Genomic DNA, 105,251 nt, shown 5'->3' with positions numbered 1-105,251 from the left:
ATTATGGGTAACATAAGGCATGGATAGGGGTGAATTGAACATTTGATCAGCATAAGGATATATAGGGTTTTGGTGTGATTTAGCTAATAGGAGTTTGTTAAGGAGTAGTAGGAGATAAAGTATGTAAAACAATGTTGTGATAGGTGTTATGTATCATCAAGTTTTTGATGTAGTTAATGTATTTGCAGCATTTGCTGCTTTTCAACTGACCCATCGGTATTAAATCAGCACCGGTTGCTTTGATTACAGCTCTGTATGCCTTAATTTCACATTTATTTGTTTTATCCAATTGCTTCAAGTCTGAATTTTTATAGAATAACAATTGTAACAAACTAGGTCTAATAATTGCTCATCAATATGCATTCCCTTTTGGTCAAAGCTGACAATTTTCTCTCATATTTAACTTACATCTACTTTCTTGACTCTGAACAATTATCATCCACTATATTCTTTATACACTTCTCTACATTTTTACACACGTTGATAGTTTCACATACCAACAGTCTAGTAATATACTGAAGTAAACAGGAAATATCACCGTTTACTGTTATCCAAATGTATATTATATATTATCTATATCAATAATATATCAAAAACAAGAATTATACAAAAAAGATAATCACTCAAAAAATAAGTCATACTCCAGAAATATTGTAACATCTTTATTTCTTACAGAATTTTAATTGTAATATCTCTTGGTATTTGATTGATCTAAAATTGAAGAATTCAATTTTGTTAGGTAACTATTTGTCTCTAGTCCATTATAATTATTACAGTTTAACGGTTACAAATTGAATATGGAAATAGAACATCTTTGATACACATCATCCAAATAACAGTAAAAACATAAAAAATACAATATCAAGATATCATAACATCACAATAAGTGATGTTTTTCAGCATCAGGGGTTACCCGACCATAACACTGATAATGTCTACACCTAGGTTGGTTCTAACCCTCCACAGAGCTAGTGTCACCAAACTAATTTTTTTTAAATAGTAAATGTTATACCAGTCTAGTTTATTTTTTCATGTTATAAATATTATCTATTTAACGAATATCTTGAAAGTTTGAGAAGCTGTGGGTACACAATCTTTTATTTCGCCCTTTAACCAACTACTTCATCATCTTGAAATGTTTAAAAAAAAAATTTACATAAATTGTTACATAGTTAAAAAAAAGAAATCGTTATATAAAAAAAAAAAAAAAAAAAAATTGCTTCCTACAACTTAAACAATACTGAAATAGTTACAAAGAAAATTGAAATAAATAATAAAATAAAATTAATAAAGAAATAACTACATTCAAAAGAAATCGTCATATATAAAAAAAAAAATTGCTTCCTACAACTTAAACAATATTGAAATAGTTACAAAGAAAATTGAAATAAATTAAAAAAAAAAAAAATTGCTGCCTACAACTTATACAATACTGAAATAGTTACAAAGAAAATTAAAATAAATGATAGAATAAAATTAATAAAGAAATAACTACATTCAAAAGAAATCGTCACATAAAAAAAAAAATTACAAAAAAAAAATTTGCTGCCTACTTCTGTTATCATATTAACATAGTTACAAAGAAAATTTACGTAAATGATTACAAATATTTGATAAAGAGAAAACTACAGTTACAAGAAGTCATTACATAACTTAAAAAAAAATTACCTTACAAAAAAAATTTGCTGCCTGCAACCTACATCATATTGAAACAGTTAACAAAGAAAATTGACATAAGGGATTTCAAAGAATTGAAAAAGAAATCGTTACATAAAAAAAAAAAAAAAAAAAAAAAAATTGTTTCCTACTGCTGTCATAATATTAAAATCGTTACAAAGAAAATTTACATAAATAATTACAAATATTTGAAAGAGAAAACTACAGCTAAAGAAGTCGTTACATAAAAAAAAAAAAAAAAATTTACAAAAAAAAATTGCTGCCTACTACAACATGCATACATCATATTGAAATAGTTACAAAGAAAATTGACATAAGCGATTGCAAAAAATTGAAAAAGAAAGTTACATAAAAAAAAAATTGCTCTACCTACTACTGTCATCAATTGAAATAGTTACAAAGAAAATTGACATAAATGATAAAAAATGTAAAAAGAAACACTACAGTCGAATGTAACAAAAAAATAAAAAATAAATAGATACTCCTGTCAAAAGAAATCTTTACATTAAAAAAAAAGATTACAAGAAATCATTAAATAAAAAAAAATTACAAGAAAAAACTACCATCAAAAGAAATTTTTTACAGCTGAATGAAACAAAAAAAAAAAAAAAATTCTACTGTCAAAAGAAATCTTTACATTAAAAAAAAGATTAAAAGAAATCTTAACATAAAAAAAAAAAATTACAAGAAAAAACTACCATCAAAAGAAATTTTACAATTGAATGAAACAAAAAAAAAAAAAAAAAAAAAATACTACCGTCAAAAGAAATCTTAACATAAAAAAAAATTACAAGAAAAAACTACCATCAAAAGAAATTTTACAGTTGAATGAAACAAAAAAAAAAAAAAACAATTACATAAAAACAATTGCTGCCTACTACTTTCATCACATTAACATTTTACAAAGAAAATTAAAAAAAATTATCTAAACAAATATTTCAAAAGTTTGCTAACTGTGGGTATGCCATCTTGTATTTCGTGCTTGAACCAACTACTTTATATTGAAATTGTTACATACTTAACAAAAAAAAAAAAAAAAATTGTTATATATTTATAAAAAAATACACACATGCTCACATTCACATTGTTTTTTTAATTATTTATTATAATATTTCTTAATATTATTGTTACACCATAAATAACACAAAGAAGTTCTCTCAACATAGACATAAAGATCAACGAAGGTTCAATCTTAGTAAGTATAACTATTACTTTTTATTAAATAATACTACCTTTTTTGATTCGTTTTTACATCTCCAAACTTCCATACTGTTTTATTTGTTAAATTCTTACTTATTTTAAGAGGATATTTCATTATGTTTTTCTAACATCACTCCTTTTCATCCATTAGTCTTCTTACTTGAAATCACAATTTCAAGATTGTACAGACTATCTGCTAATTGCCAGGGATTCACTTCTGGGGTGACAAAAGACACACCTATTGCTTGGACATATCCTTCAATAACGAGCAAGTCCTGTATCACTGACACATTTCTTTACATTTAGCAGACAGAATACGGTATCAAAAAATGACAATTCATTTCAGTACCAATTTATTTGGAAATGTTAGTAGGTATATGATATTGATACTCTATAATTTGTTACAAACTTGGACAATTTTAATGAATAAAACATGTAATCCTGTTATGCTAATTATGTAATTAAAGATTCACCCATCTAATGTAATTCTGCTTTCAAGATAGGTGAATCCTTCACACACTATAAATTATGTCCATTCATATTTATATCATCTTTTGTATCATACCTGCTCACTACCATTATATTTAAGTAGTATTATCAGTAACTATTATCGGCAACAGTTTCCCCCCACCGCTAGCAATTGTCATGTCTAGAAGATAGTTTGGGGGACTCTACTGTTTGCATAAACAGAAAATAAATATAATCAGATGAATAAACACGGCACCCGCTTTATATAAATATGTATTTAAAAACACAAGCGCATAATATTTCCAAGCCATCTTTTGTTAAATTAACGCATTGTTATTATGTGTTGTCATATTAAAAAAGTTAGTCTTAAATTACAGGAAAATTAATTATAAAAATTTTTGATCGCTAAAAATTTAATTCATCTAACAACCCTAAAATCAGCAGGCTACACCTGCTGGTGTTAATGAAATTAATTGACAATCATACATAAGTTCCAGATCATAGAACGGGTAAAATATTGACTTCTTAAGCTCACCCCGTGTATGTTTTTCTCTTTGGAGCTCAAGAAAACATATCATCCCTGCAAATCAATATGTACTTTGTGAATTTGGAATTTGATCTGTAAATGGAACTGCATAAATGACTATCTGGTATTAAGGTTTTCCTTTTGCTAAATGATTTAACACTTTTGGTAAATAAACTAGATATCCGTTTTCTTTCCTTGAAGTTTACTTTAAACATGCCACTCAAGATATATTTTCTCAGAATTATGAAAGTAGAATCTGTGTAGGTATTTTTTTATTCAACATGTTAAATATAACCACAGATTTAATAATCCACGTTTATTCAGTTTCATCTTTTTAGGGATAATTAACTAGGAAGCCCCAATATATATTCACATTTTATTGAAATTATTTAATAGACAAATTCTAGCTCCAATCGGTATTCGATCAAGAAATAAATAGCATGTATATGCCTTTATTATATATAGAATATCTGTTTGATATAGTAAATATAACAAAGTAACATACACTTTATGTGTAATAAATAAAAATAAATATATCTTTATTTTTAGGTTCTTTAATAAAGCGTTTAGTCTGACCTTAGTAACTGTGCAAAATTTCATCAATAGGCAATGTCAGGAAGTATGTTAAATTAAGGATGCAAGATTTGAGGACAAACATGTAATAAAAAGCCAATTTATTTATTTATTTACTATCAATATTGATGTGAGAATTACACGAAAAAAATAACAAATGCTAAACCACTGATCATATACCAAATCACTGATCAACCAGGAAACACATCACATCACGTGTTTGAAGACTCATAATAGAAATTCTTTTATTACCTGACTCTGTTAGTAATCATTAAAGAATTAGTCAGAATTACTGTATACAATAAACTAATTGATTTACCAGATAATTGGATGAGTAAATACTGAGTGTTAAATTTTAATGTTTTTGTATGTGAATTTGAAATTAAATCTATGAAGGAAATTGCTTGAAAAGGAAATTACAATTTTGTCCCTCATGATTTTTACTTCCTTGTACGAAGTAAAGGAAGTGTTGTGATCGTGAAAAATTTTGGTTTCAGATTTCATCGGAAATATCCATTTTGACTATCCCTGAATCCATTTTGACTAGTTTCGTCATGTCTGTACGTCATGTATCTCGCATTAACTCAAAAACAATTAGCCGCAGGATGGTGAAATTTTGGATTTAGGACTGTTGTAATGTCTAGTAGTGCACCTCCCCTTTTGATTCCAGTTGACTGGACCAAAAGTATTCAAAAAAGCCCAAAATCCATAAAGATTTTGGACTTATGTAATTAGCTCTCATTAAGAGTTTTTCAGCGATATATCGTAAGCGATACTTATTTTCAGTAGTTCCAGAGTTATAGCCAAATAAGATTTTAATTAACAAAATATTTGGATCTTACAAGGGGAAGACACAACGGTGTCTTAAATAATGATTTATTAATAATCATCAACCTCTAATTGTAAAAAATTACAATATATAATTAAGTTATTAATGAAATAGAATTTTATGTTCTTTTCATTTTAAAAAAAAAGAGAAATAATTAATATGGACTTCAATTATACCCAAATTACATAACAGTATCTCTCAAACGTACGCTGTTAATTATGTCATTTGAAAACATGAAGTCTGTTAAAGATTAAACATGATTTTAGGGAACTTCTGCAAACCCTGACTAGATATCGTCGGCCTCTGTGACACATGCGGTAGTGTCTAGGCCTTTTATCTGGAGATCCTGGGTTCAAATCCCGGTCAGGCATGGCATTTTCCCATGATACACTGACGTCCATCTCATCCTCCGAAGCAGTATCTAACAGTGGTCCTGAAGGTTAATAACAGCCTTAAAAACAATACCACAGCCATTCACTATATTGAACTGCCACTTACACAAATGGAGAAGAGAGCCAGATACCCATCAATCAATTGTACATGTACGTGTTACCGAGTGGGAGATCTTTTTACAAAGGGGAAGAGTCGCCGGTAGATTCGGCAGGTGTCATAAATTATAAAACGTTCATATAAATAAAATATTATATATTATTGTATGATGTGGAGGTCATTTTGAATCAATTCATCCACTTCCTTTTGGTGCTTCTCACCAGTTACAGAAACCGGTTGACTACTGAAGTTTTCATCCTCAATATTCCCTTTACAATTTTACATTTTCTGATGAAAAATCAGAAAATGAAAATCACACTATTTCAACTAATAATTTCATCATCACAAATGCCTTTTAGATGACAACGAACATCACTAGGATTCAATTTTGCAGCTGTTAAAAATTCAATCACTGCACGCTCTTTTAGATGTGATAACATAGCAGCCGTGCTTCATAACATGGTGACACATGTAATAAAGAGAGAATGGGTCAACGAGTTTCAGAACATAGTAGTAGAGAAATGAAACTACAAGAAAACAATACTGTTACTTTGTGTTATATTTTAGCACCAACCCTTGTAAATGTTGCAATACAAGTAGCTTCAAATTAACAAAAATGTTTGATAAGAAGAATGAATTAATGCAAGAAAGGTAAATTAGTAAAGAAAATTTTATTAATTTTATAAATTTATCTATATTTTAAACGTAAAATTATAAATCATAACTGTACAATTTATTAATTAAATTAAGATGTTTTAAAACTAAACTACAGTAAAAAATAACTTGTTAAAAATAAAACATTGCAAAATATATACACTAAACAATAATTATACATATTAATATTCCTTATAAATAATAATTACAGTGCAATTCTATTTATTATTGTCATAAATAATTTAAATTAAACAACTGTTTAAATTACAATTGTATAAGCTAACTAGCTTAAAGCACATTATCTTTCTGTACATCTTATATCATTCATTATAAATATCGCTTCATAATATATTATCATTTAGCTAGTATAGTTAAACCAAGAAATATAATTGAGTTCAACAATTAAGTAATATTCTAACAAGTAATAATATAAACACCTGTATTTCAGCATATCTCAATTATATTTTGTCTCAAAAACCCATAAATTGACAAATTTAGCATATATTGTTTCCTGTGATACTGGCCAAATTAATTAACGAAAGACAAATTGGATGTGAACTAATATAAATAAACAACCAATGTATTTTTTCTGTTTTTGACCGGTTGGAAAATTATTTTATACAAAAGGTAGTGAAAGTTATTAAAAATTATAAAGTTTTGAAGTGACAAGTCACACCAAATTTAGTAAATATAACATTTTTAAAAACTTAATATATTTTCAGTCACTCTTATGTCCATTTAAGTGACTGGTTTGCTGTTTTCACCCTGGTATCAACTGGATGTTATTGCGGATGATTTTTTTAATTAGGGACAGATACGTATTTTGAATGAAGCAGATAGTATGTTGGAAATGAATTGTCTCTTCATTAAGTACATCTCTGTTACATTGTTATGTGATTTTATATATTTAAGTAATTTATAATGTTTGAGTGTGTTAGGATTTGATTCTTTCTGTTTATGTGCAGAATGAAGAAATTTGCTGACACTACAAAAAACTTATATTCAAGTCTTAGTAACTCAAAATTTATGAAATATTAACACCGAAAAATGATTTATTAAAGCAGACATAATTCAAATCTGACACACTTCTTTTCTACATTTTAAATACATGGATGTGCAACTATGAAAAACCAAATAAAATCAAGTGACACTAGGGTAAGAACAGACAAATGGCCATAAAAACTAATGAAAATATTTTGATAGAAATGTTTAAAATATTGTATTTATTATATTTTTGTTTCAAATTTTTCATCATAATGATAAAAAGTTCAACTGTTTGGCCATAATATAAAACAAAAATGGAATAATTTTTTTACTAACATGCGTCAAAGTCCTCAAAGTCCTCACACACTTATAATCACATACCTCAATATCACCAGTACTGTAAATCCAAACACCTGACAATTAGCAAGGAAGGTTTTTTAAAGTATCGAGAATTGCTATAAAATTCACCCACAAAGGTTTGAAATGGAATAGATAGATTTTCCAACAAACACTATTGTTGAGGACAGTCAGGTAGTAAAATCTTGAAATTTAATTTACATCTCCATATAAAATGTACAGAACTGTTCTTAGAATGCACACAGACTAGAAAAAAAATAGTTAGGACCAGAGAATAGAAAGTTAGGATAATATCTACTGAAAAGCATGTGATTCACTATTTACCAATAAACACATCTGTCAGTGTACTAGTACCTAAGTTTATTAAAACCAACAACTATTCTTACTTTACATCTGTGCAACTGATTTATTCTCGATGTTTACTTATTAATTAGAACACAGTTATTTATAGTTAGTGGCAGTTATTTTAGTTATAATAGCAAAACTGGTGGTTTGCTTTTTTTAAACTTATGTCATCAATGATACTGTACTACATATACTAGTGTTAGTTATACAGACACTAAAATGTTAATGATAATCTTTCAAAACTATTCTGTAATTTCTAATTTAATTATTTGTTATGCAATATTTATTATTATTTCCAGGAATATTACATATTAATTATATTACATTTAATTTGACTAATTATTTAAACATGTGTTAATAATTAACACTTGTATTGTTTTAAAATTGTTAAATATACATAATATGGACTTCATTATTATGAAATAGTAGCAATTCATAGTATATTAACCTTTAAATTCAACTAAAAAAAAAATAACATCAATATCGAGTATAAATTAATTTTATGTGACAAATAAAGATATTTCTTGCCATAATTTTGTTAGTCAGTGTGTATAAGACATCACCTAGTCATATAAATCCAGTAAAAGTCACTGAACCATTCTTTATAAGACTGTCTCTCTCTCTCTCTCTCTCTGCCACAATATAAGCATAATCATTGCAGCGCCCTGCCTGGATAAAAACAGTTTTGTATGGTTATACATTATTTAATTAGTCGCAATGAATTTAATACATCAACAATAAATGAAGAAATATTGAGCATTAATGTTATAAATATAGTATTTTTGTATCCAGTCAGTTTATAAAAATATGTATGAAAAGATAATTATTTCATTATGTGTATATGATATGGTTTGTAAGTTTTTGTTATATTTATTGCAAAGCTCCTAAAGTATTTTTATTTTGTGTTTTAAATTTTGAGTTAGGAGCCTGCTAATGTTATTGACAAGCAATAGTATACAAGTAATGTTGTATAAATGCATTCTTAGAAAAGTTCATCTACACATTTTTTCAAAACTCACTGATGTTCAAGGTGAGATGGAAAAAACTTTTATTCAACTTTCAGTAAACCTTCCGCTTTTGTTTCACATAGCAGATGGTAGAAATTCCCTTTGAACAAAACTTCATCCAAAAACAGATGAAAAATAAATGAGTTTTGATGATTATGGAAGGGTGATTGTCAGTATTTTTGAACACCATTACTGCAGTTTAAAATTATTGACCAAAAACAAAGTAATTCTGCATACAGGAGGCAGAACCCAATTTGCTGTTAACTTTTTTAAATAGAACCAAAATAAAAACACGAAAGTACTATTGAAATAGTTTATCACAATTTGAAATGGCACTTTACGTGCAATTTTATTTTATTCTGGGTTGTGGAAAGATCCCCAGTTTGTTATACATCTGATGTTTTATTTATACCCATTTACGTAAGAATGGATAATTTGGTTTTAAAATGTAATAGAATTTTTGACATCAAGATTTTTATCATTTTGACTCAAATTGCCATTTTAAGATTTTTTTTCCTAAATAATTCCTTTAAGATGAATGCCAAGTAAAGTTTATTCTAAAAAAAATCACACATGGTTCCATGCATTATTCTGGTAACAGAATCCAACATAATTTTTTTTACACAGAATCAAAAGGCCCGGGTAAACACATTGAAATATATACACAGTAATGAAATTAACAAGAGACAAATCATGTTTGTTAAAATAGCCAATGGCTAATACTTATATGACATGGATAAAATACCATCCCATTTTTTGTCTTCACTGTGCGAAAATCATTTATTTGAAGTTCATTGCTTTTCATATTAAGATTAACCTGTGGTGAAACATCATCATTCATTAAGATCTCAGATTCCTTAAAAAAAAAAAGATAAAGAAAACACATTAGAAACTAATTAATTTTCAATAAATGTTTTTTTTTTTTTTATTCCGACTGGAACTTAGTAACTTAGTTATACAGTTACTAATTAGTAACACTTATATACAGATCACATATCATAAAAATAAATATTTTTGGTAGTAAATACCATTAAAAACTGTCTTGCTAAAAATTTTAGAAAAATCCAGTATTATGACAAAATTAGCTAAAAAAGAAGAAAATTGTTTTAATTTTATTTTTATATGAATTTACTATTGATAGAATATTACAATGGTTATATATATATTATACACTTTATTTTCTCAAAGTGTATGTTGCAATTTGTTTGACAACTGAACAGTAAAGAAATCCCACCATGCCCGAATGAGATCAGAATGATATATAAACAGTAGTCTTGTACACTCAGGCCTACCATCCTGAGATATATAGTAAATTAAACCTCAACCGCCAAAGTACATCAGTATCCAGAGGTTAACTTTTAAATCCATATAAAAGCAACTTTTTACTAGAATTTGAACCTGAGAACCTTCAACAGCAGCAGTTAAGCAACTGATTTTTCACAAGTTAACCACTACACCAATCTGGTGTATATGAGTTAAGAAATGAACTGTATGTAATCAAAAAATATACATGTAAGGTCAAAAGACATATTAGATATAATGAAAAGATAATACAGTGGGGCGCCAATTTTCCAGATGTCAAACTAAATGGACTGATATTAATTATGCCTAGTTAATTAAAACTAACTAGGCAATTTAAAGAAAAAATAGTACATTAATTGGAAAATTTAAACACTATTCAAAGAAAAGCTTTGATTCAACAGGAATTTTTTTATCGATCTTTATTTTACTGGGTAGTACAGGCAATTTGTCATCAAAATAGGCTGTATTGTATCTTTTGTCCATGCGTTAGGGGCGATGAGGGAAGCTTAACTCCAGATTTTTAACATCCCCCTCTCATAGATTTTTGAAAACACAAAAAGTTTTTGAAATGCGTAAATTTCTCTGTTAAATACAGAGAAAAATGCATCTAGGAATTGAATGCATGGAAAAAAATTACACAAATGTGATAATACTTTTTTGTAGTACCTTGTACACACTATAGTTACTCATAAATATATATCTGGACTGCATTCCTACTTTTGCTATACTGCTATAAGTCTGTCTTGCTACACAAAATCTGACTTTTACAGTTACTTTAGTACTGTACTTTAATACATTTACTTTACTACTTTAATACATGTACAGTGTCTCATAAGGAATTTTGTTCATATAAACATGACTCCCTTTAGCTTTGGAAAAAATTCACCCTCATTTCTACTTTTAGAGTAAAATGAAGTTATACTGCAATTTTGGAACTAAAATTAAGGGATCAATTTGGTGATTTTTGGCTTGAAAGATTGAATAAAATGGAACCTAGAACTTCAGGAATTAAAATCATTACTACTGCAAAATAAATTTTTTTAATTTGAAAATTTAATTGTGAGAAAGTCTGTTCTAAGTTGCATCATCTGTCCTTAAGAAGAATTTAAAAAATCTGACTTATTAAAAATAAAGTACTGTAAAATGTGAAATAAATACTGTGTTATAATATTAAATTTAAACAAGAGTCATTCCAATACTATAAAAAATAAAAAAAACTCCTAAGTCACCTGAGCTAATAACAATAGACTTTTACTGTCTGTGTGGGGTCTAAAGAAATTTTACGAGTAGGAAGTAAAACTAGTAGTCACAAGAACTTTTGAAATTATACAGAAAAAAACCTGAAGATGGGTCAAAAAGCCATCTAAGGAATTTAAATTAAAATATTGTGTAAAATACTAAAGGATATATTGAATTATTTTATGTATTTTTAATAATTGATTTTGAATATTTTTTAATCCTAAAATTATTCTTGTTTCAGTAATAAATTTTACAGTATTTTTCTATCAGGTTTCAATCTGTTTCTAATTAATCAATTTTTTATTATTTTTTTAATCTCTGGTTGACTATTTAAATAAATTTTCACAAAATTAAATACTGTGAATTAAATTTTGTTTCAAAATTGTATTTGTTCACTTATCAAACTTAAAAAATTATGTTTTGCGACATCAATTTTTTGTTTTTCAATAACATAATTGAGAAAATTATAATTTTTTTAAAATTAAAATTATAGTTTTTAGAAAATTAGGAAATGTTCTGGGAAATTTTTATTTCCTTTTAAAAGCCAAAAACCATAAGAATTTCTGTATGGTTTCATTTATCCTGGCAACAAGAATCTGAATGAAATTTTTTGCAAGCTTTAACTTGAAAATGAAATGTTTTTGGACCCACGTTAAAAATTTTTTAAAAATTCTATATTTACTTGTAGAACAGTTTTTTTGTGAAACTGTATATGTATTACATATTCATTTTCAAATTTAAATTTCTGCTGTTTTACCTACTTAATGGAAATTACTATCCTGATTATGTTATGGACTTCAAAAGAAATCATTTCTAGAATAATTTTGTCATCTTTTCTACATGGGCCAGTATAAATTTAAATTGTGTAATCAAGAAATTTAATTACTCTTTATTCTTTAGTTTGGCAATAAAATATATATCTGATAAATGCATTTGAACTGCAAATATATTGTTGTTCATTTTATATGGGTTTGGTTAGAATTGAGTAAATTTTTAAAAATGTCGATGTTGTTTTTGTGTGCAACATAAAAATATTTTCCAGCTCTTGTCAAGTCTGCAATCAGCACTGCTGTCTTGCCAGGTCTGATGTAGCTGCAGATATAGCACCTTGTAAATGTAAATATACCAGTAAAGTGTAATTTTGAACAGACTCGGATCAAACCACTCCTTAAATGTGTGGTTAACTGAAACCCAACCAACAAAAATCACCTGTATCCACAGTCTAGCATTAAAATCCATATAAAAACAACACCCTTTTATATCACCTGAAAATCACCTGATTTTGTGATGTCTAGTTTAGCCACTAGACTAACCCAGCAGGTTAACATTCATGTAAAATTTTCATGATGTGGTTATTGTCTTTATATGTATATTCTGTTTCTACAAAGTTATTTAGAAAGATTGATTTTTTGCATGTTTCTTGATGTTTACAGGCGAATTACATCCAGTTTGTCTGGTACAGTACTTGGTGCAGAAAATGAATTTAATCCTTTTACTTCTGGATTGCCCTGTTTCGTGCAACATCTTAAATATCTTTTGTGTAGTTCTGAAAACAATATAAGTAACCTTTTTTTCCTGAAAATGTTAGAAATTTTGTTTGATTTTGACTAAATGTATGTTAGTAATTTTTTTTCTGTATTTTATGTAACATGTCTTATATGTTTTTTTTTTATCTTCAGTCATTTGACTGGTTTGATGCAGCTCTCCAAGATTCCCTATCTAGTTCTAGTCATTTCATTTCAGTATACCCACTTCATCCTACATCCCTAACAATTTGTTTTACATATTTCAAACGTGGCCTGCCTACACAATTTTTTCCTTCTACCTGTCCTTCCAATATTAAAGCGACTATTCCAGGATGCCTTAGTATATGGCCTATAAGTCTGTGACAAATGAAGAGGTATTGCGGCAAATAGATGAAGAAAGAAGCGTTCGGAAAAATATAGTTAAAAGAAGAGACAGACTTATAGGCCACTACTAAGGCACCCTGGAATAGTCACTTTAATATTGGAAGGACAGGTAAAAGGAAAAAATTGTGTAGGCAGGCCACATTTGGAATATGTAAAACAAATTGTTAGGGATGTAGGATGTAGGGGGTATACCGAAATGAAACGACTAGCACTAGATAGGGAATCTTGGAGAGCTGCATCAAACCAGTCAAATGACTGAAGACAAAAAAAAAAATAGCTTAGTATCTTGTAATTACTATTCTTCTCTTATGGAGACACTTTGTAATGAACATAACCCAACAGAATGGCGCTTGTTCATTGATTGCTCTAAAATTAGTTTAAAAGCTCTGCTTCTGCATAATGTCAATAAAATTCCCATCAGCACCTTTGGCTCACTCTGCTAGTATGAAAGAAACAAATGAAAACTTCAATATGAATGAAATATTTGTGGTGATTTGAAGGTAATTGGACTTATATTTGATCTGCAGCTTGGTTACACAAAGTACTATTAGTTTTTTGTGTGAATGGGAATAGTAGGGACAGAAAAAAAAACATTTCATTAGGAAAGAATAGCCTAAGCGAGAATCGCTCATTCATGAACAGAAAAATGTTAAGCATGACCCATTGTGTAATCCTAAAATGTGTATCATCTACCTCTGTTACATATTAAACTAGGTTTAATGAAGAATTTTGTCAAGGTCATGGACAATACCCCTGGTGTTATGCACCTAAAACAAAAGTTTCCTAAAATTAGTGATGCAAATATAATGAAGGAAAATCTGTAGGTCACAAATACGATTACTAATGCATGATGAAAAGTCTGAGGAACTATTGAATCCACTGGAAAAAGTTGTTTGGCAAGCATTCAAAAATGAATGAGTTATTTGGGAAATCTAAAGGCAAAAAAATTTCTGTGATATTGTCAATGATCTTATAAAAATTTGGGTTGTAATATGTCCTTAGAAGTACACTTCCTGCACGTGCACCAAGATTTCTTCCTGGAAAATCTTTGCGCAGTGGGGGAGCACTGGGAACACTTTCATCAGGAGATTTCAGGTGTGGAATAGATGTATCAAGACAAATGTAATCTTAATATGCTTGGACCATCAAGAAGGATGCTCCACAGGTGAAATACAGCAAAAAATCTTCATTTCTTACTTTATAGGTGAGCAAATATTTGAATATTGTGTATTTTTCATACTTTAATACTTTCTGCTAATACTGTTAATACTTTCTGCATCTATTTATGCAGGAAGTATAATTAAAATGTTTGAAATTACAAATGCCAGTTTCTCGAAAAGACCCTTGCATGATGGGGAAAAATCGGTTTCACCTTTGAATTCAGGGGAAAAAGTACTATCAGAAAAGGCTTAAATCACACACATTTGTAAGTGTATAAAATATAGAATATAAATTATTGCAATACAGTACCATTGCATCTGGATTGATATGGTTTGAATTTCAGTCCATTGTTATTCTAGACTAGATCTAATTGATCTGATAAAGTAAATTTAACTCTTTATAGGACATAAGCAATCCATCCACATTTATAATTTAATATTTTGTTTTCAAATACTTATTGACTTTCTATGAGAGCATTTACCATCAAATAATTATGATCTCTAATCTTTTCAACTGATAATATAATATTATACTTTACGGTGGATGGTAGATTATTATACCAATGTTTTTTTTTTTTTAAATCTGACTTTAACAAAGTTATCCTAAAGATAAACTGTTAAAATAATTTACCACTATAAATTTTGTGTGGTAATTAATAATAAATTCATTTATAAAATGAATTTATATTATTAAAAATTAATTTTAATCAGCAAAGTATTTTTGATGTTGCACATATTACAAATGCATATTTTATCATGCTTAAAATATTAGAAGCAAATAATGTCAACAGATAATAAGAAAATGTTACGCTTAATCTTATTTTAATTTTAAAATAAGGTAATTTTATAACAAAAAGTAAAAAGCACACACACAGACAGACAGACAGACAGACAGAGACAGAGACAGACAGATATATCTTCTTCCTTGCTTTATTAATATACATAATGACTAATATTACATATATAATATCTGTTGTGAGACAAAGTCTACAGGGTAAGGAGTAAAACAGTAAAATTTCAATTCAATTTGGTCTCATTGAACGGAGAGTCATTCTGGAGTTTATTCTATCGTCCTTCTCTTGCCATGTTTCAATCGTCGATCTTCCAACTGCCTACACCAACTATTTTTCGGTCTTCCTCGTTTCTTGACTGGCGGGATATCAAGAGCCATTATCTTTTTTGTAACATTGTAGGGTGCTGAGAATCAATCTTTTCGAACCAATCGTTTCGCTCTCGAGAGATTTTCTCCGCCACTGACTCTTTTATTTGAAGGGAGCCTCGTATTCGTTCGCTTCTGATGTGGTCCAACTTAGTCACACCAAGAGACATTCGACACGTTTTCATCTCTGCGGTCGTGAGATCTCGATCAAACTGCTCGTATCGTGTCCAACACGAAATGGCCGGTTGAAACGGAGTGCAGGGCTAAGTACCCAACATCGTTTATTAAGAAAACGACATAGCTCCAGACCGGTCAACTATCCGATTCTCTACCTCCCCGTGGTGTGATCCGGGCAACGCAAGACCTACCAGGTGGCGCGGCAGACGGAGAAGGGTGGGGGTCATGTCTAATGATCTTTTTTGAATCAAATTCAGCTACAAAGTGAACACCATAAGATGAGGCTGCGACGTCATTAACACCTTAAGCACTGATCCCAACAGTGTCACGAGGCCTTGGGTTACCACGACTGTAGACCACCGGTGGAAAGAAAAGAAAGGTCGAATTTGATTATAGGCAACATGAAGACGTCAAACAAACAAAACCTTTTAAACCCAGACAAGTTCAAAAGAATGGATTCATGCTTTATGGAAATGATGGTTGAAATAAATAACACTACCCCGCCGGGCACTAGCCTTCGGGTTCGTGATTCCGGCACGTCCATTCGTGGACGGATCAGAGCTCGAGACGTTTCGGGGGCGAGCAAAATGAAGCATCCAATTGGACCCAGGATTTTGCGCATTGGCTCATGGAACGTAGGTAGCATGAACGGAAAGAGCTACCAACTGGAGGATGCGATGAAGAGATGGAGATTGGATGTTCTGCGTGTCCAAGAAACAAAGTGGAGTAACTAAGCAAACAAGACCCGTTTTTTGGATACGAACACAAAGATATTTAAACTACGCTATCACGGGCTCGAGAATCATCGAAATGGAGTCGCCATAATACTATGTCAAGAGCTACAAAACAACATTGTCGATATTGAAAAAGTCAGTGACCGCCTGATGAGCATTAAGTTGATGATCGACAGGGGAATTTGGAACATCAGTGCCTATGCACCTCAAATAGGGTGTCCAGCAGCAGAGAAAGAGGCTTTTTGGCTTGAACTGGAGAACTTACTTAAAAAACTCCCCAAGAACGAGAAGGTGTTTCTGGGTGCGGATCTCAATGTACATGTCGGCACACAAAATCAAGGCGATAAAAGGTGGTTACGGATATGGCTGCAGAAATGAGCAGGGAAATGAGATATTTCGACTTGCCAAGGCTCATGAGTTAGCGATACTGAACACGTTCTTCAGAAAACAGCCCCGTCACCTGATCACTTACAGCATCGGGGGTCGTACGACCCAGATCGATTACCATCTGTGCACTGCCGACTTGAGAAAGCTTGTGAGGGATTGTAAGGTCATCTTGGGAGAGAACGTTGTGGATCAACATCGTTTGTTACTGACTGAAGTGCGCCTTCCGGCCGCCTCTTGAACTAAAGACAAGTCGGTTAAAGTGGAAAAGATTCGATGGCAAAGACTGGGTACTGAACAGACGCCCTGTTCTGCAGACGCAGCTTCTGACAGAATTGCAAGACTGGATTCATGATGTTGTTGAAGCAGAGGCTGAACTGGATGCTGACGAGATGTGGCAGGATTTCCAAGATGTCTGTTTGTTGAAAGCTTAAGAACTGCTTGGAGTGTCGAAAGGTCGATTGAAAAACGGAAGAGAAGCCTGGTTTTGGAAAGGTGACTGTCAAGAAGGCAGTGGCAGCCAAGAGAGCAGCATTCAAGGCGTGGTCGAAATGTGATCCACTACTAACAACAGAAAAAGAGCGACTCCGACAACAAAAAGTTGAAACGAAGAAAGCCACGGCAAAAGAAATAGCTAAAGCCAAAGCTGTTGCGTGTCAAAAGTTTTATGAAGATCTCGAATCTCCGGACAGCGATGGGATGATCTTTAAAGTGGCGGCACAGCGTCGAAAAAATGCAAAAGCAATAACTTCACCTAAGTTTATTGTGGATGCAAATGGCAGGCTGCTTACTGACGACCACGACATAACGCGGGGATGGAGAGACTACTTTGATAATCTGTTGAACGAGGAGCTCCCACGAACCGAATACCCATCATGTGAACCCGTCTTAGGCGAAGAAGTGGAAGACATAACCGAATTGGAGGTCGAAGCTGCACTTAAAGAAATGAAAAGAGGTAAAGCAGTGGGACCGGACAAAGTGCCCATAGAGCTGTGGAAGTCTGATGGAGCGATCGGCATCCTCTTTCTCTGTATTTTGTTCAACAAAATTAAAAACGGAAGTTCGATGCCTGCGGCTTTTCGTCAAAGCTTCCTCTTGCCGTTCTTCAAAGGCAAAGGAGACTCCAGAAAATGCGGCAATTACAGAGGTATAAAACTACTGTCACACACTATGAAGCTTTGGGAAAGAGTCATTAACAACCGCCTGATGAAAATTGTACTGTCAAAAATTCAAGTTAATCAATGTGGTTTCGTGTCTGGCAGATCAACAGTGAATGCAATTCAAGCTGTGCTTGAATTACTGTTGGAAATGTTTAGAGACGCTGCTAGGAATTTGCATATGATATTCATAGGACCTTGAGAAAGCTTTCGATCGAGTGCCGCAAGATTTGATATGGACGGCATTGAGAAGTCACGGTGTTCCAGAACGATAGATTGAAATCATTGTGGACATGTATCGCGATGCGACCACAAAGGTGAGCTGCATGGCAGGAACATCAACGCTTTTCATGTGAGCATGGGGGTACACCAAGGCAGCATGCTGAGCCCACTGGTCTTTAACATTGTTATTAATTATCTGACATCGCACATCGTGGATGAATTGCTGCTGAGCGTACTTTTTGCTGACGATGTGGGTCTCACGAGTGAAAGTGTTGCGGTGCTACAGAGTGTTTTTAATCGCTGGAAATGTGGACTTGAAAGTCACGGTCTGAAGATCAGTGAATCCAAAACATAATATATGTTCTTGCCGTTCAGCGATGTACAAGCACCATCGCCTGGCGTTATGATCGATGGTCGAGTTATGCCGAAGTGTACAAGTTTTAAGTATCTTGGATCTATATTGAATCAAAGAGGCGGCTGTGAGCAACATGTGAATAATCGAATCACCGGCTGTTCTTTGTGACAAGCGTATGCATCCAAAACTTAAGGGCCGAATGTATACTACAGTGGTTAGACCCGCACTTATATATGGAACAAAGTGTTGGACACGAGACAGATATATATATATATATATATATATATATAAAATTGGTGTTGTAAAAATAATAGATTATTTTACACTACACAGGAATGTATATTTCAAGTAAAAAAATACTGTTATGGCATGTCTTTGCCTAATGTTAAAAAAAGTAAATAACAATTATTCATTAATTTTTATGGTAAGGAGCAAAACACATTTTGCACAAAGCCATTACAATGGTTACGTAAAAGGATTTTGAATGCGTTTGTGCATCTTTAGTGTTGTTACAGTAGGCGCACTCCCTGAAAGATACCACCACTAGAATATGAATCCCAATATTTACAATTTTTAGTAGTTTTCTTGGATTCACTTATATTTTCTTTTCTGTTTGAATATCCTGAAATTAGCTGTACTCCCGTATTGCAATGGTGAAAGAATATACATTCTTGTTTCTCTTCAATCATTGTTTTCATTTTTTGAATTCATTAATTCTTTTTCGGATATCATCTCTAGTCTGTTCTGATTTTTTTGTATCGCCTGTTGGGTTTTTCCAGTATATATTTTAAATGCCACTAAATATCTCCTTATAGCACATGCTATTGTCCAGATTTTAAAATCACTTTGATGGGTTTTAGGAGCATATGTTTCAATGTTGAACAGTCGTTGAAGGTAATCATGCTCTTGTCTAAGAGAGATGGATAAAATTGTTTACCAGTTTTATGTTTAAATAGTTATCACGGCCTTATTTTTGTAGTCTGTCAAAATTGATTGGGTCATTTGCTGGCATCTGTGAATTGGCATTCAGATACAAGAATTGTAATTATTAAAAATAATCATAGTGTCAATAAACTAGTTATCTTACTGTTGTTCCTAACAAACTCATTTTAAACTCCAATACATTCTTAAACACGGAAGTACCCGTGATTATTAACATGCCAATAAACACATTACATTCATCAGTAGAAAAATTTAAGTTTATACATTTTGACTTTTTCTTCTGAATAATATAATTGGCAAATATTATAGAAAAAATTAGTGAAACGATTTCAAAAAGATTAGATTTTCAATTACAGTTGTGTGAAAATTAATCTTGGGCACAAGGAACTTTTGTTTTTTTCTATGTTGTAGCTACATTGCTTGACCACACCTACTCTTTAAGTTGACTATATAATGTGAGGTTACTGTTCTTCGGTTATTTAGTAATTTGCATGTTACAGTTATTTGTTGAAAGTTTTTCATTTTTTATTACAAAATAATTTTACTACTTTTTTGTTTGTGTCTTGAATAAATAATAGTGAACAAAACTCCAAGAAAACATTTGAACATTTTTTCTCTTTCTGAGCATACCAGTATGACACAATTACAAATAGTTTCCGAGCGTGGAGTTGGGCTAGGGTCCGTGAGTGCTATTTTAAAACTATTTAAAAAACCGGTTCCTTTTCACTTCAAAAGAGAAAGACAAATGTGGCCATAAAAGAAAAATTAGAGTCCAACTCTGTGTTGGTTATTGGTGAGAAAAAGTAACCTTGATCCAAAATTATCTGCTGTCCACAGCAGAATGGCAGCTAGTAGACCAGATTTACATATGACAACTGTTAGATGCAAAACTTCTTGCAGTTGGACAGAAACCTCTTCAGACAACTAAAAAGCAGCTTTTAACACCAACAATTTGCAAAATGGCTCTTGTGGGCCAAAGCACATGCTAATTGGACCTAAATACTAGACTGGAAAAATGTTATGTTTTCTGACAAGTCACATTTTTATGTTCAGGAGGAAAGGATTCCATTTATTAGAAATACATCAGATGAAAATATATACCGGCTCATACCTAACAAGCAGTTAAAATGTTTTGGGGATGTTTCTAACAAGATTTGGCACTATGCCAAACTGCCAAAAAAGTGGGAAAAGTTTTTAAAGCATGAAATATTTAAGTGCTTTCACGGGTAGGCCCCCAGACTTAAACCCGATTGAGAATCTCTCGTCAATAGTCAAAAAACAACTCTGGAAATTGTACCACAAAAATTGACCTCATTAGATAATAATATCCTGTATGGTTTCACGATGAAGAAATTAAAACAAAGTGTAGTAAATATGTTGAGTCGATGCCAAATCGTATATGTGAAGTGATTAAGAATAAAGGAGAAAATATTAATTGCTAGATATTAACAAAACTGTATATAGATTTGCACAGTATGGTAGGTACAGTCTTACCTTTGATATTACATTAAATACAGCAGGTGGCCTGTTTGATTTTGACCAGTCAGTCACCGATCACTATCACTTATTTCATCTGGTTTATCTGTTGTCAGATATGGGGTGGCTAATTGGTCAGAAGTATTAGGTGTTTCTGGCTGATACTCTGTCAGCATCTAAACCATGAGTCTCTTTAAAATCAATGAAATCCTAGTTTTCAGAACCATTTTCTAACTGTACATTTATATGCTTCTTACATATCCTGTTTGAACAAAGCAAATAACTTGATGAATCAGCAACCTATATATTTGAGAATTCTAGTGTAAGACTACCTACAGAATTTATTGTAGTATTTGATCTACTTAGATCTCCTCCTACATCAGTCTACAGGCGATCAACCGTAATATTTTCTAAAAAAGTAATCTCATCATTCATTGCAGTCATGTTTTTACATAAAAAAGAAAATCTTTTAGTATTTGAAAAAATATCCTGGTATTTTTTTCAAATACATCAATTGCTTTGATGTCACTAGTAATACTTTGGTAAGTACAGTGAAACACTACTACAAACTATTTAAAAAAATTAAAGTAGGAGAAACTCAATTGCATTTGATCTAATACTGCTAAAACAAAAACGATATTTTTTTAAAGCAAAGAGACTTAAGCAAAACGACAAACCAATTCTACTGTAAAAAACACAACCTATACTGGTAAATTATTCAGCCACTTTGAGATAGCTGTTTTCCTGCCTCAGAGGTTTGTTATTTCTCTTTGGAAGCGGGTACGGTACTACCAATACTCCACAATGTAAATTTTGTTGTGCAGGCATTTGTAAACTATTATGCTACTGAAAATTAAAAACATGTATTTTTTTCAAAGAGGTAAATTATCATACCGCTAACTTATAAAAGTTTAATAAATGAGAAAGTATATTGAGGTCATTTTTTTTAGATTTAACTTCTGTATCTTTAGATTAAAATTCTATTAGATTTGTAGATTTGAATAATTTATCTCTACTGTAATACAAAGTTCTGTATAAGTTGAATAATGATCAGATATTCAAATCATTGAAAGGGTGTTGCTAAGAAATGGTTTTTGAAAGGCTAAAACTATGTCACTATTGTTTACCGAAACGTCTTCCTAACATTAACGGTAAAACTTTTTGATTACTTACTCAAAAAGGGTTTACTGGTTTTACCAGTATTCATGCAGAATCATTGTAATTAGCTGTAACATCTTAATGATTGTCATTTAGTTCTTTCATGAATGCTACATGGATGATTAGAGAACATTTGGATTTTTAAAGATCTCCGTAAAAAAATCACCAAAATATCTGATCTCACAGGCAACATTATATTGCTATTGACAAGATGCGGTTACAGAAAATATCTTGTAAATTGATATTCTTGGGCTTATCTATAAGTCTTGACTTCATCATAAGATAATGTCCACTTGATAATTATTGATTTTACTGAAGACATGCAGATATTTTAAAAACCTAACAGTTCCTTCTGTTGATAATTTTCATTTTGTAATGATTGCTGGTGTAAAGTCAATGATAGTATACTGCCCAGCAGTATGAAAGTATTCTTGTATATCATTTAGATGAAAATTGACTTTATCATTCAAATATTTTGCAGGAAATTTTTGATTTCTTCAGACGGCTAAAACAGTTAAGTTTTCAACTTCTTGACTGACTTGTGTGACTGGGAAACAAAATATATTCAACAGATCTGCCAATTCAAACTATGGCTTAGCTAAATGATCAAAATTGCTCATTCCCATATATCAACCTGTTTAATATTTTTTTCAAACTAACAGCAAAATTTAATTTATACAAAACTAATAATTATTACTGACAAAATTAAACAGAATTGTTTTTTAAGTACAGTGCTTTTTAAATTTGCATTACAATTTTCAATTTACTGGAGTATTTTTTTTTATATTTAAAAAAATTTTGGTCCTCACTACTTTGAGCTACCTCAAGAGTCACCTGCTCCGAGTTAAAAACATTAAGTATTGGATATAATAATTTCACAACAAAAAAAGTATGTTAATTTTTATTGCTTTACATTCTCTGTTATAGTCATTATCATAATCTAGTTTGTGTGGGTGTAGATGTATATTTGCATGTGAGTGCGTGCAGGTTGCTTCTAGAATCACTGATCAGAGTTGCTTTTCTCTGAGTAATATTTTTCAGTATACTGCTATTGCCTATGATGAACAGACTGAAAGCATCATTTGTAAGACTGTGTATCACCAGAATTTTGGTTGGCTTTGCATGCATGTGTACAACCTTATATTTAGTCTATGAAGAAGTTAATGTGAAACAACTTGTATGAAAAATGTCAAGTCTAACTGGATTTGAATCCAGAACCTTCTGGATAAAAGGTAGAGATGCTACAATTCCCATCATGGAGGGCGACAGTACAGTGGTAAATAAAAATAAAAACAAAAATAATAAATACATCACTGTAACACAATAAGCAAAAACTCAGTAAAATAGATAATAATTTAAGAAAAGGATGGATTCTATGTAACTTTTAATACAAAAAAAAAAAAAAACAGTTCAGAAATCACTATCACAAATGAAGGCAATATTCCTGAATTCCTTTTTTTTTAAATAATGTATCTTATGTGGAACAAGATAGATGTTCAGTTTAGTTTATATATTCCAGGGCCATTATATTTAATCCACTGGGTTGGTCTAGTGGTTAACGCGTCTTTCCAAATCAGCTGATTTGGAAGTCGAGGGTTACAGCATTCAAGTCCTAGTAAAGCCAGTTATTTTTACACGGATTTGAATACTAGATTGTGGATACCAGTGTTTTTTGGTGGTTGGGTTTCAATTAACCATACATCTCAGGAACGGTCGAACTGAGAATGTACAAGACTACACTTCATTTACACTCATACATATCATCCTCATTCATCCTCTGAAGAATTATCTAAACGGTAGTTACCGGAGGCTAAACAAGAAAAAAGAAAGGAAAGGACTATTATATTTGTGGTTTTTGATTCTTGTTTTAAGATTATATTTTATACAACCTTTTCTCGCATATTAGATACATTTATTTATTATTTTTAATTATTTTGATTAGACTGATTAAAAAAAACATGGCGTTGTGTATTTTTATGTATGCTAAGTACTTCATTTTATTTAAATACTTCCAAGTGTTGTTCAGGTAAAATGATAGTTGTAAGATTATGTAGTTCGAGGCATTTTGAAAGAGTGAATTTTGTTTGATACATGTTAATAACTGATCACATTAGCTTGCATTATATCAGTACAATAAAACTGTCATCAACATATCTGAGCCAGTATATTATTTATTAGGGATATTTGTTGTCACTTGTTTTGTTGCAAGAATAAACTGTTTTATATTTGGGTTTCTTTGTTTACTGGCTGTTGAAACCAGATTGGTAGAACTGGAGAATGAAGCAAGGTCTATAGAAACAAGACAAAATGATATTGTCTCAAAAATGGTAGAAAAAACTGCTGATTGTAAAGAAAAGAAATTCATGTACTCAATCAGTGTTTGCTAAAAATTTAATTACAGAGGTGAGTATTTAATTACACAATGATTTTATTTTATAAAATAATTATTTTATTTTTATAAAATTCTGTTATATTCTATTAACTTATATAGACAGGCAGAAACAAGTTAACCCACCGGGTTGGTCTAGTGGTGAACGCGTCTTCCCAAATCAGCTGATTTGGAAGGCGAGAGTTCCAGCGTTCAAGTCCTAGTAAAGCCGGTTATTTTTACACGGATTTGAATACTAGATCGTGGATACCGGTGTTCTTTGGTGGTTGGGTTTCAATTAACCATACATCTCAGGAATGGTCGAACTGAGAATGTACAGGACTACACTTCATTTACACTCATACATATCATCCTCATTCATCCTCTGAAGTATTATCTAAAAGGTAGTTACCGGAGGCTAAACAGGAAAAGAAAGAAAGAAGAAGGCAGGGACAAGTTGTAACATGTTCGAGCTTGCCAATCAGCTGCTAGAGCCGCTAGAGTGAGGTTGTGTTTATCGTGTCTGTCGTGCAACATGGATTTTGAACAACGCATTACCATTAAGTTTTGTTTTAAGTTGAAAAGAATGCTAAAGAAGCTCACGAAATGTTAGAATCGGTGTACGGCGATAATGCGGTAACTTTGAAGACTGTGTACAAGTGGTATGACCGATTTAAAAACGGAAATGAGTCTGTTGAAGACGAGCAGCATGCGGGACGTCCAGTAACCTCAAAAACAGTTGAAAATGTGCAAAAAGTGGAAACAATGGTTCGTTCAAACAGGTGAATGACTATTCTGGAGCTATCGGAAGACCTTAACATCTTGTACAGATCCATTCAAAGCATTTTAACTAATGAATTGCAAATGAGACGAATGCAAAATTTGTTCCCAGACTTTTGAGTGATGAACAAAAGGAAAATCATGTGTTAATTTGCATGGAGTTGAAGAGTCGTCTTCATGCAGATCCGGACATCATGGCCAAAATTGTAACTGGAGATGAAATTCGGGTCTATGGCTATGACCCTGAGACCAAAATGCAGAGTTCCCAATGGAAAACCAGTTCATCTCCTTGCCCTAAAAAGGCAAGTCAGTCAAAATCCAACATCAAGGTCATGCTCGTTGTTTTTTTCGATAGTGAGGGCATAATGCGCGATCAGAGATCGTTCCAAGGAGAACTGTAAACTCTGAATTTTATAAGGGTGTACTGCAAACATTTGCTTAACGACGTACGAAGAAAGCGACCAGAAAAATGGACCGATGGCTTCCTTCTTTACCACGACAACAAGCCGTGTCACACCTCGCTTCTCATTCGCGAGTTTTTGGCCGAAAAAAGTGTTCCTGTCTGTCCACATCCGCCATACTCACAGGATTTAGCACCATGCGACTTTTGGCTCTTCCCAAAAATTAAAACTGTGCTTAAAGGAAAACGTTTTGACACCATTGCTGACATTGAGAGGGCCACGACCGAGCAGCTGAAAGCCCTTCTGAAAGACGCCTTCCAGAAATGCCTCCAGTCATGGAGTCAACGTTAAGTGCATTGCTAGCCAAGGATAGTACTTTGTAGGAGATTAAATCGAATTCTATGTAACCTTATTACTTTTTTTAATAAAAAATTATTCACCGTATTTTTTAAATACATATATATATATTTTTTTAAATAGTATTATAATACTAAAAATATTTTATTAAAATTATTAATAGTTAAAAGTGGTAGTATAAAATACTATATGCAAATAGTAAAAAAAAAAATATATATATATAATAATCTGATTCACAGGTACATGTTCAGTCAATAGAACAATCTTCAAATCTTCAACTGAAACAAAAAAAAAATAATAATTTATTAGTTTTATTTCTTTCTTTTTTTTTGTTGTACAATCATTAATTTTTATGTTAACTCAAATCTTTGGTGTCGACCGACATTATGAAAAAAAATATTTTCAACATAACATATCATGAATTTATGTATATATAATTTTAATCTGATGCTGTGAAACACAATAACTCTTGTATCAATAGTTTTTATATAATTATCAATTTGCTGAGAAAAAGGGAAATTTTTTCCCTTTCCCTAATAGTAAATATTCATAATTTACTATTATGAATACTAAACAATCAAGACAGAAAATATAAATGGTTTAATTAATACCAAATATTACAGTAATTTTCTTTTATGCATTACATTAATATCATCAAAAAACTATTAAAAACACATCATAATTTAAAAAATATTTCATTAAGTAACAACTGTCAGAGATAAAACCTCCTCTATTTACAGCTAGCAGTTCTTACCATTTTACTGGGTTCCATTAGAAATTGGACAAGACCAGTTAAATTGGAAACTACTGTACTGATCAGCGGTTAAAATTACATAATTATTATTATATTTTATTAAAAGCTAACAATAAATTCTATAACTGTAACTCTTCCATGATTATGGATGATATCAAAAAGATTTATGGATAAAATATAGGAATTATATGGTACAAGTGTCTGTTATTGGCTTATCTGGCTGGAGCTTATGTCAATAGTGAATTATTCGCCAATAACCTTGGAATCACCTATGGATATATATTACACTCTCTCATACTGTAATCTTTATTCTTAATTGTTTGTAACTACTCACAATGACGTATCAATATACACTGTCATGCATGGCTTTCATCATTCATATAAGAGCTGTCCAAATTGCATAATAATCTGCTTCGATTATTATTTGAATGCTGTGTAGCACTACTTATCACTTCCATCCATCTAAAAAATAAAAAATTGTGGAAAATATTATAACGACTTATTTTATTTTAAATCGCATAATATAAAAACTAACATTTTATAATGTAAATATACTTCTATACTGTAATCTCCTTCCACACGCCTAACAGAAATATATCTATAGAAACAAACACAGTCACTCGGTATAAGAAAACTCATTTGTCTATGCGTAATAATGATTGGCTCGATGAGAAGATTATAAGATAAATTATTTTTAACAAGATGATATTAGATATAAATTTTAATAACAAACTAAAGGCCAGCTTTTAACTACCAGGAATGTTAGTCATTAATCAAAATGTGTTATGCTTTAACAGAATCCTGAAACAGTGTAGCAAGCAAGCAAGAGTCGCTGATCTATCAAATCCCAATAAAGAAGCAGTTGTCCGCTTAACTATTAGAATTTCCAACAAATGAAGCTGCAGCTGCAGCTGACATTTATCCAAGAAATACTCTACATGCCATTTCACCTAGCTGGATCAGAGAAAATCCAGTGTTGATCATCATCCTCACACTGACTTCCCGTTCCGTATTCTTCATCCTTTTCTCCTTGAATAGATATGATGGAAATTAGGCCAACCACTATTCTGGTTTTATCTGAGACATCCTTTTCCCAGCCATATGAGCAGCTAATTTCTTACTGGGGCTAATCGGGAATGATATATTGATAACTCAACCTGAAAGATGATTGTCTTCTTCATTTTCTAGACAGGGGTTGCAAGTAGCTAATTAAAAGTATCTCACGAGCCTTCAATTCATCCTGAAATGTAATATTATCTCCCTAAGGAAGAAGAGATGAAGAATAAAAAAGCAGGATATACGCTAAGGGAACAATCTGCCCATAATAATCTGACACAGTGTGATTCTATGATGGAATTAATGTCAGATAAAAGAGGCCTTCAAGACTGCAAATGAATGGTTCTTTACCATATAAACTGGGATTTAATATCATAAAAATTGTAACGATGTTGTTACAAGCTGTTTAAGTCAATGCAAGTAATCTATTAATAAATCATAAAATCAAAACATTACAAATGTTCATACACAGCAGCATTTAGGGATAAATTTAGATTAAAAAATTAACATTTTAATCTCTTTTATAAGCGGTTTCCACCAGAAAGCTGAATTCATTTGGAAAATTTATTAGGGTTGTATACAAGTAATCGGTATTAAATCTCTTTAGTCTATAGAAACTGTACAGTGGCTTTTATGAACTGATACTATATGGTAAATAAATGCATGCCAACGGCTAAATATTATAAGTTATAATAGAATTTTATTTGACTGCACATTTGCGATGATACATATCATCACAAATTATCTGAAGATGAATATTGTTGATAATACTATGTATTCATTATATTAGTCTATACAAAATTTGTATTTAACATGTTACACAACTTTTCTTACTTAATTTTGGTGTTGATTTCAAATACGCTATTGAAACTATTACCATGTAAAGGGTTTACGTAAATCATAAATACGTAAAAATCTTTTTTAATCGACTCATTTTGATCAACTACTGATAACAATTAACAATATTTTTACTTTTAAACAATATGCATATGTGCTTAATAAAGAAAAAATAAATAAATATATGCACTGTATCAAGAGAAGACATGTACAAACATGTCTGTATGATGGCATCATGCAGACATCTGTTGTTACCTATTACAAAGCTTAAAATCTTGTCAGTATAGCCAAATATTACTTTCACTTGTAAATGAAGTGTAGTCTTGGTCAACTTGAGACCGTACAAGACTACACTTCATTTACACTTACACATGTCATCCTCTGAAGTAATACCTTATGGTGGTTCTGGAGGCTAAATAGAAAAAGAAAAAAAACTTCACTTGTCTATACTGTGTGTTGTGTTTCATAGAGTAACTAGTGTCTCGCTATATTTTAATCAATTTTTTATAATACAAAATGTTTTTTCATTTGTATTAGCTACAACATGACTTTTGCAAAAGCGTGTGGATGTTCAAATCATCCAATTTTTGTTATGTCCATGGTAAATTTACAAAAAATCTGAAAGAAAGACTATTTCTGAATCGATAAAAACAGTTCATAAATTTGATTTTGATTGTGCACTCAGGGATCCAAGATAAAATATTGGCAGCTCATGTTATTTGCATATCGTGCTCGGTAACTCTAACTGAATGGTTAAAGGAAAAACGATGAGCTATGCAGTTTGCCGTACCGATGGTTTGGTGTGAACCTAAGGACCACTTTACCGACTGCTACTTCTGTACGACAAATATATTTAGATTTTCATTGAAAAATATTAAGTTAATGAAATATGCGCATATATCCTCGGCTCTAAAGCTAGTACCAAATGGAGAGGAGTTACCTGTACCTGTATCCGATATGGCAAGATGAACAATCTGAAAATGAAACAGAGGATGTTGAAGAATTTCTTCCTGTACCTGATGAGAAATTTTCTCATTTAATTCAACAACATGAACTTAATGATTTAAAGTCATCAAAACAGCAAGCTGAACTTTAGGTCTAGACTGCAAGTTTTGAATTGAGATGATGTTTGTTATCATAAAAGATTAAATATAATTTCATAAATCAAGTCTTGAATCGGTTAAACAGTATTAATTTTTTAAAAAAATACTGGACGTAATATTTTTGTCAGGAAGTATTGGTTTTTTAAAATTTTATTGTGGGATATACCAAATAGAAATCCTATTAATGCTCCTACTAGATCCATTCCTCTGATTCTACTTCTGTTATTGCAAAACATTTCAGGTGTGCATCTCGTATTGAACTAAGAGATTTAGCAATAACAAGCCATTAGGATAGGAAAAATCGGACGGTTGGGTACAAAGCTGGAGCTATTACCACCGGGTAATGGAAAATTAGAGAAGAAAACTTATTTAAAGCGATTTTAATAATGAACTTATAAACAGAAAAATACAATTTTAGATTTTATATGTAGATATGTATAAAAAGATAGTATACATCCTTTATACCTACCGACTAAACGTGTATTCACTTTCTGCCCTGAAGAAAAATACACAATTTTTAAATTGTAATTTGAATACATAATCCTTATGTATCCCATCTTTTTCAGTCGGGGTAGATATCGAATAACCGAGCAACGGTAGACTGGCTAATGGTGAATCATCCTGTAACAATTTACACGTGTTTAAAAACTTATAACTCACTAAGGTGAATAAACGTACAAATAGCTTTACAAACAAGTTATTCCGCTGTATTATTTTATATAATTTATATCAAAACCAATTCCTCCCCTAAATATAAACAAGATAATAATACTTAAAAATATTTGTAATTTTTAAGAATCATTTCATTTTCAACCCTAAAATTAATCTACTGTATACATCATAAAAAAGATCCTTTTAAAAGTTTTAAAAAATAAACCGATCAAATGAAAAATAGCTTTATTACAACTTTTTATTTTGCGTTCTGTTTTAGGATTTCAACTTATTCGAAGAAAAACTGTAAGAATTTGGTATTCAAAATTACACATAAAAAAGTATTGTTTTACAACTGTTTCTAGAATAATAGAATTTTAAGATTCCGTTACCTTTTCTTAACCGGCTTTGCCCTCAGCAGATTTTTTATTTCAAATATTCCATAGAATTTTTTAATGTTAGTAACTAATTATGCAATATTTACAGCTCAACTGCAAAAAGATCAAAATTCTTAGTAAAACATTTGGGTCTGATATACTTTTGATCAAATAACTTTTAACCGTAACAATTATTCAGTATTAAAAATAAAATTAAGAAAAAAAAATCAAAATTCTTAGTAAAGAATTTTGAATTCCAGTGACTGACTCAAGAGTCCCTCTTGACCAAATGATCATTTTAACACCAAAATCATACTTATTTAGAGTATAATTTTTAAAAAATAAAAATTTTAGAAAAACATTAGAGTACTACTTGAAACTCTTGATTGGCAGCAACCTGCATATAACATTTTTAATAACAGCCACAACTAGAAAGACATAAAGATCATAAATAATAAAACATTCAAAAATTTTGAAATTGGACCCAATGGAACCTTTTTTTTAAGAAAATTTCCCATTATGTCTACCTTAAAACTAGATGCAGTTGGATTTTCAATCTTGAGAATTAGTTTAAAGAATTGAAATTTTATATCCAGGTTTAAAAATTTACTTAAGTAAGTTTAATAAGTCGGTTCAATTTGGTGCAATGTTATTCAATAAAAAAAATGATAATTAAAAAAAAAGGTATACTGAGCTTCTTGTCCGATAAGTTCAAAAATCATACCAAGATTGAGATGTGTATATTTGCTATAAAAAAATCAAATATTTAATGTAATTCTGAATCCCATTTATCTGCCTGCTCGACAGCTACCTCATGTAACATTTTTAATAACAGCCAGCAACTTGAAAAACAGATAAAGTATCTATCAGAAATTATAGAAAATCCAAAAACTTTTTAAAATTTCTAAATTGGGACAATGGGATTCCTTTTTTTTAAGTAAAATTTCCTATGTTATCTACATTAATATTAAATATGTTTGAATTTTCAGTCTTCAAAATTAAATTAAACAAAAAATGATATATTAAATGCAATCCATTCAATCGATTTCTTTTTAGGGTTTAAAAGCTTATCAGAGTAATTATTTACTTTAATAATTTGGTCCAATATGTTGCAATGTTACATAAAAAGACTATATATATATATATATATATGTGTAATGTATTATTTTATATAAAAAGACTATATATATATATATATATATATGTGTAATGTATTATTTTATATTTATAAGACTGTACATATGAACGGTGTTTATAATCAACACCCAGTAAAAACTAATCAAGATAAACTGATGAAAATTTGTATACATTTTACAGTGTAAGAGCACTTTAAGAAAGGATTTTTTGAATTACAAGTTTAAAGCGTTTAAGTGGAACAACAATGAATTTATTACTTTTTTTATTTCTTACTAACAAATAAACATGACAACTTTAGTTTTGGTATGTGTAAAATTCATGTGAATATCTAAAAGCCAATTTCTAGATTTTTTTAAATTCAACCTTGAAAGGTATGAGAAAAATAAAAAAATTTGAACGATTGAAAATTTTTCCCACTTCCAATTATACCAAACGCACATTTAGTAAATTTAGGCTTGAAAATATTTTTTGGATAAATATAAAAATACCATTTTCGGTATTGTTTGATTGAATTCCAATTTTTTAAGGGGTGCAATGGTGTATGACATTGTGGCTCAACCAACACAGTCATCGTCACTATTACTGTATGTGCAACAAGACTGACTGCAACTCCTTCCAGTTATTTGATTAAAATTAAAAAAAAAATTGACCACGACATGAAACACAAGTAACCATATAGCATGGGTGACCAAGAAGTAATAATTACTCGGTCAGTGGCATCCTTATCCTCGGTACAGGACAAGGATGCTCTATATATATATATATATCCTTTTAAAGCTATTTTTAAAGCATTTATTTTAAGCCAGTTCGGGGAGATTAATCAAAATACTGGCCAACACATGCACATACATTTTTATGAAAATTTCTATAACTTTTTTTTTTAATAAATTAATAATTTTTTTAATAAATATTTTTTTCTTTAAATTAATCATGTTATTTTGAACATTAGTTTTTAAGTGTAACATTATGGATTGATGAGATTTTGAAAAAAGTGATTAATAAATAAAAATGTTCCAAAGATAGCTTACTAAGTATTTGTGTGAGTTTTCACAGCAATAAAAATTCCGATATCTAATATACTAGCACAATCCACTATACAAATTCTAATAATAAAATTATATTATACATTACAGATTTTATTTGATTCTCTACCTTTTCAGTATACTTCAGCCATTAACCAAAAATAAAAACATATGAACAAAATAATATAAGTATTGAAAATACAAATACAGGGTAAACAGGATTCGTTTTTAGTCCTGTGAAAAAAAAACCATATAAACATTGTCAGAACTTTGTTTTTGACAAAGAATCCCTTATTTTCCTGTTTCTTCTTAATCCTTTTTTTGTAGTTGTACAAAATAAAAGGCAAATTTTTTGTATAAACTGAAAATATAAATTAACTACCTGTACTTGTTATTCAGTAATAAAAATTGTTATTACATAATTATTACGATAATAATAATTTTTATCACGTTACATATCATAATATTTTTTACTTTCAGAATAATGAATTTTCTGGAAATGGGAAGTACATTGGGGCATACTGTGCTAGTTTAAATTCTTACGGTATGACTTGTGTTATGGGACAATTTTTATTCAACAAGGTAAGAATAAATTTTACAGACATAACAGCTATAAATATAAAATTTAGTTATTTTCTCAATTCCTGGCTATACATTTATAAAAAAAAAATCTTTGACCTATAAATTTTCAATAAATTACGTTACAGGTAGTACTACTGTTTGTTAATAATGGAACTTATTTTGAATTGTAATTTGATTATTTTAGTTACAAGTGAAAGACAGGTAAGGTAATGTTTAGTTCATTGTTGTTATAAGCTGTACATTATACTACGTTACCAAAAGAAAAAGTGGTTCTGTTAAACAAAATGCATCCTTCTTACATTTTTAGGAAATTACATGCTTAATTCCTCCAAAATCTCTCTAATAATATGTCGGGTTAATAGTAAATATATTTAAGTACGGGAAAGTCTTTAAGGCTGATCTCTTTTAATGATACATACAGGGTGAACTATGAACTTATCTTGTGAATGAAATAATAGGTTGTCTTTGTATAAAAAATTTATCGATCTTGTCCACAGTTTAAAGAATATTAAATTACTTTTATAAAAATAATTATTTTGAATTTAAAAGTTGCACACTACCATGCTGTTCACTCAAGTACTTTAATTTTATTAAAAAGAAAGAAACAAAATAACTCGAGACAATAATTAAGGCAATATTAATAATTTTAAATTTCAAAGAATGGCAACAGGATTTTGTGATAAACTTCTTAAGGATGCATTTTAAAAAAGCTTTCCATAATAACAATCAAAACGATTAAAACTTGAAACCACTAACAGAGAGGAAATATTTTTCAGAAGGTTTTTTTTTAAATAATAAATAAAAAACGTAAGAATATCACAGAACATTCAGCTATAGTTAATCTAGAAGAAACAAAAGTGTGCCTTCCGATTAGTTATAAATAACAAACTACTTGATGGAAAAACTTTAATTTATATATCGCATTAAACTTTCTTTTTTTCTGTTTTACTCTTCTAACTTATTTTTTGTAAGTACGTGAAATTTTGTAGCAAGTGCTAAGAATCTTGGGTGTTGGTTAAGAAATTGTACTGTCACTTCACAGTGCTATTCAGCAGACAAGTATTTATTGTACTCAATCACGATGAAGAAATTCAGGTACAGCAAACCGCTAGATATTTGTACTTAGGCTTAAGTACAAAATGTGTACTCCATTTTACATTTAAGTGAAGCAACTATACTCCTGTTTACAGGCAGCCAAGATCATCAGCAGCTTAATGAACATTCTTATTATTAATTCACTGTTCTTTTTTCATCTGTTATTTGTAATTATGAAAATATTAACTTATTATAATAGTCTTATAAAAACACAAGGTTCTAATAATTCTATTCATTTGGTGATCTCCATGAGCGGTAATGTCTCGACTTTTCATTCGGGTATTCTGGGTTTGAATTGTGGAAAGGCATCGCATTTTTCATAAGCTAAAAAATTTGATTTTCATATTCCCACGTACAAAGTGTCTGCGGTGAATTAATCAAGCAAAATAAAACAAATCAGTACATAGTAATACATTTTATAATTAATGATGAGAAGGGATATGGTACTCCCCAGATAAAAAAAGGAACTTCCCGAGCATTTGTCTGATAAGATAAGATAGAAAGAGATATGATTAAAATACATATTAATTATGTAAAATATGGTCACATAAAATAATCTTAAGGTAAATACATGAAGATAAAAAAAATATATAACCAAGTAATTCACAATTCAGTAGGCATTAATTAAATTTGTGTACATAATTTAAGTAACAGTTGAATTGGATACAGGAGATTCAGAACTTTTTAAAAATTGTATAATTAGTATAATTTTAAAAAAATCATAGAATTGGTTTTGTAGAATAAAATCTTTTAAGTGTATTTTAAATAAATTTGGAAGAAAACTTTTTAAATAGTTTCATAATTTCTTAAAAATAGCAACAGAAGCATAATAAAGCTCTTTCTTGTAGGACAATGTATTGTGTGGAGTTACATTAAAACATTTTTGTTGACTGCATGGTGGGTGAATTCAGATGTTTCCACACAAGAGTTTGCCGTTTGGATTTGGGCTCGAAATGGTGTATCCACATTTCATCAAAGGTTATTATATGATCTAGAAATTGATTACCTTCTGCTTCAAACTATTCTTTGAGCTCAAGACAAATGCAAATAACACGTTTTACAATAATTCAGCACATCATGAATGATTGAATGTGCAGATCCAACACTCATATTACACAAACTAGCAATTTGAGAAATTTTGACTCGCCTGTCTTCGTGAATAAGATCATTTGTACAATTTTGCATTGCAATAGTCGATACTTATACTGGTCTTCTAGAGCGATGGAGATCAGTCATACTTGTTTTACCCAAATTAAATTGTTCTACCCACTTATACACATTATTGCGGTTTAAATACTTTCAACCGTACAGTTTCAACATTCTTGAGTAAATTTTCGCCGGTTTCACATCTTCTGATAGCAAAAATCTTATCACTGAATGTTGCTCTTCCAGCGTACATGTTTCAAGCAGAGCTGACATTCTGAAATCAACAAAAACAGATATGTTAAGATTAAATATGTTCCCATGATTGCCAACTTGACCCTCAAAAAGTTTCATTGTCATCGAATGAACTGTTTTTTCTCTACATCAATTTGTCTCGTTAATTATTGAATGTCCCTCATTAATTCTTTCAGTCATCTGATTCAATAAACCTAGCAAGATATCTAAAGCCGATTAAAGTTCTGTGGAGAGTTGTCTACTCCTAAAATACATTTTCCCATATATTTCTAGACGTATTATATTTTAGTACCATTTGGGATATGAGCTGGCCATTTTGGGAATATTTTCACCGTGTAAATATTCTCACTTAGATCATCCTGTCTGTCAAGTATTTTGAAGTAGAATGAATCTGAAACCGATTCCACTGGAAAATGGCATAACAGAGAGTAAAAGGATAATAAAGAACATTTCACTTCAACGGGTCATTAAATAATATATTTTAATAGTCTCTATCAAAATATGATTCTTTCTGCTTATAAAACTAAGATTACATTTCATTAAAACATCTCCCATTACAAATTCTTCTATCATCTGAATGATGAAATGTAAATCTTTATTACTGCTGTGAAAAGATTTAGCATAGTTATGGTTTATATTTTGAGAATTCTCCTCCAGATTTTATAAATTTTGCAGGCTTTCTTACTCTCAAACCTACATAATGTGATCCTCTACATATAATTCATGATTATCCATTTTGGTTGCATCATTAATAACTTGGCAATACATGAATGTCGGATGATTATTGTAAATATTTCTTAATACCAGAACAATCAATTATAGAAAAACAGGTTATCTATTCTCATTATTACATCTATGTAATCTAGAAATGCCTGATTATTGACTTAAATTATATTTTGCTACCTTTATCTTACGCTATAGAGCATGAGTTCCTGATGATTCAGTTTGTATCATGTTATCGATTATAAATAAATTATTAACTATAAAATTTGATTTTTATAAAGAAAATATATTTGATATTTATATTGCAATTAAGGTAATAAATTATAATCAGGAGATATGTTGAAATTTTTTTTTTTGGAAGTGTTGTAACCTGATGTGAATGAGAAATAAATTAAACTGTAAATTTATACAATTAAACTCAGATTTGAATTATATTGTATTAATGTTAAGATCATCTGTTTTTAATTTCAATTAATTACATATCATTAGAAAAGAATTAAAATTATTTTAATTATGACTTTTTTAACCTGAAATTGTACGATAGAGTGAAGATTTATAGAAAGCAGTTTGTTCGTGTTCATGGGAGAATAAACCATTATAGTTCAAACAGGGTATAAGAATATTATCAATTGGCACACAAAAGCCATTGAAATTAGAACCAGCTAGCTTACATATAATCGATTTAGGATTTTTATTACATTGTCATCTTGAAGTGACAATGTACTTTTTACACATGTTTTCTTATAAAAAGATGAAATTTCACTACCTGTTTACAATTAGAAAGGTATAATTTTAACCAAATGTAAGCAGTTCCTCTAATAAGATGGCAAAAAATTATAATCTTTTCACTAACTACAGAATTTAAAATACTTTCTAACAACTGGGAAATTGTAGTTTTTTCCTAATCAGGCTGAAAGTTTGTTTGACAATATGTGATGAATTGATCGGCTACAAAAATATACAATTTATGATAGTACCTTCTTATGCAATTATAAGTTGTAAGCACATAGTTTAAAAACAATTTAAGAGGTGTTACATAAAAAAAGAAATTGTCAAGGTCTGTAAAATATATTACATGAATATAAGCTCAATGGATTTCATTTATACATTAATTACAATCAAGTTAGGATTTTTAATTAATTTATTTAATAATTTTAACTCATTTTGACTCACCGAATAAGTGCTCCACAGGAGTTTCTTGTCTTGGCATTTTAATATTTTTAAACTTCTTACTATAGTCGAAATAGACTTGTTTGAACCATTCAATTGCAGTGTCCATGTTATAACAGGCGCTTGAAATCATTTCCAGTAGGAAAATTCATGTTGCAGGATGTTCATTTATGTTTGTTGCATCATTTAGCTTTACACTTACAGACTGGTCAGTCTGACATTAGTCAGTGACCTGTTCACATTTTTACAGAGTGTCTCAAATTTCATTCTGTGTTTGGAAGTGTTTATTAAATAAATAAGTTTTACTTAGTAATATTATAATTGCAAATCTTAAAATCAGTTAAATTTTTACATTATTTTCAAGTAATTTCACACAAAACAATGAAAGAATAATGTTCCATAGGAATTTATGTGAGTGAAGAATAAGAAACATTGTGTAGAACAGTGCCAACAGAACTTATTAAAATTTGTGAATTTAGTGATGAAAAACAACTAATATTTTTATGTGTTAATTCAGATGTCACTAGTGCTTATAAATATCACCTGTATAGACAGTTCTGTTGTGATCCTTAGAGAACTCAAAAAAACAGTTAAGGAAAACTTTGACATATAACATTAGAGACAATTCTTAAAGAACACATTTTTCCAAATTTAAATTTAGTTCCTGCAAAGTATCTTCGTGTAGTTTTAAAAGTATTTTTTCTAAGCAGAACAAAGAACTATATGAATGTGAATCCCGGCTTCGTTTTAGCCGGGAAGCAAACATTTCTGACAGTTTTTTGGATAACTTTAAATTTCGTATGAGATCGTTGAATGGTAAATTTTCTTGAATGGTAAATGAGGCTCTGATGAACTGTTTTGTTCAATAATTGTGTCCACAATTTGTTTCTCTTTCTTCCTTAGTTCAATCATACTCTGAGCTCTCTTCGTCTAATGTCACATATTCAGGCAACTGTTCAGTGTGGAACTGGTCTCATTGCAGATTACAAGTTAGAGTACACCACTGTATGTTTTGATTTTGATGTAATCCCTTTAATGTTTGTTAAGCAGAAATAACAGTCAGAAGAGTGATCTTTGGGTTTCCCGCAAATCATAGTCCCCCAAACTTTACACCCAAAATAAAGTTCATAATACTTTATTACTAATGGAGTAAGGTTTTGCCTTTGGGACTTGAGCGTCACTTCAATAGATACATAACAAAAATTGTTACGATGATTTAAACAAACTGTACGCATTTTGTAACTAACGACTAATTAAAAGAAATAAAGTTGTAAAATATGTAATACACAATAATTCAGACACACAAAGCATTCACAAGGACGTGTTTAGTGGTTCACTACTATCTCACAACTTGCATCGTTCTGATGAATATATGCCCATGTCTACACATGTCTGAACCTGCACAACAATAGCAACGCTACCTATAGAGTTAGCTCATTTGATTCCATCATATTTATAATACTCTAGGAGCTTTTACTGGACAATGGAAAAATGCCTGAAAAAATGTTTTAAAATAATTCTAAAAAATTAAAATAACAAAAAATCTGTAGGTGATGCAGAAATTCCGAATACATTTGAAAATAGGATAAAAAAAACTGCATTAAGTATACCTGTTGGTAATCGTGAGACAAAAATCTTGGACCATATCTAAAATAATATTAGAGTTCAATATATCTGAGTGTTTGGTAAGACTTACTAGAGAATTAGTTAATGAACACAGCATTCTACTGAGGTAAAAGATATAAAACAGGAATTAGTATCAACACAATTAAAAAAATTGTTATTTATGAAGATGACAAAATAGCAGGCTATGTCCTAATAAAAAGGACTGTATTAGCACGTGTGATGGTGTCAAAGTGCATAAGTAAAAGTGCCTTGTTCTGATAAACTTAAATGAATTGTATGTCTCGTTTAAAAGTGTAAACCATGAGGAAAAATTGGAAGATCAATGTGCTGCAAACTCTGTCCAAAATGATATATCTTGGCTGGTTCATCTGGTACTCATACAGTTTGTGTCTGTCACCAGAACATCAAACTCATGATTGACGGTCCCAAACTTAATTTTGATTACAAGGACTTAATAGACATCTTTGTTTGTGACAAGGAAAACTACAGCTGTATGATGAATGTGTGCACCAAATGTCAAGGTAAGCAGGCAGTGTTTGACATGCTCAACTTTTCCGAAGAGTATGATGTGTTGCTAGATAAAATAATGTACAAACAGTGGGTAACAGCTGATAGGGCAGAGATGATTACTGTTCTTCAGACCAAAGATGAGTTTTCGAATCATTAGTGGAAAAATTGGAAAAGCTGAAAACTTACCATTTCATGTCAAAATCTCAAGCTCAATTTATCAACAAAAAAAAAAAAATCATAACTAGCTGAAGAAAAATGTTTGGTGTTGGCAGACTTCACAGAAAACCTTTCATTCTTGTTCAAGATGAGATACAAAGCTTCCACTGGGTCAACAGCCAAGTCATAGTTCAACCCTTTTGTGTTCTATTTCAAGGAAAATAATGTATTAAAACACAAAAGTGTTAGTATTTTAAGTTATCACTTGAAGCAAGATGCACTAACATTTTATTGCTTTCAAAAACTTTTAACAGACCATATCAACGAAGTACATCAGAACATTAAAAAACTCATCTGTTTTATTGATGGTGCTTCAAGTCAGTATAAAAGTAAAAAGAATTTTGCTTATTTGTACAGTCAAAAAAAAGACTTTGACCTTGAAATCGAATGGCACTTCTTTGGATCATCCCATGGGAAAAATACCTGGAATGGTGTGGAAGGAACAACAAAAAGAGGTGGCAAAGGCCACGTTGATGAAATGTATTCATTTTGTAGTCACAAGCTGAAAAACAAAGTATTTTTTGATTAAATCAGATGAGATAACTAAGATTCAGAAACTCTAAAAAACTGTTTTGACTGCTGTGAAAGAGTTGTTGGTACTAGATGCTACCAAACGTACGTTACTGTGTCAGAAGGCATTGTAAGATGTTACTTTACTTCAGATTCCAAGGAATATGAAGACCATCCTGTGTCAAGTATTGTATCACTTTCACTTAAGGAAAAAGACTCTATTTCTTTTGTGTATGATGATCAGTGGTGGGTAGGAGCAATGGTAGATATTAGCTTCGAAAATGATGATGCGCAGGTTCATTTTTTACACCCAGCTGGACCATCATCATCATCATCACTTCAAAAATCTCAACAAGACAAAGTTTGGGTACCGATCTGCAAAGTCCTGAGAACATGAACTAACCACTTGAACTAACTACAGTGATGGGTCGTTCTCACATAAGTTTAAGAGAATTATCAGAAGAGATATCACAGCTGTTGGTTAACCACACTAAATAATGAACTTTCATTGCCACAAAATCTGGCTATTTAATTGAAGAATAATTAAAATTCCAATTTATTTTTTCTTCTATAGTGTTTACAAAAATAAACTAACATAAAAATAAAAATGAATTCTTGAAAAAAGATGTAGGCTACTCATTGAAATCTCAGTTTGGGTAAGTTTTACAAGCACGTTTGAATCAAAATTGTTATGTTACTGGTATTGGTTAAGTTATTAAATTACTTCAATCTATCATTAATAATTTTAAAAAGAACTATTTTTAAAATACTGAAAGCGTCAACATCATCAACATAGGGGCTAAATATAAAAAAAAATATAAAAAAATGTGAAGTGCAAAGAAGACATGAAACCCCCTTATTTAGTGAGTCAAAATGGTATCACTTTTAACAGGTTTTTAATTATTATTAAGAGGTTATAACTTTTTTATTAGTAAAATACACAAGAAAAGTTTTTATTTGCCATAAACATCTACAAAAACACTGCAAGTTGTACAAATATGGGATTTTTATCACCAGACCCATCAGATGTTATTAGAAGCCAAAATTTAAATTTAAAAAAAAAATTTAATTTTGGCTTGATAAAGTATGTAAATCATTAAAATCAGATAAGTATGAGCTACCAGAAAAATCAATGTCGGTCAGTGCCTCAAATACTTTGGTTTTTCCAGATAGGTCTAACCTATCAAGAGTTCTAAGGTTCAAATCCTAATAAAGGTAGTTTTATAAGGATTTGAGAACTAAATCGTGGATATCTGTGTGGTTTGGTGGTTGGGTTTTAATTAACCACACATCTCAGGAATGGTGGACTCGAGACTGTACAAGAGTACACTTCATTTACAATCATGCATATCATCCTCTGAAATTTAATAACTGTCTAACTGTGGTTCTACTTTGATTCTCAAACTTAACCTCATTATTTTTATCTTCGAAAACGTCTGGTAAATTCACATTACTAAATCTAGGTGTTACCTCACTTTGACTATTACAGTGTCTTAATACTCTCAAAGTTTACTTACCGAAACAGAAGTTGTTTCGCAAATCTAATTATAGTCACTGTCTACCGGTCATTTCAAAATTTGTATTAATTAGCTCATCCAAAATATCATCACTTAAATGTTTACGATTATCAAAAAAATTAATAAAAGATGATCATATTTTTTCACAAAATAAACACCTTTTAGTTCAAATAAGATGGTAAATTCAATCACGTACCACAAAACTAACCTCACTTTTACAAAACATTAACAACATTGTAGCAGTTGCTGCATACTGATTCTTATTTACTACGTACCGTTTGTCTGTTACACAATATTACAATTTTAGAAGTAGAATGCCGAAAGTTGTTTAAATGATGTATAATATTTTTTTAACTATTAGAATTTTTTGTACAATTGTTTTTATAAAAGTACAAAATGTAAGACAAGCTCCAAAAGGTGATATTATCCTTCAGATTGGAATATATTTAACTATAATAAATAATCTTAGTGCAAATTTAAATAATTCATCAACATAACTAACCACTGTGCCAAATAACCTCAAATAACAAAATAACCATCAAACACAGTAACAGAACCTAAAAAATTAATACCAAAAGTCGACTTTCGCGGAATCCCGCATCATCAGTCGGTACAAAATTACAAATTTTTCCTAATTTACTACAAGCTAAAATAGAAATTTACAAAATATAAACCCTTATAACCACAAAACTTGAAACAAATTTAAAACATCAGGCCTACATTTGTAAATACTGTAACCAACTGCTACAACCAACTATGTCCTTAAATCATCTTCAAAAACTATCTGTTGATTAATCATTTCGTACTTTTGTTTAAATTTATAAATACAATATTTTTCAAGTATACCCATTGTATTACTGTTGTTGCAAATTTCCAACATTTCTAAATGGTTTTTATAATCAGTAATACTATACCTACACAATAAATGGTCGGCAGTAATAAACATACCTCTCCGTTTGTGTAAGGATTGTAATGTTCCATAAATCTCTTTTTAAAAGATGTTAGTTTTACCAATAAAATTTTATCACATTCATTACATTTAATTTTAAATATTCTTATCAAATCCTCTCCATCACTTTAATTACAGTGGTCAACAAAATTTAATTTTTTGTTTGTTAAATGAGAGCAAGAGGCTGATTCTTATAGTATTTTTTTAATGCTAATTTCACATACGTAAGATTTTTTTCTATCGGGCTCAGTTTTTTGTAACTGAAATTTCTTTTGAAACAAAAAATGTATGATGAACGTAATATGACAATACATTACATGCATTTTGTACTCACTTAATATCTACTTCTTTTGGATTTTCTGCTGTAATTTGCTGTAGGTAGATCCCTCTTTTGATTCCAGTAATAATGAGCTAACATTTTTGGGTTCCAATTTCCCTGTTGTTGTGTTTCCATTGTAGATATGTCCCGGTGAAAGCGTTCTCAGTGTTCATCACCGATGGCGCTGACATTTTTAGGGGAAAAAATCCAAATGTGAATGTAAGAAATGGATTTTGAGTAACATGTTACACCAAAGTTCTTTGTAGTTTTGAAGGAGTTCACTCACAAGTTCTCTGTAGTTACTGGCTTTCTGGTTTCCAAGGAAGTTGTTTACCACATTTTGAAATGATTTTCATGCAGCATCCTACAAGTCATTCAAACATCGGATCACTCATAACTTTTGTTATTAGTGGTCCGATTAGTGGAAGAAATTGTTAAGAGCAAGGGAAGAATAAAAAATTAAGAGAAGACGATAAATATAAAGAGGAAAAAACATTAAGACCAAAGAAAGAATAAAAACATTAAGAGAATATGATAATTATAAAGAGGAAGAAATTGTTAAGACCAAGAAAAGAATAAAAAGATTAAGACAGGATGATGATTATAAAGACAGAGAAAATTCGAAAACTAGAGAACATGTACACAAATTAAGATCAAAACCAAATACAAATAAACGAAACGATGATAAACCCCGAATTAGGGAGAACATTGTCCAATAATATCAGAGGAGTAATGAACTTTTTGCAGTTTATTAAGGATCGTGCATGTATGGATTAGTGTATATGTTGTTCTTGTGAGGGTCTATTTTTCAGTTACTCTGTAGTTAACGTTAATGTTTATAAAATTAAACAGAAATATAACTCCCCTCTCAGAAAAGAAATATAACTTCACTAATAAAAATGTCATATGAACTGTATTTTGGATGTAAATTAAGTGATCAGGACCAATCTTGGGCTCCTCAGATTTGCTGCGCTTCTTGTGTAATATTGTTGACTGATTGGCCAAATGGATTTCATCATGTACCGTTTACAATTCCAGTGGTTTGGAGAGAACTAAAGGATCACACCATAGACTGTTATGTTTATGAAATAAAGATATCTGGAATAACAGCTAAAATTAGATGTACTGTTTAATATCCTGATATTCCCTCTGCCATGCGGTCATAGCCAAGAGCTTTCAATTTCAGAAACATGGAACTTAGATGAAGATGAAAATGTTGAATCTTGTGTTGACTTATCAGGCGATGAAGAAAGAGATCCAAAATTTTTAGAAAACAGATTTACTGAATCCCATTTAATTAATCAGTCAGAATTAAATGATCTGGTTCGTGATTTAAATTTAACAAATAATCAAGCAAGAATACCACCAAGACCAATATCACCAAGACTGAAAGGATGACATTTTTTACAACCAAACACTAAAATAAGTGATTTCTATGAGAATCAGAATTTGAACATTTCCTTTCTTAGTATGAAAACTTAGTATACTGTAATGATATGGATTCTTTACTGGAAGCTTTGGAACATATGCACCATCCTGACAAATGGCGACTTTTTATTGACTCATCAAAGCTTAGTTTGAAAACTGTTCTACTTCATATTAGAAATAAATACCCATCAATACCATTAGCATGCTGTTCACATGGAGTCTTATGAAAATATGAAACTTGTATGAGCAAGATTCAAACAAATATTTATGGCATATTTGTAGAGATCTGGAAGCAATTGTGCTTTTACTTGTACTGCAACTTGGATACACTAAGTTCTGTTGCTTTTTGTGTGAGTGGGATAGCAGGGATAATAGGAAAAACCATTATATAAAAGAGCAGTGTCAAAGAGAGAGGCACTAACTGCAGGAGAGAAGAATGTTGTTAGGCAGGCATTAGTAAAACCAGAAAAGTTTTATCTTCCAACACCACACATTATGTTCAGAGACACCATTTTGACCAATTCTCTCTCTCTTCCTCTGTTTGTGTGTGTGCAAGTCCTCTCTCTCTCTCGCTGTGTGTGTGTGTATGCCTCTCTCTCTCTCTCTCTATCTGTGTGTGTGTGTCTTTCTCTGTCTTCTCTTAATATCCTTGTCGAATCTCGAACACACGATATTATTTACTCCCAATAAGATTAGGATCTCCTATTCTGGTTCCGCTATATCATTTACGATTAGTTTAAAACAATATTATAAAAAATCTTTCGTGTTCTTATATTTCTGTTGAATCACACAAAAGATCTCATTTCCTTCAGAAGAATAGAAAAAAGCAATCAAGGCTTGTAGACAAAACTAGCGGTGGTGCTGCTCCAAAACAAATTTTTCTAGCCAAAAAAATGATTTAAACAAATTTACTGCTGAAGCATTTTCTCACACCCATCTGCGATTATTATACCTCCATTATCTACCTTTACTTGTATTGAAACTTTATACTCCCTTGATTTCGAAATCAGTTGATTTTCGATGTCGATATAACCACTAGTCTATCCCGGTGGTGTAAATGGATGAAAATGAGTTCAACAAATTTACTACTAATATATTTTCTCAAATCAATCTATGGTTATTATCGCTCAATTATCGATTGACGGTTTTAAGCACAATGTGCTTAAAAACCGTTTTGATGAAGAATGGCGACCAAAGCAATGTTTGACTAGGTATCTGGTGCGTTATTTCTCGGCCACACTGGTCTGCCAACCATACAGTGGAATTTTTTTCTATGTAAGTTGTGATATTACAATAGTTTAGTTAGGCACAACTGTCGACACTAGCACCACTATTCAACTGACTAGATACCTGGTGCGTTAAATCTCGCGGCTACACCAGTCTGCCGACAATACAAGTGAAACTTGATCTAAGCAACTTCTGAAATTACAATACTTTAGCTAGGCCCGACTTCTGACGCCACTACTGCTACTCACCCCGACGGGGAGTCTTATTCTTTAAGACTTTGGGGATTGGCGTCCCCACGGGCCTAGCCTCTGCAGCTATTCTTCTTACTATACAGTGAGCTGCAGAACACTTTACATTATACACATATACTACACCAAGAACACTACATAAATTACAACATACACACTCACACAATTACACAACAACATCCTACACTGATATTTCTTACATTAACACTCGGTGGTGTTGCGACATCTTACGAAACGCAACCGTAACCCAAGGTGGGAACAAATCGTGCCGATGGGTGAATGGCTCTACGTAGTGAGTCTTGAACGATGTCCTCTGGGCACCAGGGCGAACCCAGTTGTACTTAGCTCTAGCTCCAGTACGCGTGCGCTCTGCTGGAGTGGTCCATTTTTCGCCGGTACTCGTTGGACCAAAATTTCAGTTCCAACAACAAACACAATGATGGTTGGTGGTCCATCTGAAAAAACCACCAAATTAAGTCTTGCGAAGAGACCTCGATCAGCTTCGTCTGACGAGGATAAAAGTCCTACTGAAGAGAATTTCTTAGAATCTAAATATAAAAATATTAGATTCATTGTTCTCAGAAATAGTCAGGAAGGTGGCTCCCTTCAAAAGGTTTCACCTTTCTTAATTAACAAAACCATAACAGGTGCAAGTGGCTCCCCAAAGAATATCAGGAAATTACGCGACGGATCGATTCTGGTTGAAACATTCAACGATGAACAGAGTCGATCTATCTTACGTCTCCGTAATATGGGTGGTATAAATATAAGTGCAGAATGCCACAAAACGTTAAATACGAGCCGGGGTGTAATTTTTTGTAGAGACCTTCTAGATATAGATATCTCGGAAATAGTTGATGAGCTTTGCCACCAAGATGTTGTCGAAGTGAAATGTATAATGAAACGGCAGAACGGAACAGAAGAACCGACACCGTCTCTTATATTAACATTCAATCTCCCTGTTCCACCAGAGAAGATTAAAGTGGGTTACCTCTCGGTTCGGGTACGACCATTCATACCCAACCCACGGCGATGTTTTAGATGCCAAGGTTTTGGTCATACTACAACATCTTGTACAAAAACCGAGATCTCTGCTCGATGTGCTAAAGAAGGTCACAATGACACTAACTGCGAAGAAAGTGAAAAATGCGCAAACTGCAGTGGTCCACATACAGCCCGCTCCCGAGATTGCCCAACTTTTAAAGAAGAAAAGGCAATTCTCAAAATCTGTACGGAGCAAAAACTATCTTTTCCGGCTGCACGTAGAGAATATAAAAAGATAAACAATTCACGGAACCTGGTTAAACCAGACGTATCTTTTGCCACCGCTACATCTAAACAAATTCCTACAAATGCTAATAATCAGCAGTGCGGATCCTGCAATGAGCTTAAAAAACTTGTTCAGATGCTATCTGATCAAGTAGCTTCACTTACAGCCACTATCTCAGAGCTGACAAAAATGAATAAAAAGTCCTCCGTCGCAGCTAGTGAATCATCAAACAGTATGATACACACGAAAGTTCCTATTCCCAAAGTCGTACCGCCACGAATAGCGACTATCACAGCTGGCAGTAAGCCACCTAATAAGCTCCCCATAAAGGGAACCCACATAACTACCTCTTCTGGGATGTCAACTACAGCATCCCATTCAAATAAATCTCCTCCACCATCACCTCATATACTGGAGGATATGGTTGAAGAACCACCCGACACTAGGGCATCGGAGTTCTTTAAAATAAAAAATACAAAAAAGAAAAACCGAATCACGTACAACTAATTTTTATATAATTTCCGAAATTTATTTTTTTATTTATTTTTTACACTTATGAACATTATTCAATGGAATGTTAGAGGTATTCGATCCCGCACTGAGGATATTAGAGTACTAGCGCACACACATGATCCACTAATCATGTGTTTCCAAGAAACTCACCTTCTACAACATGACCGAATTACACTTAGAGGATACTTCTGCGAGAGATACGACTGCCTAGTAGACAGTAGGGAGAGTGGTGGAGTAGCGATTTTCATGAAGAATGGGGTGTCAGCTACAAGAATTCAACTAACCACTGTCATTCCTGCTATTGCAGTAAAGGTCTCTACTCCCTTCAAATTGCATATCTGCAATCTGTATCTCTCACCGAACACTGAGTTCAGTGCTTTAGATGTCTCAAATCTCTTCACACAAATACCATCTCCATCGTTAATAGTAGGAGACTTCAATGCCCATCATATTTCCTGGGGCTCAACCTTCTGCTCCGCTCGAGGAAATATGATAAACAGATTGAGACAAGATTTTGACCTTTGCCTACTGAATAATGGATCACACACATTCATGTCCTTATCAACTGGTACTGTATCTAACCTTGATCTTTCCATATGCTCACCGAATGTACTCCCTCATTTTAATTGGTCGGTTTGTGATGACTTTCACGGCAGTGATCATAGACCAATTATTATTGGTTTCGGTGTAGACTGCGAGATTAAAAGAAGGCCACGGAGATGGATTGTTGAAAAGGCAGATTGGAACGGATACCATAAAGCATTCCAATCTCAGTATGACGATGGAGCGAACATCCTCGACCAATATTCTTGTTTTACGTCCATGATACTTGAGAATGCCAACAGATATATCCCACAAACATCGGGTAATCCTAGACGTCCTTTCGTTCCATGGTGGAACGATGGTTGCAAAAATGCTATTAGGAATCGACGGCAGGCACTACGTAAATTTAATTGTAGGCCAACAACAGAACATCTAAATTTATACCGCAGGGCTAGAGCGGTGTGCCGTCGAGTATTCTTGGACGCTAAGAGGAATTCATGGACGAAATACAGTGCGTATTAATAGTGCGTGAGCACTATCTCACGCACTACTTCCACGTCTACTGTATGGAAGAAAATTCGTGCAATCTTCGGATCACCGAAACAATCTATTCTTGGTCTTATTGATGAAGGAGAACTCCTTTCATCATCCTCGGAAGTGGCAAATAGTCTAGCAAAATCTTTCCGCTAGGTGTCTCTCACCTCATCATATAATAACGATTTTCAACGGTACAAGATACAAATAGAAGTATTATCGTTAAACATTGGTGATTCGGTTGGTGAATTAATTCGTATTTAAAGAATTGTTGCATGCACTTAAAAATTCACGGGACACTTCCCCTGGACCGGACAACATTCGCCTTTCCATGCTTTCACACCTTCCTAATTCGGCACTACAACAACTTTTGAATATTTTCAACGGTTTATTCTCCGAACAAGTCTAACCACCCGGCTGGTCTGAAGCATTTATTATACCAGTACTAAAACCTGGTAAAGACCAAACAAACCCCTCAAGCTACCGCCCTATTTCATTAACAAGCGTTTTGTGTAAAATAATGGAGAGAATGGTAAACCGCAGGCTTACATGGTACTTGGAGAAACATGGCTTTCTATCTCCAGAACAGTGTGGTTTTCGACAAGGACGATCTTCTATTGACCATTTAGTGTCACTGGAAACAGCCATACAAAACGCTTTCCTAAATCGGCAGCACCTCGTCGCCATCTTCTTCGATATAAAAAAGGCGTACGACACAGCCTGGCGACGTGGTATTCTTAACACTCTCAAAAAATGGGGAATCAAGGGCAATATACTTGCTTTTGTCCGGGGATTCTTAAATCACCGAACGGCTCGTGTTCGTGTGGATGATTCGCTCTCAGATAGTGTCATCTTGGAGAATGGAGTGCCCCAAGGTAGTGTATTAAGTGCCACCTTATTTTCTGTAGCCATAAATGATATTACCAAATGTGTTCAGGCTCCTGTCTCATGCTCTCTATTTGCTGACGACTTTGTTATCTACATTGCAAGCCGTTCGGCACCTACAGCAGAGAGACTACTGCAGAACACTATATCTCACCTTGAAGCTTGGTCCAGCATTACTGGTTTCACATTTTCATCCGAAAAAACAAAATGTGTAGTTTTTTGTCGGCTACGAAACCCTTCTATTCCGCAAATTTTTCTCAACGGTGAGACTATTACTATCTCTACTTACGTCAAGTTTTTAGGTTTATTTTTTGATAGCCGTCTTACTTGGGTCAAACATTTAAAAGAATTGAAAACAAAATGTTCCAAAATTCTAGATATGATGCGAGTCCTTACTAACACCAACTGGGGAGCCGATAGATCATGTATGATACGTTTTTACTATTCCTTTGTTCGCTCCCGTTTAGATTACGGTTGTGTAGCCTACTCTTCAGCTCGTCAAACCGTGCTTAAAATGCTGGATAGTGTACATCATGCTTTCCTTCGGCTTGCCACAGGCGCGTTTAGATCAAGTCCTGTCGCAAGCTTACTTGTAGACTGTGGTGAACCATCACTTTGGGATAGACGAGACCAGCTTTTATTATCGTATTTTGCTCGTCACAGAGAACAACCAAATCACCCGGCTCTTGAGTCGGTCTTTAGAAATCCTAATCTAGGAAAGTATGAGGACCATCCACGTCGTACTGCACCGGTAGGTATCCGTACCTGGCGTCTGCTGCAGCATATAAATGTTGACAAACCGTCATTCTTTCCTATATATCCTTGCTCATATCCTCCGTGGAGAATAAACCTTATAAATTTTAATTTCGACCTGACCACATACAATAAACAATCAACACCATCTATTGTCTTTCAGCAAATGTTTCAGTGTGTTCTCTCCAAGATGAAACCAGACGCGGTTGTATACACTGATGGATCGAAACAAAACGATACAGTTGGGTGTGCATTTGTTGTTAATGAGAGAACTTATATGTTTGGTCTACCCGGTATTACGAGTGTGTTTACCGCTGAACTATACGCTATAAATAAGGCTCTAAACATCATTAACCCTATATATAGAAAAATTCTTATTTGCAGTGACTCGTGTAGTGCTCTCCAAGCCTTAAAAAACTTTTATTCCAAACATCCTATCGTCATTGAAATTTACAACGCAATCGCTGAGTTGAATAATCGCAACACAGAATTAAGTTTTTGCCGGGTCCCTAGCCACGTAGGGATTCCAGGTAATGAACATGCAGATTCCGCTGCCAAAGAAGCATGTAACCAGCCTCCTTTCACCACCCGAGTTGCTACTTCTGATTTCATTAACTATGTAAAACAATTATTAAGAACAAGGTGGCAAGGTGATTGGACGGCTACCGTTGATAATAAACTCCGTCAGATTAAAGATTCTGTATTACCATGGAACTCCTCATACAGAAAACCCCGGCGTGAGGAAGTAGTTCTCTGTCGATTGCGGATAGGACACACGAGAGTCACACACGAGTACCTGTTTACAAGAGGACAACCACCTCTATGCGCAAGATGCAACTGCCGCGTGACTGTGCGCCACATACTCGTGGACTGCATATGTTATGCGGCATTGCGTCGTAAATTTAAACTACCTAGTAACATCCGTGGTATCTTGCGTGATGATAAGGAGGTTTTAAACCGGATGTTTATGTTTTTACGTAGTATAGGGTTAATACAAAAAATTTAATAAGTATGTATTCTTTTGTAATTGTATGTATTGTCCTATGTATTGTTTTTGTTATCCGAGTAGGGAGCCTTTTACACTCCCTATCGGATTTTTTTTAAATTGTTTTTTTGTTTGTTTTTTAAATTCGTCTGTGATATTAGTTGTAAGATTTTTGTGATATTAGTTGTAAGACTTTAAACGTAATAGTTTTAAGTTTTATCTCCTTTTTTAGTTTTAAGTTTTATCTCCTTTTTTAGTTTTAAGTTTTATTTATTTTTAATATGATAGTTTTTAACGTAGTTTTAAGTTACATGTTAGTGTTTTTGTTATCCGAGAATGGGCCTTTTACACCCATTCCGGATTTTGTTTTTGTGATAGTAGTTTTAAGTTTTAATTTTATCTAGCAACCTTAATTACTTTTATTTATTTATTTTCCGGGCGATGATAACGTTCAACCGTTTTTCGCCCTAAAAAAAAAAAAAAAAAAAAACTACTGCTACTCCTCTGACTAGGTACATGATGCGTTAAGTCTCGCGGCTACACTAGGTGCCGACCGTACAAGTGAAATATTACCTATGGATGTTCTGAACTTACAATATTTTAGTTAGGACCTACTGTCGACGGTTGTACTACTACACATCATTTGACTGTGTGCCTTGTGCGTTAAGTCTTGCGGCTTTACCGTTCTGCCGATTATACAAGTGAAATTTGTTCTATGTAAGTCATGAAACAATAATAAAACTGTAATAGTTTAGTTAAGCCAGACTGGAGATGCTACCACTGCTACACGTCTGACTAGGTTCCTTGAGCGTTAACCCTCGCGGCTACACCGGTCCGCCGAACATACAAGTGAAATTATTCTTTTTAAGCTGTGAAATTGCAATAGTTTAATTAGCCCGAAATTCAAAGCTAACACGGCAAAACCTCTGACTCGGTTCCTGGTGAGTTAAGTCTTGCGGCTACACCAGTCTGCCGACAATAAAAGTAAAATTTATTCTATGTAAGTAGGAAATTTACGATACTTTACCACTGTTAGACTTCTGACTCGGTTCCTACTGCGTTAAGCCTCGCGGCTACACTAGTGATTTCCACTCCTTTCACTAGGTACCTGGAGAGTTAAACCACGAAGCTACACCAGCTGCCGAGCATAGAAGTGAACTTTGTTCTATTAGGGTTGTGAAATTACAATACTTTAATTAGGCACGACTATCAAATCTAGCACCGCTATACCTCTGAGTAGAGCCTGGTGCGTTATATATCGCGGTTACACCAGACTGCCGAACATGCAAGTGAAATTAGTTCTATGTAAGTCGTGAAATTACAATATATTAAATAGGTTCGACTGTCCACGGTAGCACTGCAAAAACTTCGACTAGGAACCTGGTGCGTTAAGCCTTGCGGCTACACCAGTATCCCGGTTGTACATGTGATATATGATTTTGTAAGTTGTGAAATTACAATACTGTATTTAGGGCCAACTGTCGCCGCCTGTACTGCAACACCTTTGACTAGGTACTTAGTGCGTTAAGTCCCGCGACTACACCAATCTGCCGACAATTCAAGTGTAATTTGTTATATGTAAGTTGTGAAATTACAATACATTAGTTAAGCCTGACTGTCGACTCTGTCACTGCTATACATTTGACTAGGTACCTGGTGCGTTAAGTCTCGCGGTTACCTCAGTCTTCTGACCAAACAAGTGAAATTTGTTCTTTGTAAATAGTGAAATTAGAAGGGTTTGATTAGGCCGGACTTTCGACGCTAGTACGGAACCTCTGACTAGGAACCTGGTGCGTGAATTCTCGCGGCTACACCAGTCTACCTACAATACAAGTGAAATTTTTTCTAAGTTAGTTGTGAAATTACAGTACTTTAGTTTGGCCCGACTGCCGATGCTACCTCTGCTACTCCTCTGACTAGGTACATTGCAAGTTAAGTCTCGCGGCTACACCAGTCTGCCGACCGTACAAGTGTAATGTGAGCTATGGACATTGCCTATGCAAGAGTCACGTGTTGCTACTGGATATTATCGTCGCGTTTCTTGGATATGCATCAGAATTTACAAGAGATGCTTTTGATGACAATTTAATAAATAAACTCTCTCAGTTTCTCTCTCTTACTCTCTCACTCTCTCTCTCTCTCTCTCTATCCGTCTGTCTGCCTCTCACTCTCTCTCTCTGTTTGTTTGTCTACTCTCTCGCTCTCTCTCTCTCTCTTATTCTCTCTCTTACTCACCCTATATCTTTCTCTGTTACTCTTTCGCTCTCTCCCTCCTGTCAATTTTAATGAAAATTGAACGCCTACCACAAATCAACGCTGACAACGTAGTTGTAGGATTTTCCAGTAACGCGTGGTTGGTTGTCCTTCTGGCTGGCTGTCCGTCTAACTGGCTGACATCATTTAAAATTAAAAACCCGACTATAGAATAAAAATAAAATTGTATTTCTTAGAAGAAAATTTAAAAATTAAAGTTCTTAAATTAATAAAAGTTTTAGCAATGAAGACATTTAATTGTTAAAGATCGAGGTCAATTAAAATTAAAAACCTGGCTGGCTGGCTGGCTAGCTCTCCGTCCGTCTGACTGTCTCTCTATCTGTCCGTCTGGCTGGCTGGCTCTCCGTCCGTCCGTCCGTCTGTCTGTCTGTCCGTCCTCCTGGCTGGCTGGCTGGCTGTCCGTCTGGCTTGCTGTCCGTCTTACTGGCTGAGAATTCTTTTTTAGTTCATCTTTCCTGACCCTATCTTGGGCGAATCTCATTTTTAATCGTGAACGGTTTCTCTCCGTCATAATGCATATATCGGGTATACGGAAATGCTGTAAGTTTGCATTTCGCCTGAGAAAACGTGAAACCGGATTTCATACTTGAATTTGCGAAAAACCGGCCGACCGATCGCTTTCAAATTTCACCGCCTTGTTGGAGGTCGTCAAATTAACAGTCTACCGTATTTTCAACTCGATCCTACTTTCGTTTCGGTTCAATTAACGGTACTGTTCTATACCGATAACGGTTGGAGATAATCCATTTATAGTTGAAAAATCGGTTTTCCGAGCCGATTTTACGTATCGGGTAGCTTCCTTTTCTTACTCTGATGCTTGGTTCGTTCGTTTACGATTTTTTTATAAATCAACCCTTAAGGCCGAATTTCAAAACTTAACTGCCCGGACCCGCGTCGCGCAACAAAAACGTGCTTGTCAAAAAATTCAGCAGAAAATCTAGTATTTTTGGGTTTTTTTTTCGACTTTTTAACTGTGACAACAACGATTTTGGAAAAATCGCTTCGACGCGGTAAGGGCGGATTTCAAGGCTAAGGGAGCTTTTTTGCCGATTTTTCATCGCCAACAACTCGGTGTGTTTGTATATATATAGGCTACTAAGTCATCTGGACTTAGATTTAATCCGTGACAAGTGTTCCATATTTTTCACCAATCATTTTAAACATTTTATCTTTCTCAATAAAATATATGTTGCCAATCTGTGACTAAGCCGTGGCTCAGCCAACCGTAGTTTTAATTATTATGTATACTTTCTTTTCCTGTTTTAGCCTTCGGTAAATATAGTTCAAGTAATACTGAAGAGGATATGAAATGTATATTTTTATTTATTTATTATAATAAGATACTGTAGTTTACTTATAGGGAATTACGATAATTTAATTTAAATATTAATTAATAAAATTAGTACATTAACTGAAAGGATAATTACTGTAATAGAAAACCCGTTAAGATAGATCAGCTGGTGAATAAATGCAGAGGCGCTTGTTAGCGGCAAGGGTTGCTTAGCCGTATTCAGCCAGGTGCGCAGAGCAGCAGCGCGCATCACGTGATCTCGTCTGCGCCAATAGCAACAGAGTAAGGAAGTACAGCTGGCCCGGCGACGTACACAACCTCACAACACACGCGCTCTCAACGGTGAAGAAAGATGTCTATTCGCAAAATTAATATTACATTTAAAAACTATAAAATTCTATAATAAATCTTAGAATCGTCCTAAAACTGATCTAATCGCTTCAAAATGTTCAAAAAAATATACACTCTGACGTAATATTAATCGAGTAAATTTTTAATTAGTGAATAATTAATAAAAAACAGAAACCCGAGGAAGCGAAAACACGGGGTTTTAATACGACCGTCTTGCCTGAAATGTAAAATTCTTTCTATACACACGAACAAGATACTATTTTACTTAAAACTATGTAAATTAACTACAGAACTAAATAAATGAACCCGAGATTGAAATGTTTAAGTTAAAACGGTCCAAAAACAAAAAAAATAATTTCGTCTGATGTACAGACTATTAAATATATAATCGAATTTAATTTAACCGATAGAAGTTTTTGTTCGTTCCGATATATCGCATCGTTTGTATTTCCACGGCATCATTCTGTACTTAGGAAAGGAAACCGTATAAAAAAGGATATTTAATAACAGGCCAGAATTTAAAAACAAACAAAAAAATAGAAAGTAAAAATACACAGCAATAATATTCATTCTTCACTAAATTAACACCGTTTGAAATATTTTACGGTCATACTGATTCTAATTCATTACTAGAAGTAGACACGCATAAAAAATAGATTTAATAAACAAAATTACTTCGATCAATAATCAAAGAAAAAGATTTTGTCGGGAACTAAATTTAACGAATCCTAGTATTTACAACCTATAGTGACACCGGCAAATATTAGTTTTTACGTTACGAACAATACTCAAATTTATAAAGAACTAATGAACTTACATAGATTGTGTTGTCACGAACTACAAATTATTAAAACGAACATAAAATAAGTTTATTTATCTAACACGACGGTTTTAATATCACCGGTCGCAAACACATAAGACAGAATCATAACGATTACAGCAAAGTATTAAAAGAAGATACGCTCTGAATTGACAAGATACAAATTTACGTGAAATATATCTAATAACAGAACATCAAATTGAAGGACCGCAGGTAAAATTATTCATTCTTTAAACAAAATTATACAGAATCGACTAATTATTATTTCTTTTACTCACTATGTGCACGACAGCGTTGACTTTTCGTTTCGGTTTTTGAAGATAGATTTCCGTGTGCTAGGTATCTTCTTACGATTCGAAGATGACCTTCACCTTTACTAAAACTTATTAAGTAACAAAGAACTAAGAATTGTGTGAGTAGGACTTATATCTTGTTTTCGTTAACATAATACTATACTACAACTCGCTTAATAATAAAACTTTATGTATATTACATTTATACTTTATATGTTTTCCATATAATGCTATGAATACCTACTTCAATTCGCGATAATAAAACATAATGTAATAGACTTCTACGTGCGCTTCCTCTAATAAACGCTTAGTAATATAAAATAGTATTTTATTTTTCACGCCTTGTGGATTTTACTAAATTTTCTTAATTTTCAAACGATTCTTTTTTTCCCAGAATCGATTATCAATTAGATTAGATTAACTTCCATCGGTCTTTTTTAGTCAACTCCCTCCCCAAAAAAATCCTTATCGTCTTACATTCCCATCTTTGCGAAAAAAAAACACAATCGGCATGGAAATTAACAGGAGCTTCTATCGATCGTAGCATTGTAAATAATTCTCCTCGTATTACTTTTCCTTCCTCACGGAACGAGTGTCAAAGAGATAATAGCTTCATCGTTAGTGAAAATTACTTAGGTTTGAACAGAAACCATCTCTAGGAAGGCGATATTTGTTTACGTACCATTTTTAACCGCTTAGAAGACGTTGCCTCGGTCGGCCTTTGAAGACGTACTCTTCGAGATGTACCGTGCGCTAGGTACAATATAAGTTATTGACGATGGTAAATTGACGTTCGGTGTAGCGGTAAAACCGGTACGGAAATCGCTAAAGCCCTTAAACCTATACCGGATAAAAACAAAATGCAACCTTTTCGTTTCGGGTAAAGAGTTTTACAACCACCTCACCGGGATAATCTGATTGTTAGATCGATCGAAAATCATAATAGAAAAATATACACTTGGAAAAAGCCAGGCGATACTGTAAGGTATCAGATAGATTATATTATGGTTAAGCAAAGATTTAGGAATCGACTCGTTGATTGCAAAACTTACCCTGGAGCAGACATTGATAGCGACCGTAATTTGTTGATAATGAAATGTAAATTGGGATTTAAAAACCTGAAGAAAAAAAGAGGAGATAAAGAATATTTTTCAGAACATACTCAGAGGTCTGAGTAAAAAAGATAAGGTAGAAAATGTAAAAGAAGAATGGGAGAATGTTAAAAAGGGGATTCTTAAATCAGCAAAAGCGAACATAGGCGGAACAAAGAGAACTGGTAGAAAAACTTGGGTTTCAGACGATATATTGCAGCTCATGGATGAACGTAGAAAATATAAGAATGCTAGTGATGAAGAAAGTAAAAGAAACTACCTACAATTAAGAAATGCTATAAACAGGAAGTGCAAACTAGCGAAACAAGAGTGGATTAAAGAAAAGTGTTCAGAAGCGGAAAGAGAAATGAACATTGGTAAAATAGACGGAGCATACAGGAAAGTTAATGAAAATTTTTGGGGCACATAAATTAAAATCTAATAATGTGTTAAACAAAGATGGTACACCAATATATAATACGAAAGGTAAAGTCGATAGATAGGTGGAATATATTGAAGAGTTATACGGAGGAAATGAATTAGAAAATGGTGTTATAGAGGAAGAAGAGGAAGTTGAGGAGGATGAAATGGGAGAAACAATACTGAGATCTGAATTTAAGAGGGCATTAAAAGATTTAAATGGCAGAAAGGCTCCTGGAATAGACGGAATACCTGTAGAATTACTGCGCAGTGCAGGTGAGGAAGCGATTGATAGATTATACAAGCTGGTGTGTAATATTTATGAAAGAGAGGAAGTTCCGTCAGACTTCAAAAAAAGTGTTACAGTCATGATACCGAAGAAAGCAGGGGCAGATAAATGTGAAGAATACAGAACAATTAGTTTAACTAGTCACGCATCAAAAATCTTAACTAGAATTCTATACAGAAGAATTGAGAGGAGAGTGGAAGAAGTGTTAGGAGAAGACCGATTTGGTTTCAGGAAAAGTATAGGAACAAGGGAAGCAATTTTAGGCCTCAGATTAATAGTAGAAGGAAGATTAAAGAAAAACAAACCGACATACTTGGCGTTTATAGATCTAGAAAAGGCATTCGATAACGTAGACTGGAATAAAATGTTCAGCATTTAAAAAAAATTAGGGTTCAAATACAGAGATAGAAGAACAATTGCTAACATGTACAGGAACCAAACAGCAACAGTAACAATTGAAGAACATAAGAAAGAAGCCGTAATAAGAAAGGGAGTCCGACAAGGATGTTCCTTATATAGGAGGAGAAAAGATTACGGAGGTAGAAGAATTTGGTTATTTGGGAAGTAGAATTACTAAAGATGGACGAATCAGGAGCGATATAAAATGCCGAATAGCACAAGCTAAACGAGCCGTCAGTCAGAAATATAATTTGTTTACATCAAAAATTAATTTAAATGTCAGGAAAAGATTTTTGAAAGTATATGTTTGAAGTGTAGCTTTATATGGAAGTGAAACTTGGACGATCGGAGTATCTGAGAAGAAAAGATTAGAAGCTTTTGAAATGCGGTGCTATAGGAGAATGTTAAAAATCAGACGGGCGGATAAAGTGATAAATGAAGAGGTATTGCGGCAAATAGATGAAGAAAGAAGCATTTGGAAAAATATAGTTAAAGGAAGAGACAGACTTATAGGCCACATACTAAGGCATCCTGGAATAGTCGCTTTAATATTGGAAGGACAGGTAGAAGGAAAAAATTGTGTAGGCAGGCCACGTTTGGAATATGTAAAACAAATTGTTAGGGATGTAGGATGTAGAGGGTATACTGAAATGAAACGACTAGCACTAGATAGGGAATCTTGGAGAGCTGCATCAAACCAGTCAAATGACTGAAGACAAAAAAAATATCTAATATTACTAAAATATTTTATCTGTATTGACATTTTATTATTTATACGGTTATAATTACGGTTATTAGTCTATTATTATATAATAACTTAATAAAATTTCCGCTAAAAAGTCTATAGTCCAAGGGTGTTTAATTTTAATTACTATGTATCCAGAAACTAATACGCAATTCGTTTTTACTAGATACCTTCTTTTTCGGCCTTCCAGCGTGTTTTTGCACACATTTGGAAATCAAAGAGCTTTCCGCCATTTTCTGATCACTACTGAAAAAACAACTAAACCGGTTTCATATTCCTTCCACCGACTAAACTAGAAAAGGGAACGAACAAGGAACCTTCCGTTCACACACGGAGTAAAAAAAAAAACTACCTTCACCAGTTCGCCAGTGTCGGCACTGCAGGAGTGATAGCGCTCTCTTTTCCTTACAGCCTTGGGTTCAGCTTCTTATGTGAACATGCGCAAAACCAGCCAAACACCACGCCGCTAGAACTGTCAAGCACACAGTTCTATACAACGATTTTCGTATCTTTTTTATTAACCGGGGAATGGCTACTGACATTAAGCTTAAGGATTATATATTGTCCAAGTATAAAGAAAGAACTAAAGAAAAAAGGACTCGTTATATATATTAAATGTTATCGATAATATCGAGTGGAAATAGCGGGTGCTGCAGTTCCACAGTGCCTATACGCGAGCTGTCACTGCACGTGATTTAAAGGAATGTTAAAACATATCGGTTAATCATAAACGTTAAAATATTTTTAATCGCTTATAAAATGTAATTAAACCGTAATAATAACAACAATAATAATAATGTTTCTTCGGGAAAATCTATTAGACTTTTCGCTGATAACTTGTTTAATTTTTTTCTACATAATTATATATATAAAAAATATTATCGTTTAAAGAAAAAAATAAGATTTGTGTTTTATTTTTTTAAATTTTAATTCTACCGTAACTGTCGCAAGGAATTTACAAAAGACAGTATAAGTAATAAAACACGGGGAAGTTATCTTTCAGTAAAATCTTTTTAAATCCCTTTGGATTCTACTAAGCTTTTTACGACTACGTGACTCCAGTGTTATAATACAATATGCATTATTCTTTATCAAATAAGAAAACTATGGTCGTTTATGTTATTAAAATTTATTTTTTTTTTTATACCTGTAAGATGTCTAAAGAAATTTGACATTTTTTTTTAAAAAGGAAAAAAAAAGATAAATAATTGTTTTAATAGACTTTTTGAAAAAAAGTACGGTATTACTTCGTTCGCATGGTGGGATTGAGGGGTGAAAATGAATTTTTTTACATTTTGTACGTTCATTTAATTTGGGTTTCCTTATATATTTATAAGCTTATGAAAAAAAAAAATATGTGGCTCGAAAAATCTTCAAAAATTCAAGATTAGTTTTATTAAAATTTAGTTATGCTTTAGAAATATATCTGAAGTTGCGCGTGTAAAAATTTAATGAAGATTCGTTGAATCGTTCTTGGGTTATGCTTATATAAAGATCGTAAAAATTTGAGCAAAGTTAGAAACGTGATTCGCTATGATACTGCAAGTTAGAACGTTGACATTTCTTTATCTTCGGTATCTATTATTGTTACTGAATATTAAACCAAATTAAAAAAAATTGATGTCGACACCACATGTCTTCCTTGTACGCCTATTAAATTACATATACACGTTTTTAAAAGTACAGAAAATTTTATTTCACTAATAACGTCTGATTATTTTCGAATTCTCCCGCTAAATGGAAGCCGTTAAGCAAATAACTCGACTTTCCTATCGGTTCTTCTTGTTGCTTCAATTTGAACGATTGCTTTCTGAGAACGCTTGTTTACGCTCTTCTGACCGCTGTGGTCTATACTGTTTTTGTTTCGGTTGCTCTGATATAACTTCCCGTTTGTTTACTTTATATCTGAAGGTGTCTCTTTCTAAAATGTCTATTGGACTTATGTTGGCGTTTTTTAGGTCCTTTCGAAGTTTGTCCATCCAAGGTGTTGAGTTCTTGAGCGAGGTTACATATTCTATTACCCTTTTCATCGATCGATTTTCTGGTAGTCTACTGAGATGACCGTAGAATTTCATTAGTCTTTTCTTAATGTCTATTTCGATGTTTGAATACTTTTCTGTTGTTTTGACCGATTGTAGTCTGCAACCGTCTCGGGTATATTTTGCTCCTAGGATTTTCCGAATGATCTTCCTTTCTAGTTTTTTTAATTTCTTCAAGTTCATGTTTTCTGTTAAGCGTCAAAGTTTCACCGGCGTAAAGGACTACTGGTTTTATAACTGTGTTGTAATGCCGGAGTTTAGTCTGTCTTGATATACATTTTTTGTCGTAGATGTTGTGAACTAACCCTAGTGCTTTTTTGATTTTTTGGAGACGATTTTGTTGTGAGATTAATCAAGGCCTGTTGGTTCGATGAATTCCCTGAGGTATTTAAAGTACGGGACCCTATCGAATTTACCGTATTTTGTTTTCAGACTTGTGATATCTGTCTTTGTACATAAGAATTTAGTTTTCTCGAATAAGATCTGCAGTCCCACTTTTTCTACATTTTCAAACGCGTTGCGGACATCCAGGAAAATCACTAAGGGGATCTTCCTTGATCTCCATGTCCCGGCCGCTGTCCGGCTATCTGGTCGGATAAATGAGTTATAATGTCTTATTTTTGTGTTTATGGACGTGCATTTTTTGTTATAGATGTTTTGCGTATTTATTGCGGCTTTGATGAGTATATTTATTCTTTTATTCCAGTTTGGATTTTCTTGGAGGTTGTGCGTGATGTTTTCCCCCAAATATTTAAAGTTTTCTACTAGTTCTATGTCATTATTAGACCGATTTTTCCTGCAATCTCTTCCAGTGTTGACAGTTGGTATCTGGCCTCTTCTATATTTTGGGCTAGTAGGGCTAAATCGTCCGCAAAGCCTAGGCGATTTACTGAGATACCTTTTTCCTATTTTAACGTTATCGTTATTTAATCTGTTCCAATCCCGTATTATAAATTCAAGGGCACAGTTGAATAAAAGCGGTGACAGTCCATCTCCTTGCCTCAGTCCTGTTTTGATGTCGAATGGATCAGATATTTCTCCCCTGAATTTAACCTTGGATTTGGTATCCGTTAGTGTTAGTCCGATGATTTTGACTAGTTTTGGGTGAAGCCCAAAACCGGTACTTTATTTTAAATAAAGTATAATTACTTTATTTTAAAGTAATTATTTTAAACTTTGTACTTTATTTTAAATAAAAATTTTCTAATCGGAAAAAGAATAACGCTACTCTTCGTTGATAAATTTCAAAATGGCGTTCGTTTCAATTTTTCAATCTTAAATATCATAGGAATTATTAGATTTATCAAATCGTGTTACATTATAAAAATTATGAAGCATTTTTTTGTGAATAAAATTACGTCTTTACTTACTTGTAAAAATCCGACGACAAACAATAGAATTATGGCAAAAAGTATGCCTAAACCGATATAGCGGCCATCTTGTTTTTTTTAATATCGTGGTTTCTCATTAAAATTGCTAATCAGAAAATTTTATTTAGGTATCAAGTGAGTCACGATAATAAATTGCTCCCGAGTGGGGAACTCATGTCAAAGTACAAATCTTTGCTTCCCGTTCTTTAGACCCATCATCCCAACCCCAAACGGGTAAGACACCCGCTGCGTGACGTTACCGTTCCTAGCAGTGAGGGGGTTTACCGGAGATCGTCTTTAGACTCTCTAACTGATTACATCTCACAGTCATCAACCAGGCCTCGGTCGGGATGCCACAGATGTAAATACCTCGGCATACATTTGCATCAGTAAAATACAAATCAAATTTTGCCTTCACGTAGGCCTCAAACGGACATTTTCACATCCAACCTAACGTGATTCCCTCAAACTAATCGACCGAAACCGCGGAAGCGCGAACCCCGCGCCTAGTAAAGATTTGACAACACCGTTCGTGACTGTGAATGCATCAGTGAACGAACAAGTTTAGTGTTAAATCAGTGCTACACTCATACCGATCAAAATTATGTTTTACGCAACATAGAAATTCAGACCCTACACCCAATCAAATCGACCAATTTAGGTCACCTAACAAGGGCAACGCAACCGCATTCCGGTCCGCATAGGTGCCGGGAACAAACCCCGCACCACCCCATCATGATGTCTTGCGTGGCATTACCAAATCTCGACGCCCCCGGTCGCACGGGTTCACATATCCCGGCGGCGCGGCTGTCCCCACCAGTGGAACCACCAAAGCGAATCACAAACAATACCGATATAACCGTGGCACGATGCCAATGCGCCTACCTTCAACCAATCCAATGCCTTGACCGGAACCCTAACCACCGGGGATCCTACCACGATCGGGTACCTCGATTAAACTCCCTCTGTAGACCTACACACCGCAAGGGCGCGAAGAAAACCAGCCAATATAGATTAGGGGTCAGCAACCTGCGGCTCGCGAGCCACATGGTGCTCTATGGATGTGAAACTGCGGCTCTTTAGTCCATACGCAAATATTATTTATTTTATAAAAAAAAAAAAACATTTAAAAATCGTTCTGAATCGATTAACGAGGATTAGGCACCGATTCTATCTCTTTGCCACTTGTACTCGCTTTTCACGGCACCACTCCCCCGTGACACGCGTCGTCACTGTCGTCAGTCCGTCAGAAGCTCTCGAATGACGCCGTCGTCGGATGTTTCTATGTAGGTTTTAATTCGCTTTCGACGAAAGACAATTTGGCGTCTTCACCAGCGCTTTGGCTGTGACGTATAGTTTGTTGTTTCAAGTAAAAGAGTTAGAAGCGAATTATCTTCTCAAAGTTATGTATGTACATATATATAATAATAATAATAAACCGAAGTACAAATAGGTAACATAATAAGCATTATATTTTTAAAATACATATTATACATATTTTTTTTCCAAATAAGATACCTAACTACTTTTTTGAAGTCGATAAGAATTGTCAAAAAAGAAACAAAGTACTACTGTTGGATATTACCGCGAAAGTGTTTTTATTAAAATATATATTTAATAAATTACCTATTTTATTATTTATCTATTTTATAGCTTTTATTATTTAAAAATTAGAGTTACAATAATAATTATAAGTGTAAGTACCTATAAATTGTTTTTTATTAAACCTATTTTCGAAAAACTTTTGTGGCTCTTTAAAAACTTTGAAATTTTGTAAATTGTTATTTTTGACTCTTCTGACTCAAAAGGTTGCCGACCCCTGCTATAGACCATTCCTCGCGGATCATTCTTTAGGCCTATCACCACGCGTGTGAAAAAATTGACAAAAACATCAAATTTTTAATTTGAAGCTATAACTTTCATATAATATTACATATCAGCATCAAAGCTTGTTGTCAAATCCATTCTGAGTTAACGTCCTAAAATTATTTTTTATCTTTTACTAGGTGTAATTGTAGAGCGGTATTTTAAAATTGTTTTTTTACGTATTTTTTATTTACGGTAAATATATATTTTTAATAATTTTTTCATGTACTTTATTCTCAATTTTTAAAAAATATCTAAATATTAAAGCTGAAGCCCACGACTGCCCCCTGGTTGTACATCATATCTAATCTTAAGTTCACAAAATATAAGATTATGTTCCTAAAATTGTTGTTGGTCTATTGAATTTTATTACAGCCAATCATACTCTTTCTTTACTCTTGGGAATTTTACATGTTTTTACAATGTATCTGAACCAGAATATCGTACTTTTTATAGTCAACTGTTCGCTATCTTATAAGTTTGAGATCATAAACTCATTTTTATAGTATTCCAAATTTTTTCTTTATAAATAAAAACAAATTTCTTCAAAATTTTTTCTAAATTGGTAAAATAAAAAATAAAAAATATATATATACTAATTTAGTTTGCTAAACTTGAGCATATAACCGCCGATTTTAAGGTACGCACAATTTAACACTAAATATGCCGTTTATTTTTACGATGTAATGGTTTTTCTTTTGTTTCTTCGAAATGTATATAACCCAATCATTTTTTATCCTGTTTTTTTTTTCAAATGTTATTTACAAAATTATTTTATTAGAGTTGCATATCTACATAATTGACAATCCGTCATCTTGTAAATTATTTTGTAATTATAAATTATGAAAACAAGAAAGGAAAAATCAGCCTACTTTTTGGTATTACCTCATGTAAAATAAAATTTCAAGCTGAAATAAAAAGATAAAATTACATCACGAGAAATATTTTTTCTATTAAAATATTTTATTATTTATGTCCTAAATATTAATAAAATAAACATTTAGAAGTTGGAAATGTACTTTAACCACTTGAGAGCTATCGGTAACCGCCTAGAAGATGTTACTTCGGTCGGTCCCAAACGTGGCTGAAGAGTAGCCCCCCACCTTTGTGCAGCTTGAAGCTGATCTCCCGACGGGGTCCTTCTTGGATCATTGAGATATCACGACATTCCTCCCGGTTGCTATTGTGACTCTCCCCAAGAGGGTTAACTTTCCCTTCCCAATCGCCTAGTCTGGGTCTGGGTATACATCTCACGCATACCCCCCCCCCCCTGAATCGCGAGGGTCATCAATACGTCATCAAAACGTTCTGATCCAGTCATCTGCTGGACCCGAACGCCCTCAGTAAAGAGGCTGCCAAGTGCATTTGCAACGCTATTACATATTGAACGGCTAGGTCGACCGATTTTATTTATTTTAATTATCCCAATATTTAATTAAAAAATTTACTTTAACGTTTTCAGTCTGAAATTACTTAATACAGTGCAAGAAGTCATCAACAGAGTGCATCAGGAACCACTATCTCACCCCTTATCCAACCTTGAATTTTCACCATTGGATTTCAACTTGTTTGGTCCCCTAAAGAAGGCGGTATGCGGTAAGAAATTTAACGCGATGACGTCGTCAAAAGAAATATGCTAAATCGGTTCCGACATCAAGACAAAGACTTTATTGCAACAGTCATAAATAAGCTGATTTAAAGATCGGGACAAGTACGAGTATATTAAAGTAGAAAAGTGAACAAAATGTCACATCGATTAAACATTTTTTTAAGCTTCAGAGAAATTTGTATTTAATAATAATTAGACGACCCTTATATATATTTTTTTAAATTTTGGTTTCTTTATTATTTATCGTATAAGAAAATAATTATATCTATAGAATATACCGTTAGTAATACATAGTTGTAAAAAAATTACCTATTATTATGACTGGAGATGACGGCTACAAACGGTAATGAATAAAAGTTACCATTTTTATAAAATCAGACGGTTCCACCAAAGATATCCTGAAAAAAAAACCGTAAATTATAATAGTTTAATAAATAAAATAAATGAATTAATTATTTACGACCTCTATGGCTGAGTAGGTAGCGCATTTAATTTGGTGGTTCCGGGTTCGAATCCCAATTAGGTATGATGGCGTTTTTCATACGCTACCGATTTTTAACCGGGCTAATTTAATCTAAATAGATTAAATTTAATTCGTTGTAATTTAATTTCTTTTTATTTAATTTTATTATTTGAAATTTACTAATTTCCAAAATTCAATATTTATCCCACCGCTATCTCGGAACACACATAATACTAAATTTTTATTTATACCTCTTTTCTTGTCTTATAGTGTCCTTTAAAATGATGTATCGCACAAACGATGTTAACCGTTTAAAATATTTGTTACAACCCATGAAGCGCCTCAAAAAAGGAGTTAAAATTCTATTTTTCGTCAAAAGTTAAATCGGTTGACCGATACCTTACCCTGAAAGTTACAGTATTCTTTCTGGAACGGTTTTAAAGATTTTTATGGGTTTCTATACTTTGTCTCGCTCCATGAAGTACAAAATTTAAACAAAATTTTTGAAAAATATTTTAACCGAAGGAAGATAGAGTAAAATAAAATAAAATAAATATTTTTAGGGCGGGGTTTGTTTTTTGAATTTTTTCTTGATTATTTATATATGCATTACGGGTAGCAAATTTTCTATAATATTGTTTTCTGTAAAATGCCTTCAAAAAAAATAAATCGTTTTTTCATGATACCCCACCTCTTAACAAATTTTGAAAAAATTATGATCGGTGCCACGTATATAGAAGTTTTTTAGCCAAATTTTAAGAAAACCTGAGAACGGCCTTATCGGACGAACTTTTAAATTTAATAATGAAAAACAAAGATAACAACTTGTTTTACAAATTAGAAAAATTTCATTGTACTAAAGATTTTTACTTCCTTAAAAAGTATTGCGATCGAAAAAAATTTCGGTTTTCAGATTTCAATGAAAATATGGAAATATCCATTTTGACAATCCCTGATCTATTTTGAATAATTTCGGCGTGACATCTGTACGTACATACTTTTATATGTCGCATAATTGAAAAACGATTAGCCGTAGAACGTTGAGGATTTAGGACTGTTTTTAACATCTAGTTTTGTACCTCCTCTTTTGATTGCAATCGACTGAAACAGAAGCGTCTAAAAAAGCCCAAAATAAAAAAAAAATCAAATTGGATTTTGGACTTTTCTTAAATGCAGTAATAAGATCTCATCGAGAGCTTTTCAACGATATATCATAAACGGTATTTATTTTCATCGGCTGTAGAGTTACAGTCAAATAATATTTTAATTAATGAAATATTTGGTCTTACAACGGGAAGGCACATCTATTCGAATCCGACTTCATTTTTTTTTAACTTTTTTAATTTAAATATATTGATTTATTACTAATTATAAACCTCTGATTGTAAAAAAACTTTTGCTATAAATAGTAATTCAATAACGATAAAAAAAATCAGAAGTTATTAATGAAATACTAGGAAACTTTTATGTACTTTTAAAAATGCGTGTATGGAATTTAACAGGCGTACAAGGAAGTTATGTGGTGTCCACATCAGATTTTTTAGAAGTTAAAAAAGGGTTGTACTAAGCGTATCAAATTTCGGGATGAGTATTTTTGAAAAAAAATTCTAAATTTTGTGTTAATTAATTATTAAGATAATAATAATTAATATATTTTCTTTTATCATATTTTGACGCGTTTCGGAATTACTTCAGCGTTAAAATGTATTGTACCGGTACTTTTATAAATTGCTGCTAGGCTGTATATAACATTTAGTCAACGCAGTTTCCTTTATTTGACATTACGTCTTATCAATTATGATATCTTTATCAAGTAAAGGGGAGGACGTCGACTAATTATATAAAGACTAACAGAAAATTAAAAGAACCAGTAAAATAAGTTTTGACGATAGAATTATCCGGAAATGTGTCAACGTAAAAAATGAACTAAAAAAAAGTTACGCAATACTCGACGTAGAAATTTTTGGTTTTGTTTGATATTCAGGGAAATAAACGAACGATCCCAGTAGGTGGTATACCAGAAAACAGATGTTCAGTTTCTTACCTATTTAGAAGAGGAACCGGTTGCTTTATAATGAACATCGATACTTTTACTGAAAGTAATTACTATGTAGAGCCATTGTACAGCTCAGGAATACAGATTAAAAAAAAAAATTCATAAATAACAGTAAAGAAAAAATTATAAATATACGCTACCTGGTGTTCTCGTAGGTAAATTGCCGCAATAATTATGCAGGTAGGATTTAAAGTAGTACTTCAAAGTACATTATAAAGGTTCACGGTACATTTTGTATGTAATATACGACTGTAATGTACATCATAAGTGAATGATGATAGGTTTGTTAACAGGCGGTACAGCGGCCGATTAATTCTTGATGTCGACTACATCTATTTGCATATCACACAAATGTCGCTTTAGGGTTTACAGTAAAGAGCATTTTCAGCTTCAGAGAACAATCAAAGTGTACGTAAATGTTATGATTTCTAAATAAATTTTTCAAATGAGATTTTTTTTATAAATAAACTTACAATCTATATAAAACATATTTGTATTTAGTTATTTAACAGATAAAATGTAAAATACTTAAAGAAAAAAATTAAAAATAATTTAAAGTTGATATGCTGTCGATTCAAATTTGTTAATAGATGCATTTTGAGGCGTCAATTGAATATTTGTTTTAGTAACGCGAAGACATAATAACAATGTTTTCTGACCGCTGTCTAGTTAGCAACGTGTGTTTGTAGGTCTGGCAACTCTGCACCCAATTAGTATTATGGTGAAGTGAGGAAAGGGAACCCCCTTCCAATCTTCGTCTACATACAACCGTTCAAGGTTACACAGTTTTGAGCATCCCTTATTATACATTACTGTATTTTATAAAATTATAACTTAGCAAAAATATAAAATTAAACCCTTTACTACAAACGTTTTCATCACCGATGTATTTATTTTTTTATTTATTTATTTTCTATTTATTTTTTTATATATATTTATATTATTTCAATCGAAATAACTTACCTGACTCTGATGGGTTGTGCAAAAATCCCCACTCCGGATAATAAAATTAAACTAAAAAATCAAATCGAAATAAAGGTTAAAATTATTAAAAAAACTCCCCTTACAGAAAAACATATATAAGTATATTAAATCCTTTGCGGTAACCCAGTACTATGCAAAAAGAGAAACATTCGCTCCAAAACCCTGCCATCATTGCCCAAGACATCACGAATGCTGCTGGGTATGTTAAACTGACGACGCAATGCCGCATAACATACGCAGTCCACGAGAATGTGGTGCACAGTCGTGCGGCAGTTGCATCGTGTGCACAGGTGTGGGTCTCCTCCCGACATTAGATATTCGTGTGTGATTCTCGTGTGCCCCAACCGTAACCGGCAGAGGACCACTTCCTCACGACGAGAGTTCCTGCAAGAGGTGCCCCACGGCAACACTGAGTCTTTAATCCGTCGAAGTTTACTATCGACGACAGCCGTCCAGCCACTTTGCCACCTTTGCTCGCAGTGATTGTTTAATATGATTAATAAAATCAAAGGTAGTAGCTCGGGTGGTGAAAGGCGGCTGAATACACGCATCTTTCGCAACAGAATCCGCCCTCTCATTACCAAGAATCCCAACGTGGCTAGGGATCCAGCAAAAACCTACCCCCTTGTTTCGTTTTTCTAACTCAGAGATTTTATCGTAAATGCTAACGACGACAGGATGTCCGGAATAAAGGTTTTCCAACGCCTGGAGAGCACTGTACGAGTCACTGCAAATAAGAATGTTCCTATATTTAGGGCCGACGATACTTAGAGCCCTATCCACAGCGAGTAGTTCTACGGTGAACACACTCGTAACACCGGGTAGGCCAAACATATAAGTCTGTTCATTGAAAACAAAAGCACAACCAACGTTACCGTCATGCTTCGACCCATCTGTGTATACCACCACGTCTGGGTTCGACTTGGTGAGGAGAAACTGGAACACCTGCTGGTAAACAATAGGTGGCGTTGATTGTTTATCATACGTTATAAGATCAAACGTAAAATTTATATGGTTTATTCTCCACGAGCACGGACATGATGGAAAGAACAACGGAGTGCCAACATTCATACGCTGCAGCAGATGTCGTGTACGGACACCCACAGGCGCAGTACAACGTGGACGGACCTCATACTTCCTCAAATTAGGATTCTTAAGAACCGGGTCAAAAGCTGGGTGATTCGGCTGTCCGCTGAGACGGGCAGGGCAAAATAAGATAACAAGAGCTGGTCTCGTCTATCCCAAAGTGATGGCTCACCACTGTCTACAAGTAAGCTTGCGATAGGACTTGATCTAAACGCACCCGTGGCAAGCCGAAGAAAAGAATAATGCACACCGTCCAGCATCTTAAGTACGGTTTGATGAGCTGAGGAATAGACGACACAACCGTAATCCAAACGGGAACGAACAAGGAAGTAGTAATAACGTAACATACACGACCGATCGGCCCCCCGGTTGGTGTTACTTAGGACCCGCATCATATCCAAAAGTTTGGAACACATTGTCCTCAAATCCCTCATATGTGTGACCCAAGTAAGACGGCTATCAAAAAGCAAACCCAAAAACCTGACGTAAGTAGAGACAGCAATAAGCTCCCTGTTCAGAAAAACCCGCGGATTAGAAGGGTTCCGTAGCCGAGAAAAGACTACACATTTCGTCTTGTCGGGTGAAAATATGAAACCAGTAGTCCCTGACCAAGCCTCAAGGCGAAATATAGTGTTCTGCATCAGTCGCTCCGCAGTGGGTGTAGATCGGCTCCCAACGTAAATAACAAAATCATCAACGAAAAGACAACAAGACAGGAGCTTGTACACAAGTGGTAATGCTGTTTATTCCACAGAAAACAAGGTGGCACTTAATACACTACCTTGCGGTACCCCATTTTCTGAGACGACACTGTCTGAAAGCGAATCATCTACACGAACACGAAACGTCCGGTAATTCAAGAATCCCCGGATAAAAGCAAGCATGTTGCCAGTGATTCCCCACCTCCGAAGGGTGTTTAGAATGCCAGGTCGCCAGGCCGTGTCGTACGCCTTTGTTACAACGAAAAAGATAGCAACGAGAAGTTGGCGGTTCAGGAAGGCTTTTACTACGAGTCTAAATAGTAATTAAAATGATAGTGTACTAAAATCGACTGTAGAACAATTATTTTTAAATACTTAAACATATATCATACTTGATTTTTATATAACCTCATAATGAAATTATAGGATGTAAAATTGAAACAGAAAAACGAACTACATAGAGTTTTAATCAAATTAATTGAACCTTACATCAATAAAGTAGAGAATAATAAGTTTTCAACGGCGTAAAAATCAGTTTTCCCCTTTGTTGTTCGTAGGATTCTTTTCAGATAGAAACGTTTTTTTTTCTTGATGTACAGGAGTCCCACGAAGAAACGGAGCAACTTTTAGGTCACACGTTCTACCGGTGTAAATAACGAAAAAAGTTCATATAAATAAATGGTTTGGAAACGCTTTGTTTTCGAGTTGCGGTTAGCGAAAGATTTCGCCCGCTCACCTAAAAAAAAAAACAAGCCGTACTGTAATTTTTCGGGACCCAAATTAAGGAGTAAAGGTGTGATTTTTAGGTAACTTGAACTGGAGAATAGGATAAAACAGTCCCAGAACTGTATAACCACAGTAGTTTTTACGATATCCGACGTAAAACACAAAATTCGGTGTCGAAATACAGGTTTTTTTAGGTTTGTTGTGCAATAGCTTTGTTAAATGACTAATAAATGCGAAAGAGAAAGGTTTAGTAATAAAACTTTTAGAAAATTTAATTTTGAGAAAATCAATGTAAATACAATCGATGAAAAATTTGAAAAATTGATTTTTAATTGAACCAAAACAGACGAAAAATAAACAGAAAATCAAATTATTCTTTCTGTAACTATTAAACATCTTTTTTTTAAACGGTCTTCGGTGTATCAGCATTTACGAACGGAAGGGTCATTTCCAACTCGTTCGGTTTCTGTTGAACGCCAAGTAAATCATCGTGTTAATGATGGACATCGTGTGATTCATATTATCCAACTTAGCCCAGGCGAATTTCATATCGCACTGGTTTATCAAAAAACAACGTAAGGAGCACATTACGGAAAGAAAATCTTTATTCTTTCCGACTGCAGAAGGTTCAAAATTTGGGGCCAATAGATTACCCCAGCGGTTAAACTTGTGTCATTGGCTTTTAGACAGCGCTAATAAGGTAAATTCAATTTTATTTGGTGATGAAACCACTTTTATGAGAAACGTAGTCTTCATTTCTAAAAATAGTCATTTACGGAGCGAAGACAATCCACGTGGTACTATGGAAACTACTTTCCAGCATAAATTTCACATTAATGTTTGGTGTGGCATTATTTTTGACAAAATTTTGGGACCCTTTTTTTGAATGAAAACCTTACAGGAAACGCGTACATTCATTTCTTGAAAAATAATTTACCGGCTTTTGGGAAAATTTATACGAAACGATCATGAGATGATACGGAAAGCACCGGAAATAATTTCCGTCGGGCAGAGTTCTGTGCTATGTACATTTTGATGAGGGACTTTCCAACAATTACTGTAACTGAGGTTTGTTATTATGTAACCGTTTATCCTTTCATGTATTTTTTTTTTGTTTTGCTATATTAAGAATAATCTTTATTAAGTACTTTTCTGATTATTTTTCGTCTCTTTTTCTTAAAAAAAAAAACAGATTTTTAAAAGTTTTTATTTATTTTTTGTTGGCTGTATTTACACTAAATTTCTCAGAATTAAATTTCCTACAAGTTTTGTTACTAAATCTCCCGCATTTATTAGGGATTTCACAAAGCTATTACATTACAAATCTAAAAAAATTGTTTTTCGATACCGAATTTTATGTTTTACGTCGGATATCTTAAAATCTACTGGAGTTACAGTTCTGGGACCTATTTTATCCTATTTTCCAGCTCAAATTACAAAAAAAACACAAACTTTACTCCTTATTTTGGGTCCCAATAATTACAGTAGGGATTCTTTTTATTAGAAGTGTTGAAATCCGGGCGAAATCTTTCGCTAGCCGTAACACGAAAACGAAGCGTTTTGTTTACAGAACTTTTTTCATTATTTTCACCGGTTAAACATGCCCTGATAGTTTCTCCGTTTCGTCGTGGGAGTCTCTGTATACAAGTCATTTTCCCAAATTTATTTTTACTTCGTTCCGAACTACGTGTAACTTTAAATATGGAAAAATAGTTGCATTTTACTTCTCAGGTAGACGTAACATTCTTGATTGTACGGATTGTTCTTGATTGCACTAATAATAACGATACTATTTCTGTAGCCCGCAAAGCGAAATTTTGGTTGTTTTATTATATGACAAGTTCTCTTGGGATGTTCAAATTCATTTAATTTGTAATTTACTATTTTGCGCTGAAGCGTCTTAATAAACCCTAAGGTTTTCATTCATTATTAAATTTTATTTCATTCATTATTAAATAATTTCTTTATATAACTTCTATATATATATATAAAACCATTTATAAAAGATAAAAAACTATTTGGAGTTGTACTTTTTTTAAATTTTTATTTAAAAAAGTAAGTTTTCAACCTTGAAAATTTAGAAAACTTTTAAGGGCGAAATTTTGTGTTGGAAATTTAAAAATTAGTTCTCACAGTTTTAATCCGCAGATTATGATTATTTCCAATGGTTTTAGAAATTATAACACGTAATTTTATAGTTATTTTTCTTGGACTGAAGTTTAAAAAAAGTATAACCTCAAATGGATTTTCACTGTTGCCGAGCGAAGGGGTGGCTGTTTTTAATATACTTTTCACCAAAAATCATTATTTTTTCAGGTTGTCAATTAGCGTAATTAAATGTACCATTGCCGTTTAAGATTTTTGAGTTGGGGTAGATGTAGCGGGAGGGTGGATTCCTCCCCTTTGAAAATAATTTTAAAAAGATTCCCCTGCGAATGGTATACATGTCTGCAAACAAAAATACGATGGGACGGATAGCTGTTGAATGGTAAATGTGGTAATTTTTCAAATGATCATCCGTATATATATATATATAATGTCACTTTTAAGCGCTTTTACAAAAAATGAGAACGTGTTTTAAATATCAAAAAATGGGCTGTCAGCTCATTATCTGGTATGAGTTGTGTATAACTACATTTATAAAAACAAATATGTAGGTTTATCCGTGTATTTATTTCTATTAATGTGCAATCTTTGCTAAAAGAATGGTCAGTTATTCTTAAAAAAACAAAACATCCATCTTTTCCAAACTAGACAACGGAACTATTTTTGTATAATTCAACACAACATTTCGGGTTACAATAAAGGGCATTATTATGCTTTCGTTGCCATTTTTAATAAATTACCCGACCCATTACTTTATTTAACTTTTTTTTTTGTCTTCAGTCATTTGACTGGTTTCATGCAGCTCTCCAAGATTCCCTATCTAGTGCTAGTCGTTTCATTTCAGTATACCCTCTACATCCTACATCCCTAACAATTTGTTTTACATATTCCAAACGTGGCCCGCCTACACAATTTTTCCCTTCTACCTGTCCTTCCAATATTAAAGGGACTATTCCAGGATGCCTTAGTATGTGGCCTATAAGTCTGTCTCTTCTTTTAACTATATTTTTCCAAACGCTTCTTTCTTCATCTATTTGCCGCAATACTTCTTCATTTGTCACTTTATCCACCCATCTGATTTTTAACATTCTCCTATAGCACCGCATTTCAAAAGCTTCTAATCTTTTCTTCTCAGATACTCCGATCGTCCAAGTTTCACTTCCATATAAACCTACACTTCAAACATATACTTTCAAAAATCTTTTCCTGACATTTAAATTAATTTTTGATGTAAACAAATTATATTTCTTACTGAAGGCTCGGTTAGCTTGTGCTATTCGGCATTTTATATCGCTCCTGCTTCGTCCATCTTTAGTAATTCTACTTCCCAAATAACAAAATTCTTCTACCTCCATAATCTTTTCTCCTCCTATTTTCACATTCAGCGGTCCATCTTTGTTATTTCTACTACATTTCATTACTTTTGTTTTGTTCTTGTTTATTTTCACGCGATAGTTCTTGCGTAGGACTTCATCTATGCCGTTCATTGTTTCTTCTAAATTTTTTTTACTGTCAGCTAGAATTACTATATCATCAGCAAATCGTAGCATCTTTATCTTTTCACCTTGTACTGTTACTCCGAATCTAAATTGTTCTTTAACATCACTGAGTGCTAGTTCTGTGTAAAGATTAAAAAGTAACGGAGATAGGGAACATCCTTGTCGGACTCCCTTTCTTATTACGGCTTCTTTCTTATGTTCTTCGATTGTTACTGTTGCTGTTTGGTTCCTGTACATGTTAGCAATTGTTCTTCTATCTCTGTATTTGAACCCTAGTTTATTTTAAATGCTGAACATTTTATTCCAGTCTACGTTATCGAATGCCTTTTCTAGGTCTATAAACGCCAAGTATGTCGGTTTGTTTTTCTTTAATCTTCCTTCTACTATTAATCTGAAGCCTAAAATCGCTTCCCTTGTCCCTATACTTTTCCTGAAACCAAATCGCTCTTCTCCTAACACTTCCTCCACTCTCCTCTTAATTCTTCTGTATAGAATTCTAGTTAAGATTTTTGATGCGTGACTAGTTAAACTAATTGTTCTGTATTCTTCACATTTATCTGCCCCTGCTTTCTTTGGTATCATTACTATAACACTTTTTTTGAAGTCTGACGGAAATTCCCCTTTTTCATAAATATTACACACCAGTTATTTAAAATACAATTTAAAAAAAACTTTTACTGAAACAATATTTTCTGTCGATGAATTTTTAAGTAATTTTAATCAAAAAGAAAAAAACTCGATTTATCCGCATCTGTTGAGCGTGTACGTAAATATGGGCTCAAAATAATAAATAATTTAAATAATTAATCTGGACTTTAATCTCTTATTTATCTTATAATCTATGTTTTTATATTTACAATTTGCCTTATATTGAAGAGATTTATATTATAATATTATAGTGTACCGTTAAGAAAAAAAAAATTTATTTATGATTTTGTCACGATTTTTTGCGTTTGAAAAAAAAATTAATTTAGCTAATTTATTCGATTTATCTACTAATTTTTAAAATTTATATTTTTTTAATTTACAACGGAAGTATATTTAAACAGACTTTAATATAATCGGTTGAATTTTCTTAACTCTATCTGAAGTCTGAGCTCAGTCTGAATTTAAAAATTAGTCTTACCGAAAATAATTTTTAGAAACACACCCGAGAGGCATTTTACTAAAAAACAATCAAGATAAAAAGATAATTCCATTCGATTTGCTATAAATTTTACAGTTGTTTATCGGCTCAACTATTTTTATATCGTCACGTATCATTTGTGAACTTTAAAAACAAATACTAGCATATAAGCTTTAAGGACGCGTTTAATTACAAGACCGTAAATAGTTTTTGTAGGGTAGGGGATACAGAGGTACAGACAAAGGACCAGGCCTTATATCTAGGGGTCCGGTTGGATAGGAGACGGGCCTTTACCCGTCACGTTAAGGAGATTTCCCATAAAACTGAAATACTGGCGAACAAACTGACTCGACTTATTCGCAATGTCGGAGGGTCTCGCTCGTTATACGGTTATGTGACAAACTGCTGTTTATTGTACGCTGTACCGGCGTGGGGAAGAGCATTGCAGTCAGCCAGAAGTAGACGATTGCTTGAACATGTACAGCGCAAGATGGCGCTGAGGATATCAATGTGCTACAGATCAGTCTCGAACGATGCATTACAAGTCATTGTTATAATGTCTCCCGCATCACTGTTGGCAGAGATGAGAACAGCGATTTATGAAGGTTGCGATAGGGATATCGCATACTATAGAATGCTGGCCGAACGGCCAGCATTCTATCAAGTATATAGTATTTGAAAATGATACTTGTTCAATTACCAATGAATCCAGCAAGATGGATCAACTAATTTGTTTATTTCTATGGAGTTATGGTGTTGTAAAGTGTTTGGTTAGGGCAGTAGACGGACATTGACATAAGAAATACACCTTTTCAAGATTGAAATCAACTGGCTAGTTAGTATTGTTTTAAACCTTTATTTTAATACTAATGTATGGTCTGCTCATTCTCATATTATGATTGAACATACCATGTACATCTTTTAACACTGAATTACTCTGTAGGTGCTTGAATCACTATGCACTTTCCCTGTGTGATTATCACTAAAAAATATAATTACAATTTTCAAGTCATTAATTGAAACAATTGTACTAGTATATGTTAAACAAAGATGCATTATTTTTAAATATTAGTATTAATTTTACACTTATTAGCTCTTCAATAGAGTTGATTGGGTGTATTGGTTTTGGGAAAGAATAATTTTTTAAATTCAGTTTTTGTATCGGTGGGAATTTCTTTTAGACGGTTGTGTAATTTGTTAAAAATGGTAACTGAAGGCATTACAATTCTTAGAAGCCAAGATTTTGAGCTGTGTTACATGAAAATATTCTAATAGCACCAGTGTAATGGATCAAGGTTTCTTCCGATTAAGAAGAAAGAAAAAATAAAGAAGAATATAGAAAAAACCAAAGAGGATTCTTTTCATAGAATAATGGGTTCGTTTAACAATTTGTTCTTTATAATACAAACAATGGCACTAAGAATTATAGAAAAACATAAGAGTGCAGACAATGAAAATTATTACACTTCAGTAATTAAAGAAACAAGTCAGATACTGGTTCTGCAGGCCAGGGATATGAATACTAACAGGGACCGGTTGGAATAGTCAAAGGTTTTGCGAGGCCATGTTCAGTGCAATTGTGATAACAGTGAGTAGTTTTACAAGCCTGAGTTCGACTTGGTTGTGATGACAGTGATATCAGTAAGTGTATGGCAACAACGAGTGAGGCGTACATCACAAGTGTTCCTGTGTGGACAGTGGGTGAATACACAAAGTTGTTCGGTGAGTTAGTAAACGGTAGTTGAAGTGACAGTATTATATTTATTCATAAAGTGAATTTCTTTTATAAACAATAAAAGAAATAATACTTGCAAAAATTAAATTGTATTTATAAGAAATTTTTATGTTTGTTAGTCTCTCAGTATCCTTGTCCAACTGCGAACATGTGACAATATTTTTTTGTTCACTTTAACAGTTGCAGTTATTCTTTTTTTTTCAAAATTAATTGTGATTTATGCTTTGTTTTTGTTTTAGTAAAGGTAATACTTAAATAATTATAAATATAATGAAAAATTAGAATTTTTAACTTATTAAACATCTGGCAAAATGACTTATGTTTTACGAGTACCAAACAGCAATCTGACTCTTGAAATTCATTCTATCTTTTCGTGAGATAACTAAGAATTGTTATATTCCAGATAGGAACATTTTTAGGTACAATAGATAATAATGATAAATACAGAGTCTCAAGCCAGCGGCAGGCTTTCTTTTAATTATGAATATGCTGGACGTTATATCCACACAACAAACTTAGATTATTTACAGAAATATTACAGAATCCTTAATATTAATTCAAACAATAAACAAGATCCAAAACTTCATATGTACATCCCATCTTCAAACCACATGTTTCTAGACATGTGTATCTGTTGCAGATAACAACCTACAACTGAACAGGGTACCTTAGCCGATTCTCCAAAAACTCTAAAAAGTAAAATACTGTAAGAAAATCAATAAAGAATGGTCAGGTTGTATTGATCTGAATAAATGTAAAATATAGCAGAGAGGATAGAAAAAGTTAGAGAACTGTTGTAACCTAAAAACTAAGAACAATAAGATCAACTGCTTTATTATTATTATTATTGGAGATGAGAGATGAAAATCTTTGGGAGTGTCCTCTACAAGTTGATTGGTCTCCACCCTACTAACTCCAGTTTAGTTAGTGGATCAGTAGCTGAGACTTAGTACTGGGTTGAGTGAAGGAGGAATGGTCATTCAGTCCTTTTGGCTATAGTACCCAAGGGAACTTCCTGCTCCTACTTGATTTAAATCTGAAAGGTAGGTTTTTGATTTTAATTTTGAAAGCTTCGTTCAGCTTAAATAGTTTGTGTAGCATTAATGTGATGATTGTTTTCAGGTTTCTTGTGTAAAAGTTTCTTTTGGAAAGGATTTTTAGTTTGCACAAGACTTTCATACACATTCTATCTCATGCAGTTTCCAGTATTTTTCTACTATGTCGGTCAAGTCAGGACACCAATGTTTTATTCTTTCTTTCTAATAGTAAGTTAACTTAATATTTTAATAATTAAATTAACATATAAATGATAACATATAACGTATAATAATATGTTATTATATATCTTGTGTAGAAAATAAAAACTGTTAACATGCGTGTTATTTTTATTTTTTATAATTTTTAACAGTCACTATTTTGGAACAAAAAAAAATTAAGAAGGATTTTTAGTTTGCACAAGACTTTCATACACATTCTATCTCATGCAGTTTCCAGTATTTTTCTACTATGTCGGTCAAGTCAGGACACCAATGTTTTATTCTTTCTTTCTAATAGTAAGTTAACTTAATATTTTAATAATTAAATTAACATATAAATGATAACATATAACGTATAATAATATGTTATTATATATCTTGTGTAGAAAATAAAAACTGTTAACATGCGTGTTATTTTTATTTTTTATAATTTTTAACAGTCACTATTTTGGAACAAAAAAAAATTAAGAAGAATTGTTATACATAAATCAGTCTGCGTAGTAGTAAGGAACATTGCTGTAAAATTTCACAATAATCAGAAAATGTGTTTAGCCAAAATAGCATCACAAATACCTAAACAGATGAAATGCCATAAGGTTGAGTTAAAAGAGGAACTCACTTCACTTATTGGAAATAATTTCCAATCCATTGAATGCGGACAGTATTTTGTAGTACTCTTTCCTACCCAGAGATTTGATGAGTCGAATCGTTTAATTACCCCATAACATACAGAAAATTGGTTTCCTTATTTTGGTGTACTTGAATATTTCAATACACCTTATTTGGTCTCTCATGAGTTTGGTAGCATCAATTCAGCCGTGTCAATTTTTAATCATTTGGATTTATATCTCTGGATTGTGAGACCAAGAAGTGAGATTAAAAACCGATGACAGAATTGTGGCCAGAAGACACTATCTGAGATATATTAAAATTTACAAACCTCACTGGACCTTTATCTGTTTACTTCTTTTTTTTACTGAAAGGCAAGCGTTGAGACTGTGCCACCTTATTATACTGTTTTAATAATAACAGGTTAATAATAATACTGACATAATAATAATAAAAAACTCAACTACTATATTAATCAAAGAAGGTAAGGAAAGTTGATCGACCGAGAAACTGCAAAGGAAACTATAAAGGTTTTTTCAGTTCTGTATAAAACATAAACCGGTAACTGCAAAACTGCAAAATACCATTTTAAAAAATTATGAAAAATGATAATAATATATAAGTGAGAAAAGGATGTAAAGAACATTTAGATAGATCTCAGAATCAGGAAATGGAGTGATAATTGTATCTAGTGACAGACATGGATCCTAATTATAATTTAATTATGATTATAAATAGATTAATATTAAAGAAATTCAAGTAGAAACTATGACCAAAGAGATGGGACATAGATAAATAAAAAGAGAACTATGTACAGACAAAATCTGAATAAATCACAGAAACGATAGAAATTACTACAGAAGGAATTACTATAAAAATATTAATATATAACCTTAATAATGGAAATAATTAAGGAGAGAGAAGACGCAACGGGTAGAAAGAATACATGGAGGATTAATTTACACAAATGTTAATAAAATTGGACTTAAAAATTAAACTAATTAATTTAGAAAAGTTTACATTTAGACAATTCTAATAATAATTTTTAAGATGAATTATAAACAAAAGAAAAATTATGAGCAAACTATAATACAAATATTTGCATATAAATATCAAAATAAAAATAACACTGTAGAAAACATACTAGAATGTTTTGGTTAAAAATAAATCAACTATAGCTTGTGAGTGAGTGAGTAAGCGTGAGGTGTGTGTGTGTGTGTGTGTGTGTGTGTGTGTGTGTGTGTGTGTGTGTGTGTCTTAGGTGCCATAACCACGTGATTGTAGGTGATGTAAAACAAAACACCCTAAAATGATACAGTCATTTTCAGAATAACAGTTGCCCTTTGCAGGCTTACTAAGGAAAATGAGGAGTGAACTAGTTTCTTACTGTCTTTTTTAGTAAGCCAAATATAACACTGCTTATCAGGACGCCAAAGCCATTGGAATGCAATTGATATTCAGCCCTACCGATGATGCTTTCATTTTGTTCACCACAAGGACCGGCTTTATAATTATTCCTTTCAGAGAGAGCAACTTTGATTACTACTACTTGTACTTCAGTTGTACAGATAGATCATGAATTAACACACCTCTTTTGTGAGAACAATGTTTTATATTGAATACAGCGATTCCACTTTGAAGGGAATACTGTACCTTGTAAATGTAATAGTACCATTTTACAAAGCGATAGACAACAAATAATGAAATTAATTTATGTGAAATTTAAAAATTACGAATAATGATTGAAACAGTGAATATAATCACTAGAAATCTGGTTCTTTTCAGATAAAAGGCAGTTTTCAGAATAATTTAATAATTATTAAAATGTTATCAAATTTTCTAATGTTACACATCGTTCATAATTTTTTTTTCAAAAATGATAAACAGATTAACACTCCATGAGGATAACAAATTATTAGCATTGAGGATAATATAAAAATTATTAAATAAGTTGATATTTTAGAAAAATATTATATTTAATTACAACACCTGTATAGATAAATAAAAAAACACAGGTGGAGTTTTGTAATTAAAACAGTTTGGAAAATTCTATTAAATTATTTGTTCGAAGTAATGTTTACTTTAATAATAGTTATTATTGTATAGTTATATTCCTTTATGATACCCACAGTAATCTTTAAATACCTGTTAATTCTATCTTCATCTGAGTGTTCAAGGCAAAAAACAATGATGCTTCAAAATCTAACAGATTTTTAAAAATCTTGTAAAAATGTAAAATAAAAAATCTTAAACCTCGCAAAATATTCACAAACTAATTTTTGTGAGATACAACAGAAACATCTAACACGTTTCAGGAATGTAAGACTAATTAAAAAGAACAATATTTGCAGTCCATTGTATTTTAATGCGTTTAAAAATAATTAAAATAACAAAAATGACTATAGAAATATTTCTTAGGACGAATAATGGGAGTTTAAGGGGAAAAAATTCATTGTATTTCATAAACCTTATAAACTTAATTCATTATAACTGTTCTTTTACCAGTATTGAATTTCCAAAGAATGTTTTTTTCTTTATTATCTAAATAAATAAGCAGATCAATATTGATGAAAAATTATTTTCTTTTATGTTTCTACCGTTCTTCATAACCGGTTGAAAATGATGGTGAATGAAACAAAATTGTAAATTAAATAAAAACCTTACATATTTGTTATATTGTAAATATACTAGAACTCAAAAATAATATTTCATCATAAAAAGGTATTTGTAAATTTAATTTCTGTTTATTGTTAATGAGTAGAAGACATATGTTGAAACCAAAGAATTTGATAAAAGTTGTTTCATAAGAGAGTGCAAATTGTATTTTAAAATTCATTACGTGATAAGTTTGGATACAACAAGCAAACAAAAATAATGACATTTATTTTAAACTGCATTAAAATAATATATATAAGAAATCCTTACCTCGATCAACAACGAGGGTCATTTGTTTAAAATAAGCAATGTATAAATATAATAATAACAGTAGTTAAACATGAGTGAACACAGACATGAGGATCCAAACTGAACTGGCAATCAACCCGAGATGACCGCTGGATTCCATACCGTCACATACGTAATTTCTCTGTCACCCCCACCCATGCAACAACTGTAACTTCACGATAAAAAAAAAATTCTTCCACCGTCATAGCAAAATTATGAAAATAGCACACCGTCTAAACTGTGCACTAAAAATACACAGCACTGTTTCATCTCGCATAACAAGCGACCGACCGACACGTACAGTTATATTAATTTAATATTATTTTTTTTAAACATTTGATAACTTATAATTACAACAAATAATTGAAACCAAATTTTAAAACGTATATATACGTTTTAGTGTATATATACACGTTAACAAAGGAACATAACCAAGGAATCCAAACGGTAGGAAGGTTTTCAATTATTTTTTTTTACCTAATATAATTTACTCACGCGTACTTTATAATTGCACTTAGACCCGTATCCTCTTTAGTAACTAATTAGAAAAACACAACCGGATCATTTGCTTTAATACAGATGATAAAAAATATTAATGAATAGTACATAAGGGGATTATGATATAAAACTATTATTTCCAAATTTACCTCATAAGTCGACCACCGTATTTCACAGTACAACCCAGCACAACTATAATACAATAGAGATGTATTATAACATTAGAGATGTAAGGGCAATAACAATAGAGATAATAAATTTAGTAGTTAGAGATAATACTACATTAGTAGCTACTACTAATGTAGCGACTCGTTTTGGTCGCTACAAAGTTCAATTTTTCTAATGTAAATTTTTTTTAATAAGTTCAAATCTGAGTCTTCGTTAAACGCGATTTTTTTCAGCATTTTAATAATTTTTTTCTCTCAGATTTGTCACCGCTTGAGAATATAATGGAGAATATAACATCGATTTCAAATATTTTAGAATTTTTTTTTTTTTTTTTTTTTTTTTTTTTTATATAAATAATAGTAAAATTATAATATACTGATTCATTAATAAAATTAAAAAAAATAAATAAAAAAAATTTACCGTAAAAATTAAAAATTTTTTTTTTCATCTCCCTTACCGACAGTATTCATAGCTTGGAAGGTTTATTCTATGCAAATGTGTTATAAGTAGAAAACACAACGTTACCTGATGCCAAACTTAGCGGGCCAAGGGCCAAGGGGGGAGTAAAAGTCAGGTTAAATGACAACATCGTACCTGTGTCAATAACTAATGTTAGATCTATTTGTTATACAAGCTCCAAAGATTAATATTAAGATTCTCCGTATATTAACCGACGCAAACGGGTGTCTTAAATAATTTTTAAGTAATTTTCAGTTTCAGTAAATATTATTATCTCTTAATAAATAATATATTAAATTATTTATTTGTATACTCACACACGCGCGCATAATTTTCAATTTTAATTATATACAAATACTGAAATATACTTTTCTATATAAATATAATTTTTTTCTCAGTCAAAATCTGTTATAACAAAACCTTTGCTGTATCAAATTTTACTAGATAATAAAAATATATTTTTAAAAAACTATTAATTCGAAAATTAAAATTAATTAATGCAGATTAATAAGAACTTAATAGTAAAAAAAACCTAACAGTATAAAAAAAAAGATGGCTTCTTTTTAAAAACAGTAGTAAAAATATTACAACTGTATAAGTTTGTACGTATTGGTGACTGAGAGAGGGGGGAGAGTACAGAGAGAATCTGGTTTGTGTCGAAATTCATCAAACAACTGCGTATGTCAAAATGTGTGTTACGTTGATGAAAAATTTATTTGTTTATAATATTATTAGCTGTATCCATTATATTCAACGATGTAGAAAAAATAAACAAATCTTACATAACAATAATATTAGCTTACATTTTCTTTCTGATAATTTATTAATCTATTAAAAGTGTTATTAACGAATAACGTTGTCATACAGTAAGTAATGTTTTTTTCTTTAAGCATTGTTTTAAAAATCGTATCAAATTTTGTTTATTTGATTATTTGTATTTATCGTATTCAGTATATTAGATGTATTTTACGTGAATCTAGAAAACCGTTTAGAAAATAATTCTACGTGTAAACTAGGTAAGTTCTTTCAAATAATAATATTTGTAATAAGAAAAATAGTACACAAATAATGTGATTACTGGTTAACAACTTTCGGCAGAAATTATGGGAATTTAATGAACTAACGTTTCATAATTTGCCAAAATCATTATTTTTAGGTTAGCCACATATATTTTTATTCTTGTTATTTTAATTAAAATTAAGTACAAATTACTTTATAAAAATATGTAACTAAAATAATTTGATCTCAAGTAAGTACCGATACACTAGATGAGGGGTTATTGAATCTTTTGTAGACTAAACGTTTTATTTACGTATTATTTCTATTTAAATGTACTCTACTTAATTATTTCGGGTTTCAATATTCTACTGAAGTTCTGTTTTTTTGTTTAGATTTACGTTAATAACAAAACCTTTTGCCTGTGTCTACATTTGGTGATTAATAAATTAGCTATCTATTTTAGAAAGATAAATTGCCTTTGTTCAGTATGAAATTTTTTTTTATTGATACTATCAAAAAGTAATGTATGAAATTTATTCTGTTTGTTCAGATTTTAAGTTATACTTCGTTCTTACATAGTAATGAGCTATTTTAACATAGTACAAAACATTTAACTGTGTTTCATTTTATAATATACTATATAAAAATACTATTTTTATTTATTTATTTTTTTTACAAAATAACAAATTGGTTTGTTAAGCAATATAAATTGTATATTAACCATTAGCTGACCGTGATATGAAATAACTTTTTTTTTTAATTTTACTGATGAATATCTCTTTAGATGGACCTAATTTAAGCAGGGATATGACTTATATTAAGAATTTTAACAAATTAGCTGTAATTTAAGCCTGGTACTTACAAATAACCGTTGGGCTCTGAGATGCTATAAGGTCATATCACTCGGCCAACTTATAAGGACTAAGAAATTTTCTTTACATGTAGTGGATATTAGCTTACTAAATAGTATTATAATTTTCTTTAAACATAATATGTTATGTTACACACACAATTTTGTAAATGAAATGTATACTATTTGAACATTCCTTGCAAATTTTCCCCATTTCCGACAATGTTAAACGAGATTGAGGCTTCCAAATACTCCTTCAGATACATATCGAAAAAAGCAGTTTTCGGGATTTTTTAATAGGTGTAACGACTTACAGTACAAATGAAATTTTTCTAAAATATTTGTTTTATAAAGATTATTAAAAATATAATATTTTCTATAAAAGTAATGATGTTTATTAATTAGACAATCCATTTAGCGATCGTAATGAACATTTTGAATCGGTATATCGATATTTAAAATATATATTCGTCTTTTGTGAAGACAGGAAACTAATTCATTTCTTATTCTATATTCCCTAGTTAAGCTGAAAAAAGGATTTTTTATTGAAATTTTTTTTGTATTTGTTCGGTCAAGAGTTTTGTATGTACATAAAATTATTGATGAACAAGTATAGAACTGTAAGATATATGTAGTCTAAAATTCTTTTTATAATTACACTGCCGCTTGTGCTAAAAAAAAAAATCAGTTAAAACTGACAGTAGTTAAAACAAAGACACAAACGCTATTGTATGTAACCGATTCAAGGACAAATATGTAAAAAACTATGTAACAGAAAGGCTTGTTGTACTGACCACTGTTCGTGTCGGCAAGAGAGAGAATAAAAAGAACTGGTCATCGTTAACGATAAATCATTTATTTTAAAATTAATATTTGTTTTTGTTTTATTTGAAAAAGCGTTTATAATCGTTGAAATCAGTTTATATATTTAAAATAAAGTAACAAAAGAATCTGAATTACGTCGCTAAATTTTTTTAACTAAAGTTTTTAATTTATCGACTTTGAATATTTATATATATTTTTTTTTTACGATTAAATTTTTTAAATATTTTTGTCAAAATAGATTTTACACAGTTAAAATGAATATAACGATTTTAAAAATCGTTTATGTTTATATATGGAGTAAATTTAACGTTTAACTGCAATTTTTATTTATTTTTTCTCTTAAATTCACAGTTCAGTAAGAACGAACCCGTTTGTAATGCACTATTTTCAAAACTAAGTGTTTTATTACGGTAGAAAATAATGTAAAATAAAAAAGTTAATTAACTTTATTTTAAATAAAGATTAGATTTAGCAATAAAAATGCATCTTGCATTCCTATTTTAATAAAAAATATTCAATTATAGATTAGGAAAAAATATACTAACATCCTATAAGAATTAATTAACAAACACTGATTTTAACTATTGTACCCGTATCGTGCTAATGAAAAATTTGAGTTACAATAAATTACAAAAAAAGAAGTAATAATGTAAATTATAATACAACAACAGATTAGAGTAAAAAAATAAAATAAAAATTCAATCGAGTTAAAGTATGTATGCTTTTTTACCATCAGATTACATTTTAAAAACAGATTTGCATTTTGTAATCTGACCAGGTAATCGACCGGGTTAGTCTAGTGGTGAACGCGTCTTCCCAAATCAGCTGATTTAGAAGTCGGGAGTACCAGCGTTTAAGTCCTACTAAAGGTATTTATTTTTATACAGATTTGAATACTAGATCGCGGATACCGGTGTTCTTTGGCGGTCGGGTTCTTTAACGTCTTTAACCTCGTGGCCTAACTTCGTCAATTCATCAATGATTACCGATTTATCTTCCGAGTGATGCACGCCTCGCATGACCACTCTATATACTATTTCATGTTTCAAGTTTATATGTAAAATTACATAATGTTTTCACGTTATAATATTACATATTTCAATATCAACCGGCAGAACTTTTACCGTGTGGCCAGATTTCATTGTTGTCAGTTTATATTTAATAACATTACAATTAGGAAATAATTGTGAAAGACAATTTTTCAGTTCGGTCATCGCATTAACGCCTGTTACAAAAATAGGTTCAGGTTTTAATAATTCTGCACGTCTACCTATGTTGTCAGCAGTGTTTTCAAGAAGACTAAATTTATTTGATGTGAACAGCAAAAGTAGATACGCGATATTAGTCGATTGTACGCGAATATTAGGTTCAGTATAATTTGTACGTTGGCGTTTTTTTTTTGCCGCTGGAATTTCATCCTTCTGCCGACTAACATTTTCGTTTTGCATGCGCAATATTAGTATTGCTTGTCAGGAAGGGTTTGCACTAAAATCCGTAATATCGCTTTCACTCTCTGCTCCTGAAAAGTCACTCGTGTTATCGATAATATCGTTTCTAATTAAATTACACCGCGGTTATTGAGGGGTCCCTATCAGAACACTTTAGAAGCCGCGTATTCTATTACCTTGTAGATTAGGGTTTACACGAGATAGTAGGTTATTGTTTACATGCGATGATTCGCTGTTGCTAGGAATAACAGCTTGTAGACGGTCCGTAGCAACGCTCAATAGACGGTTATGTCGCTTATTTAAAAACGACACCGAATAAAAATATTCCTTCTTGAGACAGTACTAAGATAATAATAAACAATATAATATATAGATAATATAGTCTACAATATAATTCCTAGTGATATTCGGTATAAGATAAATTTTCACTAGACTCGTCTGTCTTACACAAAAAACAGATGTTGCACTAAAACTGATAAAAGCCTTAGCCCGGAAAGTAAAAGTAATATTTTAAACTTGTATGAAACTTCGTATAGGCTTCTTTTCCAGTTTTTCGGGAACTTTTTTTAAGGTTATCTGTCTAGGATATAAATCAGTAAGCGGTTTACGTACTTTACCTTTATATTTTAAACTCCTACAGCAGGATATATCGCTATAGTCGGAAAAGTAAAAGACGAATAAACATTCATAAATTGTCATTTTGTACAATTCTTTGGTATACTTTATAAAAAGATTCCCTTGTAAAAACAAATATAAAGCAAAAAACTTGTTTGAGTTCGTCGAGATTCTTTTTCGATACGTTTTTTTGACTTTTGGGCTTATTTTTAGGTTACATATTTTTCAGTTTAATTATGCGGACTCATCTTGGTTTAATGAAAGTCTTTTTTTGGGGAGAGGGCTTTTTTAAAATTCAATGTTTTTGTTTTCGTTACTGAACGTAGTTTTACTGCCAAAATAATTTATATTCTCTATAAAATATCATTACAACTTTTCCTTTTTGGAAATCTTTTGCAAAAAAATTACGATTTGTGGTTATTAGCTGGAATTTCATCCTTCTGCCGACTAAAATTTTCGTTTTGTATGTGCAATATTAGTATTGCTTGTCGGGAAGGGTTTGCACTAAAATCCGTAATATCACTTTTACTCTCTGTTCCTGAAGAGTCACTCGTGTTATCGATAATATCGTTTCTAATTAAATTACGCCGCGGTTATTGAGGGGTCCCTATCGGAACACTTTAGAAGCCGCGTATTCCATTACCTTGTAGGTTAGGGTTTACACGAGATAGTAGGTTATTGTTTACATGCGATGATTCGCTGTTGCTAGGAATAACAGCTTGTAGATGGTCCGTAGCAACGCTCAATAGATGGTTATGTCGCTTATTTAAAAACGACACCTAATAAAAATATTACTTCTTTAGACAGTACTAAGATAATAATAAACAATATAGTATATAGATAATATAGTCTACAATATAATTCCTGGTGATATTCGGTATAAGATAAATTTTCACTAGAAATCACTAGACTCGTCTGTCTTACACTAAAACTGAACAACTGATTGAAAATACTTTTAAAAATTGTGTATTGTTTTTAAAAGCGAAGAATTTTATCTTAATTCCTAGTAATTTTTACGTAATATCTACAATGACGATGTCATCCCTTCGAAAGTTCGACGAGAAAGAGGAGACGTTAATACGTCGTGTGAAAAATCAAGTAAATTTTCATCGCCAGCCGTTATGTTTTTCATATTTGAATTTGTGTTTTAACCTTAAGTAAACATCATATTTTAAAATAATACTATGAAATTTCGTTATTTAGTCATAATTTTAATCGGTTAACAATTTTTTTATTTATTCATATTTATGTCTGGGAACTATTTAATTATATATTTCTAATCTTAAAATTTAGGTCGGCAACTAAAAAAAAAACAAAGCCGTATTGTTTATTAATTTAATTGTTTGTAATTCAGAAAATTCTACTCTTGTTAGTTTATTTAAAGAAAAAAAAAATTGCAGTTAAAATTTGATTTACTTTTGTGGAAAAACCTATTTCATTAAAAAGAAATGAAATAGAATCCTTAAATAAAATTTAGTTAAAACAGCGTATTAATAAAATTTTAGCGATATACAATAACGAAAATTCGAGAAATTAACTCTGCTATGAAGTTAAAATGACCGTACTTTTCGCACTAATTTTCCAATTTGTCTTAATTAGAAGACAGCGAAAAGGTTATTTGTATAATAAAATTGATAGTTGCAGTACTATAGTTAGACTGAATTTTATTAGTACCAAATTATCAGACTATGTATGATTTTAATAAACTAATGAAATATCGAAGTGAAAAATATATCTCTAAATATTGTCGTCTATATTAGTTGTATTCAATTTTTTTAACGATAAGTAGAAACTAGCGCCCGGCTCTGAACATATGCTACTTGTTTATTTTCTTAAATAAAAGATAATAATATAAATAATATTCAAGGTTTAATGAGTCTGTAGTCAAAATTTACAAAATTTGAATAGTTTCAACCCTGACTTAAGGTAACATAAGATGTAGTTGAAATGAGTTTAAATTACAATATTTTGGTCTATGTAAAACAAACGTTATTAATAATTATTCACTATTATATTTGTAACCAAAATCTCGACTGAGGACACCGTTTTAATATTGTCTAAGCTTTGTGTAGCATTTATTGATATCCTGTTGATGTTATAAAAGTGTATACGTTACTGTTTTCTTTCATTGACTGTCGTTAAAAAGTACACGTTAGATGAACGGTTTAGTTTTTAACATTTTTACTAAAAGTCCTGGGATCGATTCCTGATAAGGGGGATCTTCTAAGGCGAGATAGAAGACTGATTCTTTGAAGATTTACGTAATTACAAAGCTATTCTCAAACAGATAACTAATAAAATATTTAATGATACATTTAACCTATGTTTTATTACTGATTTTTCACGCTTTAAACATTTTATATCTACTAGCGCGCGTGTACTGTTTTTTGTTTGTTTTTTTTTTAATAGAATTTCATTTGTATAACTGTTTTTTCTTATGAGTTAACAGTATATTATTTTATTATAAAATTTAAATAAAATATCATTTTGATAAGAGAACTGAATTTGGCAGTGACAATCTAGGTTTTTCTTTGTAACGAATTTCCCGTTTCATCTTATTCATTTTTAAACAGAATAGTAAATTCTTCGTTAAGTTTTGAAGAAAGTTTTGGATCCTTTCCGTAAAGGAAAATTAAGTAAACTCATAAATTAGATACCTAGAAAAGTTACTGAATTCCGTTTCCGCTGATCTACAGCTAAAATAACTTTAAAATTAGCGTAATTTTTAACTGAACTGAGATATATATAAAAGGAAAATATTGGCTTGACTCAAATATATATCTGAAATCTAATATTATTTCAGTCGCTTTACATGTGGTATAGATTTAGTCGGTCGGGTTTTGTAAGTAGTTGCAGCAATCTTATTTTACTTATTGTTAAATCTACAACAGAAGGAAAGTACTTCTCTTATCAGTAAAAAAATGACACATCCCGTATTTTTTACTCGCATTTCTCGACTAAAATTTATTTTTTATTCTTCGACGTTACTATTTTCACTGACGTCTCTGCTGCATCAGGACATTTTGTAAGTAATATTGTTTCCTTAATTCATCGTCAAATTTTATTTTATCACTAGGATCCCTCGTCCGCGTTATATGCATAATTTGGCATATGAAAATATTACTACCGAATCGAATGTCGAATCTATGCCAATTACGAGAATGGCTTACCCTGATGATGTAAATTCTTAGTTCGGGAACTAAAAATATACAGAATGTTACTCTGTACAGCCGTAAATTTGTAAACTGTCGGTATTTCCTATAATTTTATTATCAAATTAATTTATTTTTACGTATATTATGGCGCTAATACAAACTGATATTTTATAGACGACGAATTAAATTTAGTAAATCAAATAATTACTGTTTGAAGTCGATATTAACATAGACGACATTAAATCTTGGTAAAGGAAGTTATAGATTTTTATCTATAAGGTATTTATTTAATGATTTACATAGCAGTGAGATTGATGAGATTTAAACTGCGGTTAAATTTCCAGGTGTCATAAGAAAGTTACAGGTAAAATTTCGTATTGACTGATTCAGTAGTTTTTGCGGTTATCGGGAACAAACGAAAAGCACTCCGTCAATATATGTATAGATTGAGGTTAATTATATTTTTTTTTGCTGTTAACGTATATTTTTCAACAGTAAAGTATTTAAATTTTTTGCCGTTAATTTAAAATATATTCTCGATATTTTACTACAAACTATGTGATTATGTTTTCCTAATGTGTCATAAAAAAATCTATTTATGGATTACATTTAAATACACTTCTGTGTAAATGATTCTGATAGCGATTTATTTGTTATATCGTTTTTAAAAATAATTTTTATCTTCAAATTATATTTTATAAACATTACGTTTAATTTAAATATATATTAGAATTAAGATTCATTATTAATTATTTTATCCGATCCTTTTATTTTTAATTTTAAGATCGATTGACCGATTAGTTAAATGTATTTTATTTCAAAAATTTATTTACGTCGGAATAAATTGATGTAAAATATTCAGTGGAATACAAAAATTCATATTTCAGTGATGAGCACAGATTAGAGTTCATTTTTTATCAGCGATTGTAAACATCAAACATACAGTTTGATGTATAATTTTAATATATTTATAATTAGAACATACGTACAGAGTGTTGCGGGACGTATTCGCCGAACTCCAGAAACCGATTCAGGACACCAAAATGAGTAAAAACGTTCATATCAACATAAGTCCTGCTTTGCTTTGTTTTCCTTCTGGACGCAATTTTGTGATTTTCAACAAAAAAATTATTTCTCAGAAACGGGTTATTAATTAAATTTGGAAAATTTAATTTTTTATTCTACAAAATAAAAAAAATTGAAAACATCAACTTCAAAGATTTCAAAATGGAGTCATCTTAATTTTTTATTCTTCAATATCTTTGTGATTGTTTATTTGATAAAATTTTTACCAATTACAAAATTTATTAAGAATTTTATTTTGAATAAAATGACACCTCGTAAAACTACGTCGACAAACAATCGAGTTTTGTTTGTCAACGTAGTTCTATTTCTTCCATTAAATATAATAAATAACAGTAAATTAAGAAAAATTATTAGCTTTTAATATTTTATCCCTTCTACGTTGTGTGCTTGGAAATGTAAAATATTTCAATAATATTTAATGAAAGACACATAAAATTATTATACTAATTCTTTACTTTAATGTTTCTTTTCTATCTTAAATCAGTTATATTCTTTCTAATAAATAGAATAACATTTCTTTAAAGATATATTCACTTCCATTTGAATTATTAACGTTTAAAAATATATAGATGGGATCGCTCTCCTGTCACAGTAAGTAATGTAATTTTTTTATTTTACGAAATAATTTCAAACAATCGGTACACGGTACATAAAAAATACGTCAGATTAAAATTAAGTTTGATTCGGCTATATTTATTCCTTATAATATTTAACAGAACTATGATGAGGCATGATTATACTGGAGGTCCGACAACTATATTATTGCTGCAGTGCATTTTTGGTAAGGAATTAAATGAACTGTCGACCCTCACAATTTGCGCGCGTCCACACATTAGATCCTTAGATCCTACCTACGAGGTCGGTCGGCAAACTGTTTAGTTGATGTATTAAATAACATTATGTTTTCTGTACTTATAAACATAAAAGGATTACATAAATGTAGGTATGTAGGTTGTTTTTAGAGTCTAACGCAACGTTGTTGTATGTATCTGGCCGACAGTTTTATTTATTAGAACCTTAAATTTAATCGAGTTAATTACAAGTTTTACCGATTACTTTGTTTTATTCTTTAATGTTTTATTTCGTTTTATAAATTAAACATTCTGTCGTATTAAAAACCGGCCGATCAGTCGACATAGTTCTAAATCGTTAATTTCATTTACCTCATATTCCTTAAAATATACGTGTAGGATAGTACGAGGTCGTATTGTAAATAAAATCGGAAAAATTTGATCTGTTATTATTTAATATTAAAATTTTACCTTACAAAATCGATAAACTATCGTAATATTTTAATATATTTATTAAAATTAAAGGAGATTAATTATTATTTTTATAAAATGTAATCGATATAAAATAATCGACTAATCTTAAATTAATTTAAATATACCGGATGTGTATATAAGAAATAGGTTTATTAACATTGTAACTCGTATAGCAATATTGACCGTTACAAGTGTACGGTTGTATTTGAATCGAACCATCACGTGTACTGTCCTACGGTACTGTCCGTACGGTAGCCAATCAGAGCGAAGGAAGCCATCTGGGTTTTTTCCTACCCCCTCACACCGTCACACAATCTTTTACTTCATGCGTCCAGCTACTAAAAAAAAAATTAAACGAAAAAATAATTATCTCTAAAATTACTCTTTGCAAAGTAGTCCTCTGTCAGTGTTTGACCGATACATTTTTATTATTTATCATATTTATAATTGTCGATTGAACCATTTTTTTATTTATTAAAACATTTCTTACTATAAAAAAATATTTTATTACGTTTATCCATCATTAAACATATCGTTTTAAACGTATTTCTAAATGGAGTGCATTTATACACATTATTTCTTTTAAATTACTTTTTTCTTATGATAATTAAAAATCATACAATGGCTGTCATCGATACCGCCTCTAGAATAAAACCTCTAAACAAGACGAAAATTTTCTCGAATTTTTAAGTCAGAAAAATTATTCATCAAGACCATATTTATCAAAGATTTTGTCGTGTAATATGAGATGTAAAATTTTGCAAATATCATATCATAATCGTTTGCCGACCTACATTTAAAATTGTTCAATATTTAAGCGTTTTGACCGTCCGTATCTCTGTGACATAACAGCACTGTAAACCAAGAAGACGAACCGTTCGCATTCGACGGTAACGGTTCAAGATAATGACCGCATAAGTGTTTTCATCCTTAGGAAATTCGGTTCAAATCTTAATTTCAGCCGAAGATTCCCGGTTTATTAAAACATATGTTGTTGCACTTAAGATATACAAATTTAGCAAATTTTTCCACGAGTATGTATCTTTATCATTCTATCGCCCCGAATATCACTTCGCTTACTGACCGTTTAATTAAGTTTGAATCCTTTCTTTTTCCTGTTTAGCCTCCGGTAACTACCGTTTAGATAATACTTCAGAGGATGAATGAGGATGATATGTATGAGTGTAAATGAAGTGTTAGTCTTGTACATTCTCAGTTCGACTATACCTGAGATGTGTGGTTAATTGAAACCCAACCACCACCAAAGAACACCGGTATCCACGATCTAGTATTCAAATCCGTGTAAAAATAACTGAACGCTGGAACTCTCGATTTCCAAATCAGCTGATTTGGGAAGACGCGTTCACCACTAGACCAACCCGGTGGGTCAATTAAGTTTGAAATTTGTTACACGTAACGGTATTATAATTAGTATCGACGAATCTTTACCGGAGTTACCGTTAATTATATCATCAGCAAAGATTATAAAAGATTGTAAAAAAGAAAAAGAAGAGATTATATTATACGTAGTCTATTATAATCGTTAAATATTTTTCCTTCAGCGGCCTCAATCAGCCCCTTAATAAATATCTCATGAGAATAGTCTGACTTAACTTCATTCTATTGTGACAGATTTTTCGTTTGCTGCTACTTTACGTCGTATCAATTTAATAATAACCCTTGTGAAATTAAGCTCTTTTAACGAGCTTGCTATTTATTCTGCTTTAAAAAAGCTATAAGTTAAATAAATAAAAGATAACGGTTAAAAGAGATATTTAAACTGATTTTTTGGATTGTTCTACGTACAGCTTTGGAAAATAAAAATTATTAGTTTCGATTTACATTACAATATATTTAGTAAAAGATAAAGATTTTTTCTTTGTTTGTGTATTAAAAAGCTTACATCCTGAGAGAAAAAATTTCAACAAATTTATTTTTCTTATTTAAGGACAGATGGAAATACGTTTAAGATTACAACTTGTTTTTATGTGTTTATATATCTATTTATCGGATGTATTCTCGTAACTTGATCCGAAAATGAAGTATTATTTTTAATGAAGTACTAATATTAAGAAAAAAAGGCTTTATAGTTTAAAATGGAAACAAAAGGTAGTTTAAACGGTTTTGTCATCGACGTACTAAAACTAAAATATATATATATTTTTTTCAGTTTATATATTCAGAAGCCGATTTTTCCTAAATGATTTATCGGTATTCTATTTTTTTAAATCGTACATAAGTAGATATAATATAAGTATTTTTATAAAAGAATAATTTGTTTTTAAAGTTATAAATGTTAGCTGCAGAAAAAGAAGTCGCATCTGGACTTGCATTTCTGAAGCAAGCCCTGGAAAAGCCTTGTGTAATCTTTGCCGTATATCAATACCTTATGCTGGTGCGACGACTAGTTATCTATCTCGTCATATTAAAGTTAAACGCCCGGGAATTGATATTTCAAGACAAAAAAATCCTTGTCCTTCTGATTATCGTATTTCAGAAACGCATTACGATTTAAATCTTACGTCTATTGCGATTTATTTTTTAAGAAAATATTCATAAATAATGAATATAATTTCCTTGACTTTTTTTTAAATATAAAAACTTAATAATACGGCTCATATTTTGCGTGTCTGGATTTTTGAAAATCTTTGTGTTTTATGACCAGCGGCGGCTCGCGTATAGGCACTGTGGACTCCAGCACCACCTGTTTTCGCTTAATATTATCGATAAAATTTAGATATAACGAGTCCTTTTTTCTTAAATTCTTTCTTTATACTTGTACAATATATAATAATCCTTAAGCTTAATGTCAGTAGCCATCCCCCAGTTTATGAAAAAGATACGAAAATCTTTGTACGGAATTGTGCGCTTCACAGTTCCAGCGGCGTGGTGTTTAGCTGTTGTGCGCATGCGCACATAGGAAACTGACAGGAAGAGAAAGCACTGTCGTTCCCGCAGAGCCCACCCTGGCGTGTCGGCGGAAGATAGTTTTTTTTACGCCACGTGTTTACGGAAACTTCCTTTTTCGTTCGCTTCTCTAATTCGATCATCCGCGGAAGGAATTCTAAAGTGTTTATTTGTCTTTTCAGTAGCGATCAGAAGACGGCGGAAAGCAAGGGCTCTTTGATCGCCAAATCAGAAGGGCAAAAGAGAAGATAATTAGTAAAAACTAATCACGTATTTGTTTCTGCGTACATAGAAATTGAAATAAACCGCCGTTGGAGTATAGTGTTTTTAAGCGGACATTTTATCGCCTAATATTACTAAAAAATATTACCTGTTGACATTTTATTATTTATTCGATTAAACCGAATACGCCTTTAAGCGTAATGTACTTAGAAACGGTGTGCCGTATTCTTGAATATAATAAAATGTAGAATTAGATTATTATCCTGCTTTCTGCTATCGATTCATTCTTATTTTCGGTTCTTTTATTTTACAGAAAACTTTAACCGCAGCCTTGAAAAGGCTAAGAAAATCAACCTCGTTAATGCTAGCTACGAACCGCTACCGTTCGTGTCTTGTTTCTAACCAAACGACACGATTTCAGCGATGAAGAATTCCAGAAACCGGGTATCTCTCGATCGGATGGACCGATTTGGATGAAATCGGCACGATGATTTTTTGTACGTGACGGCGATTAATTTGTCACGATAGGTGACAAAGGAGGCAAGGTGATGTGGACCTTAAGGATCCCGTATCTCAAAATTTTATTCAAACGGCAGAAATGTTTCCTAGCGAACATATTTTCCGGTATTATTCAATCCCTTATAAAGGGATAAAAATATCCTTTTTTCGGTTTCTCGCGCGGTTGGCGAAAGGACCTGTTGCCTAAATTATATTTGAACTTTATTTCGACGAAATATACTTTTGCGTTATCGGTCGAGAAATGTTAATCGCTGAAATTACTAATTTTTCATATTTACTTATAATTCTAACGTTACATATTTGTTAAACTGTTTACGCCGTATCTAAACAGTACATACAATGAATATTATTAAGCGACGTCAGGAACTGGGCGGAGCGAAAGCACGGTAACACAGGTTACGAATTTACCCGGCTCCTGTCTGGACATAGATGTTTTCGGGAGTCGTCGCTCCTCGATCGCCCCCTGGGTACTCCTTCCGGTCATACGGATTCGGATAGTAGAGTGCCTGTGTGATCATGCAGGGACTGTACATATCATATGGCTTAGATCCGGACCCTGCACGATAGGGGGGCAGGTTTTTTTAGCGGGGGAGAACCCCGCACTGCCATTAGTGCTGGCCTGACGGCGGCTGGCAGAGCTTTTTCCTCCCCCTACGGAAAGAGAAAAAAAAATGAATATTATTAAAAATACTGGTATCAACATTTTATTTTTATTAAATTTCAACTCTACCCGTATTCTATTTTCCCATTTTTGACAGCTGTTTTTAAACGCTGTACAGAGAAGTGAATACAGTATAAAAAATTAATGAAACTTATAGTAAAATCCAATATAAATTACGTAAATTAGCGAGCGGTTTAATAAATAAACCTCGAAAATGAGAAAACTATTTCAGAAGAACACAATATTTTTTTACATCTGGTAAATATAAAAAGCATACAAATGCTGCATAATAAATATGTACAACTTTATCCCGGTTTCAAAAATCGCCACAATAAACACTTAAATTACTTATATATGCTATTACTATCTCGTATCAGACATATATATATATATAGGTTATCCACGTTAAAAATGTACATTTATTCCTACTGTGGAATTTTTAATCCCCATAATAATACTAGAAAGGCAACAACATTTTTAAGAAATTATATGCATAATAACTTTTAAAATACGAGTAATACATAATTTCTTATTTTTTACCGTATTTTACGATAATTTATTCGGTTAACGTAGTTTCTCAAAATTTTTGGAACTCTGCTTCAGATCGTGCTTAAAACATAATTAACGTTTCCTTAATTATTCCGTTATATTCAATAAACGGATGTAGAAAGTTTAAACATTTTAAAAGATTTATTACGTTTTTTAACGGGATTTAAAAAACATTCGGTAGAATAAATCCAAAATACATCCGTAGATCGATTAACTCATTCCAATCAGGAAAAGGAAAGGTGGATATCGTTTTGATAATAACCGTAAATTAAAAGAAGTAGTCCATCTTTGAGTTAATGGAGTTTTTATTTCTGTAAACTACAGGTACGTAAAACTGATAGGCGACGGTCGTAAACGTATCAAACAAATATCACACCTTTATAAAACAATGCAAGCAAAACCGACATCAAAATCCGTTCAGCACGCAACACCCGGTCCGTTTACCGAAAACGATTTGGATGGATTTCAATTAAACAACAGATTTTTCTTTGAAATTACGAACGGTAACGTATTCCTTATAAAATTATAATCATTTCCGTCTTCATTTTCTCAATTTATCCACCATCCTGTCATATTACTAACGTTTTCATCGGTTTATTATCGTCTGCGAGTAAAGAGTAATTTTATTTGCAATTATTTCTAAATTCGGAAAAAAAAATTAGGTTTGAATTACGGACCAAATTAATAGGATAGCTGCCGTAATTACAATGAAGTTAAAGTTAAAATAGAAAGTAATTGTAATGTTTACAAGCCGTAATTTTAACGATAAATATTGTTCGAGCTGGTTGTAAGTAATAGTTTAGATGAAAAATTAGATATTATTTGTAAATTACCCGTCAAGATTGCGATTATTATTTTAAGATAGGTAAATCGGATTCATATTTTAAGTTTTTTTGTTATTTTTGCGTAATAAAATAAATTTTATATCCGTTGAAATGTTATTTTTTGAAAAATGCTTAGTAAATTTTTGGAGGGCGTAATTTGTTTTTACCTATTTCAAGAAAAATTGCCCGTAATAACGAATAAATTTGAGCGGTGCAAAAAAGTAGATTTCTTTGCTTGCGAATTCCGAGTTTTTATAAAATGTTTATAGCGCCTTAGAAATTAAAGAAATCTGCATATCAAACGGAAATATTTATAAAACAATCGAACTTTATGTTTCAACCTGGCTCGGATCTTTTAATCTTGTTAACATTTTCCGTTGAAAATACATTTTTTAAAAAATAATAATACACGTTCTTCTGGTAGCGAGTGATCTTTATTTAAATATTCTACATTACATTACACAATTAACGATTACTAAAATTACAAGCGATAACAAAATTCTAATAGATATTTCACTAGTAATAATTTTTTTTTTCTTTTTAACAGGTGACAAATTAATTTTATCTAAATCTAATGTTTTTAAACTTATATAAAATTCTGTGCGTCGAGACTAATCAAAACTTAGTTCATTATATAATTTTGGATGCCCGCGACTTTTATCGCATACTGTGGGTTATTTATTTATATAATTTTACCGTTATTAGGATCGATAATATATATGTCTTAAAGTGTTTTAGTTATTTTTTACTTATAATTTACAACATTTATTTTTACGTAAAAGGAAGTATTGTAATCGCGAATAATTTCGGTTTTCAGATTTCAACGGAAATATCCATTTTCACTTGTTTTTGCGTGACGTCTGTACATATGTAAGTGCGTACGTAATTACCTCGCGTAGCTCAAAAACGATTAGCCGTAGAATGTTGGAATTTTGGATTTAAAACTGTTGTAAAACATCTAGTTGTCCACCTCCCCTTTTGATTACAATCGGATGAACCAAAAGCGTCCAAAAAAAGCCAAAATTTAAAAAAATTAGATTTTGAACTTTTTCTTAACTGAAGTAATAAGCTCTGATCGAGAGGTTTTCTACGATATATCGTAAGCGGTACTTGTTTTCATCGGTTCCAGAGTTATAGCCCCCAATAAAATTTTAATTAATGAAAGAAAGCGACCCCACGCTCTGTGGATAAGATTACCCTTTGCGGGCCCAGTTAAGGGTTACATTAAAAAGTTGATTATATATTTAATAATGTGTACATCACGGGAATTTATTTTATTTGTTTTTCCGATTTACATTTAAATTACGGGTTCGTTTATTAACTTCATGTAGTTTTTAACTCTTAAGTAATTAACCGTTTAAAACAATATCTTTTTCACGTGTAAAGAAGGATATATTTTAGGTAAGAGGGCCGTATTAAAACCACGTGTTTTCGCGTCCCTCAGTTTTCTGTTTTTATTAAATATTTATTAATTAAATATTTACTCGATTAGTATTAGGACATAGAGTATATTTCTGTGAACATTTTCAAGTGATTTGATCAATTTTAGGACGATTCTGTGATTTATTGTAGAATTTTACGGTTTTTAATTTTAATATTAATTTTTAATAGCCATTTAAATGTTTATAATAAATGACGTATAGCTACTTCGATGACGCCATCTTTCTCGTTAAGTGTGTGTGTGTGCTGCCAGGCCAGCTGCGCTTCCCTACTCTGTTGCTATTGGTGCAGAGGGGACACGTGATGCGCCATGCTGCTCTGCGCATCTCAGTCACTGCTATGTAGTTAGTGCAAGAATTATATAAAAATAAAAAACCTAGACTTTAACGTAATATCTGTTAGAATTACTACTATTCCAGGAATACGCTTGCGTATGCTAAATACTAACTCCTCCTTCACCCAAAAATACCCGGGAGCTGCTGATTACAATACAATACATAAATACGAGCCTTATAAAAATTTAATTCGCTAACGTCTAAAAATCTGGATTCCTGCAACTCTTTCTTCCGTAAAGTAGTGGGTTATTTCTATATAAAATTTTACTATTATTGGGGTCGATGAGATACGTTCCTATTCCTTAAAGTCTTTTCGTTATCGTTTCCTGATGGTCTGATCGGGTAGCGGTTACGTAAGATAAAAGAAAAACATAATAAATCGCATAAACGCTATTTAAAGTTTGTTAAATTTATAATTATATACCAGAATCGCAAGAAGAGTTTACGCGTCAACTATAATAAAGGAAAACAATACGGTAAATAACATTTACGCTACAAGAACAGAAGACTAAACAGAAAATATTACAGTCTGCATCGAATACACATTACATTCGGAAATACAAAAATAATAAAATCTAATTTTACCTTTTTTTTATTATATTCCGGCAATCCAGAAACAGCCGCGAACCGTAAGTAAGAATTAAATAAAATATTTATATAACGTAAATCTTGTAAAGAGCTTAGCGCGATGATTTATCGATAACAAAAGATTTACACTCCACAACCGATGTTTATGTACTCGCCTCACGAACAGAAATGTTCGATAGATTGGTAACATCGTCTTCCCCACCAATTATTACTATTAATAATAGTCTTGCGTGTGTAATTCGTTGGTAAGTTCACATTTGTCGACAAATTCTAGCCGTTATTGCGAAATCGACAAAACTGCTGGCGACGTTGCTGTCTGCGACCTTGACCACATACTTAATTTTTATTTTTTCCTTTTGCGGCTCACTTGACAAAAAATACTGCATCTCTGTTATATCCGTTTAATTAAATTTTCATTAACATCTAAAGAAACATATTTACAATTCTTATTTGTATCGCTAGATTAAATAATAAAATCTTCACAATTTATTTCTCGATCGATATTATTTCAAATGAGCATAAATATTTCCATTACTTTTTGTTAGCACTAGACTAGATAGGGAATCTTGGAGAGCTGCATCAAACTCGTCAAATGACTGAAGACAAAAAAAACTTGTTTTTCCTTATTCTAATTTTTGTCGATACTATTCCAGTCGCATAAAATATCAGTTACATATTATTCATACAGTCGATTATCCTACTCTCTTAGCCCTCCTTTTTCTAAATAAGATACATCCCATATATCGTTTATTTTTTGAATTTTTAGAACTCAAAATCGTATTTTGAAATTTTAAAAACTAACTGAGATTATTAATTTTCCCTACTCCATACCCTGATGTTAGAATATTCCTGATCTGTGCTTTTCCCCTTATCGACCTAGTATCTATTAACTCTCTCTCCTGATCGAGCGATTTTTCATCCGCGTGTTTGTTACCGATGTACTGAAGCTTCATTTCTTCAAAATTTTCTGTTAGTTTTCGTTGCGGTACATCATTATGGCCGATAATTATATTTTTCTGTCGATTATCGTTTCACCTTGGACGATCTTAACTTTGCCGTTCTTCATTTTTCTATTAATTTTATTTCATAATATCTATATACAGTACATCGCCCGTAAATTTTTAAGTATAATATAACGAATTATATGAAATCAAAGAGCGATTAAACGATCGCCAACAAAAAACAAATAAACGAAATGACGATCAGCTCCGACTTGGCAAGAATATTGTGCGACAATATCAGAAGAGTAATAAACTAAAAGATACAAATTTTTTGCACCTTATTAAAGATCGGGCATGCATGTCTCAGTGTATATGTTGTTGTTCTTATGAGGGTCTATTTTTCAGTCAGTCTGTAATTAACT

The 105,251-nt window shown here is 31.9% G+C and overlaps 1 protein-coding gene across 11 annotated transcripts; it reads right to left on the bottom strand.

Moving 5' to 3' along the window:
• Positions 1-26,471: 26,471 nt before the first annotated feature.
• On the bottom strand, positions 26,472-104,126 carry LOC142318074 (FERM, ARHGEF and pleckstrin domain-containing protein 2-like). 11 transcript variants are annotated; one of them, XM_075354596.1, is made up of 6 exons: positions 103,886-104,125; positions 67,495-67,583; positions 36,314-36,424; positions 30,610-30,761; positions 27,479-27,606; positions 26,472-26,668 (listed from the first exon to the last, which is right to left on the bottom strand). In XM_075354596.1, exons 3-5 carry the CDS (start codon positions 36,401-36,403, stop codon positions 27,501-27,503), a joined length of 348 nt encoding a protein of 115 aa, XP_075210711.1. In that variant the 5' UTR covers positions 36,404-36,424; positions 67,495-67,583; positions 103,886-104,125; the 3' UTR covers positions 26,472-26,668; positions 27,479-27,500. The 11 variants fall into 11 exon arrangements, 5 of the variants coding, with proteins under 5 accessions (XP_075210711.1, XP_075210713.1, XP_075210715.1 ...); XM_075354598.1 differs by lacking the exon at positions 103,886-104,125 and adding an exon at positions 84,458-84,620; XR_012754811.1 differs by lacking the exon at positions 36,314-36,424 and having other exon boundaries at positions 103,886-104,119.
• Positions 104,127-105,251: the final 1,125 nt, after the last annotated feature.

The sequence above is a fragment of the Lycorma delicatula genome, chromosome 1, assembly GCF_047948215.1.
Source record: "Lycorma delicatula isolate Av1 chromosome 1, ASM4794821v1, whole genome shotgun sequence".
Taxonomy (NCBI): domain Eukaryota; kingdom Metazoa; phylum Arthropoda; class Insecta; order Hemiptera; family Fulgoridae; genus Lycorma; species Lycorma delicatula.
This window is presented reverse-complemented; position numbering and strand designations above follow the sequence as displayed.

What these genes read in the sequence shown, in the direction of transcription:
- LOC142318074 (XM_075354596.1), bottom strand. Translation starts at nt 36,403, where the DNA reads ATGTACGCTGGAAGAGCAACATTCAGTGATAAGATTTTTGCTATCAGA. An exon ending in TACTCAAGAATGTTGAAACT is followed by an intron (nt 30,762 to 36,313) that starts GTACGGTTGAAA and finishes AAATTGTTACAG; the next exon opens with GATGATTCACCATTAGCCAG. An exon ending in AGTGAATACACGTTTAGTCG is followed by an intron (nt 27,607 to 30,609) that starts GTAGGTATAAAG and finishes TTTATTTTTTAG; the next exon opens with ATGGATGGAAGTGATAAGTA.